General features: G+C 43.5%; 2 protein-coding genes across 7 annotated transcripts; both read right to left on the bottom strand.

The window, feature by feature from the left end:
- Nucleotides 1–6,129: 6,129 nt before the first annotated feature.
- CCR6 (C-C motif chemokine receptor 6) lies at nucleotides 6,130–16,912 on the bottom strand. Of its 2 annotated transcripts, none has more exons than XM_025187070.3 (4): nucleotides 16,834–16,912; nucleotides 12,313–12,397; nucleotides 9,227–9,302; nucleotides 6,130–7,259 (listed from the first exon to the last, which is right to left on the bottom strand). In XM_025187070.3, exons 3-4 carry the CDS (start codon nucleotides 9,233–9,235, stop codon nucleotides 6,174–6,176), a joined length of 1,095 nt encoding a protein of 364 aa, XP_025042855.1. In that variant the 5' UTR covers nucleotides 9,236–9,302; nucleotides 12,313–12,397; nucleotides 16,834–16,912; the 3' UTR covers nucleotides 6,130–6,173. The 2 variants fall into 2 exon arrangements, with proteins under 2 accessions (XP_025042855.1, XP_089633457.1); XM_089777331.1 differs by lacking the exon at nucleotides 16,834–16,912 and adding an exon at nucleotides 16,211–16,805.
- Nucleotides 16,913–47,892: 30,980 nt separating this feature from the next.
- Nucleotides 47,893–118,300, bottom strand: CEP43 (centrosomal protein 43). Of its 5 annotated transcripts, XM_075924629.2 has the most exons (16): nucleotides 117,478–117,859; nucleotides 115,469–115,535; nucleotides 112,097–112,150; nucleotides 111,500–111,626; nucleotides 110,278–110,332; nucleotides 109,908–109,980; nucleotides 109,570–109,658; nucleotides 104,676–104,810; nucleotides 99,296–99,370; nucleotides 74,376–74,435; nucleotides 70,409–70,629; nucleotides 67,572–67,684; nucleotides 63,487–63,555; nucleotides 59,677–59,716; nucleotides 58,920–59,013; nucleotides 47,893–57,354 (listed from the first exon to the last, which is right to left on the bottom strand). In XM_075924629.2, exons 6-16 carry the CDS (start codon nucleotides 109,924–109,926, stop codon nucleotides 57,280–57,282), a joined length of 990 nt encoding a protein of 329 aa, XP_075780744.2. In that variant the 5' UTR covers nucleotides 109,927–109,980; nucleotides 110,278–110,332; nucleotides 111,500–111,626; nucleotides 112,097–112,150; nucleotides 115,469–115,535; nucleotides 117,478–117,859; the 3' UTR covers nucleotides 47,893–57,279. The 5 variants fall into 5 exon arrangements, with proteins under 5 accessions (XP_075780744.2, XP_075780745.2, XP_075780743.2 ...); XM_075924630.2 differs by lacking the exons at nucleotides 115,469–115,535; nucleotides 117,478–117,859 and adding an exon at nucleotides 117,985–118,054; XM_075924628.2 differs by lacking the exon at nucleotides 111,500–111,626.
- Between the last annotated feature and the right edge of the window lie 25,879 nt (nucleotides 118,301–144,179).

The raw sequence follows: 144,179 nt of genomic DNA, 5'->3' as shown, positions 1-144,179 counted from the left end.
TTTTATTTACACCACAGCTTCCTGCACCAAGGCCTGGATCTTCCCGCCTGGGCATGGCATCGCCTGCAAAACCCAGCGAGGAAGATGCAGCAACCGTGAAAGAGGAGTTAGCGGCAGCCTCCCGCTGGCCCTGCCCGTGGGACAGTGACACTCGCTGCCTCCGCTCCCCTCTAACCCCTAGTCCTCCCAAACCACCCATCGTCCCGCCCCCAGCGCAACGCCCCGCCCCACACATCGCCCCTCCCCCACACACCGCTCTGTGGCCGCTCCCCTGCAGGAAATGGAGACTCCCCCTTGGCCGCCGTTATTCCCCAGCTGGCCGGGGGCGGGGCCGAGCCGGGCGCGCGCGGAGGAGGGGGGCGGGGAGTGGGCCGCCGGGCACCTCCCACCCCTGAGGCGCGCGCGCACCCCCCTCTGCTCCAACTGCAGGGGTGGGAAATGAGAAGCGTGCGGGGCCCGGCCGGACTCTGATTCTCTGAGAGAGGTGGGAGGCGGAGCCTAGATTTCGCCCCGCCCCCTGCCGGTTGGCGCTGGGGTGAGGAGGGCGGCCCTAACCTGCGCGGCTAGGTAGGCGCCGCGCGCGCGCGCGCGCGCGCCCAACAGGCTCGCCGGCCCCCGCCCAGCGCGATGCTGGCGTGGAGTGCGCCTCGGCCCCATAGAAGTCCGCCCGCCCGCCCAGGCCTGCTTGGCGCTCGCGCACGTGGCTCTCCCTGGCGCGTGCGGAGGTTGCAGAGGCGCTCGGAGGGGGAGCGCTCCGTGTGTCCTAAAGACACGTGCTGCTCTGCGCGGCTAAGGGCAGGGGAGCGGCTCGGTTAGCGCCCCTCCCGCTGCTCCTCAGACACGGAATTGCACCTTGGCAATGAGGGCAGCTCGTGAGTAAGAGTGAAAGGGGGGGCGTGGAAAATGTCTTGCACTAGGCGCTCCCCACGAGCTTTGTTTGCACTGTCGTTCGGCTGTACGCGTGGGTAGCGCAGCAGATGCTAGCCGGATTGCTAAGAAATCTCTCCATCTCACCCTCCGTGTATCGGAGGCAAAGGCCAGCGTTTTCAAACCTGCCTCCTTAAAAAGGTACCTCCGCAAACTGAACAGCGGCTTGATTTTCAGCAGTGAGTCATCCACTTCAATGGAAATTATGACTTACTGTTTTGTTTGAAAAAAAAAAAATAAGACCCAGCTTTGCAATTTTCAGCCAAAGGTTCCAATCCTGCTTTTATTTAAAGTCGGCTTCAAAGAGCACAGGATTGGTTTCCAAGGGAGTTTATGGAGTCAGTGTATTGATGGGGAGTATTTCATTCAGTTTCATTTCTTTACTAGGGCTAGGTCAATAAAGTGATGGGGAAGTATAATGAAAAAATCCTGGAGTTTTTAATTCCCGAGACTTTTATATTTCTTTTGGGGGACTAGTAGTTTTTCTTCTAGCATACAAAAGAATCACAGTATGGGAAATTATACAGAACATTGTTAGCAAAGTAAAATATGAATACCACCTCATTGAGCTATTGGAATTTTTTTATGTCCCTGGAAGCTTGTGGGCAGGCATGGAGTAGCTGATATAGTACTTGGACTCTCAGAAAGCACACAACAAGTTCCCAATACAAAAGGCATTTAAAAGTAAGAACTCAGGAGCTAAGAGGAAAGGACCTTTCATGGGTCAGTAACTGGGTAAAAGTTAGGGGGAGAAAAAATAGTAATGATTGGCCACTTTTCACAATAGAAAGTGGTAAGTAGTGGAGTTCTCTAAGGATTTGTATTGGGAATGATGCTGTTAAGTATATTCATAAACAGATCTGCCAGCAGACATTTAGGGCCACAGGGCACATCAGTGGGTCCCCTTGGAGGGAGCCACAAGCCATCTTTTTTCCCCACGCAGAGAAATCCCAAGCACCACTTCTCTCAGTCAGAGGAACCTCTGGTCAGTCCTTGTCTTACCCTCCACCTGCCTGGAGATGCCTCTCCCATGGTCCTTCCTCATTCTGCTCCCCCAGTTCACCTCTGCCCCCATACCTCCAGCAGTCCTGTGCCCACCCCCAGCTCCTTTCTTCCAGCCATCCCTACCTACCCTTGTCTGCACCTCTTCTTTCTTTTGCCTTCTTGCTCCTTGCAGTCCAGTGCCTATCTCTACCACCAGAATTCTGCTCCCTCCTCTTCCCAGCCCTGCTCACTCTCTTCTGCCACTCTGTGACCAGGTTGGAGATTCAAAGCAGCAGGGAGCTCTGGGCACCTCTGCTACTCCACATCTCTGTGCTCCAAGCCTCCTCACAACTGCTGCCACAGCAGTGTTATTTAAAACAACTGGCATGATTTAAAAATACAGGGACTATTCTTCTTAGAAGAGAGATAAAGTGTGGGGCAATAAGACAGAAGTGTATAAAATCATGAAAGGTGTGGAAAAAATGAATAGGAAAGGAAGTCTTATTTACCCTTAACACAAGAATCAGGGGTCACCCCAGAAAATTATTAGGCAGCAGGTTTAAAACAAACATAAGGCAGTATTATTTTCACACAATGCATGGTCAATATTTAGAACTCATTGCTAGGGGATGTTGTGAAGTCCAAAAATATAACTGGGTTAAAAAAGAATTAGATAAGTTCATGGCTAATAGGTTCATCAATAGCAGTTTAGACAAGATGATAGAGACACAACTCCATGCTCCAGAGGTCCCTTAACCTCTTGACTTCCAGAAATAGGGATGGAACGACTGATCACTCAATTTCCCTGCAATATTCATGCGCTCTGGAAGACAGGATACTGGACTAGATGGAATACTGGTCTAACTTAGTATAGGTATTTTTATTTTTTTATATTGATTAAGATACACAAATAATAACAGCACTGAAACTTCTGGGTGACTTGCAGTCTGTGTGCTGTTTATGAAGTACCAATATATGTGTGTTTATTATTTCCCCTAAACCACTGTGTAAAGATATATCTTTGAATCTTACCTATTTATTTAGCTGTCTGGAAAGGACAATAGCATTGAGTTCTACAGATTTTGTGCACTCTAATGATGCCTTCAGCCTCTACTTTACCAATTACTGTAGTCCAGATCATTCCCACCTGCAGGAAATCTCTCAAAAGTGTTGTGTTGAGGGCAGGAGGAAGAGAGTTTAAATACACTTTTGAAAGGAAGGGAGAAGCTAGGAAAGGGATCATGTGTGTCTGTTTGATTTTTGCCTTATCCCTTACAGCTGCCCAGTTCTGTCCTCTCTGCTCAGGGTATCATGTCAAAGTCTGTCCACACCTCTTTCCACCTTAACTCATCTCCACATAGACTGGAGCAGATCCAAATGTGGAGGTTCACCTCTGCACATGGGGCTAATGGATAAACATGATGCTAGGGTTAGAAGTGCTTCCTCAGGTTCTCTAGTATCTCAATCATCATATGACATGCCACAATTTAATAATACGCAAATTACTATGACGTGTGTGTAGAAAAGCACACAAGATTCAGCAAGAAACTTATCTTTTTAATTTACACAATATAAACCATAATAAGCATATCTTATTTACACATTTTCAAATACCTACTTAGGAAATCTGTTACAGTTCCAGGTTCACTTGAAAAAAATCATAGAAGTAATATTAAACATATTTTAAATGCTCTCTATATATTGAAATACCATTCAAAATCAATTATCTAACATTAGGGAAGGGAGGGAATGTTGAATAGACTTAGGGTATGTCTACACTGCCACCCTAGTTCGAACTAGGGTGGCTAATGTAGTCATTCGAACTTGCAAATGAAGCCCGGGATTAAAATATCCCGGGCTTTATTTGCATGTTCCTGGGCGCCACCATTTTTAAATGCCCCATAGTTCGAACTCCCTGACCACGGCTACACGTGGCACGGTCTAGGTAGTTCGAATTAAAGCTCCTAATTCGAACTACCTAGCCCGTGCCACGTGTAGCTGCGGGCAGGGAGTTCGAACTATGGGGCATTTAAAAATGTCGGCGCCCGGGAACATGCAAATAGTTTAATCCCGGGCTTCATTTGCAAGTTCTAATGACTACATTGTAGCAGTGTAGACATACCCTTAGATAACAATCAAGTGACCCTGTTTTGCTATTTCAAGTCAGGACAATGTAGAAGGATCTGTTATTTTTATGTCAATCAGTTAAACGTTTATTTGCTGGAATTTCTACTGGTAAGAATGCTTTGCTATATAAAAGTAAATATGTGTATTTATATATTTGTATTTTTCTATCATATATAATTTACAGTTAAATGACAATAAAAGCCATATCTAATTTCAAAATGTGAAGAGATAAAAAATATACTTAACATTTATATCTGAGACTCTCAAACTATATTATAAAATAAACATCAATGGATTGCTTCAATGAGAACAGTTCCTATATAACATGCCCCGCCATCTGTGTTCTCTCTCAGTATTCCACATGCGTCATCAGTACAGCTCTTGACCCTGTTAATTATAGACAGGCACACTGCTAGCTTGAACTTGCTCCCCCTTTCGGCATCCAGTCAAAATCATACATGGGTACTCTGCAAATCAAAATTTACACTGGTTTGAAAAGGGAACATTTCACATGCGGAAATTATTCCCCACCCCAAACTCCTATCCGGATCCAGACAGTCATATCCCCACATTTAAGATGTTTTATAAAGGAGCTGTGCTTGTACAGACTGAAGCAAAGCAGCAGATTTTGTTCCTTTCTACACCCTGCTCCACCATTTCAGACTGAAATGGATTGCCATTCTAGTACACCTCAAAGCCAAAATCATTTCCTTCAAGATTACAAGCTCCTATCTAGAATACAGTCCTACCCAATCCTGTTTATGAAGGGATGCAACTGATTTGTACCAATGTAGCTGGTAGCACAGCTGAACTCAACAGGAATTTTAATGACTAATAAGTACCAAGAAAAGACTTCAGGATTTTTCTCCATGTCACTGTTTGTCCAATAAAACATAATACCAGAGTATCAAGTGAGCCAAATACTGCCCAATTAGGCCATCTTCAAGGCAAAACAGAAGTCATTCATTTGAATTTAAAATGTCATTCAATAAAACAAATAGGCCAAAACACCATTCGAAATACTTTTCTTTCTCAAGGACAAATTCACAAAATGGTCAGTTTCAGAGGAGTCTAAAACATGAAGCTTCATTGCCAAATCAGGAAAATATCTCTTCTCAAATAAATCTTATTTTCTGTTCCATAGATGATAAAAAAGCACGTTACAAAACTTTTCAGTGTCTATTTAAAATAACCCATAATATTCCCTTCAGCAGCCATACAAGTATTGGGTCTGGATAATGGAGTGCTGACATTAGCAGGTACAACTATATAGGGAGGCAGCATAGTCAGTAGCTGGCTACTGGACTACATGAGGACTCAGGAGGCCACTCTTCCACAGACCTCCTATGTGACCCTGAGTACTTCCCTTTCCATTCTCTGCCTTAGGTATTCAAAATTCAAGATCATTAGTGCAGGGATAGTCTCTTACTAGGTGTATGTACAATACTAGCACAAAGGGATCCCAGGTTTGGGGTGCGTCTACACTGCGGGGCCTAACTCGAAATAACCTACGCAAATTGAGCTACACCAATTGTGTATCTTATTTCAAAATAGCTTATTTTGAAATAGGGAATGTCTACACAGCACTTACTTTGAAACAGAGTACTCTTCCTCTGATTTCCCTTATTCCTCATACAATGAGGGTTACAGGAGTCAGAGTAAGAAGTCCTCCAGCTTGACAGTACCTCCAGTCAGGACCTCAGTATAGCACTGCAGTATAAACAATAACAACATACGTATAAATGGAGTTGGGCTAGTGGAGAATTTGCCTTTTTTGTTTTCTAAAATTGTTGGAATATTGATAGGAGATACCTGAATTGAACTATTTTAAAACCAAAATATCAAGGCATGTTAAAATTAAACTTGCAGTTTTTCATTAGAATAAGAGAAGTTACATGGTAAAGTTAACTCTCTAGAGAATTTAAATGCCTATATTTGAAAACAACATAAACATTAGCTAGACAGTGGTTAATACATGAGTTTTCCACAGTGCGTGTCATTTTCTGTTTATGGTAATTGTTTTGATGGAGGGAGCTGTGAAGTGTAGGAAAGTGAAATCACTAACTGTGGTATGAATGAGATTGATTTGGATTGTTGGATGAATATAATCAAAGCTCCTTCGTAATAATGTTGTATTACATAGTAAAGGATGACATATTGTCACTCATAATTTCACTTGTCTGCCTTGAGTGATAAGTATCAGAACTTATCCTGGAACTCTGGGTCTTGTATTTCTTGTATTTCAGGCACCACAAATTCTTCATCATATTCACAAAGTAACTTCTAAATTTTACCCCAATAAATGCATAGAGCACTGGGTTCAAACAACAATGGAAGAAGGCCAGGGCTTCTGTAATGTACTTTGCAAAAGCTATTTTCTTTTCACTATCACACGACTTATTCAATTCACCCATATTTATGGCAGTCACAAGAAGAACCATGTTATGTGGTACTTGACAAACCAGGAAAACGAACACAATTAATGCAATCACACACATTGCTTTGTTTCTTTTGGAATTCTGAGCTTTCACCAAAGTTTTGATAATGAATGCATAGCAAAATACCATAAACAACAGAGGGACAAAAAATCCAAATAGAAGTTGCATACCCAGCAGCAGTAATTTCAATGTAGTGCCTTTTGTCTCTTTACTGGATCTGTGTTCACAAATCTCTTTTGTTTCATTGATCGAGTGGCTATAGCTTTGACTGAATATGAAAGTGGAACTGGAAATTAAAATTGATGATACCCATACAACCAAACAGATCAGTCTATTGTATGCTAGGGTTCTAGCCCGAAGTTTAAATGACTTTGTTGCCTGTACAATAGCAATGTATCTGTCCATACTGATAAAGGCCAAGAGCAGCATTCCACAATTGAAGTTGATTGCATAAATACCTCTGGTAATTTTGCATATAAAATCACCAAAGATCCATTTTTCAGCAGCATAATTCACTGCCCAGAGTGGAAGAGTGAGAACAAACAATATGTCTGCTATGGCCATATTGAAGAGGAATATATCTGTCATTGACTTTGTTTTTTTATATAAAGCAAAGGTCATCACTACAAAGATGTTGCCTAATAAGCCCAAGATGCATATAATTGAGTATGCAATTGGCAAAAATACTTTTGTGAAGTTTCTGACTTCCCTCTTGTCACATGGTACTGTAAGTTGATTATAATCATATGAATAATCTGGATATTCCGTGTAGTTGGGTTCTACCTGCAAAAACAATACTGCCAGTTAGCATAAACAGTGTTCATTTCTGCAAGTTCTTTCTATTGGGTAAACAATGGAGAGTTGATAGTATGAGACATAAAGCATCAAATTCTGCTTTTAGATACATCTCAGTGTCTCAATAGAAGTTCTGGAAATATTTGGTCCCAACAGTTTTTGAAAGTTAAGCATACAAATAGTACATCCAGTCACTTTTCTTTGAAATCTACCTTTTTGTCATCACCCTGACCTCTAAAATCTTTGTCAACTCCAGTAATATGCTGTCAGAACTAGGGATGTTAACAGTTAGTTAACTAACTGTTTAACCAGTAAGTGATTGCTTATCGGTTAACGGTTTTGTTTAAACACTATGACCTCCCCTCCCCGCACTGCATGCTCTGCATTTAAAACTCGGACCAGCAGGTTGGCTCAGTCCCAGCCTACTCATCCGAGTTTTCAGTGAAGAGCACGCAGGGAATTCACCTGTTACCCTATGCTGCTGCCTCTAAATCATCTGGTTTAAAAATTGCCTCCTGTGCAGACCTGCTCCCACCTGCCACCTTGTGCTGTTGCCTCTGAATCAGAGGCAGCAGCATGGGACAGCAGCAGCATGGGACAGCAGCAGCAGACCCTATCTGTGGGGAGCCTGAGCTCCCCATGGACTGAAGCTGTTTCAACTTCCCATGGAACAGCCCCTGTCTGCAGGACATCCAGGCTCACGGTGGACAGAGGCTGCTTCATGGGAATCCAAAGCAGCTTCTGTCCATGGGGGTCTTAGAGCCTTTGTTCATAGGGGGCTTGATAGAGAGACAGCAGCACAAGGCAGCAGGAGGGAGCTGGTCTGCCCTGAGAGCTGATTTTTAAACGGACCAGCTTTCATCTGCCACCCCTCTCTGCTGCCTCTACTACAGAGGCAGCAGCGCAGGGTCTCAGGGGGATTTCTGGGAGTAGAGCTGGGAGCACACTGGCTGCCAGCCTCACCCCTCAGGAGGCATCGAGTAACTATGTAACCACTAAGAAATTTAGCGCTGCCATTGTTATTAAAATAACTGCTTTCTAACATCCCTAGTCAAAACTCTAACAAAGGGCTCCCTCAGAAATGTTTTCCTTCAGTTGGTGATAAGGGTAATTGTCTCTACATTTTCTTCCCGCCCTGCATATTTGCATTGAGCATAGCTCAGGCAATCAGATCTTTATTTTCTCCACTAGCACGAGCTCTTTCACACAACAGTGAAAATACATTATTTTAACAGAAGAATTTTCCCAGAACAACCAATGTGTTTGAAGGAGTCTGAAGAACAGAACCCCCGCTCCCACCACACCACACCACACCACACACACCCTACCTCATAAATGTTAAGGTCAGAAGGGACCATTGTGATCATCTAGTCTACCTCCTGTACATTGCAGGCCACAGAACCACCCATCCCTTCCTCTAATTGACCCTTTACTTTTTACTGAGTTGCTGGTGTGCTCAGATCATGGTTTAAAGCAGGGATGTTAAATCCTGTTTAATTGTCTAACTGGTTAAACATTTGTTTAACTGAACAGCAATGTGTGGGTGCAGGCATGTGGAGCCTGCTTCAAAGCTGGCTTCCCATGCCTACTAGCTCCCGCCTGTCCTTCTCTCCCCGCCACTCCTCCCCCCACCCACCGGGTCACATTGCTGCCTATATATCAGAGGCAGCAGCTGTCAGCTCTGAGGGGACCAGTGCACATGAGAGCCTGCATGAAAGCCATCTCCTTGCAAGCACTGGCTCCCACCTGAACCCCCCTCTCCACCGCTCATCAGTGAACTGTTTATACTATCATATCCATAAGCAGAATATCCAGTGACAACACAATCTATGAAACACAGTATCGTCATAAATAACTCTCAGACAGTTACTCCCAAGATCATGACAATTAGTCTAGCACTTTCAAACAAATTCTTTTATGGTTATAATAATAAACTTCAGCAATACACTGCTTACCCCGCTCATTTTGGTGATTTGCGTCCTCTGATGAGAAAAGAATTTGATGAGGACAGTTCTTGTGTCCTCAGGGTCCCTGTATAGGAGGGAAGTGGATTGGATCAGGAGAGCAAAAGAGGAAGTATCACAAGAGCAAAAATAAGCATGTGACCACAGACAAAGACAAGACTAACTAAATTCATGAAAACACATTTTCACTAAGTTGTTTCAGTTTTATTGAAATGGTAGGAAGTCTTCTGAGACAGGGGCAAGTCAGACTTCTATTGTAAGGTAGTTATTAGGACATTGGCCTGTAATGTAAGGGATCCAGGTTCAGGATCCTGTTCTGCTAGATTCAGAGTCATCTGTGATTTTAGTGAATCACTTGAACAGGGAAGTGAAACTAGAGTCTTCCTCATCAGAAGCCAATGCTCTACCCATGTAGTCTCCCTGATTTTTATGAAAATGTTTGAAAGGTTTTTCTTTCATGCCAGCGCAAAACAAAAACTGATTTCAACACCTCAGAAGCGGTCATGAAAGGGTATGTCTGGATAGCAGTGTTATTTTGGAATAATTGACATTATTTTGAAATAACAGAGTGCATCTACACAGCAAACTATTATTTAAAAATCATGTCCAGTAAGGGAAGTTGATGGCTTGCTATGTAGACACAGCACTGAAAGCTGAATTAAGCTATTTTGACTTTCAGTTATGCAATTGACGTAGCTGAAGTTGCGCGTCTTAATTCAACTTTTGTCCTGCAGTGTAGATGTGCCCAAATAGAATTTTTCTTTGATCAATTCTGGTTGACGGTGACAGTACTAAACTGTTGAACTGAAATTGAGTGTTTGTGTGGTGAGGCAGAGAGGGAGTGGACGAACGTGGAGAGATATCAGTTGTGTGAATTCTGCTTTAACATGTTTTTTGTTTGGCTTTTTAGTGTCTGCACTATTGTGAGGAAACAGACAATCAAGCTTTACTATAAGTTAGCAAACCTTTTTGTGTAGGATATTTGTTCTTTTTTTAATTGCATAGTTTTTTAATCCCTATAATCTTTAGGGATTATAGTCCCATTTTTGAAGAGGCTGGAGGGACAGCAAGTCTGAGAGTCAAGATGAGGAGATCATCTTCTCTGGTTAAGACTTGGCATGCCAATTAGAGAAAGCTTTAGCCAATGATCCAATTTGCCTTGTCTGTTTCGCCAACATTTTAGTTGTGACACTCTGGAAGCCTGAAAACCTGAATAGGCTTGAGCACCTAGTGGAAGAATCTTGAATACTCCTTAAGCACACATGTGCATGCACACACACATTACAGGTTGAACCTCTTTAATCCAGAACTCTCTCATCCAGAAACATCCATCATCCAGAATGATTTTAGTTAGCCAGATGTCCACTTTTTATGGGTGTGGCCAAGTTTCCCACAGACCTATAAAGTTTGTTTACAGCCACCAGTCCTAGCTCTCAGTGTTCTATGCTGTTATTTAGTGCACATTTACCCCTAAATGTCTTCTAACAGGTCAGTAAGCAGTGGAAGTATTGGTAATGCTGCTAGACAATATTGATCTCCCGTGGTCCAGAAAATTCTCTTGTTCAGAACTGATCAGGTCCCAAAAGTTCCAGAATAGAGAAGTTCAACCTATATTTAAAGTTCTTTCTTGGAAGTATACAGTTTTAAACCAAGCAGTTGTGCTTGTTTCACAGGCTTCACTGTTTCCCTAACTCTGCTTCTTGGCTGGCTCCTATCTCAGACAATCTCTATCTGCTCCTTTAAGTCTTAGTAGGCACTTTCTGTTTCCATCCAGCTGTTGTCATTTGCCACTGCCCAATTTCCATTGCCCCAGCTAATTTTCTTGTTTGTTGTAAGCTATCAGCACTCTCATGCAGGACAGCTGCTCCTTCCTATGGTTTTGCTGAGATGTAGGAGACAGGCTGTCACAGTGAGTCCTTTTTTGTAGTTCGGGTAATGAAACCTTGAATTAAATAGCTGCAGGATAGTGCTATTTCTGTCAGGCTCCCCCCCCCCCCCCCCCCGGTAACTTATCTTGCAATTATATATTCAAAACAACACTCTCTATAACAAATAATCAATGTAAAATCATTATGTCACAATAGTTGTAAAATGTATTTAACAACAAATACATTGAAATATTGTATGCAGTATAAATAGAAATAGTCATGACTTGAAGTATTTACAGACCATACACATCATTTAAAAAAATTAACCCATGCCTTAGATTTTGGAATAATCTACAAGTGAGGCTGTACTCAGTTTTCAAACTCCAGGGACTTTAAAGAATAAGTTAGGCCCTGCAAACAAAAATCAGATGTGGTAATTTTAAAAAGTTTGACACAAATGAATTCATAGATTTGCACGAAAAGCCTCTCAAATTAAAAAAGGTCAATTCTGTCAATTTGATGAGGATACAGAATTGAATCCCATTTTAAATGGGGTGAATAAGGACTGCAGTATTTAACTCTTGAGTTCAAAGACTTGCCTCACTTATGTTGACTGCAATAGGAAGTGATTCAGCCCTTATATAAGCAAAAAGTAAAATTCTTTATGCCTCTTAAGAGGCATTTGGTTAGTATTCCTGCTTCTATTTTTCTATCTTTATTAAGTAGTTATCAGGGATACCTTTTCATATGAAGCCACTAAAATTTTAAGTTCTTTAGTAGCTATATATTATAAAGCACATATGCACATACACTCTATACGTTATATGTGGTACAAATCCCACAAGTTTTTCAGTTGTGTCATTTCTCCAGTGCATTTTCCTTGGTATATTTCATTTCACTATCCTCCAATACATTAGTCAAAAGTACTAATAAGATGCACAGGTAAACCAGTGAATAATTTGGAATTATAGCCGTATAGATGGAAGAGTCTTATTGGGTGGGTTAATAGTAAATATAGGTAAGGAAGACAGATTTCTGAAAGGCAAGAAGATTGCTGATACCTTAATGAAATCAGTAAGTAACTTCTAAACATTGCTAAAAGTAATCACAGCTCCACTTCTTACACTTTCCAAATGTAAGAAGATTAAACAGATTAGGTCAGACTACCATTCAGATACTTGCATAGCTTTGTTTTATTTCATTACTCACCAGTGCAGAAAAATGTTTGATACTTCAGTCAGAGAAGAAGTAGGTATTCGTTCACTTCAGTAAAAATGCACTTGAATATTAGGAACTTGAGAAACAAGAAATAGTAGCGTTAGTTATAAGTATAGGTCACATTCAAATGATCACCACTTCCTCCTAACAAGTAACAACAAAAATCTGTTTTGCATGTAAACACAGAAATTCAACCATGGGTGCATTGTGGATGACAGTCTGGATGTTATTTGTTTAGTAAGAAACTGACAATTTTGATAGTTTTGTTTAAATACTCCTGTTAGTACTAGAACAATAAAGACTAGGTTGGTATCTCATTAAATGATTTCATTGTTAATTAAATAGTTTTATTGTGCTTAGAACATATAATGACTTGTGGCCTCTATCCTGCTTAACTTTTGTATATGACAGTCCTGCTGAAGTCAATGACGTTTTTGACAATATCTATAAAGTTAAAGACATCTAAGTATTTGCAGGATCATTTCCTACCTTAGTTACTTAACTGAGCAGTAATTGTGTTCTAAAGTACACGTAAGTCCTTACTATATATTGGATTCTAAATTTTCAAAATTAGATACATGAAATATACTCAAAATGTGTAGTGTATAGACAAAACAGGAAAACCTTTGTCACCTACTTTTATACAGACTTTTTCTATTTATATATGTATATCTCAGGCACAATGTTAACATCTGTTCTAATTAGACTTTGAAGAGTTTGATTTTATGTTGTATGAATTCTGGATAATATGTGTTTATTTTCATGTATTTTATGTATTCACTTATATTAATTCAAATGTTTGCAGTAACAAGAAATTAAACAAAAAATAAATCCCTGAAATATGAATGATTTACTCAATGTCCTGAGTGTAAAGTTGCCATAATTTGTAATATTATTAGATGTCACCAGATGATGGCGAGCCTTACAAATTTTGTTGAAATCAGTAGGATGTTAGATCTTGGAGAAATGCTAGATGTTGAGTGTAATACAGTTCTTTGTGGAAGCTGAACACATAGCAGTAAAGTTGGTTCCCTATCTGAGTTTCTTTGACTGTAATAATTGTATAGAGGCCAGACATATAAACATAAACACAGAATCAAGCACATTGAATGATGTCAAAACATTAAATAATTGATTCAAACTAGTATGTAAAAAGTCAATAACAATTTACAATTACTATCCTTATTTGAAACAAAAAACAGGACTGTGTAGCACTTTAAAGACTAACAAGATGGTTTAATAGGTGATGAGCTTTCTTGGGCCAGACCCACTTCCTCAGATCAAATAGTGGAAGAAAATTGTCACAACCATATATACCAAAGGATACAAATTTGATTTGTCCTTTTCATATGTGTTCATTTTTTTATTTGTATCCTTTGGTATATATGATTGTGACAATTTTCTTCCACTATTTGATCTGAGGAAGTGGGTCTGGCCCACGAAAGCTCATCACCTATTAAACCATTTTGTTAGTCTTTAAAGTGCTACACAGTCCTGTTTTTTGTTTCAGCTGCACCAGACTAACATGGATACATTTCTACCACTATCCTTAATTTGTTTCTCAGGTGCCCTTCTGCATGATATCAGTAACAAAGGCTCTGATTGGAATGATATAGTAGAATCCAATTCTTTGCTAAGATTCCTGACACAAGCACAATACTCTTTCATTAGCTCTCACATGAAATCTGTTTTTCCTTATATATTCATGCACACATTTTCATTATTACTGATAAAAACTTCCTTCAGTTTTTAGTGTGTGAATATGCATGTCCAACAAAAAGGCAGTGAAATTAATCTCTGGTTTGTTTGAATTGTCTTCAGTAGAGTCTTTCAGGGCTAAATTTAGCCATTTATCACTGTTTAGCATAGCCCACAGTTCCAGTTGAATAGGCACATGACAGATTATTGAAGTCATAAAACAGTTGAGAGACTGACCCAGTGTCTAGGGGAGAGTGAGGCATGCAAGAGAACAACATGTCTGGATTGAGGCTCATCTAAGACAGAAGCGATGCTGTTAGGCTGGGGAAAACAACTGGAAAAAATGGCAGTGATTATATCTGCCTCTAAATTTATTTGTGCTTAGTCACCGAGTTTATACCAGGATTTTATTCAGTCAACAGCTGCATTTAGAAAATCAGGTGGGAGCAATGGTTCCAAAAGTATTTTACCATCAACGCTTCGCCAGACAGGCATGACTTTATGGAATTGCTCCTACAGTCCATGCCTTTGTACTTTCAAGTTAGATTACTGCAGTGGACTTCTCATGAGACTGCATCATACATCAGTTTATAAGATGAAAAGTGGTGCAGAAGGTGGCTACTTGGTTTGTAATACAGTGTCCTTTAGAAAGCACATAATTTCAATAGTATCTGCACTGGTTACTTGTTAGCTTACACTTAGATTTAAAGATGACAGTTTTAAATGATAAAGCCCTAAATGATCTAAAGCCAGTCCACCTGAGAGATGTCTCTCCTATGAAGCTCTGCCACAGTTGTGGTAGAGGTACTGATATGAATTCACTGTTGAAATAATAGAGAAGGTGGCTAACAGGTAAACAGAATTCAAAAGGGCTGCAGGACTCTGAAATAGCCTGATTTAGCAACTTCTCTGGTATGATCCAGGACCTATCAGTTTCACCAGACCTTTGAAGAGTGGTAGATAGAGTGAGATATTGTTCAATAAAAACAAAAAATGGTCTGGTAGCACTTCATAGACTAATAAAACATGTAGATGGTATCATGAGCTTTCGTGGGCACAGCCCACACCCACGAAAGCTCATGATACCATCTACATGTTTTGTTAGTCTATAAAGTGCTACCAGACCATTTGTTGTTTTTTTTCTGTAACAGACCAACTCGGCTACTCCCTGAAGATATTGTTTAGTGTCTAACAAGGGGTAATATTTAATTCCTACAATGTGGTAGAATGCACGAACTGAGTATACTGCATTTTGGTTTTGTATGTTTACATCACAAGCAGGATGTCCAGAGCTTGTGGATGGGTGCTTTCTACTTTTTGCAAACAAAAAGTAGTCGTCAACTAATCTACTGTATATAATGTATTTGTTTCATTATGTATAAAAACACACCCATCATTAAAATCTCACTATATTGTAAGTAAATGAGGTCCCCCTAGGCCAGCTACAAAGTTGTTAAATTTGTTTTATTAAGAACAAATTAAACAATACAAATACCTATGCTGCTTGGTTAAGAAAAGCTTTTCCGTAAGATCTTATTTGCTAATACTTTTTCTTTATGTTGTTAATTCTGTTTTACTATCTAATGAATAACTTGCATTTCCAAAGATACTGTATGGGGTCTGATCTAAAACTCACTGAAGCAAATGGATGACTTTTAGTAACTTCACTAAGCTTTGGATCAGGCTCATAATGCTGTTTCCAGATTGTTCTGGAGATAGAAATGCTAGTTTTATTTCTAATTCTCTTGTTTCTGAAGTATCATACTATAGCGTTTAACCTCCTCATTCACTAACTCTGGCTGTGAAAGTAGCATGTGCTATGAAAATGTTTTTAATAGATTGTTACAAAATGGTTTTAAAATCCCACCTGTTCTAAGGTATTTGTAAAATGAGATAGACAGTTATTTATACCATTGCATATCTTCGAGGAACTTACTAGAGAGAAAAGCAGTTTCTATTAATATCTATTCATAACACTAATCCTAACCCTTGATTCATAATTATTTTGCTTGGTATATTAAAATTTTGGCCCCAGTCCTGCCATGAGACCCTGCCTCAGAGAATACATTGCAGGATCAGGGCTCTAACATTTTTTTCTTGCCATTAGAAAACCTTTGAAAACTTTGAGAATGAAAAAATGATTATGATTCTTACCAAGCTAAGTTTATTGCACAAGCCAATTCCAGCTTACCTCACTGGTGTGAATAGTCTGATCAGCTTCAATGGGGTTACTCACATGAGTAAAGTAAGTAGGATATGATAACGATTTATAGTCTTCTAAACTAGACACATCACTCAAAATAAATGTGCTAGTTTTCAATCCAAATGCTCACTTTCAAATGAAGAATTCTGTTGCTAATAATGGGCCTAATCATCATCTTTCTTCAGGTGTTGGCCCACGTTCTAAGCATTTACAAAGCAATGATACTACTACCCTGAAAGGTAATAAAGTATCATCATCATCATCATCTTCACATTTTTGCAGATTAAAAAACAGATCCAGAGAAGTTCCATGATTTTCCCAAGGTCACACAAAGAATCTGTGTCAGTGGTGGATACAAGAACTCAGAAGAAGATACAATCTGAGCCCTAAACACATTTATTAAAAATAAGAGGGATGGTTATTGCCCATTAAGTAGACTGGTCAGATGTTCAGCTTGGACACTATACAAAGCACTGCTGATTCTTTTTCCCTAATTAAAGTATAATTTTTCCTTTTAGTCTGTAATAGACCCAATTAGCAGAAAAAAAGCATTTTTTGAAAATGAAGAATTAAATCCATTTTCGTTGGCTAAGGTAATTAGTTTGCCTTACCACCACTGCACATCTTCTTTTGACCCATTTATTAAGTCCAGACAGCCGTGCCAGCAGACACCCCAGACTTCTTCAAAGTGTTATAAGGAGAGGGTTTTTTCTTTTTAAGACAGCTTGCTGAAAATCTGCATCTTATGCAAATGATGCCCCCACACAATCTTGTACTTCTATTTCATCTCAAAAGGAAACTTACTCTCATTTTGCTAATATGGTTATTGTGGTTTGCCAAATCTTACCACCTGTCAGTTGTCTGCTACCACTAACTGAGCAAAAAGCATATAAAGTATAAGAAAAATATAGTACATGTTATGTAGATGAAATCCACAGCATAACTTGGACAGATCCTGGGCTTTTTTGCTATTCTAGGAAAACTTCTGCATGTGTCCTCTACTTTGTACCAACCTATGTTTTGAATTCATTTACATTTAGATTCACATATATTGATATATATAAAATGGCACCCATCAGAAGCGGTCATTCCTTACGAGTGTAGAATTTAAATATAATACACAGATATATTTAATTTATTATATTTAAGTTTACACATCATATTGTAACTATGCTTTCTTTTAGATATATTTTTACCTTTCTCCTCTGACCATCTCCTTATTCTGTTTTTCCTCTCAAATTTATTTTTCTATAGTGCAGTTTTCTATCTTTCTCTCTCCCTCCATTCCATTCCTTCCCTTTTCTGTTGTATTCTTTCAGTCATTTCCCTCCCTTTTCTACATTGGCCTCCAGAACCTTCTTTTTCTCATCACCCAATATAACCCTACCTCCACCTACTTGCTGCTCGTTATTTTCAAATTGCTCAAATTCTCTTTTTTTACTCCCAACCTTTACTCTCTCTCACTCTTAGTCTGTCACACACACACATTCTTCCGTGTATATTGGTCAAACTGGACAGTCTCTACGAGAAAGAATTAATGGACACAAATCAGATATCTGAAAAGGCAAAACACAGAAACCTGTTGGGGAACATTTTAACTTGCCTGGGCACTCATTAATGGATCTCAAAGTCACTATATTATTTCAAACCAACTTCAAAAGTCAGCTCGACAGAGAAACTACAGAACTTAATTTCATTTACAAGATTGATTCCTACAACAGAAGTCTAAACAACAACACTGGCTGGATGGCCCACTACATTCCACATTCTAATGACTTAAAAAAAACAAAGGGTACTTAAAGTGGGTACTAAGTATTTTCATCAGCTTCATTTAGCATGGACACTAAGGCTATGTCTACACTGCAGGCTTCTTGCCCAAGAAGCATTTTGCGAAAGAGTGCGTCCACACTACAAAAGCGATTCGCAAAAGCAATGCGCTTTTGCTCAAGAGAGCGTCCAGACTGCACGGATGCTCTCTTGAAAGAAAGCTTTGATTGTTATTCATAGAATAGCCACCAGAGCACCTGTGCTTTTTTTTTTTTATTGGCTCTTTTTGCACAAAAAACCCATTGCCTGTCCACACACACCTTTTTGCGCGAGAACTCTTTACGCAAAAAGGAGTTATTTCTCATAGAAAGGAATACCAAAACAGCAAAAAACCCTCTGTTCTTTTGATTTACTGTAAATTTACTTGTGCAAAAAAGCGCTTGAGGTGTGGATGCTTGGTGGGTTTTTGTGCAAAAACCCTTTACTGTAGATGTAGCCTAACTGACAATTTCTTTTCCTTTTTTCCTTCTCTTCCCTCAATCCCCATTCTGTGCTATTTATTTTAAAACTGGACCCTTTAATCTCCATTCATCTGAAGAAGTGGGTTATGCCTATGAAAGCTCATGATACCATCTACATTTTTGTTAGTCTCTAGGTTCTGCAAGACTATTTGTTGTTTAAGTTTTTCCAGTTATAGACTAACATGGCTACACCTCTGAAACATTGTGCTCTTGTCCTTCCCAAATCCATCCTGGCCCTTACAGACCCATACTTTTGGAAGGATTGGGGGGGTTCCTTTTTCAGGGTTGCATCAGCTAGCAGAGGGCACTTCTAATTCCCATGGAAATGAGAGGGACTGAGCGAGGTCTTCTGTATTAGGGTTTAGCTCAGTCTACTTCATCTAAATCTCAAATGAGACAGAGAAAGCTGAGCCCTTATCAGCTGTTCAGCAAGGGTTTTCTAGGGATAGAGGAGAAAGAGTTGTGGGTCTTCTCTGCAAGAGTGGAGGTGAATGGAGAAGGGAGGTGCAAATGAAGTGGAGGGATAGCAGCATTGTTGACCCCAGGCTTAGTTCTTGTTCTTAGCTCAAGAGATACTAGGTATTTTGTTCTGGTTGCAAAATCTCTTCACATTGTCAATATTCTGTTACCAATGCATGGACCATTTGCCATGGAAAGGTAAAAAATAATGTAAGAGCAAACACGGTATGAATGGGAAAATAGGAAGTGGCCTATGTGACAATGATAAAGAATTACAGAAAGTCTCTTTTTTTCTACACTGAAAAAGGAAGTGTCAAAGTGGGGAAAACATTATTATTTCTAAAGCTTTTCTTTCTCAATCTTCTTCACTGCAGAACTTCGGTTTAGAACATTCCCCAGCTCCCATAGTGCCTGGCTTCCTGAAACAGATTTAAAGAAACAGTCCTCACGCTTATCATTAACACTTCAGTAGAGCAAAACAATTTGTAGGAAAACAAGTTTTGTCTAACTTGTCAACAGATTTTTTTAAATTTTTTTGTCAGAAATTTGAATTCCAAAATATTTCAGGTGAAAAGACAAACAACATATTATAGTTTACCAAAATAATTATTGTCAAAACTAAACTTCCTAAAAGCAAGGCAGTTTTGCTAGATGGTCATCTTTAATTTACCTAATCATGCCTAAATACCAGGCTAGCAGTATGTCAGTGAATAAGCTTCCATATAATACAGCAAACTTCAGGCACTCCAAGAGAGTTACATATAAAGTAATTGACTCAATTCATAATTTCCACATTTTTGGTGGTTTAGTCAGAGCATGAACCTTGTGGTATTTTTTCCCCTTCTGTCTGTATTTCATGCCTTATTGAAATAAGTACCCTAGTAGTTTCTCAAAGGTTCTCATAATTAATCTAAACCCTCAAATGGTGACACTTCTAGACAAACATATTGAATACATCAACCTGATTTCTGGTTACTCTGTTTCTACAAGAAATCTGGTTCTTGGAATGCCCCAATAGTACAGAGGCAGCTAAGTGAAGAGTTTTGGAGGGACTTTAGACCAGGAGTATGAGAGACTCCATATATAATTTCAAGATGGCTAGTGACAGAACAGTTCTGGTGACTTGCAATGGATCTGCCATGTTTCCTTTCCTTCCTTTAGCCAGAAGGAACTTCCTGTGCACGAAGTGCAAGTTGGTGGCTGTGCTTGAGGAAAAGATGCATAGATTGGAGGGACAAATAGAAATGTTATCAAGAAGCAGAAGTGTTCTAACCAGTCAGGTTCTGAAAACATCATTACCCCAGTTTCAAGAAAAATGTGAGCTGGCCACCAAGAAGATTGGGAGAGGGGAGACTGGAAGTTTGTAACCAAAAGTAAGCAAAGTTCACAATTGCTTTATCCATAACTGGAGACAGAAAAGAATGTGTAGACTGTGACCACCAGAGAGAAGACCTGGATGAATTTCACACAACTACAAGTTTCCAATCAAAATAGTTCTTCAACATGGAAATTATGGAAGATATCTCTCATTATCAAGTGGGTCAGAGGAAATGAAGAGATATATGGATTGCATCTTGGCCCAAATCATTAAAACAACAACAACAACGACAAATGTGCACACAAAGAATTCTCCAATTGTCAAAAGAAAACAGACAATCTTTGTTGGGGATTCAATACTCAGAAGAAACAAAAGAACTTTCTGCAAGGGGTACGCAGACAACAAGACAGTGTGTTGCCTTCCCAGAGTCAAAACATGAGATGTTTGGACAGGCTTCTGAAGTCAATGGGAAAGGTTGCATATTGCGTGATCGTTCATATCAGCACTGATGACAATGCATGATGGGATAGCTCATAGATGATAGATGGCTTCAGGGAACTCAGAAGTATGCTGAAGGAGAAGGATGTCTAATCAACCGTCTCTGAGATCCTTCCTGTCCCACAAGTGAGGAGAAGGCACATAATTCTGGAAGTGAACATCTGGCTAGGTAAGTGGTAACAGGGTTTGGTTTTGTGAAACATTGGTCCATCTTCTGTGGCAACAGGGAGCTGTATAGTTTGGATGGCTTCTACCTCAGTAGAAGGGGAATTCATCTCTGTGGGGACAGGCTGGGTAGAGTAGCTAGAAAGGGATTACACTAACCACAAAAAAGGGAAGAAATGAGCACTCATCTAACACAAAATTGACATATTGACAACAAAATTAATCAAGGAACTAGAGGACATGATTAGAAGAATTTACTGAATTGTCTATACACCAATGGTAGGAGCCTGGGGACAAACATTCATGAGCATACATTTTATCTAGTTGATATTATGGAAACATGATGGGATTATTCAACATGATTGGCGTGTTAAATCAATGGTTATAGCCTATTTAGGAAGAATGGAGTGGGCAAAAGGGGAAGGAGAGTGGCACTGTATGGTGTTATATATTTTCAAATCACTGACTATTCAGTAGAAGATTATCTTGAATGCTTATGGACCAACATCCTAACAAATAAAGCACAAAACAGAGTATTAGTTGATATATATTTTGTAAAAAAAAAAAAAAAAAAAAAAGCTCTGTGATCATAGGGGCTTCAATTTGTGTAGCACATGCTGGAGATGTTATGCTGCCAGTACTAATACTTGGAATTTCTAAATATTAAGGATGATAATTTCCTAACTCAAAAAGTATTGCAGCCAACATGGGAAAATTAATATTAGACCTCATTTTGACAGATACCGAGGAACTGATCACAGAACTAACTATTAAAGGTAGCTTAGGTAAAAGTGATCATGACTTGATCACATTTATAATGTGCAAATAGAATAAACTCTAGACAAGTAACAGACACACACCCACATTTGGTGCTTTAAAAGGGCTAACTTCACAAAGCTGAAAACCGTTACAAGAGAAATCAGATAGAAGAAAGAATTTAATGGGAAAAATGCAAGAGATAATTGGGAATAGTTTGAGAACGCTTTTCTAGGTGTCTAAAAAGAGACAATCCCACAATTGAGGAAGGAGGCCATCCTGGTTAGAAAACTAACCTGAGTTAGAAAGGAAAAGAAGGCAGCTATACAAATAATATAACACAAATGGAAGAAAGGGAAAGTTGACAATAATGAATATACATCAGAAGCTAGGAATTTTAGAAAATTGATAGGAAGGCAGAAATATAATAAGAAATCTATGTAGCATTACGGATAATAAGAGGGATTTGGTCCATTTTTAGATGGAAAGGATAGAATTGCCAATAACAAAGTAGAAAAGGCAGAAGTATTCAATATTCCTGTTCTGTATTTGGAAAACAGATGATGTAGTTAATATCATATGATAACACTCTTTCCATTTCAATAGTATCTCAGAAAGAGGTTCAACAGCAGCTACTGAAGTTACACATTTTAATTAAAAAGGTCTGGATAACTTGCGGGGCAAGAAAACAATATGCATTTTCAGACAGCTAAATGTAAATGTATGCTTCTAGGAACAAAGAATGTAGGCCACAATTACAAGGCAGGGGACTCTATCCTCAGAGGCAGTGACTTTGGAAAAGATTTAGAGTCTCGGTGGGTAATCAACTGAGCATGAGCTTGCAACGTGACTGCACAGCCACAGGGTTATTGCAGTCCTTGGCTGCATAAATAGGGGAAATCTTGAGCAAGAGTCAAAATTATTTTTAGGGCTGTTAACCAATTTAAAAAATCACAATTAATTGCGCTGTTAAACTATAATAGAGTACCTTTTATTTAAATATTTTGATGTTTTCCACATTTTTAAATTTTTCATTTACAATACAGAATGCAAAGTTTACAGTGCTCACTTTATATTTTTATTACAAATATTTGTACTGTAAAACCAAAAAAAATGTATATTTCAGTTCACCTAGTACAAGTATTATAATACAATCTCTTTATCATGCAAGTTGAACTTACAAATGTAGAATTATGTACAAAAACAACTATTCAAAAATAAAACCATGTAAAACGAGGCGTACAGCTAGTTCGGATTAGGAAGCCTAATCCGAACTAGCTAGTCCGTGCCGCATGTAGGCGCGTGGCACGGGGTCCAAACTAGCCAGCATTTAAAAATGGCGCCGGCCGGCTTTATGCAAATGAAGCCTGGGAAATTCAAATCCCGGGCTTCATTTGCAACTCCGTATGACTACATTACCCCCCCTAGTTCGAACGAGGGGGGTAGTGTAGACATACCCTAAGGTGCTATAGGGCCAGTCATTGTTTTTTAAGTCAGACAAACATGTTTGTTTATCTCTGCAGGAGAAAATGCAATCTGCTTCTGGTTTACAAATTCACCTGCAAATAAGAATAGGCATTTGCATGGCACTGTAATAGCCAGCATCACAAGATATTTATGTGCCAAATGTGCTAAAAATGTATATGGTCCTTCATGCTCCAACCACCATTCTAGAAGACGTGCATCCACAAGGATGACAGGTTCTGCTCCATAATGATTCAAAGCCATATGTACCTATGTATGCTCATTTTCGTCATGAGTCAGATGCTACCAGCAGAAGATTGATTTTCTTTTTTGGTAGTTTGGGTTCTGCAGTTTCCCAATTGAAATTTTGATCTTTTAAGTCTTTTGAAAGCATGCTCCACACCTCAAACCCCTTAGATTTTGGAAGGCATTTTAGGTTCTTATACTCTGGGTTGAGTGTTATAATGATCTCACATTGATACTTTCTTTTCCATTTTGTCAAATCTGCAGTGAAAGTATTCTTAAAATGAACAACATGTGCTGGCTGGGTCATCATCTGAGACTGCTATAAAATGAACTATATGGCAGAATGCAGGTAAAATAGATCAGGAGACATTCTATTCTCCCCCAAGGAATTCAGTCACAAATTTAACTAAAGCATTATCTTTCTAATGAGCATCATCAACATGGAAGCATGTCTTCTGGAATTGTGGCCAAAGCATTAAGGAGCATATGAATATTTAGCATATCTGGCATGTACATACCTTGCAATGGCGACTCCTATATGCACTACTCTGCTTCCTGCCACTGATGAATGTGGGGGGAGTTCTAGCCCTTCCCCCAAGTTCCTTCCCTGAGGCAAAGTGGCTGGGAGCAGAAGGAGTGGAGTAGGCTGGAGCTGGGTTGCTCTGCTTCCTGCTGCCAGAGTGTGGAAGCGGGCCTGACCCCTGCTTCTCGCATCAGGCCTCACTGCTAGTCCCTCGGGCTGTGTGGGGGTCCCACAAAGGGTGGCCCTGAACTGTCCATTGGGCAGGACAGCTCTTACTGCTGGCTCCTTGCCCTTCACCCCCATGGTGTTGGGCGTATGTGACCCTTCATGCGCCCCCCCCCCAATGTGAAAATAAGTATTAAAAAAAGTAATGAGTTGCAGATCACTGGCCACTTTTTTCAGGAGGAGTAGGTAGTGGTTGCTTTAGATTAATTGTACTTTGTGCATGGAATTAAGGAGCCCATTATTATAATTTAAAATGACCAGTACTCCTGGGACATACTGGCTTTATTTTTCTTTGACTTGCCAAGATGGGACTTAACCTTGCCTTAATGCTAACACAGACCATGTCAGGCACACACAAAGATGTGGGTGTGTGGGAAGAGCTGCATAAGGAGACTGGCCATCATGACATCACTGCAGGGAACCTGAATCAGGGACAGGAGTGTGAGGAAAAATAAACAAACTTTAGCCTAAGTGTTCAAGTAAGGAGACTGTTTTTTCCTATTGTATTTCTAAAAAAAGGGTAATTTACGGAAGCCAGTTACTTAAAGAGATATGATTACATACAGTTACTGTAATTGTTTCCTGTTTCATTATAACTAAAACCAGACTTGCTATTTAGCAAATTCTCTAGGACAAATTTTACTGAATGGTGTTTTTAAATTTCCGTAGTGCCTAAAGACTTGAGTGAGGATCATTGTTCTAGCTGTATAGACACACAGGAGAACAAGGTTACTGACCTGGTGAGTTTATAATTGAAAGTGACAGAGACAGGAAAAGATTAAAGCAAAGAGGAGCAGCAGAGATAGCTCAAACAAGTATGTGACTTAGTGTAATGGGTTAGATTAGAAAGAAGTGAAACAAAGGTTACATCATGTTCAGAACATCAGCTCAACACTATCACCAGTTGCCTCGCATAGAAGTACAAGAGGTAATCAAGATTCTGAAGATTCACATTTTTTGCGGAGAAGAAGTTGCACATGGAATGAAATCAATTGATTAGATTTAAGGCAACTGTTTTGTAATCTGGATAATTATGTGGCTCCCATCACCATAGCATCTGAGCACTTTTCAGGTATTTTAAATAGAAATAATTAGAACAACTTTTCCTTTTCTCTTTCTTTGCCCGGGAGAGGGTTTTTTTTTTTATAATATTATTTGTGTGTGGCAATGCCTGTCTATACATGGAGTCTTTACAGAGATAAAGTCAAGTAGAAGAGTTGAACTTTATATTTAGTTGTGAATGGTTGTATTGCATGTGGGAGGGAGATCCATGTTCTAAGTTCGGCTCCTGTGAAAATTCTGTTTTCTACTCCTATAATCCTTCCTTTTGGTTGTCCTTGCTCCAGTGGAACATAGCTCACATGGGAGATCACAGAGGAAGACACAGTTTCTCAAACAGCGGAGTCCAGTCCTATATACAGGAGGCCCCCAACTTGTGATGCGATTGGTTCCGGAGGAAGCATCTCAAGTCAGGGGCATCATAACTTGAATCCACATTTACAGTAGGCACTGTGCGCCATTGTAAATGTGGGCCGAGGACGTAAGTTGGGAGTTTTCAGCCCCTTCCGCACTTACAATCATTTTTGTAAGTGCAGGGGGTCAGAACTCGGGCAGTCACATCTCGGTGGCCTCCTGTACCAGGACAGAAACTGTGACTTGGCTTTTGTTTTCAATGGAGATCCAGTGCAGAGAACAGAGCACCAGGGTAAAGTGTTCATGACAGTCTGTGTTGTTAAGCAGATGGACTTCTGCTTTTTGTACCCATGGGAGCTGATTCAAAGTATGTGGCTTCATTTCTAGATATAAGTTACAGTCATTAAACCTGGATGTCACACATTTATGAATCACTGTGGGCCAGTGTGAGGCTGATATATTCCTGTAGATAGTGATTCTGATTCACATACTTGGTACAAATTACTGTGCTCTTATTTCATTCTAACTCAGGTCATCACTCTACATCCTTTTCTGTGTCACATGTCACAAACTGAACCCTATATATCACAAACTAGAGTGGATACACAATAGATTAGTTAAATATAAGCAACTAGCTACTGATTCAGATACATTACCTTTCTGGCAATCATTCTACAGTGCATCAGGCTGTGAAGGCATGGAATTTATCTTTTACAGGCAGTCCCCGGGTTACGTACAAGATAGGGACTGTAGGTTTGTTCTTAAGTTGAATTTGTATGTAAGTCGGAACTGGTACATATTGTAGGGGAAACTCTAGCCAAACATTTCTCCAGAGCTCAGTTTTATTCTCCCACACCTCACTTCCCTCAGTCCTTTATTCTCAAGCTGAGGTGTCGTCTGAGAAAAGCTGCTCTGCGTCTCCCTGGTCTGCTGTGGGGGGCGCTAGCTTCGCGTCTCCGTGGTCTGCTGGGGGGAAGCAGCTAGTGCGGGGTTGCCTCACTCCGTTTGTAAGTAGGGATCTGATGTAAGTCGGATCCATGTAACCCGGGGACTGCCTGTATACCAATCCAGCCCTTTAAAGCATAATAAATTAAATCACAGATCAAATAACGTTTACTGAATATACAAGAACTGAAATAATTTTACTAGGTACTATATCTGATACATCAGCCAGAGAGATCTATTTAGAGAACACCATCCACATAAACAGAGGAATATGTCATTTGGGAGCCCACAGAAAGGGAAGAGGATTCAAGGAAGATAAAACCAGTTGTGTGTCTTGATGGAAAACAGTCTTCTGTACCAACATTGTATTAGCAAAGGGACAACTTCCTCTCCCACTTCTCCTTATTCTAAAGCACATTTGCCTCAAAGAAAATAGTGGTTTTATAACTTCACTATAATCCATGGTGGAATACAATATCACCAGTTGTGTTTTAAAATTCTGTAGTGAATTTAGGCAAGATGCTGAGCACTCCCTCCCCGATTCAGTAAAATACTTAAGCATGTGCTGTAAACTAAACTAAGCCTCACGGACTCCACTGGGACTATGCACATGTTTAAAGTTAAGCAGATGCTTAAGTGCTTTGCCTTACCAGGGTTTTGAAGCTGGTTAAAAGTTGGATTGAAGATTAAAATTCCCTATAGATTAGGTTCTAGATTATGCGACATTTAATTCCATCAGTGAATCTGTTTTCTCACATGCAGCCCCATTGAAACCAACAGAACTCCTCAAGGGAGTACTGTCTCACTAATGAGATGAAAGATGGCACAGATAAAAAAAAATGGCCAGGATTCTCCAGGCTGCTCCCATCGCTGTATCTCTGTCTTGTTGTGGAGGAACTATTTCTGTCAGAGATTAATACATTCTCTCTGCATATTCATTCCCGTGCCTTTTTTCTGAGCCAGGTGCATTGATAACAGGGAAAGCTCATTCATCAAGAGCTGTTTTCTTCCTATACTCAGCTGCAAGAATGTTCTGTTCCTTTAAACAAAAAGATTGCTGTTCTTCAAGTCATTTTGTTGGGAAAATCCTTAACCCCACTGGCCTACTACTCCAATTAAAGGTGTTCATGTTGTCATGAAGGTAACAAATGGTGCACAGTGTTGGGTTTACAATGCCACTGGTGACATCATGGAGCCAGACCCATGATCAGAAGGGGGTCTAGGCCTGCTCTGCTTGCACTGTGTCTTGAGACCTTACCAGCTTGCTGGCTCCCACCCCACCACCCACTTCTCTTGGCCTCACCCACCAGCTTCCGTCTGCTTCCTGGATGGACCCCAGTGCTCCTCCAACTCCAGGCAGTCTCTGCTTCCCACCACCTGTAGGGCCCCACCTGTCTCCCTGGAGCTGAGCCTCTGGGTCCTGAGGGAGGCTGGCTGGAGCAGGCCCCAGCTTGCCTGACTGCATCACTCCCATGGGGCCAGAGCAACTCCCTGCCCCGGGACCAGGCCTGACTGAACTGACAACTCAGCCCAGAAGACAGTCAGCTCTCAGCAGAGCCAGTGAATGCATCTGTGAGGAAAGTGTGGAGGAGTGGGTCTCTGAAGAGTCTGAGTTAGGGGTGCTGGCCTGTGAGGGAGCAGAGATGATCTGTGTGTGTTGGGGCTCTAGGGAGTGGGGGAAGTTGTGGTGGGGTTGTATGGAGGGGTGCGGTGTGCAGAGCACTTTGCATTTATTACAGGATTCAGGGAGGGAAGGGGAACACAGCATAGCTGGTCCAGGGGGGCTCTGTCCATAGGGAATCGGAGGAGAGTTCCAGTGCTGGGCATGGGGGATGTGTGGCGCAGCTTGGGGCATGCTGGCAGCGCAGGGCTGGGAAAGCTGTTATGTATCTGTCAACTGTTGGTTTATAAATAGTGTCCTCTCACTAGGCAGCCCCTCACTCTGGGGACACAGCTCTTCCCCGTGCCATGCTCCACTGCCCCCATAGGGGCCCACAAAAGGTTAATCTGACCCTCATGGTATAATACTTCTGCTCTCTACCTGACTTACACAATGGTAACCAGGAAGCATTCAGTAATTTATTATTTATTTTCATTCTATTGTCTAAGCACTTGAATGTCCCTCCTCATTTGACTCTGATTTTACGTTTTGATATTTTTAAAATGGGCAGTTTTTACATATGACATATGAATCACAGAGGCATGTGCTGATAAAATGCTGGATAGACTTAATCTAAATGCAAATGTGACAAACTGGCATTCACCGTGGTGCCCCAGTTAACAGTGTTGCAGAATTACTGTTACAGGAGTTCAGTTTCATCTTTACTGTGACCCAAAGGCTGAACTCAGTTACCCAGCTGCAAAGTCAGATAAACAGCACTGACCTCAAGGGAATTACCCTGGACTAAGAGCCATGCAACTGTTGGTAGGTAGAACTTGTCTGAGTAATTAATTAAAACTACTATATTTTACAGTATACTGTAGTGTCTGTAAGTGAAGTGTCATCTCAGTACTCCTACGCCTGTTTTTGGATCAGCTGCATCATTTGTTTACCCAGATAAAATCCTTGATGCACCAGATTGTCCAAGCTCTTGGAATAAGTCTTGCTCCCCCATTCTAATACATTGTCTTGTGAGGAATGAGTCTGCCATGCACCATTCAGAAAACTGAGGGACAACCCTCTCCCTCCCACCAAAATAAATAAATAAATTTGGAAGATTCAAAGTCAGTTTGGATAAACACCAAAAAGTTTATAGTTTGAACCAAAATCCAAATCCTCAGCTGGTATAAATTGATCTGACTCCATTGATTTCAAAATTAACCAAAACTACCTCTTGTGTCTGTGAAACAGCACTGGAAATCCCATAGGATCAGATTCCCTCGTGTCATTTTGGTGCTTCCCATTACTGTACAAGCGTGAATATGGAGGGTCAGTGCTCTATAAAAATGAAGCATTGATGGAAAATAGAGGGCAAGACTGACACTACATTCTTCACAGAGCCACTGTGCGGAAAAACCTGTTTCTCCTTAGTGTTCATGGAGGTTTTCTTATGACTTTTAAAAAATGTGTACTTTCATGTTAACATTTTGCCTGGTTTTTTTCAGTCTTTATCAGTTTCAGATGTGATGGTAAAAGAGTTTTAATGTGCAGAAAGGTTATTCAAAAGTGTCAGGAGGCTTGTGGTTGAAAAAAAATGTTATTTAAGATACTGTGAACTACTGGTGTGGAAAGTGTCACTACTGAAAAACAGGTCAAGATTTGATTCTCAAACGAGAAAACTTTAAATGAGTTTGGTTCTATTTTTTATACATACGGTGGTTTGGGTTCTTTGTTTTGTCTTTTAAACAAGTTAAAATGTTTATTAATCTACCAATATCTTGTATATAATCAATAGGAAATTCTGTAATCTTTTATACATAAATCCATGGCGGTTTAGATAGCTCAATCTTACAATAACCAAAGTAATGAGAGCTGAGGAAAGAGGATGAGAAGAGGCAATGAGGGATAGCAGAGAGGAGGTAACAGTGGCTAGAGTCAGGTGCAGTGGTAGACAAAAAGAGGAAGGCAACAAAGGGGAGAAAATGACAGAAAAGAAGCAGCAGACCAGATGCACAGGAAACGGGTGAGGAACAGCCAATCAAGCATTTTTTTTAAGCTACCAAATAGTAGCTATCCAGTGGACACTTGTCACATTTGAGCCTTGTTGGAAACCAAAATGTAGACACCGTGTAGATTCAAGCAGGAGGGTTTATTATGCACAACACTGGTAGAGTGTCACCTTGCCACTTGGGCTCAGCGAATGCTGCTAAGCAATTTATTAAAATAGATTATAGAGGGAGCCAATGGGTGGGGAGAGCAATGGGGTGGGAGTTCCCAAGCCCCTGGATAGGTTCTGGCAGCAGAACATAATGAGCACAATAAGCCAATAGTCTAAAAGATTACATAGTAGCTCCACCCATAGCTCAGGTTAATGTATTTGCTAAAACACGAGTTTTGTCCCCACCCCAAGAATTGCCTTGCAGTGCACATGCTACATTCCAATTGGGATCCATAGGAGTGATGACTGTGCTTTCCCAATGGGTGCGGGGTGCAGTTCATAGGTATTTGTCTAGGGGTATAAAGCAAGAAGAAAATATCAGGTATACAGCAAAGCAATTGTTATAACATCATTCTGGCAGATCTGCGAGCTTGAATTGTTAGGGAAGGAGGGTGTTGTCTCATAGTGACGTGTTACGCCTTCCCCTGAATCTGTGGTTGGCCTTGGGAAGGCAGCTGTTGTTTCTGTGCCATGCCGGATGGCAGACTATGAGGGTGTCAAGGGGTATGCCCCTGGTTTGGGATGCACCCCCCCTTACGGTCCCGTTGCCCGCTCTATCAGGGTGACTATAACTCCAGGGGTATGTCTAGACTACAGGATTTGGTCGACAGAAGCTTTGTCGACAAAGCTTCTGTCGACAAAGAGTGTCTAGACTACATCCAGTTCTGTTGACAAAGCATCCAGTTCTGTCGACAGCGTGGTTGCAAAGGACAGTGTAGATGCAATAATGCCTTCTATCGACAGAACTCTGTCAATAAAAGGCGTTATTCCTCGTAGAATGAGGTTTACATACGTCGACAAAGTTGCTGAGTTTTGTCGACATTATGTCCACATAACTCAAAGGCAGTGTGGACGCAGGTATAGTTTTGTCGACAAAAGTCCAGTTCTGTCGACAAAACCCTGTAGTCTAGACACACCCCAGCAGTCCCCACATAAAAGTCCATGCCCCTCTATCTGGGTGAATACAGCATTAGCAGTTCTAGTACAAAGTCCAGGCCCCTCTATCAGGGCACATATGGTATTTGCAGCCTACCTCCATGAAAGGCCGGGGGTGATTTCCCAGGGTGTGGAAAGGGGTGTTAGGGGGACCCGGGCCCTCCCTCTCCACCGGGTCCCAGCCCAGGGCCCTGTAGGCAGGGACTCTTGCTCCTGCCTGCTCGGTGGGGAATCCAGCCGATACATACCAACCTGTGATAACAATCCCTTGCCCTGGGCTGCTTCCTACCACCCTGGTTAAAAATCACCTAGAAAACTTAGATGCCTGCAAGTCACCAGGGCCTGATGAAATGCATCCTAGAATACTCAAGGAGCTGACAGAGGAGGTATCTGAACCTCTAGCTATCATCTTTGGAAAATCATGGGAGACAGGAGAGATTCCAGAGGACTGGAAAAGGGCAAATATAGTGACCATCTATAAAAAGGGAAATAAGAACAACCCAGGAAACTACAGACCAGTTAGTTTAACTTCTGTGCCAGGGAAGATAATGGAGCAAGTAATTAAGGAAATCATCTGTAAACACTTGGAAAGTGGCAAGGGAACAGCCAGCATGGATTTGTAAAAGAACAAATCATGTCAAACCAATCTGATAGCTTTCTTTAATAGGATAACGAGTCTTGTGGATAGGGGAGAAGCGGTGGATGTGGTATACCTAGACTTTAGTAAGGCGTTTGATACGGTCTCGCATGATATTCTTATCAATAAACTAGGTAAATACAACTTAGATGGAGATACTATAAGGTGGGTGCATTAACTGGCTGAATAACCGTACTCAGAGAGTAATTATTAATGGTTTACAATCCTGCTGGAAAGGCATAACAAGTGGGGTTCTGCAGGGGTCTGTTTTGGGACTGGCTCTGTCCAATATCTTCATCAACCATTTAGATATTGGTATAGAAAGTACGCTTATTAAGTTTGCAGAGATACCACGCTGGCAGGGGTTGCGACTAATCTGGAGGATAGGGCCATAATTCAAAATGACCTGGACAAATTGGAGAAGTGGTCTGAGGCAAACAGGATGAAGTTTAATAAAGATAATGCAAAGTGCTCCATTTAGGAAGGAACAATCAGTTTCATACATACAGAATCGAAGCGACTGTCTGGGAAGGAGTATGGCAGAAAGGGATCTAGGGATTATAGGGGACCAGAAGTTGAATATGAGTCAGCCATGTGATGCTGTTTCAAAGCAGTGCTCAGGCTTGTGATTAAATACTCAAAGGCAATGCCTCATCTCAGCCCTGTAGGTACATGTTGTGTGCTTATCTCACATAATGTCATATTGTGGGATGGCGGACAGTGAAGGAGAAGCTCAAATAAGTGTGAAAAAGAGTTAGACCTGGTCTGCTACATGCAGTTATGTCTAGGCAAGCCAGCTGAAATTGACCGAGTTTACACATAAATTTGTGAAAAGAGGAGTAACGGTAGTTCGAACTAGGAAGCCTAGTTCGAACTACCTAGTTCGTGCCCCGTGTAGCCGCGCTGCACGGGGTTCGAACCAGCGGGGTTTTAAAAATGGCGGCTCCCCGCTTATGCAAATGAAGCCCGGGAAATTCAAATCCCGGGCTTCATTTGCAAGTGCGGTATGCCTACATTACCCTCCTAGTTCGAACTAGGAGGGTAGTGTAGACATACCCTATCTCTGTAAGATTCCAGTTATACTGACATAATAACACCACCTCTCTGAGTGACACATAGCCGTGCGTGCGTGGTCTATGTACTTAGGTTGATGCAGTGCATGTGTAGACTGTCCTCCAGCAGTTGTCCCATGATGCACCATACTAGGGATGTTAAAATGAGTATAATTTGCTAATCATGTAACCACTGAAAATTTCAGAGATTACAGTTACACACAGTATAGCAGCTAGCTCCCCAGGAGCTGGCACACCCTGGGAGCCAGGTTTTAAGCTGGCTGCTGCCCTATGCTGCTGCCATTGTATCAGAGGCAGCCGTGTGGGGCAGCAGCCGGCTCCTCAGGAGCAGGATGGCAGGTGGGAGTCAATGCATGCCTCCTGCCAACCCACTCCTGGGGAGCCGGCTGCTGCCCCCACACTGCTGCCTCTAATACTGCAACAGCGGGGAGGCAGGCAGCTCCCGGGAAGCCAGCCCAGGAGCTGTGTGTAGCCATGTAGCAGTTTGGGTAACTGATAAGCTCGTGCTTATTGATTACCCATTTACATGGCTACACACTTACATCCCTACCACACACTGATCGCTTTGGTCACCGGGATGACCTCCAGTACCCATGAGTCACAGAGACTGGAAGCTCATCCATCCACAAATTTTTGAAAAATTTTCCTGATTCCCTGACGTGGCAACCCCACATATAGCAGCTTTCCATTGTTGTATGCAACTGCCCAGCTAACCAAGCTACATGCTCTAAATAGCTTCTGCTGCCTGGAGTAGGCAAGAGATATTGTATCAGGGCCTGTGGGGAAAAGAGCTTGTTCAAGCACAATTCCAATCTAGCCACAAAAATGTCAATCTATGAGCTGATTGTTCAGGTGATGCGGGAGAAGGGGTATGACAGACACCAACAGCAGCACCATGTGAAAACCATGCACTGCAGCAGATGTACCAGAAAGCCAGCAGTCAACCTGCTGCTGAGCGGCAGACCTGTCTGTTTTGCAAACAGCTGTATGCCATACTTGACAGAGACCCCACATCCTCGTACAACCCAGAGGGATAGAGTTATTTGCTTTTCATTCTCTTCTAGAGTTAGGCAGGAGGAGGCGCGGATGTGGAGTAGCTTACGTACACAAGGATGTCCCTTGAATCCTTCTGAGAGATCTTGAGGAAACTTTCATGGAGATATCTGCAATCCTCTTCCCAACGTTTCTAAGGGAGCACTGTCTTATTTCTTTCTCTGCAGTAGGATGCTTTCCAATACCACTCAGCAATAACTCCAGCAGGCACCTTCTACCAACATACAGTCTTGGACAGCCTCTGAAGACCAGCAGCAACTGTGCTCACTCTGCCTGTGTTATCCTCAGGAGTGAGATGCCAGCTAAAAATCACGACTGCTTGTGGAAAACCATGCCAATATTCCATGCCATTTCCCTACACTACTAGCAGGATGTAAGCCTGCCCTTCGAGGGGTTCATACTCATTCCATGGAGCATACTGGCACCATGCTCAAGCAATCCCAAGAAGAAGTGAGGCTGTGATACTAAAAACTTTAAGGAGGGAAGGGAATGAGCTTGGCCTCTTAAATTTTTCTTTCTGTAATGAATACATTGGCAAAGATATCTCTGTGTGTTTTATTGTCAGCCACTGCCATTGCAGCCTTCTGGGCCTGCTCTTCCATACTCACAGAATGCCTGAGCCAGACAGGGATGACTCAGGATGACATGTTCAGAGAGATCCTGCAAGTAAGTGCTGCATCTGATCAAGAGAAAGGGCCTGGAGAACGAACATTGTGGACTCCCTAAAAAAAAGGAAAGAACACGGAGAGGTGTAAGGTCCTTGAGTCCCAGCAGGTAAACAAGAGAGAGATACACCAAGACCTACTAGGGCTTGTCAGGCAGCAAAAACACATACTGTGGACTCTGGTGGACCTTCAGATGCAGATTCCTTGGCTCACCTTCTTCTATAGCCCATTGAGTACTTGATATTGGGACCTCCCTAATCCATCCTCAAATTTCCATGTGGTATCAGGGTTCACTACATGACCTCTTCCATTGCACCCAGAAGGGACTTTAAAGGTCACAGCTTCAAATATATATGCCATATATACTTGAACATAAGCCTGTTTGTTTATAAGCCAACCCTCCCCAAACTTACAAAGAAAAAACGGTATAAAGTCACTGACCTGTTTATAAGATGACTCCAGAGTACATACTTCCATTCCCAGCACGTCAGCATCAGCGCAGGCTGAGGGAGGTGCAAGCTGCACAGAGTCAACTATCTGCTCCCATTGGCTTCTGTTTGCTGTTCCTAGCCAATAGGAGTTGAGAGGCTCCGGGCCTGCAGTCTGCATGTCCCTTAGCCTGCACTGTTTCCTACAGCTCCCATGGGTGGGAACTGAGTGTCTCCATGCTAGCAGCCAGCATGTCCTTTAGCCCGCATTGCTTCCTGTCTCTCCAGAAGAACCTGTTCATAAGCCGTGTTCCCGCCCCTCCCTTCACAGTGGGATTTTTTTTCCAAAAAAAGTCGGTCTATGAATGAGTATTTACCGTACTGATCTGTGAAATCTACCACTGGTATACAGTGAGCCCTCGCTACTTCGCGGTTCGACCATCGCGGATTCACGACTTCGCGGACTTTTTTCATTACATTATGTATATACGTGAATCCGCGATGGTCGAACCGCGAAGTAGCGAGGGCTCGCTGTATACATGTTAAATATACATGTCCCTACTTCGCGGATTTTCAACTATCGCGGTCGGGTTTGGAACCTATCTACCGCGATAAACGAGGGTTCACTGTATCTGTAGCTGAAATGAACATGAATGTTCTTTCCCCTTCACAAGTTCTGTTATCTTAATTTATTAAGTTTTAATCTATTTGTTATAAAATTGCACTTTTTTGCACTGATTTTATTATCTATTGTTTGAAACATAATTAATCTTGATTAGTTTGCAACATATGCTGCTGAATGCTCAGCAATCTTGAAAGCAACTGTTACTTCACAGTGTCTCAAAACAGAATGCATAGGATCATCACAGACAATATTAATATGTGCATTAATAAGGTTATATTTTTACAGCAATCACCATGATTCCTACTAGGCCACAAAAAACCAGCTCCAGGCGGAGTACACAACAACACATGCAGCTCTGGCTCACTGTTAAAATAACGCGCTCTTCTGATAGCCTTTTTGTCTGACGATTCTAATTCAGCCGACAGCTGTTCCACTTCTGCCCTCCCTCCTGGTAGAAACTTTTCCCACTTTTTTTTCCCACAGATACTATGTAGGACATAGTAGGCAGCTACCAGAAAGTCATTTGGATTTCTTTTTTACTGAGATCCAATCTTGTGAGAATACAATTCCAGTATCCTGTCCAATGACCAAAAACTTATTTGATTGTTATTCTGCATCTGCTGAGCAGATAGTTGAATCTTTCTTTGGTACTAGTGAGGGGGCCAGTGTATGGCTTCATGAACAAGGGGGTAAGTTCCTCTCCAGGACCAGTAATGTTATTTCAACATTCTCAATGGCAATATGTTGGTCAGGAAAGGAAGTTTCTGCTTGCAGCTTTCTGAAAGAGTGCTCTGTTCATAAAGATTTGTGCATCGTGCACTTTCCCTGACTGGTGTGGAGAAGTGAATAAGGAAGTGTTCACTCTTTGTAACACAAGAACTAGTAGTCTGATCTCTAAACAAAATTAATGGGCAGTAAGTTTCAAGCAAATAGAAGGATGTATTTCTTCAAACAAAACTCTCAGTCAACCTGTAGAACTCTTTGCCAGAGGATATTGTGAAGACTGAGACTATAATAGGGTTAAAAAAAAAAGAGCTAGATAAGTCCATGGAGGATAGGTCCATTAATGGCTATTAGCCAGGATGAGCAGGGATGCAAAACCGTGCTCTGAAGTGTCCTTAAATTATATTTGCTGGGAGTGGGAAATGCAGGATGGATCACTTGATTACCTGTTCTGTTCATTCCCTCAGAAATACCTGGCAGTGACCACTGTTGAAAACAGGATACTGGGCTAGGCTGACCATTGGTCTGACCCAGTATAGATGTTTTTAATGAGACAATCGTGATCCACCAATGCTTGCATAACCAAAGTGACCTGTTCTGTTGACGTGCTCGGTGGCCAATGGTCTGCTACCAAAATAGGACTGTATGCGCCATCTATTGCTCTCCCACATGGCCAAGTGCCACAGTCCTGTGTATCAGAAGGGAATTAATGGTCCTACACATTTGCATCACAATGGCCTCAGCAGTGGATTTTCTGACTTAATATGGATTCCTAATTGACTGGTGGCAACTTGGCATTGTAAGTTTCTGCAGAGCAATTGTCTCTTACTTCTCCTCTGTCCACACAATCATTTTGGTTTCCTGGTACTGATGAGCTGGGGTGATCTCGGTGCACAGATCCAATCTTTCACATCCAAAAGTTCTGCAGCCACTGTTCATCATACCAAACCTGCATTATGATGCAATCCTACCAGTCAATGCTCTGTTTCTCAGGCCTAGAAGGTACACTCCACCATTTGTAGTTGCTCCTTGAATGCCAGCCACCTTGAATTTGTTCTGTGTGTGTGTCACAACAACCTATCCTCAAAAGAATCATCATTTTGCCTACTCATTTGGTTTTTCTTGCAACTCTGCAAATATTCCAGGATCATGCACCTTATGCTTGTAACATTTATGGCGAGAATACAGAGTTGTGCAGGCTGCATGCTTTTGTCAGAGATCGTGGACAGTAAGGAGGACTATGTGGGATTTTGAAGAAAAGGCATGAAAATTATGAGATACATATAACATTATGAGATGGAGAGAGATAAGGAGGGTGAAGTAATATCTTTCATTCGATCAACAGCTATTGGAGAGAGAGATGAACTTTCAGCTTTTCAATTGCACTGTATTATGGGATGGAGACAGTTGCAAACTGAAAACTTGACTCCATGCTCCCCTCATCCTCTGCGATTTGTTTTCACCTCATCATACATTGCTAAAACGTCTCCAAAAACAGTGCACTGGACAATCGTGAATTGCCCGTTGGGATACTGACCCTTCATGTACCACACTCCTAGAGCGTACACAAGAAGCCAACTATGCACAAACAATGTGCAGAGGCTATATGCCAACATAAATGGAGATGACATGTCTATAGTGTAGAAATGGCCGAAGGCTGCAAATAAGCTCTGCCAAGGAGGGAAAAGGAATCTCAAGTTCCTAGAGAGATTGATTCTGTTGTTTCACTTGACTTCCCTAAAACCCCACTGGCAGCATCAGGAGGAGTTTAATACCTGGTCTGTGCCTTAAAATTTAGGTTGACCTAGCTATGTCATATAGGGTTTGCTTAGAGTCAACAAAAGAATTCTTGCATTGACCAAGCTACCATCTCTCAAAGGGGTGGTTTACTACGATGGTGGGAAAAACCCCTTACAGTCCTGAAATAACAGCACGGCCACAGGACCTCCACCGTAGCACTTGTAGTGTGTATCAGTGGGGCTGGTGCCCCTGGTAAAACATACATCAGCATGGCTGTCTCTCTCCAGGGCATGAAAAACCCACACCACTGAGAAATATAGCAATACCAGCCTAACTTCTTGAATAGGCAGTGCTATGTCTACAGAAGTAACCTCCTGTCATTGTCATGAGCATCTACATCAAAGCATTACAGCTGTGTCTCTGTAGCATTTTAAGTATTCACACAGCCTGAGTGGTGGAGAATTTGTTCTCTGTCAGAGATCTCTCGCATTGATGTTTCTGATCCACTTCTAGCGAGGTTCTCCTGCTGACATAGCACGGTCCACACCGGCGCTTAAGTCGGTGTTACACATGGCTAATTCATACTCCTGAGTGACATGTTATACCAACATCAGTGGAAATGTAGACATGTCCTTAGTGATAGCAGAATGTCTGCTAGCTGTTTAGTATGCAAGTGTGAGGTCAAAATGGGTTGTTCAAAGAACCACCTGGGAAAAGCAATATCAAACACCTTTCCTAGATAAGGAGCATCCCAATGAACCCTCCAATGTGAAGGCCAAGTTAACAGCCATGAAGCAATGACTCCTCTGGCCCCAACCCTGCTGACAGCTGTTTTGCCAAGGCTGAAAAGAAATCAAAGGGAACCCTGGAACATTAGAGGAGCTCTGGGCTTAGAAAAGGGTGGCAGTTGAGTCAATGACCACAAACAGTCCAAGAAGTGGTATCAAGAGCTGACAGGCTGGCATGGCAAGGGGACCACTGACCATGCTGTAAGCAGGACAGTATTTCACCCAGCCAGAGATGAGGGTTAGCTGGGTAGAGCAGAACTACAAAACTAGCAAAAGGAAGAGTAAGGTGTAGAGAAAACAATCAAAGGCCTATTTGCCTTTTGCTCTCCCTGCTTTCCACCTTTAGCAAATGAATAACGCTTTGTTCTAAAGAAGCTGCTTTTGAGTTGTTTTAACTACCTCATTGGTCACACTCCAGAGTGAAAAGACTTACAAAGGTCAGGCAGTTGCTTTAATATAGGTGTAAAATAGGGGGGCAGGACACCCTTGGAGATGTAATTCCAGGTGGTTGTATGACCAGGCTCCACTCAGACTGATGTGCAGGAAGCCAGGCCTGGCCTAGCAAGGTGCACTGAGGAGGGACCAAGTCTCAGAGGGGTAGCTGTGTTGGTCTGTAACTTTAAAAACAACGAGCAGTCTTGTGGCGCCTTAGAGATTAACAAATGGACCGAAGGACTCCAAAGTACAGTGTGCTTTAATACCAGTGACAGAGGGACTGTAGAACTGGGGATTCTCTAGTTTGCATAGAACCAGCTCAGCTTCCTCAGCCTCTCCAGCTCTGGGCTAGCTACAAGTAACTATGTTATTACACAACTTTATGAGTCAGGCTACATCCTTTCTTTTATTAAAAAACCACATATAGGAAACCACAATGGAAGAGGAGTAGCGTGAAAGAAAAGCGCTCTGCAAGATTTCCTGTTCCATGATGTGCGCGCACTTGGCCTATATTTGTGACCTCCTTTTGCATTCAGGTTTCATAGTTACAGCCCAAAGCTATGTTCCTTTGGCACAAATACTCATCATAGCTTGCTTCTTCGGGAAACAAGATGAATGATCGGTGCTGGATAAAGACCCAATGTTCTGGTGAGTGACAAGAGAGAGAAAGTTAGATACCTCCTTTCCTTAATCCCCCAAAGCAGCTTGCCTTATAAATATCACACAGCCCTGAATCTGAGTCAAGCACCATTCTAATCTTAATCACAACACAACCATCCTCTGCAGGCACAGTGAGGCTGTGTCTAGACTGGCCAGTTTTTTCTGGAAAATAGCTGCTTTTCCGGAAAAACTTGCCAGCTTTCTACACTGGCCGCTTGAATTTCTGCAAAAGCACTGACTTCCTACTGTAAGAAATCAGTGCTTCTTGAGGAAATACTATTCTGCTCCCATTCAGGCAAAAATCCCTTTTGCGCAAAAGGGCCAGTGTAGACAGCTCAGATTCGTTTTCCGCAAAAAAGCCCCGATCGCGAAAATGGCGATTGGGCCTTTTTTTGCGGAAAAGTACATCTAGATTGGCACGGATGCTTTTCCGCAAAAAGTGCTTTTGCAGAAAAGCGTCCATGCCAATCTAGACACTGTTCCGAAAATGCTTTTAACGGAAAACTTCCATTAAAAGCATTTCCGGAAAATCATGCCAGTCTAGATACAGCCTGAGTGAAGGAAGGGGAGTCGAAGAGGCCATTCCCTCTCCAGTGCACTTGAAGAGATAACCTCAGTTTAGGTGCTTGCGTAGCCAAAGCCCAAAGGGCAGGAGGCGCTGGTTAGCACTGCCTTTGATATCAGTCTGTGGGGACATCACCATGGTCCTTCCCATACTAACCAGCAGCTAGGCATAGAAGGCATGACTGAGGTTCTGATAAAGAACAAGTTACACCTGTATAGTGATTACTGCAGACAATCATGAGGCCCTTAAACCCCAGGCAACTGTGCCTTAGGCTGTGTCTCTGCTGCTAACTGGAGGTGTGATTGCAGCATGTATAGGCATTAGTGATGTTAAAATGTGTTTAAGTAACTGTGCAACCACTGAAATATTCAGGGGTTACATGGTTACAAACAGGACAACAATTGGCTCCCTGGGAGCCGGTGCATGCAGGGAGCAGGCTTTTAAGTTGGCTCTGTGCATACCAGGAGCCTGTGTGTAACCGTGAAGGTTAACTGATGAGCATAAGCTCATTGGTTAACAGTGTACACGGTTACACTTCTACATCCTTACTAGGCATATCTAAGCTAAAACTAAAAATAGTGCAGCTTCAACAGCCCAGTCTAGCTGTCAGCATTCAAGTTTGCTTGGGACTATGGGTACCTACTCAGGTGATTAGCCTAGGATGTGGCAGCTTTATGTCTGCCTTCAGCAAATGAGCTCAACAGCAGCCTAGAGGCACCCATAGATACACTAACTGTCTACACTGCAGGAGCCTGGAATGTGCTCTCCTCCCTGGCACACTATTAGGCTTCAGACCCACAACTGGGTTACAGCATTTATTGCAATCACGAGGTGGAAGATTTGCAAGACGTGCACATAGAGGCTACGTCTACACTGGCCCCTCTTCCGGAAGGGGCATGTAAATTTCACGAGTCGTCGTAGGGAAATCCGCGGGGGATTTAAATATCCCCCGCGGCATTTAAATAAAAATGTCCGCCGCTTTTTTCCGGCTTTTAAAAAAGCCGGAAAAGAGCGTCTAGACTGGCCCCGATCCTCCGGAAAAAGTTCCCTTTTCCGGAGGCTCTTATTCCTACTTCATTTTTATTTAAATGCCGCGGGGGATATTTAAATCCCCCGCGGATTTCCCTACGACGACTCGTGAAATTTACATGCCCCTTCCGGAAGAGGGGCCAGTGTAGACGTAGCCTGATGGTGCACGGCCCTGCCTATACAGGATTGTCCTTTATATGTTTAGTGCTTTATCCAAGCAAAGGTTACATATCCCAAATGTGGCCTTCAGCAAGCCATTCCACAGCCAAATATAAACCCCACTTCTGGGCATTTTTCAGCCTAGATCTGTACTTCTAAAATTTGTCTCTCATTATTCCTACTGTCTTAAGTAGTTATCCTTCCCTGGGTTCTGGCTGTTATACTCCCTCTGAGTTTCATGTCACAGATAAATCCATCCCTTCCTTCATCCTCCTACTCATTTTTGTAATTCTTTTCTAAATTCTCAGTCATTTGTCACTATATGATTTTCCATCAATATTATGCATAGAAGTGAACACAGTACTTACATTCCCTTGTAACTACAGCAAGATAAAACTGGTTTTCTATTCTGATATGCCTGTAGGTATATTAGTTCTTGTTATGTTGTTCTATTAAAGTTATGTTTAATATGCTCTCTCATATCGCTCATGTCTTCCTCCCAATTACTGTGTGTAGTAAATTTTTCCCCAGTTGTACAGATTTAAGTTTGTATTTTTCCAAGATCTGTTTGCATGTCAGAAACGTAGTCAGAAACAAGTTTATCTATGTTGCATTGTATTCATTTTTGTGACCTCAGAGGTGTTTGTCACGCCTCCCAATTTCATATCACCTGTGAATTTTATGTCATTTAATTTCTTTTCTAGCACATTCAAAGTTAAATAGGACTGGGACTGACATATCTGCAATGCCTTAGACTGCCTCAGCTTGATACTTTGGCCTTTAACACAATCTTTGGTCACTGATTTTCAGTGCCAATGATTATTTTAACGGAGTGCAGGATTCTGACACACACTCAGATATATTACTAAAAATATATTTTATTAATTATGCAATCAGACATTTCTGGGAAGTTCAGTTCTTTACAAACTCATGTAATTTATTCCTTGTAGAAAGAATTGCCATTCTCCTCTATGGGTATGTGTAGACTGCAGGTATCCCAGAAAAACTCTACCGCATCCAGGGAACGCATTTGCTCTTCTGCTTTTTTTTTTTTTTTTTGCGAAAGAGCAAACATGCTCTTTCGGGGAACCCTGTATACCTCGTTCTACGAGGAATAAGGGCTCCTCTGAAAGAGGAGGCTTTTCCTTCATTTGGCTCCATCTAGACAGGGCCAAATGGCGGAAAAGCCTCTTCCGGAAAAGCAATTGGAAAAAGCTACGCAAATTGCGGTGCTCAATTTGCGTACCTTTTTCTGAAAAAAGGATATAGTGTAGACCTAGCCTACAAGTTTCACGATCTCCCACCTTTACCTTCATATTTGCCCTATATTACAAGAGACAAAATTTCAATATATGGGACTGCAGTTGCCAGAATCACTTTGTTTTTAAATTTCAATCCTTGCATTTTGACACTGTTCCAGTTTACCAGTGCCTTTTCTAAAGGCTGCTATTTGGAGCATACCACTTTCCTTCTTACCTTTAAATGCATATTATCTGGTGGGGCTTATTTCCTTAGATTTACATATTCCCAAGTATTTATTCACCTGTTCTTTACCACAGTGTGTTTGAAAGTGCTTGTCTTGGGGGGTCATTAAACAAAAATAAGGGCAGTTTTGTCTCAGCACTTTAGCTAGAAAGTAATTTTTCCTCGTTAAGTTGTGACTTCTCCCTAAAGGACTGATCCTGCAGTCTTATGCAAACACACACCTCTGGATATCAAGAAATTTTGCCTGGAATAGGATATCAAGAATGCCTCCAAAGACACTCCAGATCTATTCTCAGCTATTTCTAGGATTAATTTCAAATCTCACTTTAAATATAATGCATTTGCTCAAATACAAGATGTGCTTAATATTACTGATATTTAGTTATAAGCTGATCTCACACAACCCTCAAAATCAAGTTTCAGACCAACTTCCTATCTCATCTCCCCCTCTACATCTCTTGTACCCCCTCCCCCCAAAATAAGCTGCCTTCTTTGAGTGTTTGTCCATATGTTGAGTGACCTGAGATTGCATGTGTACCCAGAATCAATTTTTTTTCCTACCAGAGTCTGGCTGGCCTGTACATTTGCCCTTGCTCTCTTCACGCTCCCCATTGAGGGTGTAAAAGATGCAGCCAAATCACCACCATTTCACTTCTTTCCTACCAATTGTGGGCTGGGAAGGAGCCTGAGCAGCCTTACCTGTGAACAATGAGAAATGGTTTAACCTGGTATATTTTGGCATACAGCACTCTTCTTGGGACCCAACTCATCCCCTTTCCACAGTGCTGTTCTTTGGAGGGGAAGGGAGAGAATGCCAAAGAGCCCCAGCTTCAAAAGCTGCATGAACTCCCCAAAGCCCTTCCTAGAATACATCTGTTTGCACAGCCTGGGGAGGAAGCCAACATCCCTTTCAAGCATAGTAGGTTGTTTCACCAGACTGGAGCATGAGGCAGCCAGCAGAATTCCAGGGTAGAGCAGAGGAAGGGAGACACAGGAACTCCACAAGGACAAGGAAAGTTCCCCATCTAAGTTCTCCAAGTAGCACTCTTTATCCTATTCCAAGTCAGGGGAGATGTCACCCTCTGGGGCCGTGAAGGGTTGGCCCAGGACATCTACTATGGACAACACCCTGATGCAACCACCCCCAGTATCAAATCATTTCAGTTCCTGAAAGGATATAGTCCCGCATTCCAGAGTATTGCAGGGCTCTGGGAAACCACCATTTTGAGTAAAACATTGCTTATGAATCACTAAGTGTACTACCCTTAGAAACAAGCACTCCTGGAAAGAAATGTTACTCACCTTGTAGTTCTTTGATATGTGTTGTCCCTGTGTCAGTGCACTGTGTCCCCCACCCCTTGTACCTCACTGCCTCATATACCATCTGAAATGATGGTGGTCTGGCAGCCCTCTATTATCTTGGTGCAGAGCATGAGGAGAGCAGAGGCGAGTGTATAGCCCAAATGGGCATGGCTAGGAAGAGTTCTCCGGTCCTGGATATGTGACGCATGTGTGCAATCTGAAGTACACAAGATCTAAGCACATCACATCTCTCAAAGCTCGCCAGGTACAAGAGGAGTAATCTTTCCTGGCAGAATGCCCTCACAATCAATTGCATTAATGTACTTGCCCACCAAGACATTGTGGCGGAAGTGTTTTGTTCTTAAAAGAGTGAGGCAACTCTCGTTCAATATTAGAAAACGTGCTGTTCTTACACGGGAGCCATGCAGATGACCTGATTTTACTATCAGTATCCGTTGTGGTTACCTGAGTGTTTCTCAGCTCTTCAGTAGTTTAATTGCTTTGCTTGAAGTTTTCTAATGCAATAAAAATTGTCATGGTCAATGGTTCTTTTTAAACACAACATATGGTTAGATGCTCAACAGCCAGCACTCAACAATACTCTGTCAAGATTGTCAAAGACCAGAGTCTAAAGTTAGGTTTCTAACTGCCTGATTTTCAACCGTGCTAAGTGTCTACCAGCTTTCACTAAAGTTAAAGTAGGCAGCTATTTTTGAAAATGTTGGCTCTAATCTGAAGGTACAATTACACCTACTGCATGCAAAAATCATGTATGTAAATGATTAACTGGACCACAATTGGCCATTTCTGCATTCAAATAAGGCAACTAAATTAAGCATCTAGGAACACACAACTAGATATCCAGATCAATGTTAGTCTTTTTGGTAACTATCCTGCATAAAATATTTTTTTTTCATGCTTCTCTTCATGTTAGTGAAGAAAACGAGTTATATAAAAGTTAAAAAATAGGGACCAACTTTCATTAGTTTTTAACAAGACAGCTCCTCCCGCATCTCAGGATTTTCTTACTCACTTATGTCTGCTGTGACCTGTACGGCATTTCCAAACTACCACAAGATGGTATAGGCTTTCCGAAATTAAAAACTCCTTTCCTCTTTCCATACTTACAAGCTTTTTGCCATTTTTCTGGCCACCTTTCCAAAGTGAGGATCCATATCCAACCCAATGCCAAGATACAGGACAAAACAGCTTGAAAGGATCATTTTATTTACAAGGCTTGTGAGAACAAAGGCTGCATTCATGCCCCTTTTTTTGTTCAGTTGGTTGTATAATTTATTTGCTTGTACCTCTTTATCTCCTTGAAATGTATTTAAAATATTTGAAATAAAACAACCCTCTAATGCAAGAAGCTCAAAGTTATGGCTGGTTTTAATATATTATAAATATCAAAGTGAAAAAAGATTGAACATTTATATAAAATGTAGATTTTAAATGCCTGACTTTCATTTAAAATCTCAGCTGTTCCATGCATTGTGTTTACTGGCGTTTCACAGGATAAATTTTCAAAAGCATAAAGCTGAGAATGGGTTTAGTATAGTTAGAAACAAGTCACTTTTGGGAAATGCTGTTTCTATGTGTTAGACTGTACCGTGGTTTCCCACTTTTAAAAACTTTAAACACAAAACATGAGTTCATTTTAGGAAGCCAGCACAGACCTGTTGAAAAGAATTGCAACTGTTTAGCAAGTCTCTGTTCGTGCTACATGGGTTTTTGTTCATTAAATCTCAACACTGACAAGCCATACCATGGATTATAGCATTCTCTCTGGAAGTGCAGAATTCTGTGGGCTTTTTATTGTTTTGTTCTTAAGAAAAATGATATCCAATTATATGCCCCAGTGCACAGTTTGGGCTTATGTTTGTAAATGCATAGTTTAATAAAAGCAAACAAACTCTGCTGACCTCCTTCCATTCTCAAACTTACACTTTACAGATGAAGGAATCTCAAATGATGCAATCTAGTTAGCCGTATAGCATTACTTTACAGCTCAAATTATTATATGCATTAAGCAAAAGTCCCACAGGAGAAAGAGTATGGAGATTCTTTCACAGCTTCATACACTTGAGCTATGTCTACACTGTCACCTTCTTCCGGAAAAGCTTATGCAAATGAAGCATAGAGTGGAATACTGCCATACTTCATTTACATAATTAGCAGACTTTTTGCATAAAAGAGGCTTTTGGAACAGCTCTTGTGTAAGAGGGGTTTCTGCACAAAAGCCTCTTGTGCAAAAACAGCTGCTGATTAATTATGCAAATGAAGTGTGGCCATATTCCATTTGGCACTTCATTTGCATAAGCTTTTCCGGAAGAAGGGTACAGTGTAGATGTAGCCTTTGTTGCTTAGCCACAAGGGTGGTTGGGTTTTTTTTGGGTCTCAGTATTTTTTAATTTGCAGTATGTATTTGAAGTTGAACTTCAATTATGTAGTCTTTAAAAAGTTTCCATGCAGCTTGCAGAGATTTCACTTTTGATACTGTACCTTTTAATTTCTGTTTAACTTCATTTTTGTGTAATCTCCTTTTCTGAAATTAAATGCAGTGTTGGGCTGCTGTGGTGTTTTCCCTGTCACGGGGATGTTTCTCCTGCCACAGGGATGTTGTATATATTTTAGAGATTTGTCCTTAGGTCTGTCTGTAAGTCATCACCAAGAGTGGCCAACTGGGGATGGGGCTCATTATCTTGCTGCCATCCATCCAGGTAAGTGCCCCCCTGCTTGAAACCCTACCACAACACCTACCAGGGGTGAGGTAGAGCACCACCGGAACCAGGCAGCACAACCCCCCCCCCCCCACCCCCCCCCCCCCCCCCCCCCCAACAGCACCATCAGGCCACGCAGCATGACTGCTGGCAGTAGAGGCCTGCAACCCCCAGCTCTCTCCTCCCCCAGGCTCACCCAGGGAGCACCAGCAGGAGGACTGCATCCCACTCTGGATAACATCGGGTAAATATTCTAATTTAATTATAGTATGGTCAGTATCCATAGAGATTCCATGGTTAGAGACTATAATATGTGACCATGGTAGTTTGGTTCATTCAAAATTTTTAGTTCATTTGATTCTATGCTTGCTTTCAGATATAATGCTACTCCCTCATCCGCATAACTTGTTTTCTCTTTCCGATATATTTTATATCCTGATACTACTATGGCCCATTGATGATCCTCATTCCACCAAGTTTCTATGATGCCTATTATATCAATATCCTCATTCAGCACAAAGAAATACAGTTCACTTATCTAATTATTTTAATTTTTTTAGTGAGAAAATAAAAAGGAGCATAAACTCTACAAATTGAAGTATAAAAAATATTAGAAAGGCCAAAAAAAGAATTTGAAGAACGTCTAGCCAAAGACTCTAAAAGAAATACCATTATTTGAAAGTACATCAGAAGCAGGAAGCCTGCTATAGACAATCACAATGCTAAAAGAGCACTCAAAGATACAGCCATTGCAGAGAAATTGCATGAATTCTTTGCATTGATCTTCACAGCTGAAGTTGTGAAGGAGATTTCCAAATCTGAGCCATTCTTTTTGGGTGACAAAGCTGAGGAACTGCCCCAGCGTGAGGGGTCATTAGAGAAGGTTTTGGAACAAATTAGTAAACAATAAATTCCCAGCAGAAAACGGAATAGAGCCAAGAGTTCTAAAGGATTTTCCAACCTTTGCTCATCTGACATTCCGTTTTATCCATGTCATGACAAAGGGCTCCAGGGATGCTTCACACTACAATGGCTTTGCATTCCCTTGTGCTTTTTCCAGTGGGGGAGCGAGCTATGGTTGGCAGGTCTACAGCGCCCTCTTGTGACTGAAGAATTCGTGGTTGGCAAAGTTGCTTTTTTCCTGTTTCTGGGGAAAGTGGTGAGCCCCTTGCCCTGTGTCACAGCTCAGGTAATCCACACAAAGCTCTGGAAAATCATCGTCAGGAACGTGGAGCGGCACAGGGCGAGAGCTGCGCTCCCGCTGCAAGGCAGAGCCCAGGATCTTACTCCTGTTTGGGGAGAAATACAAAGGCTAGGCAAGGCGGCAGATTCAGCAGGTTTAGAACTGGACCCCACAAGGTATTACAAAGGGCAAATTTATAAAATAAAAGAATTATCTGTATTAGCTGACATTTCTGCTATCTAACCATCCTCCAGTACCATTTAGGTCAGATAATAGAGACTCTACTGTACCTCTAATCTTTTCCATCCATATGCAGAATAAATTTTATGTGCACTGAGGCATATTTGAATGTGTATCACCAGTACAAACAACCAACCAACCTAGTTGTGGCCACTCTACTAATCAACTGGGCAGCATCTGAATCTCTCCTGAGTGGCTGCATAAGCACAGTTTACAGGGAACACTAGTGTCCTTCCCCAACGGTCTTTCCTGGGACTAGTACTGTTCAACATATCTAGAAAAACTGGTAAACAGGAAGGTGGCAAAATTAAAACGACTCAAGTCTGAAACAGATTGCAAATAGCTAGAAAAGGATTTAATAAAACTGGGTGATTGGGCAACAAAATAGCTGCTGAAATTCAATATGGATAAACAGAAAATAATACACATTGGAAAACAATTCAAACAATCCATATAAAATTATGGAATCTAAATTAGCTGTTACTACTCAAGAAAGATCTTGGAGCCATTACTGATAGCTCCGTGAAAACATCTAGGCTGTGTCCAGGCTGGCATGATTTCACACAAAAGTGGCCACTTTTGCGAAAAATCTTGCTGCCTGTCTACACAGGCTGTGAGTATTTGTGCAAGAACACTGACTTTGTAATGTACAAAATCAGTGGTTCTTGCGCAAATACTCTGACACTCCCGCTCAGGGATAAGCCCTCTTGCGGGCCAGTGTAGACAGCAATGTTAATTTCTTGTGCAAGAAAGCCCGATGGCTAAAATGGCCATCGGAGCTTTCTTGCACAAGAGCGTCTACATTGGCACGGATGCTTTTGTGCAAAAGCAAATCTTTTGCGCAAAGGCACATGCCAGTATAGACGCTCTCTTGCGCAAATACTTTTAACAGAAAAACTTTTCTGTTAAAAGTATTTGCGCAAAATCATGCCAGTCTAGACACAGCACTACTGAATGTGCAGCAGCAGTTTAAGACAGGAAATACCATATTGCCTCTCTATAAATCCATATTTATATGACTGTGTGCATGCAGATCTGGCCTCTCCATCTTAAAAAAAGATATATTGGAATTGGAAAAGGTTCAGAAAAGGTTAACAAAAATTATTAGGGATATGGAACAGTTTATTCTGATTTCAGGTGACAGAAGTTTCAGTTTCAGCCGCTGTGGCAGTTGAGACTGAGTGCCTGACCTTTTGTTCCCTTGATTGCTCGATTGCACCTGGTCAGCTTTCCCCTGTGTGTCTCACAAGGGAGCAGGCCTGGCCTGAGCAGGCAGGCTTTAAAAGCCAGAGGCAGAGCGACCAGGGAGCAAAGTGGACAGGAGCTGCAGACAAGGGAGTTTGAGAGGAAGTTTGGCAGAGGGAGGCCTACAATAGTCAGGAAGACGCGCAACACCTGTGCCAGCACTGCTTCTGTCTCCTCCACCAGCGCCTGTAGCCAGACAGAGCACCTGAGCATTGATGCCTCTTCCCAGATCCTGGTGTGGTTTTGCAGGAACTGTGGCTTGCAATTCCCGCTTATTGATATCCAGGCTGGGGAGATCATCCAATGCGAAAGGTTCCTGCTGGTGGAATCTCTCAGGCTATGTCTAGACTGCAAGCCTCTTTCGAAAGAGGCTTTTTTGAAAGTATCTTTCGAAAAAGCCTCTTTCGAAAAAGAGCGTCTAGACTGCAAGCAGTACTTTCGAAAAAGCAAGCCGCTTTTTCGAAAGAAAGCAGCGAGTGAGTCTGGATGCCCTCTTTCTAAAAAGCCCTGTTGGCATTCAAGAACGCCTTTTTTCGAAAGAGCACTTTCGAAAAAAGGCATTCTTCCTCGTGAAATGAGGTTTCCCGCCATCGAAAGAAAAGCCGCATTCTTTCGATTTAATTTCGAAAGAACGCGGCTGCAGTCTAGACGCAGGTGAAGTTTTTTTGAAAAAAGGCTACTTTTTTCGAAAAAAACCCTGAGTCTGGACACAGCCTCAGGCAGCAGGTGAGAGAGCTACAGGAGGTGGCGGCTAGGTTGAGGAGCACCCGCATCCATGAGGAATTCCTGGACTGTGTTCATGAGAAGACAGCTAAGGTAGCTGTCCTGGTACACAGGACTGTGGACACACCACTGGTGGAAGAGGAGATGGCTCAGGGTGGACAGTGGCAGCTGGTTACTTCTAGCAGCAGGCACTGCTCCACCCCGGCTCCAAACCCTCCCGCTGTGGTAGTAGGAAGCCATTATACTCTTCTTTATACAGGAGATAAGCAATCACCCCCTACACCAGAGGAGGAGGAGCCCCATACTCTCAAGGCTGGGAGGTCTGCTGCCACCACTACGAATAGGAAACGTAGGGTAGTGGTGGTGGGAGACTCTCTTCTGAGAGGGATGGAAGGGCCCATATGTCGCCCTGACATTTCATCTCAGGACGTATGCTGTCTGCCGGGGGCCTGTATCCGAGATGTTACGCAGACATTGTCAAGGATTATCTGGCCCTCTGACTACTGCCCCATGCTACTCATCCATGTGGGCACAAATGATACTGTGAGGTGTGACACTGAGCGGATCAAGAGTGACTACAGGGCTCTGGGAGTATGGGTGAAGGAGTTTGGAGCGCAGGTGGCATTCTCTTTGATCCTTCCGGTCGAAGGTAGGGGCCCGGGCAGAGACAAGTGCATCCTGGAGGTGAATGCCTGGCTGCAAAGATGGTGTCGCCAGGAGGGCTTTGGCTTCCTCGACCATGGGATGCTATTCCAGGAAGGACTGCTAAGCAGGGATTGCGTCCACCTTTCAAGGAGAGGGAAGACCCTCTTTGGGCACAGAATGAGAACCTAGTGAGAAGGTCTTTAAACTAGGTTCGACGGGGACAGGTGAGCAAAGCCCATGGGTAAATGGAGAACATGGGGACCTGGGAGATGGGTCGGAAATGGGAGGAAGCGTGGGCTACAATGGCAGAGAGAAAGGAGGGTCAGGGCAAAAGTGGGAGGCAAGGTCAAATCAGGATCTTAGATGCCTATATACAAATGCAAGAAGTACAGGAAATAAGCAGGAAGAACTGGAAGCACTAATAAATAAGTACAATTATGACGTTATCACAGAAACTTGATGGGATAATACACGATTGGAATGTTTCTATAGAAGAGTACAGCTTGCTCAGGAAGGATAGACAGGGAAAAAAGGGAGGAGGTATTGCCTTATACATTAAAAATGAACACACTTGGAGTGAGGTGGAGATGGACATAGGAGACGGAAGTGTTGAGTCTCTGGGTTAGGCTAAAAGGGATTAAAAACAAAGGTGATGTCATGCCAGGAGTCTACTACAGGCAACCTACCCAGGTGGAAGAAGTGGATGAGGCTTTTTTTAAACAACTAACAAAATCACCCAAAGCCCAAGATTTGGTGGTGATGGGGGAGTTCAACTATCCAGATATATGTTGGGAAAATAACACAGGAGGGAACAGACTATCCAATAAGTTCTTGGACTGCATTGGAGACTTTTTATTTCACAAGGTTGAAAAAGCTACCAGGGGAGAAGCTGTTCTAGATTTGATCCTAACGAATAGGGAGGAACTCATTGAGAATTTGAAAGTGGAAGGCAGCTTGGGTGAAAGTGATCATGAAATCATAGAGTTCACAATTCTAAGGAAGGGTAGAAGGGAGAACAGCAAAAGAGACACAATGGATTTCAGGAAGGCGGAGTTTGGTAAGCTCAGAGAGCTGATAGGTAAGGTCCCATGGGAATCGAGACTGAGCAGAAAAACAACTGAGGAGATTTGGCAGTTTTTCAATGGGACATTGTTAAGGGCCCAAAAGCAAGCTATTCCGATGTGTCGGAAAGATAGGAAATATGGCAAAAGACCGCTTTGGCTTAACCACGAAATCTTGCATGATCTAAAAATAAAAAATGAGTCATAAAAAATGGAAAGTAGGACAAATTACAAAGGATGAATATAGGCAAACAGTACAGGAATGCAGGGGCAAGATTAGAAAGGCAAAGGCACAGAATGAGCTCAAACTAGCTACCGGAATAAAGGGAAACAAGAAGATTTTTTATAAATACATTAGAAGCAAGAGGAAGACCAAGTTGAGAGTAGGCCCACTGGTCAGTGAGGAGGGAGAAACAGTAACAGGAAACTTGGAAATGGCAGACATGATCAATGACTTCTTTGTTTCAGTCTTCACCGAGAAGTCTGAAGGAACGCCTAACATAGTGAATGCTAGTGGGAAGAAGGTAGTTTTTTTTTTTTTTTATTTTACCTTCTAAAAAGAACAAGTTAAAAATCACCTACAAAAGTTAGATGCCTGTAAGTCACCAGGGTCTGATTAAATGCATCCTAGAATACTCAAGGAGCTGATAGAGGAGGTATCTGAGCCTCTAGCTATCATCTTTGGAAAATCATGGGAGACAGGAGAGATTCCAGAGGACTGGAAAAGGGCAAATATAGTGACCATCTATAAAAAGGGAAATAAGAACAACCCAGGTAACTACAGACCAGTTAGTTTAACTTCTGTGCCAGGGAAGATAATGGAGCAAGTAATTAAGGAAATCATCTGTAAACACTTGGAAAGTGGCAAAGGAACAGCCAGCATGGATTTGTAAAGAACAAATCATGTCAAACCAATCTGATAGCTTTCTTTAATAGGATAACGAGTCTTGTGGATAGGGGAGAAGCGGTGGATGTGGTATACCTAGACTTTAGTAAGGCGTTTGATACGGTCTCGCATGATATTCTTATCAATAAACTAGGTAAATACAACTTAGATGGAGATACTATAAGGTGAGTGCATTAACTTGCTGGATAAACGTACTCAGAGAGTAGTTATTAATGGTTCACAATCCTGCTGGAAAGGCATAACAAGTGGGGTTCCGCAGGGGTCTGTTTTGGGACCGGCTCTGTTCAATATCTTCATCAACCATTTAGATATTGGTATAGAAAGTACGCCTATTAAGTTTGCAGATGATACCAAGCTGGGAGGGGTTGCGACTAATCTGCAGGATAGGGTCATAATTCAAAATGACCTAGACAAATTGGAGAAGTGGCCTGAAGTAAATAGGATGAAGTTTAATAAAGACAAATGCAAAGTGCTCCACTTAGGAAGGAACAATCAGTTTCCTACATACAGAATGCGAAGCTACTGTCTGGGAAGGAGTACGGCAGAAAGGGATCTAGGGATTATAGGGCCCACAAGTTGAATATGAGTCAGCCATGTGATGCTGTTGCAAAGAAAGCAAACATGATTCTGGGATGCATTACAGGTGTGTTGTGAGCAAGACACAAGAAGTCATTCTTCCGCTCTACTCTGCGCTGGTTAGGCCTCAATTGGAGTATTGTGTTCAGTTCTGGGCACCGTATTTCAAGAAAGATGTAGAGAAATTGGAGAGGGTCCAGAGAAGAGCAACGAGAATGATTAAAGGTCTAGAGAACATGACCTATGAGGGAAGGCTGAAGGAATTAGGTTTGTTTAGTTTAGAAAAGAGAAGATTGAGGGGGGACATGATAGCAGTTTTCAGATATCTAAAAGAGTGTCATAAGGAGGAGGGAGAAAACTTGTTCATCTTGGCTTCTGAGGATAGAACAAGAAGCAATGGGCTTAAACTGCAGCAACGGAGGTTTAGGTTGGACATTAGGAAAAAGTTCCTAACTGTCAGGGTGGTTAAACACTGGAATAAATTGCCCAGGGAGGTTGTGGAATCTCCATCTGTGGAGTTATTTAAGAGTAGATTAGAGATATGTTTATCAGAGATGGTCTAGACAGTATTTGGTCCTGCCATGGGGGCAGGGGACTGGACTCGACCTCTCGAGGTCCCTTCCAGTCCTAGTATTCGGTGATTAATCTTTCCTCATATACAAAACTGGGATTTTTCAGCTTGGAAGTGAGTCAACTGAAGGGGATATGATAGAGGTCTATAAAATCATGACTGGTGTGGAGAAACTGAATAAAAATGTTTTTCAAGAACTAGAGGCCACCAAATGACATTAATATGCAGCAGGTTAAAAACGGTTTCTCTCTCAATGTACAGTCGAGCTATGAAACTTCTTATCCTTTACACATCCTCTAGCAAGACTAGAACAGGGTTAAAAAAAAAAGAACTAGATGGCTGCGTCTAGACTGGCATGATTTTGCAGAAATACTTAACAGAAAAGTTTTTCCATTAAAAGTATTTCCGCAAAAGCGCATCTAGATTGGCACTGATGCATCTGTGGCCAATCTAGATGTGATTTTGCGGAAGAAAGCCCCGATTACCATTTTAGCCATCGGGCTTTTTTGAGCAGAACAGTTCTTCCTGTCTACACTGGCCCTCTTGCGCAAGTATTCTTGCGCAAGAGGGCTTTTTCCCCCGAGCGGGAGTGTGAAAGTATATGAGCAAGAAGCACTGATTTTGTACATTACAAAGTTAGTGCTCTTGCGCAAATTCAAGTGGCCAGTGTAGACAGCTGGCAAGTTTTTGCGCAAAAGCCCTGCTTTTGCACAAAATCTTGCCAATCTAGATGTACCAGATAAGTTTATGAAGGATACATCTCTCAATGGGGACCCTAACATAGTTCCTACTAAGGTGCATGCCTGTGCATAAAAAATTCTTTGCCAACCACTTCCTCTGGAGAGCTGTGCAGCAGCACTCATGTGGTAGGAGGCTGCTCTAGTGGGCTGGGCAGCTGAGACAGCAGGGTGAGGGAGCTGGACCTGCTATACATGAATGGCAGCCCGGGGGGGGAGGGGGAGGGGGATACAGGGGCTGCTCTGGTGGCTGGGGCTACCACATGGTAGCAGGGGGTGGGGCCTTTTCTGGTGGCTGAAATCAGGAATAGAACCTACCACAATGGGGGGGGGGGGGGGGAAAGGTGTGTGTCTGCTTTGGCACCCACAACAGAACAGGCTGTTTTTTGGGGGGAGAGAAGAGGGGTATAAGGTCTTTGCTACTTTGGGGTCATAGTACATGGGATGGAATAGTCTAAGAGAATAAATCTTTCTTTTGTGCAGAAGATCGCTACATTATGGCACAAGAAGCTTTTAACTGCATGGCTAGTGTTCTGTTTTATGCTGGCTATTTGTACATGCACATAAATAAAAGTCACTTTTCACCTTTGCCCTCACAATCTATTTATTGTACAAGTAAACCCTTCCAATTTTGACCCACACCTGCTAGCTCAGTGAGAGCCTAAATCAGGCTCAAATCAAAGTAAAGCAGCTTTATAGGCTTTACCAGTTGACATGGCATTGCATGCTACTGTTATGAAGATGGCTAGTGGCTTACCTGAAATAAAACAAAGCATACAAAAGATCATTAAGTTACTTTTATATTCTCACTGACAGCTATCTGTTCCAAAGTATTTTTTTTAACAGTGCTCAAAAAGTGCACATTTTGAAGGGTTGTTTCAGTATTACTAAATGTCCACAATCTCTATACTATAGCAACACCATGTACAACTGTATAGTAAAGGGATTGTCAATGTTTTCATTACTGACCCTGTTATTCAAGAGTTGATAATGGAAGTACAAAAATGTGCAAGAATTTAGTGTGTTCAATCTCTTAGGCCTGATGTTTATTTTTAAATATTTGGGTTTAAATCTGTTCAATCATTTAATTATGATACACAGATAACTCGTTATTTCATACTTTTTGGTGCTCGTTTTAAAAAAGCCTATGGATTTTAAACAATGAAAAGTGAGTCAATACAAATTAAGATCCGCTTAGCAACAACAGCTCTTTTCAGAAATTTTATGGTCTGTGGATCATACAGGAATCTTACATTTTTATTGGGATTTTAACAGCTGTTAATGCAATCATTACACAAAAAAAGTAGTTTTGAGTAATGTTAATGGTCTAATACATTAAAAAAAGAAAATCCAGAGTTAAAACAACCCTTCAGACAAGATTTTTTAAAAGTGCCTACTGATTTTAGGTACTGAATTGTAGACACCATAAAGGGGATGATTTTCAATGCAATCAAACCATTTACAGACCACTTATATGGGCTCCCAAAAATCACTAGTCACTTCTTAAAATCTTCAGCCCTTAAAAAGTCTGCCTAGTTCGCTCCATGCATATTAGAGATGTAAGTTTTAGATAGACTGCTTTTAAGTTTTCTGCTGAAGTTTTTAGTAAGCAGAAGCATTAACTCTAAGTTTCCTTGCTCATCTAAAAATCAAAATATTACTATAACAATGTATATTCATTAGAAAGTCACACATCTTTGTAGAAGTTCTACAGCTTTGCTGATTTCCTCTGTTATGTTCTCCTATGTAGACTAATGGTTTAGATGTGTCCATTGCCTGCAATGAACATCCAGCTGGGAAATTCAAACTCCTTGTGTGAAAGGTTTTGCTGAACCAAACAAAGAACAAGTACAATACTAGACTCACGCTGGAATGAATTATTTCATTCAGTTCTTGGTATCACTTTATAAGAGGTCTCTCTACAAGGCACAAATAGGGAACAGACATTCCAGCAAAGAATGATTGTCTGAAAATAGCAGTCCATCAGAGTCTTCAATCCAGCACTTGAAACTTCTCTACTGTCCAATTCTATGCCACATCCTCTAAATAATCTGCAATATCACTTAACTGAGAAACGGTAAGATCTTGTGTGAATTCTTCAAGCTAGAAGAGAGCACAAGATTTAATTGGACAAGGTATTAAAGGTATAAAATACATTTCTAAATCTATTAAACTATACAACCCTCCAAAAAGCATCTTTCTACTTATGATTCTGTCCTTGAAGGTGTCAATTCCAACATATGAGACACTAGGGGCATTCAACTGTCCACATAGTTAATGAAAAGCATGTTATGGAATTAGAGAGGTAAGTGACTAGTTGACTACCCAATAGGTCTAAGCTTATTGGGTAGCCGAGTCACTACTAAATTAGTCGCCCCCTCCCCCCCCCCCCCCGCTGCCTCTGATATAGAGGCAGCAAGGGGGAAAAGCAGGGACCAGTCATGGGGGGAACTGGCTTTGGAGCAGCAAGGAGGGGGGCAGGAGCCGGTGCTGGGGGGAGCCCCAGCACCATAGTGGGGGACCTGGCACAAGATGGAACTGAAGCAGTCCCAGCTAGCACTGGGTCCCCAAGCACTGCACCTTTGCTCTTTAAATGTAGGAGCAGCCAGCTCTTATAACAACATTTAAAAGGCAGAAGCTCAGAGGTCCCACAGCGAGCAGGGACTGCTCAGTCCTGGTTCATGCCACCCTCAGGGGCTAATCCCACTACAGTTCTGCAGTTTAGGATCTGTAGTAGGATCGGAGTTCCTGCACACCTGTCTCCTACTACATTTAAACTGCAGAGCTGCAGCAGGGATAGCAAGAGCAGCTCCTTACTGACTAATTGACTACTCAATTAGCTAATTAAACACTACTGAACATCCCTATATGGAATTGGGATCTAACTAGCCTCACTGCTTTATTTTTCCAACCAAATAAAGACTTATTGATTCCAATGCAAAAAAAAAAGAATTTTAAATAAAATAGATTTGGAGTCACTTGTCTCGTTTACAACTTTAAAAATACTCTGAAAATTTTTGGAAGGTGGTCTAGGTAATAGGCTGTGAGCATGCTGTCAGCCAAGACCAATTCAATAGGTAGCTGTACGTACTAATTGTAAAATCTCAGCGTTCCTCAGATGCCCAGCCAAAATACTTCAAAGTGTTCTGGTTTAGAAAGGACATTATAGAAATTTGATTGCCAGTGCTGAGTAATGAAAATATGTGCACAACTGAGGCAAAGTTTAAAACAACAAAACTCTTGCATATGCTAAAAGATTACAAGAAAATCTCAACTGTTAATTACTGTACCAGTCCCATGCTCTAGAGAGTGATTTGTGGATCTCTCTCCATACATACATATAAGCTCGGTGGATACACATGTATATTACACAAGTTTTATTCAAGTATCAGAGGGGTAGCCGTGTTAGTCTGAATCTGCAAAAGTGACGAGGAGTCCTGTGGCACCTTATAGACTAACTGAAGTGTAGGAGCATAAGCTTTCGTGGGCAAAGACCCACTTCGTCTGACATCTGACGAAGTGGGTCTTTGCCCACGAAAGCTTATGCTCCTACACTTCAGTTAGTCTATAAGGTGCCACAGGACTCCTCGTCGCTTTTGCAAGTTTTATTCAGAAAGGGATAAATACCTAATGCAAGATTAAAAACATGTCCACACAGTAAGTCATACCTTATCACTAGCATTTGATTCTTCTATTTCCACAGAAATTTCTTCTATTTCTTCACCTATACTAATGTCACTTTTTTCTGATCGATGACTGGTACTAATGACAGAAAAAAGAATAAAGGTGACAACCATTAGATTTTCTTTTTCTGCTATAAAAAGAATTCCCACTACATTACACGCCTCTAGTGGGAAAAGTGTTTAGGTTAGATACATTTCTTTTCTGTAACAAAAAAAAAACAACAAAAACAAAAAAAAAACCAAAAAAAAAAAAAAAAAAAAAATCAGGCTAATGATACAAACATTTAAGAATACACCTGTAATTGAATTAAGTTGTGAGAAGTTAGCTATGCCATATAAACTGTAGAATCAAGTGCCTAAAATATTACTGCTCAACCATCTGTCCTTCATGCAGCTCAGTTTTCTAGATGAAAGATTCAATTTGGACTCTTTGTATAAATATCAACTAAAATGTTTTTTAAAAAGTAAATTATAAAAATGTGTTGTTGAACAGGCTATTTTTCTTTGTTTGAAAACCTCTAGAGCTGCTCAACATCCTAAAGACAGGTTTTCAAGAGACTCTCCTGCCTATACAAAGTTAACAGACGTAAGTTTATTCACAGATATATAACAAACAGGTGGCAGCATGGTTAAACTGATCATGATATGATGAACTTACTTCTGGTTTAGTTTACTTAGAAAACTGAATGTTTACTATCGATTAAATATCTCACTGTAGCAATATAAGTATTTTCCCTCTTACCTGTTGAAATCATCAACATACTCATCATCTTCTCCAGTTCCTAAATAATGAAAAAAAGTATTTTACTGAACAAAAACAGATTCCCTCTGCAGAAAATACAGAGATTTCAAATATTATTTCTGTCAGAGCAGAGTGTATAAGCCAGCTGCAGGTAGCAGGAAGAGTAGATCCTCTTAAAATTTGTGTACATTAGGAAGAGAATCAAGTTTGATATTAACTAATTGCAACCTAACGTCTTTTCCCAATTCAGACAAGCCCTACATCAAATGCGGAATTTCGGTTTCTAGGACACGTCTTTCAGTTCTGCAGCCAAACAAAGAACAATATAGCTTAATCCAGGCTCTTTAATGACTTGAAAAATAAAAAAAGGATCCTACAGAAAGTGAAAAAATTGGACAAATTGTTCTGGAGGCATATAAAAGAATATCATCAAGCAGAAGGGACAAAATAATAAAGGCTAAAGCACAGATTGAGTTACAATTAGCAAGGGATATAAAGAGCAATAAAGTACATCTTCAAAAGTACTCATGGAAGATAGGTGAGGTCCCAGAGGCATGAAGAAGAACACAGTACCTATCTTTATTAAAGGGTACAAAGACTACCCAGAGGATTATAGACCAGTCAACCTAACTTCTATACTGGTTGAGCCTCTCTTAACTGAGGAGTCTTTGGTCTCACAACATCCTTTGTTCGGAAGTACTAGGAGCCTCAGCTGCGCTGAGTGGCGCAGTTGCCTGGTGTGACTAGGAGGCAGCAGGGCTGCCCCGGTAAGGCCAGGAGCCTGACCACGTGGCTGCCTGGCAGTGGTGTAAGGAACTAGGGCTGATGCTACACTTCAAAGGCAGAGGCGCTCTATCGACTTATTGAATAGTCCACCAGCAGTCAACCCATGGCTCGCGAGCCACGTGCAGTTCTTCCCCCCCTAAAGTGTGGCTTGCAAAGCTGCCCCTGTACCCCTAGAAAAGGCCCTCAGTACTCATCGGGGCAGGGGAGCCGTCTGGTGCAGCGATTCAAAACGGCATCACCAAGACTGCGGTAGCCAACAAGAGCCTGATGTGCCCTCACCAGGGCAAGGGAGCCATCTGGTGCAGCGATTCAAAATGGTGTCACCAAGATGGCGGTGGCCAACAAGAGCCTGATGTGCCAAAAAAGCCTTGTCTTTTAGAGGGGCAGTGGCTTCCCCCCCCCCCCACCAACTCTGGGGGGAAGGAGGAAGCTCTTCCATTGGTTTGTTATTTTCCTTAACAAAAATTGCTAAAAAACCAACCCGGCAGCGCCCCAGCTGCTCTGTCCCAGGCGTCCAGATTCAGACGCTGTTGAAACTGACCAGCAGTGGCTGAATCGGACACTCCTGGGGCAGAGCAGCTGGAGTGCTGCTGGGTTGGTCTGGTAGCGCCAACCCTTGGCACGGTGGGACCAACCCGGCAGCACCCCGGTTGCTCTTGGGGACGCCTGGGACAGAGCAGCTGGGGCGCTGCCGGGTAGGTCCCTGCAGCGTCGCACCTCGGCGCTGTGGGACCAACCTGGCAGCCCCCCACCTGCTCTACCCCAGGCGTTGGCGAGAAAAGCCTGGTCTGCTGGGGGGGTGGGGGCACACTAGCTGCACCCCCCCCCCCAGCAGACCAGGGAGATGCGGAGCGGCTTTTCTTGCCGCGGAGGATGCGGGCGGCGGGACCGCGGCGTGTCTCGGCAGTCCTGCCACCCGCGTCCTCCACGGCGAGAAAAGCCGCATCGCGTCTTTTCTGGTCAGCTGGGGGGGGGGGGGGGGGGGGGGGGGAGGGGCGCTAGCTCTGTGTCTCCCTGGTCTGCTGTGGGGAAGCGCCCCCCCCCCCCCGCACCGCCAGAAGTGGCGACAGTGGGGGAGGCACCCCGCACTAGCTGCACCTCCCCCCCCCCGTTCGTAACTAGGGATCCAACTTAAGTCAGATGGACATAACCCGGGGACTGCCTGTAGTTACGTTTAGGAACAGGCTTCTAAAGGAGGCTGTGAAATACATGTCACTGAAGGTTCTGAAGAATAAATCAGTCAAACACAGTCAAGGAGAATCTAGATTTATCTCAGTGCAAAGAGCGGGACTTGATTTTTGAGATCCATTCTAGTCCTATATTTATAGGATTCTGCACTGATACTATACAGGCAGTCCCCGGGTTACGTACAAGATAGGGACTGTAGGTTTGTTCTTAAGTTGAATCTGTATGTAAGTCAGAACTGGCGTCCAGATTCAGACACTGCTGAAAATGACCGCCAGTTCTGACTTACATACAGAATCAACTTAAGAACCCCAGGCGTCCCCAAGTCAGCTGCTGCTGAAACTGATCAGCAGCTGATTCCAGGAAGCCCGGAGCAGAGCAACTCTGCCTGGGGCTTCCTGTAGTCAGCGCTGGTCAGTTTCAGCAGAAGCTGACTTGGGGACACCTGGGGCAGAGCAGCTGGGGTGCTGCCGGGTTGGTCCAGTAGTGCCCAGAGCGGGCGCTGCAGGACCAATCGGCAGCGCCCCAGCTGCTCTGCCCCAGAGTCCAAAACAAAAGCCTGGTCTGCTGGGGGGGGGGGAGAGCACACTAGCTGCGCCCCCCCCTCCCCCCCAGCAGACCAGGGACACGGGGAGCAGAGCCGCAGCAGCAGCGGGGTGCCGCGCCTCTGAGGCTTTGCTCTGGCAAAGCCTCAGAGGTGCGGGACCCCCCCGCGGCTGCGGCTTCAGTCCGGGAGCCTGTGGTCTGCTGGGGACCATCCCCAGCAGACCACAGGCACCCAGACTGAAGCGGCAGCAGCGGCGGTTCCCTGCGCCTCTGAGGCTTTGCTCTGGCAAAGCCTCAGAGGCGTGGGACACCCTCCGCGGCTGCGGCTTCAGTCCGGGAGCCTGTGGTCTGCTGGGGACCGTCCCCAGCAGACCACAGGCACCCAGACTGAAGCGGCAGCAGCGGCGGTTCCCCGCGCCTCTGAGGCTTTGCTCTGGCAAAGCCTCAGAAGCGCGGGAACCCGCCCGGTGCCCCTGGTCTGCTGGAGACGGTCTCCAGCGGACCAGGGGCACCAGAGCAGCTTACGAACGGGGCTTTCTCGCCCCGACCTCCAGGGCGAGAAAGCCCCGTTCGTAAGTGCGGATCCGACATAAGTCGGATCCGCGTAAGTCGGGGACTGCCTATAATTGGGAGACTTTCAAGAGACACAAAAAGTAATTAAAGATGCCTAAATCCTACCAAAAGTCAATGAGAGTTGCGTGCCTTCCACCTTGAAAAATCTGCCCTGAGAATTTAAGCTACCATATATTTCAAGTGTCCATTTAAAATAAAGATTTTAAGTGAACACTAATTGTGAGATGCATTTCTATGCTGGATAAATTACTAGTCATATTTTGCCACAGAATTGAGAACAATCACAACCAGACACTGATGTCAACATGCATATCCGGGAATATATTACAATGCCTGAAAAATTAACTAACTGACTGTATAATACTAAAAGTGATATAGGGAAATGCTTTTTTAAAAAAAGCTAGTATCATCTGGAGTTATGCTACTATACAAGACATTTTACTTTTTCGTACAGTAGGTTTCTCTGGTGTTTCACCAACAATACTGACAACAGACCAATTACAAAATTATCACTCAAATGCCCTCATACATAAATTTTGGTGTCTGCTATACGTGTAAAATAAATGTTGGTAAAAACATACAAAGAATTCCTGCCAGTTAGGAATTTCACATACAGAATAATGAATCAAAATCTTGATTCTCTTAAGTAAGACTCCTGCTGACACACCAGTGGAGCAGAACTAGGATACTTACATACCCTTGTGCTCAAAAACTACTTGCCTAATTCAAGAGATCCTAGTTTTGCATTCACCAATCGTAGATCTTTCAAAACAGAGTTTCTAGCTGCATCTGTAACCAAAAAATATTTAATATCAGTAATGCGTTTGGTTATTGTTTGAATAAGACAGCACACTTAAATACACCCATCAACTAATTAAGTTTAGTATATTTTTCTATAGGCTATTTTAAGAACCAATCTTGCAAAGATTTACAGACAATCATATAAACGTTGGACTGGAAGGGATCTTGAGATCATCTAAGTCGGTGTCTCTCAACCAGTGGTACAAGTACCCACAGGATACCCGAGAGAAGTTGGGGAGGGGAGGTATGTCAACAACTGAAATTTGGAGAAAACTGAATTTTTATTTAGATTTTTAGTGTTTTATTATTTTTATAACTTTTTACACCAAAAAATTTAGTCGCCTGCCTGGCTATGATTAAGTTGATTAAACAAATGTGTTGCAACAGTAAGAACAAAAATAGTGCGCATCTGAAAACTGTAAGTACTGGGGTACTTTATTTTTTTTAAAAAGGGGGTACTTTACAAAAAAAAGTTGAGAAACACTGATCTAAGTCAACCTCCCTGCAAAGAGGCAAGATTAAGTGCGCCTAGACCATTCCTGACAGGCGCGTCTCTATGTGTAAAAACATACATATGATTGGTGATACTGAGTGTTTGCAAGATTGGGTACTAAAGATATCAAAATAAATATGAAAGCATCCTTTGTTCCTGAGGGATGACAGTGCAGCTGGAATTCTGATAGGCAATAAAAAAAAAATACATTTAATGAAAAAACGGTTGCTTACCTGTAACTGCTGTTCTTTGAGATGTGTTGCTTATGTCCATTCCGTCTAGGTGTGCATGCACCCCATGCACAAGTTCTGGAAGATTTTTGCCCTTAGCAGCACCCGTTGGGTCAGCCAGCGAACCCCCTGGAGTGGTGCCAGTATACCCACGCAGATAACCCGCTGCTGGCCCTCTCCCCCTTCAGATCCTTTTCACATGCTACTTCCAACGAGGGGAGGTGGGTGGGTTCGGAATGGATCTGTGCCCAAAATGGGAGCACTGCCGAGGCTCCAAGGTTTGTGAGGACCGTGACCTTCTGGAGTCCCTGGTACGGTGGGAGGATGCCCTGGACACCAGGGACTCTCCGTCCAACTCCAACGATAGTTCGGAAGCCGCCCAGAGTGGTGCCATGGAAGAAGCCCGTTCCACCTCTCTTCCCTGCTGCACCATTGTTGATGGTTTACTCCTGTGCAGCAGGGGTGCCGGCAGTGGCATGTCTGGTGCTCCTGGTACTGGGAGACTCATTGCCATATATAGCTCGGGTGCTGGATGAGCCTGCACCGGTGCAGATTGCCCAGTGCTGGAGGTCCATGGGGCCGGGCCGGTGTATTGGCGCTGACAGTACCTGGGATGAGGGAGGGACTGGCCCAGCCCCGAGGATCTCTCTGGTCTTGCGCTCTATGGTACCCTGCGGTGCTGGAGCTGGTGAGGCTGTCAACTCTATCAACTCCCAGGCCACGTGACCTCCTCCACAGGCAGGTCTTGGGCCTCCGGGGTGCCAGCCCTTGCCTTCCGTGTGAGGAAGGGGAGGCCCCACAGTGCTCTGCCTGTTCATGCCTGGCAGGTGATCTCCCTCTCCTTGACTTTTTTGAAGTCGCTGGCACCGGAGACTGGGACCGATGCCTCATTGCCGGCTAGTACCCCGGTGCCGCTGGATGGCGAGTGTGGTCGGAGCCCCCTATTGTCTCTGGAGTACTCCTCACCGACACCTCTGACTCCAGCGCCGCGAAGTGTGGACTCCATTAAGATTAACTTCAGCCTGGAGTCTCTCTCTCGCTTGGTCCGAGGCTTGAATGACTTACAGATTTTTCAGGAATCTGTCAAGCGGCCTTCCCCAAGGCACTTGAGGCAGTCCTTGTGTGGTTCCCCGTACGGCATGGGCTTGAAGCACCATCAGCAGGGCTTGAAACCGTGGGGCCCCAGCATGCCCTCCCCTCCCCGAGGGGAGCCGGAGCAGAACCATTAGCTACACTAACAAACACACACTTAACAATTAACTGTGAAGTACCATCTTTTAGCAAATACATCCCGCACTCAAATATACTCCACACCTGAATATACCTCGCAGTTTTTGCTTTTTGAGTTAAAAAAATGTCTTGTATATCCCGCACATGAGTATAACCAGCGGGGTATACAAGGCTGTGCCGGGGGTATATTTATGGTGCTGGAACAGGAGGTTGGGGGGGGGGGGGTGGGGAGTGGGGGAGAGAGGGGAGAATTAGTCAGCCACTCACCGGCTGGTTTCTGTGCAACCGCAGCTGGATGAGCACTCCCTCTGACCCTTCCTACGGATGCGGACGAATCGGGCGGTGAGCGCTCCCCTGAACAGAGGCTGCTCAGGAACTGGGCGGGGGAGCGCTCATAGCCTGGTTCCTGCACAGCTGGATGAACGCTTTCTCTGATCCTTCCTACAGCTGCGGAGGAACCAGGCAGTGAACTGGTGTATAAAAAAACTTTTGTATACCCGCACCCAAGTATACCCTGCGGGGGTGTGTGTGTGTGTGTGCGTGCGCGCACACACACACACACACACACACACGCGGGGTTTCTAAAAATTAATATAACCCACAGGTTATATTTGCTAAAATACGGTACTCTATTTACACACTAAAGAAACTACTAGCTAAGCAAAGCAAGCCAAGCATTCCAGCAACCATCATGAGCGGAAAGAAGGAACTGAAGGGGGAAGAGGGCCAGCAGCGGGTTATATGCATGGATATACTGGTGCCACTCCAGGAGGCTCCCTGGCTGGCTCAGTGGGTGCTGCTAAGGGCAAAAAGCTTCTGGAACTTGTGCATAGGGCTCACACGCACCTAGACGGAATGGACATAAGCAAGCACTCGAAGAAAAAATATCATGTAACTGAAATGAAGTTCAGGTACTAGAATTGGTTAGTGAAACTTTGTTTAAAAAAGTTTACATAACACTGGAACTCTCCAAAGTAGTAGTCACTTTCAGCTGAGCACCAACGAATTCATAGCTGGAAACCAGACCAGCTCACCTGTTCAAGATAGGTGCTACACTTACACATCCTTGTAAGTCTCTATAAAATGCTTTTATGCGCTGTATGCATTAATCTTCATTTTAACAGCTGTATCACATGCTATACGATAATATGTAAATTTTGAACTATAACTGTGAAAATGTCTGCTCTGAATTTGTGACCTCAGATAGGAGGAATGATTCCCCTGCCCATCAAGGAGTACTATCAAAGCTAAGTTGTCACAGTGAAACATCATTTGATTGGGCTAATAGACCCTCAAAGAGGTTTGTCCCACCAACGTTAATTCTGGAAGGAGGAAATAAAGAACATTTTTTACCTCTTTGCTATTTAGACTCTCACAGGGATGGAGCTAGGAAACAAAATCAGAAATCCCCAGAGTCAACCTGGTTTAGCCCCAAAAGACATTTTTTGCTGACAGATTACTACAACCCTTTTGGAACTACAGACTACAACTCATATGTGTATATGTTTCTTGATTGAACCTGTAACTAATGCTCATTTTTTCCTCCTAGTTACTGAATCCTTTGTTAATTTATTACAGGACTGGCTACAAGCATTAGCTTTGGTGTGAGGTCCGAGGTACAAATTTATCTGGGGTAAATGAATGGTTTCTTTGGACTGGGATCAACCTTAATCTTTTTTTATATTTGGAACCAAGTGACCATTTACCACTAAATTCAGCTTGCCAGAGTTGCAAGGGACCATGGGGACAGTCTGTGATTATTGTAAGATTTAGTGCTTCAGGAGTACATATTTGTTACTGGGACAGTGAAATCTAATTACAGAACACATATACTTATGCTTGGAGTATCTGCCCTGCTTTTTGATCACCTGCCATGAGGTTGGCACTCACAGTGCCATTTCACACAGTGTGACAGTGCAGATTAGTACCCGTGGTTGCAGAAAATAAACAGTTCTTTTACATTACATAGACCATGCAATTCATTTCTCAAAATTTAATGACTTCTCCCATGTCCTGCTCAAGATGCAAAAGGATTTAAATATTATACTTACTGTCAGGCTCTTTTAGTGAAGGTGCTCCAGCAAGGGAGCTTAGCCCACTCCTTAAGGGGGGTGCCTCAGAAAGAGATGCAAGGCTTCCTTGTTGTTTGCTGGACTCGGTTTTCCTAAAAAGGGAAACTATTTTTAACTAGATATGAGACTCTTACCATCTATTAAACATGTATGCAACTAGAAACAATATTATATGCAGCAAAAGATCAGGTGAAGGAACTATTCACTTTACAATCTAAAAAAAAGGCAAAAAAGTTTCTACTGGAAGCATCAAGCAAGACAGGCAATAAGAAATTTATGTTCTCACCTATTCACAGATTTCTGCCTGCCTTGTATCACAAACAGATCTCCTACATCATCTTCGGTATCACTATTTTTATCAGGGGGCCTGTTTTATTATCCCCACATATACCAGGTAGCCAAGAAGAAAAAAAATTCAGGCATAAATACAATCAACTAGTTCCTGCTTTTGAATTATGATCAGTTTTGTTCAACAAAACTAATAATAGTCATGTTGCAAAAAGAATGCCGCTTGAGACTGCAGCAAAATTAATTTATTTCATTGCCACAAACTGGTTTAGCTGCCATTAAATTTAGGAATGAAATATACATTAAACACATTATTTACAAATAAAAGATGCAATAATCACAGTCAAAGTTTAATTTAACCATTCCCAGATAACATCTTCAGTCACCAAGTTGACTGGTTTCACGTAATGTATTTTATTCTCATCTAATGAAGTGATGATCTATGAGCAGAATCTGATTTTGCATTAAGTTTTATGGTTTTGGTGAGTTTAATGTATATTTAGCCAAATTTATGAGGACATTATAACACTTATAATGGCTCCAAGTTACATGTATATACACATGAAATTTGATCCACTAAAGAGGAAGATTACAATGATTATTTCTCTGCACGTAAAATAAATCCCCAAATCTGTATAACTTCACTAATTAGCATTTTGCCAATTCATTTACCAAAATTTGCACACACAAAGTTGCCTTACCACAAAATTGCTATCAATATCTGCATGTGACTTAAAGCAAATTAAGATACACAACTCTAAAAAGCTATGTAAAATGGATATGGAAATAGCTCTTTAACCAAATCCATGTCATTAGACAAACCTTGTTTCTTTTCTGCATGTAGATTTTTTCTGTATAAGGCAATTCAGTTTTGCTATGTAACTAAGGCTTCTTTTCTTTCAAGCATTTTCAGGTGGCAATTATAAATAATTATTACCATGCAAGTCAGTGGTCTTTCCTATTTTTATATACTAATATAATATTGCAATAGTAAAATTCCTGAACATTGTTCTTATTGCATTTCCTTAGGTTTACAAATACAAGTTAGTTGTACTATTTGCTAACTATTGTACAATACCATTTCTTTTTCTATTTTGAACTAGAAAATTACAAAAACAGGTTATTAGCCATTGAATTTGCACTCATAACTATATATTTACCTTTCAAGAATGCTAATTAATACAGACAGACTGGATGTGTTAGTCTCACTTATGAGCAATGATGTCAGTTAAAAGCCAAGGTAATCCTTCATTGTCTCGTATTCAATGATTGGAAGAACAAATTACTTTAATAAAGTTTTGTTTAAACCTTTTAAAGCTGTCAGTTTAAAGATCATGTTAGGTTTCTCTGACACTGGTATTCTCACCTATTGTTTTATCCCAATGTATGACATCATAATCAACTGACTCTACAAATGAAAAGCAATACAACAATCAGTTAGTACTTTTAGCTACTAAATAAGTATCTTTAATTTGCTCCTGTTATTTCAATCATAATGTGTCTACTGATAAAATTGTCTTGTGCCACACCACAGAGCCAATGTAAGAGGGCTTAGACCAGTGGTTTTCAACCCAAGGTATGTGTACACCTAGGGGTATGCAGAGGTCTTGAACATTAACTCATCTAGACATTTTTACAACAGACTACATAAAAAAGGACTAGTGAAGTCAGGACAAAAAGAATGTAATACAATTACTTATTTATACCACTCTGTATATTATGCCCTGAAATGTAAGCACAATTTTATATTCCAATTAACGTATTTTATAATTATATGGTAAAACTGAGAGTCAGCAATTTTTAAATATTTTTATACCTGATTTTGTAAGCAAGCAATTTTGAAATGAGATTAAACTTTGGGGCATGCAAGACAATCAAACTTCTAGAAGTAATATAGTAGTCTGGCTTAGACCACCACCCTCAAAACTGACATATCCCTGAAGAACAATTACCCTACTAAAAACAAATCAGCTTGGATTCCCTGGGTAATAAAACATGAACACTGATTTGTACAAAGGGTGCTCTTCCATGAGCAAGAGTCTTTCCTAATACACCAGCTTCATACAGTGTAGGTATGTCTGCATGAACTAACAATATTTTCTTAACTACTCCAGTACTGTGGGTTAGATGCTGCCAGTCTTTACTGAGTTATGCAGAGAAATAAAGATTCTCCCCTCCTACTTAATGCAGCTATTTCAAGGTTAGCTATAGTAGCATCTTCAGGACTTATGGCATCAGATGGTTTGGAAAGAACAGGGGTTCGAAGAGCCACAGCTCCACCTGCCCTTCTCCAATCCCACAAGCCAAAGTAGTTTGCTTGGCATTAGAAGGGGGAATATGCTATATCCCCAAAAGTGTCAAAATTACTCACCAGTGCAACAAGGTAGCTCCAGAAGGCACTGTGCATTTCAAGCAGGATATTTTACAGTGCACCTACACAATGCCTTTTGCAAGAGGCCATGTGCAAATAGTCCATCTAAACCAAACAATATGCATAAAACAAGTGTTAGAGAGTGCAGTTTACTTACCATCCATAGCTTCTCTCCGGTTTGGGTATAGGATCATCAAAAAAAGAATCTCCCTCTGTGTCATCCTCATCTATAGCTGGATCACTTTTTTCTTTGGTATTTAAGCCTTTGTTGTGTGATTGAGAAACTAGCGTTGTCTCATTGGGAAGAAAGTGAATGCTGCTTTTGTTCTTTGTTTCTCCTGATGAGATACTTGTATCACTTCGACTGGTTTCAGCAACCTTTAAAAAAAATAATCACATTTACAGAGAGGAAAATGCCTTTCTTTGAGTGGAGCCACAGAAGTAATTTCTCAACTGATCTGCAGTCCAGGTGTCAATAAAGAATCATCAGGAACATACACTATCCAAGTTATCTATTGTAATCTATTTTTCAAATTAAAATTTCAATTTTTGTACCCATATAACTTTATCAGTGAGAAATTTCCCACTTCAAAGCCACCTAAAGAGCTCTTTAAAAAAAAGATCACATCTCCTTTGTAGGGCTTTACAATATAGACCATCTCAAAAAGCAAAGTCAAATGAATAAAAAAAATATTTGAATGCAGAAAAATGTACTTAGTAAAAATTACTTTGTGTAGGCAGTTTAGTTGCTAACTATGCATGTTTCAGTCTCACTTCTACCTAGAATTTCCTATTTTTTTAGTTTGATTTTGTAACCTTGGGAACAGTTTACAGATGATTTCAAAATACAGAGACTGAGATATTAAGTATGGGGGCTCTGTAGCTGGATTATTTATGGGACAGAGCCAATAAATTGCAAACCTGGTTCCAAGACTAACTTGCACAGCCATAATCATGGTACTTAAATTTTCTCTATTATATGCCAAGCTACAGTGTATAAGAGAGGCATTCAATATTTACTTAACATAGGGGTGTTACAAAATAAATGTTTGTAAATGAGAAGGTGGATGAAGTATTTTTTTATTGTACCAATTTCTGTTGGTCAAAGAGAGGAGCTTTTGAGTTCCACAGAACTGAAGAAGAGCCCTGTGGAGCTTGAAATTTTGTCCCTTGCACCAACAGAAATTGGTCCAATAAAAGGTATTAGCTCACCTACTTTGTCTCTCCCCTATTCTGGGACCTGCATGGCTACTACAGCACTGCAAATAAAATATCAGTGCAAAGTATGTGTGTGCAGAACTATGTAAAGTGATTATGCTAATATGACATTTCATGTTTCCTTGTGATTTCCATGATCACGTGCTCATTTTTCTAAGCAAAATGTTATTTATTCTAATTGCCGGGGTTCACAAAGTCAACATAAATTGTGAATTAAGCTATGTTCCTTTCTTCTTATGCAACACCACAAGCAGTTAACGCCAAACTGTGATCTTAGTGACAACTGTACAAAGGGGTGTTGAAAGGTATAGATGGTTGGCACTTAAGTAGTTTGAAGATGCACCAGAAAGAATGAAATACTGTTTTACTCACTCTTAGTTGCACTGGCTCTTACCAGCTGAACAGTAATAAAAATGTATTTGCAATATTCAGTATAACACACACTGAACACATAGAAGACAGAAATCCATTGAGTAAGAAAGTTCTATCGTTAGACAGGGAATAAACATGTTAGCATATATCTGCAAAAATGACAAGTCCTAAGGCACCTTAGACAATCAGACTGGTGGAGAAAATTTCATTTTGTGGAAATTCCCTCCCTCGTTTGGGACAAAACCTCAAACTGTATCAGTTTTCTGCCAAAGAAACTGAAGCCCCATCTTCAGGGGAAATCTACATGATGGGTTGCCCCAGAAACCCTACAAACCTAGTCTGTAAAGGAGCTAAGTGAACAAGTCAGGCACATTTTTTGCTAGATCGCAAAAGAAATTAATCAAAATGGAACCATGCCATGCAACTTAGAAGGAACACTGGTCACAATCCTCAAGTTGAGAAATATTGATCTAGATGAGTTGACATATCCTCTAGAAGATCTGTGAACTCCTGATTTAGTGGAATGTTGTACATCCATTTTACAATTCAAATATTGTTATAATCTTAATGTACAGAGCAATTCCCATGCCATAACAACTTTTCATAAATTTTATTACTGAATTGAAAACTCATTCATTTTACATGTACTTAGGAGGCAAGTCAACTAACATATATGGGGCTTTAGCATTTGTATCATTCTTTCCCTGACACTTTCTCTCCCCAAAATTAAACACCCTACAAGGTTTGACATTTAAAATATGGACAAAGAGTGGTATGGCTCCTTGAAGCACATTACAAGGCAAAGGAGTACATTTTAAAAAAAAAGTTAAAGAAATACACTTCAGTGGGCTAGCAAAACACTTTATGTTGTACAGCAATATTACTGTTTCAGAGGGGTAGCCATGCTAATCTGTTTCAGCAAAAACAATGAAGCTTCTTAAAGACTAATTTATTTGGGCATAAGCTTGCATCTGATAAAATGGGTTCTAGCCCATGAAAGCTTATGCCCAAATAAATTAGTCTTTAAGATGCCACAAGACTCCTCATTGTTTCAGCAATATTACTAGAACTGAAGTTAACATTTCTAATTAATTTCCTTTTTAAAGGGATTGTAAAATTATTAGAAATCTCAGCCAGACAGACAAGGTTGCAAAGCTTGAGAATTTTTTTCTAAATTAAAACTCAACTAGCTAATACTTTTATACAAAGCGAATTCTTAAAGTTTAGTTGTTCAAGAGACTGTACACAAGCCTCCTGACTGAAAGTACATTAAAATAAAATCAAATTTGGCAATTAATCTATTTATATACGCTATCACTTGTGATGCAAACACAAACACAAGAGTAAAGGTAATAAATCCTGAAAGGTGGCTGTGTAAATTTTTTCAGAAAGGTCAAATACACAGCAGCGACTATCTTTGTAGTCCTGCACCATACAAAATAAAGTTTTACACAGTTTAAAAAAAAAACAACCCTGTAATTTCCTTACCAAAATTGAGTGGTACTTTAACCTACAATCATTCCCAGTTTTAATGAGAAAATGCAAAGACAAGTACTAAACATACATAACAGTAGAAGAATCTGGCCATCATTTAAAGACAAGACACAAAATTAATGCAATATGCATACGCAACACGAGGAAAGGGAGAGGAGGAGTGAGCATGACAGTAAAAGCACATACATAAGGATTCCAAATACAAAAATCTGTTTAAAAATTAAATGAAATGTATCCCCACTTGCTTTTTATCCACCCAATATCACCTGGTGATGTCTCGTAAACAACAAGGTAAAAGTGGAACTTAGGGGAAAGATATGAAAGAGAAAGTTAATGGCTTCACCGATTAGTTTTGGGAAGAAGATGTGCCAAATTAATGAAAACTTAAGGAAAAAAAATAGTAGAAATTCAAACTTGAAGTTGACATTTTACACTTAACTCATGCGGTTGTCATTCCTTCCACACCATCAACAGCATTAGTTAATGATGTGCCCAACAAAAAGCTTAATTTATTATCAATTAATTTTAAGGGGCTGTGCCCCCTGCTTGCTACACTCGCCAATCCCCCTTCCCCCACTGGGGATAGATGTCTAGCCAAGAGAGGGTGCAGAAGCAGGCTGTGGGTAGATGTCTGGCCAGGGGGGGAAGAGGCAGGAGAAGGCTGGGGGTGCAGGGTCTCAGTGGAAGGGATGAGCGAGGGGGCTGGGGAGCAGGAAGTAGGGAGGCCGCAAGGCTCCTGCCCTCCCAGAGCACCGGGGAGGGAGAGAAGGCAGGGCAACTGAGGGGCATGATGACATCACTCTGTCATACTGCAGGAAAAATGAGAGAGAGGATTTATACAAACTTTTTATGTATACAATATTCTAAGTGTGGTGCTTTGGAGTGACATTTCTATACCTTTACATTATATTAATAGTTAAACTACAATAAATTTTAGTGTTCGCATTAAGTCAGTCAGTTTATTTTCTTTTTTAGTATATTCTGTTTTTTCCTAATGGAACAGTAAGAGCACCTGCTAGCATGACCTCGCATGCATTTACCTTCTCACCAGCCTTCTCCAAGCACATTTTCGGTTTACGATGTCCTTTATACCTTGGTATCTAAGCATGAGAATAAAATAATAGTACAAAGAAATGGAAAAAAAAGTCATGAAGAGTTTCAACTCCTCTAATCTGCATTTGTTATATAGCAAGTTTTTTTAAGTAATAAACATTGCAACTAAATTGTCCCATTTTCAGGGATGTTCTCTGTGACACTGGAAATTTTCACGAGCATGGTAACAACCTATCCTCATTTGGAAAAGGTAACTGGCAATTAAAATAACTGATCCTAACATCTGTCTCACGCTAATTTCTAGATCAGTGGTTTTCAAATTTCGGGTCATGATCCAGCTCTGCGTCGCAGAATGTAAAGCACTGGGTCACCTTGTTTAGGACCCAGGGATTCTGACAGTCAACTAAAGCTGAGTTGCAACCCACAATAGGGATTAAGCAACTAGTTGACTATCCGATGAGCAAAAGCTCACTGAATAGTCAAGGGACAGTCGACTAATCACTCCCCCGCCCTTGCTGCCTCCATCAGAGGCAGCAAGGTGGGGAGCAGGAGCCAATTCTGGAGGGGGAAGATGTAAAAGTGGTTCCCTCCAACACCATCTCTGTGGGGGGCAGGTGAGGCAGAGGGGTAGCAGGGACTGGACATGAGCTGGGAATCAGCTGATTCCCGTCTCTTGCCTAGTCGCAGACACGCTTCTGCTTACTAAATGGATTAAGACCCAACAGGTTGTTAACAGCTAATTTATAACCCATAATCTTGAATGTATAATTAGGATTGCATTAATCTCCATTGAATTTCATCTGTCTTTTTTGTTGCTTAATCACCAATTTTGTTAGATCCTTCTGTAACTCTCCAAATTATAGTAAAGAAATTTTACTGAACAGAAACACCACCTATTTTAGGTTATGTATAAATTAGAACAAGAAAAATTATAATTTAGTAGTGTAGGTATTAAGTGTACTGATGTATTTTAGGATTATGATTTACTGTACCCTGCCAGCCTCTCTTTCTGAAGACAGAAAAAAATGGCTTAACTGAACCATTAGCAAAGGTGCACCAGCCAGAATATATCCAATGTTTAAGTTTTAAAATTAGCATTGTGAAATAAGTAAGAGAGTATGAGGACTATTTTCTTTAAATGGTAATTTGATGTTTCTGCTTAAATATTCATATTGTGTCTATGTAACAAAGAAATCAACCCCATTGTGTGGGTGAATGAGGAACATGTGTTAGAAGGTAAGTGTGAAGGCTATTACTGGACCAGACGTTCTTGAGCAGGGGTGAACAACATTTTTTTTATGGGGAGGCTACTCAAGAATTTGGAAAGTGGTCAAGGGCTGCGCTCTTCCATATTAATGGAAGTGCTATGTTGTTTAGGGTGGAGGTTGGGTGCAGAAGGGAACTTGCAGTAAGGGTCTGGGGAGCAGGAGAGGGTGTGGGGTCTGGAAGGGCATTTGGGTGAAGGAGGCAGTTGTGACCTGGTATAGGGGACTAGAGTGCAAAGGTTTGGGTTGTGACCTTGGGCAAAAAGGGGACTGTGACCTGGGGTAGGTGATTGGGGTACAGGATCTGGGAGGAGGTTATGGGGGGCAGGGGTACAGGAGAAGGGGCAGAGTGTTTGGGTTGTGACCTAGGACAGGAGGAGGGGGCTGTAACCTGAGGAAGGGGACTGGGGTGCAGGATATGGGTGTAGGAGGAGGGGACAGAGGGTTTGGGTTATGGGGGTAAGGAGGCAAAGGACTGGGTGCCAGAGGCAGGCTCTGGCTTGGAAACTTATAGACTTGACTCCTAGCCAGCAGCCTTCACCAGCAGATGCCCTGTCTGCCCCCATGGCTGCTGGAGTCATGTGGTTTTTGAACAGCTACGAGCCTGAGAGAACGGAAAGAGGGTGCTTCCCAAGCTGCCTGTTAACAGCCAAAGCCAGCCAATGGGATTGTGCTTGGGGCAGGAGCAGTGCATGAAGGCTTACAGGTGTTCAAACAGAATCTGACTGCAGCTTCTCTAAGCAGCATGCAGGGCGCAGACAGTGAATCTGCCTGAGACTCCCTGCTGTGTCTGCGAGCTAGATCTGGCGGGGTGGCAGGACAGATCCAGCCCATGGAGGGTATTTTGCCCAGGGCCTGTTCTAGGAAGATGGCCAAGACAGACAAAGATGGAGATTACTGCATACCCCTATTGAGATACAGATGAAGTGCAGATAGGTGCTTACCTTACCTTTAAGAGTCATCAATCAATTGGGACAAGATAGCTGTTATATGAAAAGAACCAATTTCAGAAAACAAGAATTGTGAAACTTATTGATCCCAATAAAGGAAAATTGCTGTAAAAAGGGGCTGCTTTGCCACAGGTTTTTTTGATTGCATCCTGCCAAGACCAGAGCATCAGTGGGGAGTGGTGCTGTATGTGCACACTTATCCTAACTGCTTTACTATTGTATTCTTAATAAACATGGCCTACTGCCTTTTCCCCTAAAATGATTCCATGTGTTTCTTATAAGCATCACAACAGTAAGCTTTGGACTTAGTTGAGTAATATTTTTCCAAACTTCACCACCTTGCTGTTTATCCCCTTTTCTAGATCATCTTATTTTAAAAATGTGCAGGACCATTCATTGATTCCTGTAAGAGCTAGGACCACCAAGTTTGGCTGGAGTTAAGTTATGATAAGTGGAAGCTGCATACCAAAGGTATCCAAAATGATCACTGAGAAGGCTCTAAAGCCAAATTTCTGCCTGGCCATCAGTCTTTTCTTGAAGGCCAAGACAGAGCCTCAGGGAATACCAAGGAAGGTAAATAGTAGAGGAACAGGAATGCAGTTGTTCCTGGTGTGGCTGCAACACAGACACTCAGAGTTCAAAGACAAATCTATCTCTTGACTAAGGAGGAGCTGTTCCCATTGGTCCCCAGCACCAGTGTCAGAATCCAGAGACAGCAGTAATGGTGAAATCATGCCCAGTTTCCCTTTGGAGAGTAGACCCACACAAAAAGGCAGACAGGGAACTGGATGTATGGACATACCAGTTGCTGGCATGACACAGTTATAGTCAGTGTGGGTACTGGGCAAGAAGACTTCTAGATTGCTAGAAAAACTGACCCTCACTCAGCAGGTCCCACACAGCCACATAAGCTTCCAGAGTAGATAGTACCGGGATAGGCTCCTGTACTGTTGAACCAGACAAGGCAAACTCAGAGGTGCAGATGCTGATAATCCCTGCAGAGCAGATGATTACCGTGGAGCGTACCTTGGTCTCAAGTGCACTCTGTTGTTCTTGCACACATGCTTGCTAAACTTTGGTGCTGAAGGACCTTGCTCTCTCAGATATTGAGCTCTTACACTCCATCTTCTGGTTGCTCTTTCCTCAGTACCAGGGTGGGGGCCACTTCTAATTAACATCTTTAGTATGGAATACACATGTTAAATACTGGTTAATTTACTTGTCGAGTAGTCGATGGAATTTCCATCGAATACTCGATAGGCACTTCCACATTCCTCCTTTGAAATGTACAAGAGGACTATGGTACATTTAAACGGAGGAATGCAGAACTCAGCATCCAGCCTGGGGCCAAGGGGAAATCCTGCTGACTCTGGGCTCCATGAGGGTCCTTACCCTTTGAAATAAGCCCCCAGGGTCTCTTGTGCATTTCAGAGCAGAAGCACCCGCATGGAGTCCCCTGCTGACCCTGGGCTCCACGCAGCACTGCTGCTTTGAAATGCCAAGCGGAGCCAAGATCAGCTCGGGACTCCCCAGCTGATCCCGGATGCCATGGAAATCCTGCCTGAAGCCCAGGGTCCGGGCAACACCGCACAGAACCCAGGTTCAGATGTGTGGAGCTGCCCCTTTGAAGTGTCGCCACGGCATTTCAAACCAGCAGCGTTGCACAGAGCCCTTACCAGGCTCCGTTCAGCACTGTTCCTTTAAGTGCTCCCTCTTTCCGTCCCCTTTGCTGCCTCTCCGTGTGTCTCAACATTTTTTTTTTTTTTTATAAAGTACCCCCTTTTTCACACACACAAAAGTACCCCCGGTATCTACAGTTTTCAGACACACAATTTTTTTCTACCACTGCAACACATTTGTTTAAACAACTTAATTGTAGCTGGGCAGGTGATGACATTTTTGGGTGTAAAAATTACAAAAATAATAAAGCGCTGTAAAATTTAACAAATTCAGTTGTCTCCAGATTTCAGTTTTGTTGACGTCCCCCCCAGACTTCTCTCTAGTACCCCTGAGGGTGGACTCAGAGCTGCCTCCATGACAAGAAATTGAAGCCTGGCCTCCCTGTCAGTCTTGGTTCTTGGACTAAAATCCCTCTAAATGTGAAAACAATCCCTGGAGTGAGACTTCCCAAGAAGCTTCAAGCATAACCCAGCATCCAGCAATGGGAGCCAAAATGTTTACAGACACTTCAAAAGAAGACTCATTTCTGTAAATAGCTTAAACTACTGAAATTATTAAAACAAGTACCAACTATACATGAGGTAAAAACCCGCAACAGCAAAAAAAATAAAAGTCACACTTTTTAACAACTGTCACAGGCCATAAGAAGGACCTGAAGATGGTAGGTGGCACGTCAGCCCTTCATATCTTCGGGTGGCGGCATGTACAGTAGAGGGTGCATGTGCCATGCAAACATATCACCAAGGAAAAGTCTCTTCTGACAACTACGCACACATACCACTGCAGTGGAACTGACGTGCAGTCACTCAAAGAGTTGTGTGTGATCTACGTTTTGCTCTTTCTGCTCACCCCTTTTCAAGATTATCAAACATATTAAACATTGAATATGGCATGAAACCTGAGACATCCTGCTTGCAACATTTTCACATGAGGACATTTTTTTCCTTCCCCACTCTGGCATGATAAATGCAGAAGTGGGGGTCAGCAAGTGTACCCCAAAGCCTTATCTACCAGGCTTTGGTATAAAACTTCCCCCAAGATCTTAAAAACCTAGATCTTGGGAATAAAACTTCCGCTGCCACCACCCAAATGTTGCTAAAGAAACCAGGGGAAAGATCATTTGGGAAATCTTCCCCCTAAAACAAAAATCAGGGCACACCATTAACCACTGCCAGGTTAAGAAAAGAAAAGAAAGAACTTTTATTATTACAACAATATTCTGGTTGCAAGTATAATGACTGGAGAGGAAGGTAACAAAATATACTCATGGAGAAACTCCATGGGCCTAGAACTTAGTTACAAAGAAAAGCCAAAACATCTTTTAAGCAGTGCCAGATCTCAGATCCCATACCCAATCCATAACACAATAAAACCTAACGAAACTACCTAAACTTTACCCTACTTACAGAAAAAGAATGATGTCTTGGAGAGAGAGAGAGACATGCTTGTCCCTCTCTGTAGCTGCAGAGAACTCACTCAGAGACAAAAGGGAGAAAAAGAAAAAAACCCAAATTCCTTTTACATCTGCACTTGAAAGGGAATCCTCTGAACTGTCATTCATGTTAAAATTCGACACTTACCAACAAGGACTTAACAAGTCTTTGAACTTTCTCACCCATTATCAAGACAGTTTCCCCAATTATCACCTGTAATACCATTAACTCACAAACATCCCACTCTCCCTACCTTTAATATCAGCAATTCACAGACACTTACCTTCCTTCCTCCCCCTTCCCACCCCCCCGCATCCTCCTTCTGTTCTGCAATGTGATTTGTCCTTTTCATATTTGTTCATTTTTTTTAAATTGTATCCTTTGGTATATATGGTTGTGACTACTTTCTTCCACTATTTGATCTGAGGAAGTGGGTCTGGCCCACGAAAGCTCATCATCTAATAAACCATCTTGTTAGTCTTTAAAGTGCTACATTGTTCTCCAAATTCCTTTGTCCCAGTTTGAAAAGTCCCACCTACATTCCTATTGGTCACTCCACCTGGCTAGGTGTAGTTAACCCCTTAATCCCCAGGCTGCTGGCTAACCCTCATAATCATGACATGCCCACCAAATCACAGACGATGCTGGACAGCCTCTGGCCACACTGGCTGTGATTTCTTCCTTTAGGTCTAAGATAAAACATAGTAAATATATTATGCACACTTGACTAAACGCTTGAAGACATAAAAAGTAAGCAAAGGCTTCCATATCCATAGAGTACCATCACAGCTATACAGATAATATTAAGTAGTTGAGTCCAGAAATGCCTCATTAACCAATCAAGCTCTCAGTCTCAAAATCAAATTTAGAATAGCGTGGGGTCTTGATCTAAAGTTCAATTGACCAGGTTCTGTGTCTCTTGCGAAATATACCACTATCATACACCAGGCCAGGTCTTGGCACCACTGAGAGTGTCAGCTCAGGGCGAATTGCTTAAAACCAGGGCTATTTACCGCCCTCAACTGGGGTCCTTTCCCAGGCACCCCTCAAATTACACCGAGCACAAAACCAGGGCTATTTACCGCCCTCAACTGGGGTCCTTTCCCAGGCACCCCTCAAATTACACCGAGCACTTCAGCTGCCTCCCCTGCCAGCCGGAAGCCTCACCAGCAAAACCCCTTAGACACTTCAGCTTCCCGGTGCCATCACCAGACTTAGGCCTCCATACACAGGTGAGAGGTTACCAAAACCCACTCACCAACTCCAAACAGATCCTCCTGGTCCAAAGGACTCAGCCACAGTACCAAGCCAATTTTCACTTTAGATTTTACCCACAAGATCACGCTGGGCCAATCCTTTAGAATCTAAACTCTAAAGATACATTACTGAAAGGAAGAAAATGTCGAGAGTAAGATTGTTAATGAGAACCTTCATATATAAACATCACACCTGTACACATGTCTCATACATAGAATCAACAGTGAACAAGCTTTCATTAGACACCTTACATGGGTCCCTTTGCACAAAATGTTGCCGTGCCTCAGTTTCCCTTCCCATACAGCTTATCAATTTTGGAATGTCCCTTCTCAGGTGAGAAGCTTCAACACTAATTACAAGTATTAACAGTGAAATACCAGGGTCCCAAAGCTTTTGAACATCCAGTGTGTCCTTGGGTACATCTTGTAACAGTTTCCAGGGTTTTGGTACAAAATCATGCATAGTGGACATAGTTACCATTCTTAGTAACAGCAGTACAGTGTCAGAGGGGTAGCCGTGTTAGTCTGAATCTGCAAAAGCGACGAGGAGTCCTGTGGCACCTTATAGACTAACTGAGGTGTAGGAGCATAAGCTTTCGTGGGCAAAGACCCACTTCGTCAGATGCATGTAGTGGAAATTTCCAGAGGCAGGAATAAATATGCAGGCCAGGATCAGGCTGGAGATGACCAGGTGGATCCAATCAAGGAGGATGAGGCCCACTTCTAGCAGCTGATCTGGAGGTGTGAATTCCAAGAGAATAGAAGCTGCTTTTGTAGTTAGCAAGCCATTCACAGTCTTTGTTTAATCCAGAGTTGATTGTGTCAAACTTAAAGATGAACTGTAGCTCAGCAGTTTCTCTTTGAAGTCTGGTCCTGAAGTTTTTTTGCTGCAGGATGGCTACTTTTAGATCTGCAATTGTGTGTCCAGGCAGATTGAAGTGTTCCCCTACAGGTTTTTGTATGTTGCCATTCCTAATATCAGATTTGTGTCCATTGATTCTTTTACGTAGGGACTGTCCTGTTTGGCCGATGTATATAGCAGTGGGGCATTGTTGGCACATGATGGCATATATTACGTTGGTGGATGTGCAGGAGAATGTACCAGTGACAGTATGGCTGATCTGGTTAGGTCCTGTGATGGTGTTGCTGGTGTATATATGTGGGCAGAGTTGGCACCGAGGTTTGTTGCAAGGATTGGTTCCTGAGTTCGAGTTCGAGTTATTATGGTGCGGTGTGTAGTTGCTGGTGAGAATATGCTTCAGGTTGGCGGGTTGTCTGTGGGCAAGGACCGGCCTACCTCCCAAGGCCTGTGAGAGCGAGGGATCATTGTCCAGGATGGGCTGAAGATCACTAATGATGCGTTGGAGAGGTTTTAGCTGGGGACTATAGGTGATGGCCAGTGGTGTTCTGTTGGTTTCTTTCTTGGGCTTGTCCTGTAGCAGGAGGCTTCTGGGTACACGTCTGGCTCTGTCAATCTGTCTCCTCACTTCCTCGTGTGGGTATCGCAGTTTACAGAATGCTTGTTGAAGGTCTTGTAGGTGTAGGTCTCTGTCTGAGGGGTTGGAGCATATGCGGTTGTACCTCAGTGCTTGGCTGTAAACAATGGATCGTGTGGTGTGTCCGGGATGGAAACTGGAGGCATGCAGGTAAGTATAGCGGTCGGTAGGTTTTCTGTATAGGGTGGTATTGATATGACCGTCACTTATTTGTATCGTGGTGTCCAGGAAATGGACCTCCCGTGTAGATTGGTCCATGCTGAGGTTGATGGTGGGGTGGAAGCTGTTGAAATCATGGTGAAATTCTTCCAGAGTCTCCTTCCCATGGGTCCAGATGATGAAGATGTCATCGATGTAGCGTAGGTAGAGAAGGGGTGTAAGTGGACGAGAGCTGAGGAAGCGTTGTTCCAGGTCAGCCATAAAAATGTTGGCGTATTGTGGGGCCATGCGGGTGCCCATAGCAGTGCCACTGGTCTGGAGGTATATGTTGTCACCAAATCTGAAATAGTTGTGTGTGAGGATAAATTCACAGAGTTCAGCCACCAGTTGTGCTGTGGCATCATCAGGAATACTGTTCCTGACAGCTTGTACTCCATCTGCATTATGCATTATGCAGATGGAGTACAAGCTGTCAGGAACAGTATTCCTGATGATGCCACAGCACAACTGGTGGCTGAACTCTGTGAATTTATCCTCACACACAACTATTTCAGATTTGGTGACAACATATACCTCCAGACCAGTGGCACTGCTATGGGCACCCGCATGGCCCCACAATACGCCAACATTTTTATGGCTGACCTGGAACAACGCTTCCTCAGCTCTCGTCCACTTACACCCCTTCTCTACCTACGCTACATCGATGACATCTTCATCATCTGGACCCATGGGAAGGAGACTCTGGAAGAATTTCACCATGATTTCAACAGCTTCCACCCCACCATCAACCTCAGCATGGACCAATCTACACGGGAGGTCCATTTCCTGGACACCACGATACAAATAAGTGACGGTCATATCAATACCACCCTATACAGAAAACCTACCGACCGCTATACTTACCTGCATGCCTCCAGTTTCCATCCCGGACACACCACACGATCCATTGTTTACAGCCAAGCACTGAGGTACAACCGCATATGCTCCAACCCCTCAGACAGAGACCTACACCTACAAGACCTTCAACAAGCATTCTGTAAACTGCGATACCCACACGAGGAAGTGAGGAGACAGATTGACAGAGCCAGACGTGTACCCAGAAGCCTCCTGCTACAGGACAAGCCCAAGAAAGAAACCAACAGAACACCACTGGCCATCACCTATAGTCCCCAGCTAAAACCTCTCCAACGCATCATTAGTGATCTTCAGCCCATCCTGGACAATGATCCCTCGCTCTCACAGGCCTTGGGAGGTAGGCCGGTCCTTGCCCACAGACAACCCGCCAACCTGAAGCATATTCTCACCAGCAACTACACACCGCACCATAATAACTCGAACTCGAACTCAGGAACCAATCCTTGCAACAAACCTCGGTGCCAACTCTGCCCACATATATACACCAGCAACACCATCACAGGACCTAACCAGATCAGCCATACTGTCACTGGTACATTCTCCTGCACATCCACCAACGTAATATATGCCATCATGTGCCAACAATGCCCCACTGCTATATACATCGGCCAAACAGGACAGTCCCTACGTAAAAGAATCAATGGACACAAATCTGATATTAGGAATGGCAACATACAAAAACCTGTAGGGGAACACTTCAATCTGCCTGGACACACAATTGCAGATCTAAAAGTAGCCATCCTGCAGCAAAAAAACTTCAGGACCAGACTTCAAAGAGAAACTGCTGAGCTACAGTTCATCTTTAAGTTTGACACAATCAACTCTGGATTAAACAAAGACTGTGAATGGCTTGCTAACTACAAAAGCAGCTTCTATTCTCTTGGAATTCACACCTCCAGATCAGCTGCTAGAAGTGGGCCTCATCCTCCTTGATTGGATCCACCTGGTCATCTCCAGCCTGATCCTGGCCTGCATATTTATTCCTGCCTCTGGAAATTTCCACTACATGCATCTGACGAAGTGGGTCTTTGCCCACGAAAGCTTATGCTCCTACACTTCAGTTAGTCTATAAGGTGCCACAGGACTCCTCGTCGCTTTAGCAGTACAGTGGTTATGCAAGTTAACATAAGCAGTAGGAACAAATCCACCCCAAGTGTACATTGACAATTCTGGTTTTTTACATTTAAAAAGTTGCAACCTTCCTGGGCAAACACAAGTCTTGCCCCTCCCCCATGCCCTGTGGGTTTAGGTTGTGAACGCCCTCCCACACAGACATAGGCCTGGCTGGGTGTGGCTCCCCTGCTCACAATGGCTATGGAATTCCTTTGCTCCTCACAGGATCTTTCTATCCCCAAGTCACTTTTACCCCCCTCAGGCACAGCAACCTGCTGGCCAGCCTCACCATAAGGATCCTCTTCCTTATGACTTTCTGCAAGCAAAAGCTCATCTTCCCCTGGCTCTACAGCAGCATCACCCTGCTGAGCCACCACCAACTCCTCCTGCGATCCCTCTATCCCCTGAACAGGCAGGTCTTCACACAGCCCCCCTTCAGGAAAACACCCAGACTCCTCTGGGGGAAGATCAGAGACCTCCCCCTCCGGGGCTTCAGCTGCCCCCAGAGCTAAATCGGGGCCCACAGCACTCTTCTCAGCCAATCCAGGCTGACAGGCACCTCCGGTAGACAAAGAACTGGGAAGAAACCCTTCCCCCACATGCATACCTCCCTCCTCAGCAGCCAAACTGCCAGGCTCCACACACAGAGGTTGCTCACACTGAACACCCTCCAGAATTTGATCTTTTTCCCCAACTAAGCTTTCACTCTGGCCAGCCACTCCAGACTGCACCAGAGGGACCCTTTCCCAAAACAGGGCAGGGAGAGCCCAAAAATCTGACACCAGCCTCTCCTCTGAGGCTCCAGGCAGACATGGAGAGGCCTCACTCACAGACACACAACTATCTCCCTCAGGCAAACACTCAGAGAAACTTTTACCTTGCTCCCCATAGGCCTGACTCGCCACAGACAACTTCCCAGATTCACACTCACCCCCTTCCCAAACCTCATGCATGTTCTGGGGCTGGGTTAAGGTATCTGCCTGATTATACATACTATTCATGCCATAATCACACCCCATCCCCACATGGTTCTCCACTGAACCCCCCTGAGGATACAGTCTCTGTGGTTTTTCCACTCCCTTGACCTGGAGTTTCCTGGGATATTGAACAGGGACTGGAACATTCATGGGAGCAGGATGGTCAGTTGATGGGGCCTTCGCTTTAGCAATCCTCTCCTGTGTTTCCACTTCTATTTGCCTGGTCTCAGTCTTTGTTTCCGCTAGCCTTGCCTGTGCTGCTGCTAGCCTTGCCTGTGCTGCTGCTAGCCTTGCCTGTGCTGCTGCTAGCCCCGCCTGTGCTGCTGCTAGCCCCGCCTGTGCTGCTGCTAGCCCCGCCTGTGCTGCTGCTAGCCCCGCCTGTGCTGCTGCTAGCCCCGCCTGGTATTCTCGTTCGTTGCGCTCCTCCTCGGCCTCTCGTTGTGCACGCCTGTCCTCGGCCTCTCGTTGTGCACGCCTGTCCTCGGCCTCTCGTTGTGCACGCCTGTCCTCGGCCTCTCGTTGTGCACGCCTGTCCTCGGCCTCTCGTTGTGCACGCCTGTCCTCCAGCTGTAGGAAAAACTCCATCTCCTTGTCAGTTAGAGGCCTGCTGGTCTTACAGGCAACTTCCCATGTAGAAGGCATTGGTGAGGGGGGAGAAGCGCTGCTATACATTGCTCCTGCTCTCTCCTTGGGGAATGAATCTGTCCTAGAGTTGGACATCCTGTCTTAACTAGACTAGCTATCCAGTTGTCCGGAAAGCTAGAAAAAAACAAACTGTTTGGGTAGGTCTGTGTCTGGCTTAGGGTCTGCCCCTCCCTGAAGCAGCCCAGAAACAAAAGAAAAACAAAAGGAAAAAACTGCAAAACTTGCAACTCAAAAGAAAACTTGTGCCCTTTTAAAAATCCTGGGTTCTCAAAATAATCCCACCGCTGCCACCATGTCATGACTCCTTCCCCACTCTGGCATGATAAATGCAGAAGTGGGGGTCAGCAAGTGTACCTCAAAGCCTTATCTACCAGGCTTTGGTATAAAACTTCCCCCAAGATCTTAAAAACCTAGATCTTGGGAATAAAACTTCCGCTGCCACCACCCAAATGTTGCTAAAGAAACCAGGGGAAAGATCATTTGGGAAATCTTCCCCCTAAAACAAAAATCAGGGCACACCATTAACCACTGCCAGGTTAAGAAAAGAAAAGAAAGAACTTTTATTATTACAACAATATTCTGGTTGCAAGTATAATGACTGGAGAGGAAGGTAACAAAATATACTCATGGAGAAACTCCATGGGCCTAGAACTTAGTTACAAAGAAAAGCCAAAACATCTTTTAAGCAGTGCCAGATCTCAGATCCCATACCCAATCCATAACACAATAAAACCTAACGAAACTACCTAAACTTTACCCTACTTACAGAAAAAGAATGATGTCTTGGAGAGAGAGAGAGACATGCTTGTCCCTCTCTGTAGCTGCAGAGAACTCACTCAGAGACAAAAGGGAGAAAAAGAAAAAAACCCAAATTCCTTTGTCCCAGTTTGAAAAGTCCCACCTACATTCCTATTGGTCACTCCACCTGGCTAGGTGTAGTTAACCCCTTAATCCCCAGGCTGCTGGCTAACCCTCATAATCATGACATATGGCATGAAACCTGAGACATCCTGCTTGCAACATTTTCACATGAGGACATTTTTTTCATTTAATTTTCCCTCTTACCCAGGTTGAAATCCAAGCCAATACTTTGCCTCTCATCCAATGATTTCATTTCTCATCTTGTCATAGGCCCTTTGAAGGTCTAAATAAATTATATCAACTTTATGCATTACTTTGATATGTACCAAAAATTTCAGTTAATCAGTGAGATACCGTTTTCCTACGCAAGTTCTAACAAACATGATCTTAACACAGAATAATAAAACATCTGGAAGATCATATTATTTTTAATTATTTAACCTACTTACCAGGTACAGATATACTGTTTATCATTCTGTAATTGCATAAATCAATCATTAAGTCTTTAATTCAGGCACATTTGCTCCACAGCAGCTGTTTTTAAAGGAGATATTGCACATCGTTGCTAGTGGCTCAAACACTGCATACTTCTTCAGAACCCTTGGAAGTATACCATGTGAGCCTGATGTCATAACAAGGTCAGAGGCTAATTAGACACAGACGATTATCTTTAAATCAAGAACCAGTAGAAGTGTCCACTGAACTACACAAAGCTCAAAAATAATTGATTTTGCCAGAAAATTGGTTCATTTACATGCCTGTTTTCAATGCTGTATGTTCAGTATGTCAAAGCAGTTGTGGGTAACCTGCATCCCACATAGCCAGTTTACAGCACCTCCCCATGCATCTTTCACACACTGGGACACTGGACCTCCACACTTTCTACTCCTCCCCATCCCTTCCAGCACCTTTGGAGCACTGAATCTGCTGATTTGTGCTCCATCCCTGCTCCTCCCCCCTCTCTCCCAGAATTTAAACGCAGCTCATCAGCAAGGAGGAGGAGGAGTAGATGTGTGGGGCTCTAGTGTCCCAGTGCTCAAGAGAGGCATAGGCAAGGAAACAGACGGGGGTGCACAGGTCGCCTACCTGTGGCCCACTAAGATGGTGTGCCACTCATGCAGTCCACTCACTCATCTTGGTTGCTCATCACCATAGTTCTCTATAGGGTGCACACCTGAGTAAGTGCAAAGAAAGAATTTAAGTCCTACCCATTCGTCAGCAGAGCTGCGCACCAGCATGCTTGTAGCCCTGAACCAGCGTGCCTGCACTACTGTGGTCCTTCTTTGTACATGGAGGTGGAAAAAGGTAAGCTGGTGGTAGTGGGCTTGCTGGGGAAGTAGGGACTGCTTTAAAAAAAGCCTCAGCTGGAAAGCTCTCTGCTTTCCACAAGGCTAGAGCTGTGGCTGGGACTGTGTGGTGGCTGCCCCTTGTGCTGGAGCTCAGGCATGGCTGTCCCCTGGGCTTGGGCTAGGGCTGGGGTCAGGGCCACGTTGCAGGTGGCTGCCTGACTGCTCCCCGGGGTGGGGCTGCATGGTAATTCCCCCTGGACTGGAGCTGGGGCCAGGGCTGCGATGCATTTACTCCTGGGGCTGAGGGGCCAGCAGCCATAATAAAGTAAAGGGGAGCCAACAGCCCAACTTAAATCCTTGCCAGCTCAGGCCTTGGTGCATTCAAGTCTATTTTCCTAGCAAATAAAAGAGCAGCCAGTGGTGTACTAAATAAAAGGAAATAACTGAAGTAATTTCTTGTGTCAAAACAAAATGTTTAATTTTACGTTTCAAAAGTCACAACAAAAGACTATATTTTATACACACACACACACACACACACACACTTACTTTTGCATATATAAAGATGCTAACTTTTTTCCATGTGCGTCAATTTTCCATAAACTGTAACAACTATTTTATATGTCAATATGAATAAGATATTTTCTTTACTATGTCAAGAAAAATGGAAAATTTTGTTTTATGCCTCAAAGGAACAGACACATGTAAGATACCAAATAGCTACTGAAAATTTTGATTAATTTTCTTTATTTCATATTAAACATTTAAAGTCATCACCTTGTTAATTATCCCTTGTTTTAGTACTCTTTCTTCCTTAGTATTAAATATTTTATATATATGACTTAAGATATCTGTTAGTAACTTGTGGGTGCCACTGTTGTCAAGGCACACATACGAACAAGTGCACATGACTTCCATGAGTTTTCATCTAGTGCACGACCATTGATGGAAAAACCTTAGAGGAAATACTACCCATTACGGTCATGAAGTATTGCAGATTTGCAAAGATGGAGTTTGTCATCATTCAGGAAGCAGGAAACCCAATTAAGCTGTCAAGACAATGCCAGCACCAAAAGCAACTGATGAATTGTATGCGCTCTCAGAAGTGGTTATGGAAAGTTTACTGGACTGGCAAGAAATGGCTCGATTTCATGTTTCTCTGGCTATTTGTAGGAGATGAAAGATGTCGTATGAATAACTATACTCCTCTGAATTTCCTTTTTAGAATGACCAAAATTGATATATTTGATTAATAAATGTTTGGTAATGTCTTACAAGTTTCTAAAGTTTCTGGCCAAGAATAACTAGAGACAAGATCCAAGCATCAATAGGGTCTCACATCTGATGAAGACTCCAACCTTATCTACATGCAATTTATGTAAGTATGCAAAATGTGGCTCCATTTTCTTATTATACCGGTTTAAGTAAATGTAATCAAGAAGTGATTGAGGAATACACTGTACATGGAAGTATCAAAAGTAAATCCTCTTTATGTAAAGGGATCTTGACACCTTGTCCAACTTAATACTTGAAAATATTTTTAAAAACTACTATACTTTACAAAGAACTTGTTAGGTTTTCATATAGTAAAGATCACGGTAATACTTCTCAATCCTATTAAAAGTACTGATCTTTAATAAGTAGAACAAGTTACTCACCCTGTGTAGTAACGGTGGTTCTTCGAGATGTGCCCCGTGGGTGCTCCACTCTAGGTGTCGGGTCCATCCTGGCGCCGCTGGTCGGAAGTTTTCAAAGCCATCTTTGGCCGGTCTGCGCATGCCCCCTGCAGCGCGCGGCTTTCGCGCCTTTGATCACGAGTGCAGACCGCCCCCCTCGCCAGTCCCTTTCACCGCTCGGTTCCTGAAATAAATCAAAGGGAGAGACCCGGAGCAGGGAGGAGGGCGGGTCGTGGAGCACCCACGGGGCACATCTCGAAGAACCACCGTTACTACACAGGGTGAGTAACTTGTTCTTCTTCGAGTGGCCCCGTAGGTGCTCCACTCTAGGTGACTGTATAGCAGTAACTGGAACACCAGCGCTCCGGGTCAATTAATTATTGCCTGTAAAAGACAGGACTGCGGAAGCCACTGCGTGGTCTGATTCCCATCGTTGCACTATGGCATAGTGTCTCTCAAAAGAAGTACCTGAAGCCCACATAGCGGCGCTACAAATATCCGCTAGGGGAACTCCCCTGGAAAAGGCCGTAGAGGTTGCTACTGCCCTAGTTGAATGTGCCCGTGGATTAGAAGGCAACGGTTTGTTACGAATAGTGACATGTGGTTATGCAGAGGGAGATAAGCTTAGCTATGCGTGGAGTTGAAAGCGCCTGCCCTTTGGATCGCTGCACTGTTGATACCAAAAGTTTATCTGTTCGGCGCCACTGTCTGGTTCTGTCTATGTAGAAGGCAAGGGCACGTCTGACATCCAGTGTATGAAGCATAGCCTCCTTATTTGAGGCATGCAGCTTTGGATAGAAAGAAGGAAGTACAATCGGTTCATTGATGTGAAACGACAAGGAAATCTTGGGAGTGAACGCCGGGTGCAATCGTAGCATCACTGCTTCTTTTGAAAACAATGTGAATGGGGGAGTCGACATCATCGCTCCTAACTCACTGACTGCGCGCTGATGTAATTGCGAGCAGGAAAGCAGTCTTCATAGTCAGCATCTGCAGTGCTACGGATGCCAGTGGTTCAAAGGGGGGAAACATAAGCGTTACGAGTACTAAGTCCAAATTCCACGATGGTGGAGGAGGTCTCCGAGGTGGACTTATATTATTTAGACCCTTGAGGAATCGCTTGGTGGTCGGGTGTGAAAACAATGAGAAACCATGTATCGGACAATGGAAAGTGCTGATGGCCAATAGATGAACACGAAGGGATGCCAACGAGAGTTTTGAAGTCTGCAAGTGAAGCATGTACTTGAGGACCTGGTGTAACGGAGCACACAGCGGTCGGAGGTTGTTTTGGAGGCACCAAGATGAATATCTGCGCCATTTAGCGAGGTAAGTACGTCTTGTTGAATCTTTTCTACTGTGAATCAGAATGGACTTGACCTGCTGGGAGCAAAGGTTCTCAACTCGTTCGAGCCAGTCAGGAACCATGCTGTCAGATGTAACATCTCTAGCTTAGGATGCAGAAGAGAACCCCGTTCTTGAGAGAGAAGGTTCTGGTGTAAAGGCAGACGCCCTGGAGGCCGCAGAGACATCCTGTGCAAGAACGGATACCAAGCTTGTCTGGGCCAGGCCAGTGCTATCAATATCACCCTTGCTGCCTCTGTTCTGATCTTCTCCAGTGTTCTGGGAATGAGAACTATCGGAGGAAACGCGTACAGTAGTGATTTTTTCCAGTTGGCTAGTAGTGCATTGCCTAGGGATCCCTTGCCAATCCCTGCTCTGGAACAGAAAAGGCGACACTTCTTGTTGGAGGCCGTTGCAAACAGATCTACCAGGGATGTACCTCATCTGCTGAAGACATCCCGAATCACATCCTGCCTTATCTCCCACTCGTGGTCGATGGGAAAGTGTCTGCTTAGGGAGTCGGCAATGATATTGGCTATGCCAGGTAAGTAGGATGCTGCTATGGTGATATTGTTCCTTATGCACCAGTTCCAGCACCATACCGCTTCTGTGCATAGGGACCATGACCTTGCTCTGCCTTGTCTGTTTAGGTAATACATCGCCGCCATGTTGTCCGTAAGCACTCTGACTGTCTTGCCTCTCAGGTGAGGGAGGAAGTGCTTGCATGCCAGGAATATTGCACGTAACTCAAGTCTGTTGATATGTAGACTCCTCTTGGCAGGAGACCAGCGACCTTTTATGCGTTCGTCGCCCATGTGCACACCCCATCCGATGAGGGAAGCGTCCGACGTCAGCTGTACCAACGGAATTGGTCTGTGCAAAGGCATTCCCACCAAAATGTTTGATGCCTTGGTCCACCAGCGCAGAGACATGTGAACATGGAGCGGAGGAGAAACCTGCTTGTGAATGTCGTGTCTTCCCGGAAAATACACAGTTGACAGCCAGTGTTGCAGGTTTCTGAGGTGGAGGCGTGCGTGGGGAATGACAAACGTGGCTGCAGCCATGTGGCCCAGGAGACGCAGACAGGTATGTACTGAGACTACTGGGCCCATGCCGAGTAGACTGACCAAGTCCTTTATTGCCTGGAATCTGTCCTTCGGTAGATAGGCTCTTGCCATCCTTGAGTCGAGAAATGCCCCTATGAACTGTATGTTCTGCATTGGAGTGAGGGTCGATTTCAACTCGTTTACAATCAGTCCAAGACAGTCAAACACTCGCCTGACCATTGTGACCATGAGGGACGTATCTTCCTGAGATGTAACCTTTTATCAAACAGTCGTCCAGATAAGGGAATATGATGACTCACAGTTGTCGGTGATGCGCAGCAATGACGGTGAGGGTCTTTGAAAATACCTGTGGAGCAGAAGCCAGTCCCAATGGGAGGACACGATATTGGAAATGCTCGTCCTTTATGACAAAGCGCAGGAATCGTCTGTGTGCAGGATGTATTGCTATATGAAAGTATGCATCCTGTAGGTCGAGGGCCGTGAACCAATCGTTGTCCAGAGCTGGGATGATCGTAGTGAGCGTCACCATTTTGAATCGCTGTTTTCGAAGGTACGATTCAACTGGCGCAGATCCAGAATAGGTCTCCATCCCCCCGTTTTCTTTTGCATTAGGAAATAACGTGAATAGAACCCTTTTCCTCTGAAGCCCTCTGGGACCTTCTCTATCGCTCCGATGGATACTAAGCGATAAGCCTCTTGTTGCAGAAGATCCTCGTGAGATGGGTCTCTGAAAAGGGACGGGGATGGTAGGAGGGAGGGATGTGAATGGGATGGTGAAACCGGATCTTATCTCCTCCAATATCCATTTGTCTAATGTTACAGCAACCCATTGATGGTAATAGGGTTGCAGCCTGACACGAAAAATTGGCTTGGCATCTCTGGCAACAACTGGAGTGTTCAGCACGTCCTCGACATGGAAGTCAAACCTGCTGTTTGGGCGTCCCAGCATTGTTCACTCTAGCCGGGTGAGGACGTCTGCGCTGTGGCCTCTACTTAGAATGACCTTTATCATAAGGACGGTTTTGTTGTCTCTGGAACTGATAGTCATAACGTTTTTGGAACGGAAAATATCATCTGCGGCGGAAAGGTGGGACGTACGTTCCGAGAGTACGTAAGGTTGTTTGCGAGTCCTTCCCTGTATGGAGTACATCATCCGTTTTTTCTGTGAAGAGCTTAATCCTATCAAATGGGAGATCCTCCACCTTGGATTGTAGCTCTCTGGGTACTGCGGCCGTTGTTAGCCATGAGGCCCTTTGCATGGATACTGCCGTAGCTACTGTTCGCACCACTGTGTCAGCCATGTCACTGGCAATATGCAGACCTGCTCTGGCACACTCATAGCCCTCTTGAATTATCTCACAGAGGAGAACCCTATCGGTCTTGGAGATTCGTTGTGCAATTTCCGTCAATCTTGCAATGTTATCGAAGCTATGATTGGACAAGAGCACCGCATAATTCTCAATACGCAGGAGAAGCGTGGATGAAGACTACACCTTCCGTCCAAAAATGTCTAGATTTTTTGCATCCTTGTCAGCTGCTGAATTTCTGACCTGTGGGCTCTTTGCAAGGTTGCCTCCACCACCAGTGAATTGGGCTGGGGGTGCGTGAACAGGAACTCTGCCCCTTTCGCTGCTATGAAATATCTTCTCAGTTCTTTTACACGATGGGGTAATTGAAGCCGGCGTGTTCCAGATCTCTGAAGCCGACTCTAGAATTGCCTCGTCTAGCGGTAAGGCCGCTCTGGACTGATGCCTAGGGTGCAAATTCTTCCACAACTTATGTTGTTTCACCTGCACGTCCGTTAGTTGAACTCCCTGCTCCCTGCGACTGTGCCACCCTCTTGAATAGGTCTCGGAATTCACGGGCATCGTCCGGTGGTGAAGGATCCGCCACGAAAACTGCATCATCTGGGGAGGACGATTGGACATCCCCAGGGGAAAGCTGTAGGCGTGTGCTCGTCTGTATCCGAAATTTGACCCTCCTCCGGATCAGAAAGGACTGATACTGAGGGGGCCGTGGGAAAGGGCGGCTTCGGTGACTGAGGTCTTAGATATTCTGGAGCATGTGGTGAAGACTGTCTCCGATAAGACTGATGGCAACAACAAGAGTGGGAATGGGAGTGTGATCTGTCCTTCTTTATGGGGGCATGATAACTCCTGTGAGCATGATAATCATAGTCAGGAGATGATCTCCTTGATGCATATATGCTGCCATGCCTGCTCCGATATGATCTGGGAGGAGAGTAGGTCGGCGAGCGGGATCTATGTGGAGAGACACAATCATATCTATAAGAGTAATTCGAGCAGGAGCGCCTATGAGAATTGCTATATGCAGAGGAATAAGCCCCCGTCTGAATGACATGCAGGTGGAGAAGGCTCAGGCGACCTGGAATGGTTTCTAGGTGCTGATTTCCTTGCTGCCTTAGCAGGAACAGCTGCCTGGGACTCCCGAGCTGCCTGGGACTCCCGAGCAGCTGTCAGGTCTCCTGCTGGTTTGCCATGGTTACGCTCAGCACACACCAGCTGAGAGTGTCTTGGAGGCAGAGAGGTTGATTGTAGTCTCGGTGCAGAGGGGTGGGAGGACTGAGCAGCTCTCGCTGAGTGAATGCTCTTCCACGGCGCGGAGTGAATGCTCCAGGGGAATTGCTCTCGTGGTGCCGGCTGCCCTGTCGGCACCATGTCTACGGTGCAGTGAGCCGTGGTATCCCGGTGCCACTGTCTGTCCTCTGGAGCGGCCAGTGCTCACTCCTGTGGAGGGGTCGGGGGTGCCCTCAGCAGTGCAGATTCCGGTGCCGCTCTTGACTCGTCCCGTTTCTGCAGGGACGGTTCCTTGTCAGGCAGCATCATTGGTGGCATTAGTGGCATGGCCAGCTTATCCCCTAAAGGGGTTCTGGTCTGTTTATGCTCCCTATAAGTAGGGGAAGCTGCTGCAGGAGCCGAAACTGTGCGCGGCTTGGATGATTCTGCCACAGACCGGGAAAGTGCTTTAGATGCCGGTCGAATGCCCACTGTTGCTGCCTCGGACTTGTCCTGACTCACCCGCGGCAGGGGGACTGCGGGGAGAGAGAAGCCTTTTTCTTTTTTGTTTTAGGCACTCCTGGTGATAGCGCCCTTCTCTTCGGAGCAGTTATTTGCTCCTGAGAAGTTTGTACAGGCTGAAGAGCCTTGTCACAGAGGAAGCTTGAGCCGGAGATCCCTGTCCCTGCGCGCCCGCGGGGTTAATTTCAAGCAATGAGCACATTTTTGGGGTACATGGGACTCCCCCAAACAACAGACACAGACTGTGAGACCGTCTGAGGCTGGCATAGCCTCTTTGCACTGGGAACACCGTTTGAATCCTGGTGTCCCAGGCATGATGAAATTGACTAAGCAAACTGCCGCACTGGCAGAAATTGACTAGAACGTCTTTCTCTCTCTTTTTCCCCCCCTTTTCAAAAACTAACTAATTAACAGGAAACTAACTACTGAACAAAGACTAACTATTTTACAATTCTTTCTGACAGGATTTGCTCTGTGTCTGAGGAGATCACAAAGCTCCACCAGCAACCTAGGACGGTTGAGAGGAACTGGCGGGAGGGAGCCGGTCTGCGCTTGTGATCAAAGGCTCGAAAGCCGCGTGCTGCAGGGGGCATGCACAGACCGGCCGAAGGTGGCTCTGAAAACTTCCGACCAGTGGCGCCGGGATGGACCCGACACCTAGAGTGGAGCACCCACGGAGCCACTCGAAGAAGAACGTTAGCTTTCTAAGTTAAAGCTTATTTGCTATTATGTACATTTCTTTAACTTTCTTTTTCTAGTGCTTTGAACACCAAACATTGAACAAAGGTTACTTAGATGACACAGACAAGTCTAAAAACATTTTTAAAAGCAGAATTAAGAAACTGTGTTTACTAGCTGGTAAAAAGCAGTGATATCTGAGACAGCACTGAACAGACTTATTTGTGTTTACTAAGCGACAATGCAGAATATTACAAACTGAAGCTTCCAATAGGCACAGACTTTCCTAATTCTCTTCTGTAATTTCCACTCTCATAAACAAAAGTAGACACCCTTATTACTAGCCTTTTTATTCTCTTCTTACTATGAACCCTGATATTTCAAATAGATATTTACAAATGTTGCACTATGACTTATTCAGATACACTTTAAAAAAAATTTGAGTGGCAGCTGAAGCCACTTGAGATGTGCATTAATAAATTTACTTTAGTGTAATGGAGTTCTGAAAACAAGTTTTCCATATTCAACTGAATAAGTATCTATTTTGTTGCTTTAAAAGAATATTTGCTCAATGATGCTTTGTAGGGATGACTTTTGGCCTAATAGAGATGCAGATGTCAAAGAAAGTTAAAATTCAATAATCCACTTTTGCTTTGTTCCATGTAATGGCAGCCAGAAAATATCCAGTAGATGTATAGTTCATGAAAATTTTAATGGTTTTGATAACTGAAATAAAATGGAAATTAAATCATTTTAAAGTGAGATATATGTAGTAAAAATATAGCAAGCATATAAACCAAGCATTAGTTAAGTGATTCAAGTTACAGAAACATATGGTGATAATCTTGGAGTAATGTTTGGAGAAACTATTTAAATTAAACAGCTATTAAATCAAGATTATGGGAATTCCATAGGGTGTCCCAATTAAGCAGCTTCTATGATGAGTTCTCTCTTCCATAACAAGATGTATATAAAATAGTAAAGAATAGTGCAATTATGACAATTGTACTCTCCTTCCTTCATCACAATGTTTCTTTCAAAAAGTGTGTTTTATTTTATATTTTTGTAGTTCTGAATTTTGTAGTATGTTGGGGAAGCAAGAGAAGGCTAGAGACTAGCTCTATGTGACATGCCATTCAGAATTGTTGGTACATATATCTGAGAGGAAAATCCAACAGTGTGATAGTGAAATTGCTGCTGGAATACAATACTTCACATATTCTATATCTATATTCCAATTCCCCCGAACTGGAGTAAAATGGAAAGCAACAAAACTAATTTCAGTTTGTACACATCTAAAATAAAAATTAAAAAGGGATCCATGTATGACAGGGTGAATCACAGAAGTCCCCTTTGGATTGTCCCTTGGTGTGCTGATCATGCCACTGACACCCTCCTTGCTCTCTGGGATGCCCTATCACCCTGACGTGCTGAGCCAGATCCACTGGCGACCCCCATACAAGGCACAGAGTTAGGGTTATCGCTGCCATCACCGCCACCCCCTCCACAGAGCAACACAGACACTGAAACAGTTCACCTCTAGGAGGGTGCAAATATAAAGGCTCAGCATCCAGGAAGCCAACCTACAATGGGACCCAACCCACAAATAAATCTGTCATACTAAGTGTAAAAGTTCTTACATAGAGAAAGCTTATAAGGAGGTCCACCCCCTTTATCAATTAAAGAGAGATATGCACTGTAGTTGCTACCCCCTCTCCCAAGTAACAATTATTTACACTGGGCTTTATAACAAACAAAAAAGTGCTTTTATTAAATACAAGAAGTAGGATTCAAGTGGTTGCAAATGAAAACAGCCAGATCTAAGTTACTAACTAAATTAAAATGAACAAAAAAATACTTAGCTAGTTGTAATCCACTAAAAAACTTGTTACATACAAATTCTTACCCTAAACACCTGTTCTTATCTCAGGTAAAGAACTTGGAGTCAAAGTTGATTTTTACCCTGCCAGAGTCTACAGCTTTTTCAAAGTTCTTTTTATCCCCTTAGGGTGGGCCAGGAAGTTTAAAAAAACCAGCTGAAAACAAAAGTTGGTTGCTTCCCACTTCTAAAATAGACTTTCCCCCCAGGACAGGAACCCTTTGTTCAGCATCCCATATACCCTTGGGAAAATACCAGGTTCAAGATGAATTTCAGTACCAGGTGGCATGGTCACATCTTTCTGGGCTCAACCACAATTTGAGGTTACAAAACAAACAAGACTATTAACGGTCATTGATTTGATCACCAAGCTATTAAGTTTCCAGAGCATCAGTAATGGCCCTCATTAATACATTTAGAATTATAAACAGATCCATGCATCATATTTCTAACTTCACATACAAGAATGATACATGCACAAAAATAGGATATACACATTCACCATTGTAAAATAAAAACTGACATGTTACATGAGGAATTGTGTACAGTATCTTCAAGTTACACATATTCATAAGCCAATATTCATAAGTCAAGTTACGCATATTCATAAGCCAATTTTCTTAAAGTATGGGGGGCTGCCTCAATAATAAAGTGTAAGTGAATAAACACAGGATGAGCACAAGTGTCTAGAGTAGGGGTTTTTTTTGTGCTTTGAACAGACATAGCACAGAGCTAGTTTAACACAGTGTTTTCTCCTGACATCACTAGTTGTGACAATTAGCCCTTCATCCTGTGCCTAACACATGTAAGACATGTCTATAGCTTTCATGGACACCAATTTTTTTTACCTCTTATCTAACAGCATGCAGCAATGCAGCCTATGACAATCTTCACAACAGTTTTTGCAGCCATCTCCTATTTAAGGCACCGTTGACAAATTAAAACAAACAGCCAATGTTTCAACATCCACTGTCCCTATACGAGGATTTGCTCTGCCCTTCTAAATTTCAAAAATGTTTGGATAAGACAGACCAAAGCCTTAACCAACTAAATATGATGATCAAAAGATTGCTGTTAAATGAATGCGTCAGCATTTCTGCAATAATTGTCTTTTACAATAAAAACATCTTTAATGCACTTTAACCACAAACATACATTATTAGTGTTTCCTTTTATGTAACTTACTTACCTTACTTGGATGCGTACTTGATCTGGCATCGGGTGAGTTTAGTGAAGAATGCATGTCAGACAGACCTGGAGCTACCTAAACCAAAGTTTTACAAAGAAACAACATATTTAAGATTTTGTAGGACTATGTCAGAATGCCAACTGATGACAGAGGAAGAACGCAAAACTTTTTGCCCTTTACTGCATACAAATTATGCTGTTGTGCAGCCACTTTAGCAATTCCAAGCCAGAGCAATTTTAAAATTAAATTTCCTTCCATCCAGTTTATTGGAGTGTAGTCAAACACATATCCACAAAAGGGCTGAATGAACTACTTCTGAGAGTCTGGCAAACAACATTCATTCTTTGACATGACTGTCCTGACCAGGAATGAAAATAAATGCTATCACCTGCGTTTCATTCTCTGCGCATACAGCACAGACACCATTAAATTTGGTGATCCCATGTAACTTCACTATATTTATGTAAGCTAGTATTTTGTCATATACACGCTTCATTTTCCATTTAAAAATACAACAGGTTTAAGCAGAAAAGCAGTATTTCAAATTAACAGATATGATTTTTTTTGTTACAAGTAGGGATATATCAGTCAGCTAAACACTAACCAGACAGAAGAGGGAGAAGTAATCTCTTTTATACTACACATAGTACACTGCATAAACACTAATCCCTCAGAATTGTTGTTTGACTAAAGCTAAATTAGAAACTACGTAGCAAATACTATATTGATTTACATCTCAGTGATTTTTTTTTAATCCTGATGCAATCAACAGAATAATTCATCATTACATCCTCTTAACACATGGTTGAATACTTTACCTATTATACTAAATTGCTGTTATAACATTTTTGATTAAAGAGTAATACATAATCTCATTCCTTTCTTAAACATAATGAAATGCTGTTCTCAACTTTTATAAAGACATGCTAGTAATTAAATCTATTTTGAAATTTCTTTTTGTAAAAACAAAACAAAAAACCCTCCCAAGGTTATGTCTACACTATGTATCTCTCAACAGCACAGCTGTACTGCTACAACAGTGCCACTCTAAGTTATGCTTGGTAAACACTCAGTTTTATTTTATCAGGAGGAGAGACAAAAGATCTCCAATGAAGGGTGGTAGTTTTGTCAGTGAGGCTGTGTCTAGACTGCAGGGTTTTTTTAAAAAAAAGTAGCCTTTTTTCGAAAAACTTAACTTGCGTCTAGACTACAGTCATGTTCTTTTGAAATTAAAATTGAAAGAACACAGCTTTTCTTTCAACAGCGGTACTCCTCATTTCACGAGGAAGAACGCCTTTTTTCGAAAGTGATCTTTCGAAAAAAGGCGTTCTTGACTGCAAACTGGGATTTTTCGAAAGAGAGCATCCAGACTGCTTGGGTGCTCTCTTTCGAAAAAGCGGCTCAGTTTTTCGAAAGAAGAGGTTGCAGTTTAGATGCTCTTTTTCGAAAGAAGCTTTTTCGAAACTATCTTTCGAAAAAGCCTCTTTCGAAAGAGGCCTGCAGTCTAGACGTAGCCTGAGAGAGTGTCTCCCACAGACAAAGTGCTTGATCAGTAAAACTTGTGTCAGTCTGGGAGTGTTTTTTCACACAATGAACAAACATTATTTGTTTACTCTAGGGACAGGGGGTAAGTTTACATATTCATATTTTCCTATTTTAACAACCAGCCTTACTTCAAACATACAGGCTACAAGAAATTAAGCAAACAAGGATTATCTCCAGACAACAAGCACATAGAAAACCACAGCTTGTGGGATTGCTGCTTTTGTTTCTCATTGAGCAATGGAACTATGATGTAAAGCTGAAGTGTCTCGTGAGTTAATTGTAACAAAAGAAGCAGAAACTGATGTTAGAGAGAGCCTAGAGCAGTGGTCTCCAACCTTTTTACACCCAAGATCCCTTTTTAAAGGACAGAGCAAGCCAAGATCTACCACCCCACCCCTTCCTTAAAGCCTCGCCCTCTCTATTCTCCTCCTCTCCATCACTTGCTATCCTCAACCATTATACTGCTGCTTCCCACCCAATTCTTCTGTAGAAAGGTTTTTCCAACATTTGGCCTGTCTAGACTGGACCAAATGTCAGAAAACCCCTTCTTTTAGAAGCTCCCTTATTTCTCGTGGAAAGAGGGATATAGGGATGACCAAAAGAGCATGTTTGCTCATCCACTAAAAAAAAGCAGAAGAACAAACACATCCCTGGATGCAGAAGAGTTTTTCTGGGATATCTCTGGAATCCTGAAAAACTCCTGCAGTCTAGCCGTACCCTCGCTGGGTTGAGACAGGATGTGTAGGGTCTGGGGTGGGAATGAGGGATTTGGGTGTGGAAAGGGTTGAGAGGTGCAAGCTCTGGGAGGAAATCTGGATACAGGAGGAGATGGAGAAGGACGACACTGGCTCAGGGAGGGGGCTCCAGGCCAGGCAGTGTTGAGGTCAGATGTAGGGTTGGGGTACTAAGCAAGCCACAGGCTTATAGATGTGAGGGTTCAGGAATTTGGTTTAGGGAATGTGAGGGGCTCAGGGCAGGGGGTTACAGTGTATGATAGGCTCAGATCTAGCATCTGGGGGCAGGGGGTGCACAGGAGTGTTATGGCGCTGTGGCCAGATGGGGGTTTGGCCCCAACTGGGAGTTTGTTGGCCAGGCTTTGTTTTTAAATAAAATACTATGTCAAACATAAAACATTTCTGCATTGTCTTTATTTATGAGAAGGGCAGGGAACCTGTCTTGAGTCAGGAGTTACTGACCCACAGAAAAGTCAGTTGGGGCCACACAAGTGAGATGCAAAAAACAAAAACAAAAAAACCCCCACACCAATAAACAAATACACCACACCTCCTCCAACCCCTCCCTCCCCAGCCTCATTAATGTGGCCCCAACTGTGCTGGTGGGAGCAAGGGACATGGTACTGGGGAAGGGTGCCAGTGGGTGCTGGGGCAGGGGATAGGGTGCCAGTGAGGGCAGGGTTCTGCGGCAGGGTGCCAATGGGGCCAGAGAGTCCCCTGCACCTGCCTCCTCTCAGGATTCCCCCCCTCAAAGGAGGGAAGCCCCCCGTTGTGTGCCCCCTCTGCACCCGACTCCCCTCTCCCGCAGAGCAAGGAAGCTCCCGTCATGTGCCCCCTCGGGGCCAACACCCACTCCTGCGGAGGAAGGAAGCCCTGTCACGCACCTCCTCCTGGGCCGGTGTGAGCCTCCCGCGGAGCAGGGAATCCCCCGGCACGTACCCCCTCCAGGCCCAACCCCTTCCTCCCGCAGAGCAGGGAAGCCCCCGGTGCGCACCCCGTCTGGGCCCGACCCCTCTCTCCTGCAGAGAAGGGAAGTCCCAGTGCGTGCCTCTCGAGACTCACCCGGTAAGTTCCCAGCACACCACAGACTTGGGGCAAGGAAGCAGCCAGCACATTTCCGGAACCCCTGGAAGTGACGCACAGCTGCACAACTTCCATCCACCCTGCAGGAAAGCTGCCACTACCTCCATTGTCACTGGAGGTAGGTAGTGGGGCTTCTTGGGGGTGGGGGGAAAATGAGGGGCCCAGAACGCCTTGCTATCGACTGGTTGGTGACCATGGGCCGAGAGAAAGGGGCAGAGCTTCATATATAACTATCTATATTCTCTGTAACTTACATTTAGCTACCATCAGATCTTGTCTAAAAGGAGAAAGAAGTTAAAACTGGCAAAGCTATATCTGTTTTGCAAAGGGACCACTATTTCTTAATATATAGTCAATAGAAATAGTTAAGGAGTTCTCAAAGCAGAACATAATGTAGTGCAATTGAAATAGACCTAAAATTGGAGTCTGGCAAGATAAATGACTTTGTCGTCTTGAAGACTATACAAAAATCTAAGAATTTATCACAAAGGCGGCAGGTTTTAAAAAAATATTTTAGTGTTTTATATCATTCTCTTGGACTACTGTTTACAATAAAATGGATATCTGTGCCTACATACAGTCCAATACACCAGTGAGCATAGTATGTGTGCCATATATAATAGATGTATATGCCATAAAAAACTTTTGAGTTCCTAATTGTGCAAACATGAAATTCTCAAAGATCAAGAAATGAAAGAACTACAACTACATATGCTACTGCCACACCCTGCTTCAGATGTATCTCCATTTCTTTGCAGAGGTCTGCCAAAATATGATCTTCACTACATATTTACAAAGCACTGTTGCTCTGATAGCTTCCAGAATGGAATCCTGTTTCTCCATTTTTTGGAAAAGATTTTGAGAAAACTCTTGCAACGCTTTCCCCTCCCCTTATAAAGTTAAGAGACATTCCAAAAGAAACTATTCTCAGTTCACTAATTTTTTTTTGGGGGGGGAGGGGGGGGGAGAAGAGGGCACGCACAAAGTTTCTCACTCATTGCTGTCACCTCTTATATACTGAAGTATTCTTTCTGGATTGGATGAATAAAAATCCTCTTCATGGATATGATCCTGCTCCTATTGGGAGTCAATGGCAAAACTCACAGGGGGTTAAATGGAGCAGAATCAAGCCATATATTCATAGACTTTTAAAATAAAAATGAGAGAAAAATTCACACTCTGGCATTGGCCTTGCTGCTATTGCAGCTTTATCCATTTTTCTTCTTTTAGGACAACTCTCAAACTACTTAATCCCCAAAACTAAAAACTAGGGATGTTAAATATTTGTTAGTTGAATAGTCGATTAACCTGATGAATTCATATCAGTTACTCGCCTATTCTATAGTCCCCAGGAGGGTCTGACAGCCAATGCAATTTGGCCCCACACCTGATACAGAGGCAGCAATGCAGGGTGGCAGCAGCCCCTGGTGGGGGGAGGGAGCAGGATGGGCGGTCTGAGTTCCCAGACCAAGTGTGAGACTAAACTGACCAGGCTGCCTGCCCGCCTGGCTCCTAATACATTTTAAATGCAGAGCCACAGCAGGGGGTAGGTCCTGGACCTGGCATACATCAAGAATGAGCCAGGCTCATGGCAGGGGGAGGTCCCAAACCCAGTTCGAGCCAGGACTGAGCCAGGCTGCTGGCTAACCTGCTAAAAAAATTACTGGCAAGGGACTGAGGGTAAGGGAATGAATGTAGTCTATAGCATTAACTATAGACTATACTATTACATCCCTAGTGAAAACACTGCACAGATGAATATCCTGGTAAATAAAGATAAAAATATTTACATGTAATTTGACTTATCTGAAGACCCTAAGAATTGAGGAAAATCCTAGAATAGCATTTAAGAGCTAAAATCCAGAAATGAAAACCCTGATGGCAACTTTCTCTATAAATACTATTTCCATACGAAGTATAGAACTGGTGCATCTCTAGAAGCAGCCAAGCAATTTATAAACTACATAAAAATGTAAATTGTAAAAATATTGTAACTCGTTTATTTTATCAATACTTACTTCTCCGCTGTTGGAACCCTTTTTCAGCTGACATCTTCTGACCACCTCCAACAATAAGGGTCCACCTACAGTACCTTCTGCTTCTATAATTCCTAAATCCCGAGCTAAATTCTCTCGCCCTTCAAGCCCATTTAGCTGAAAAAAAAATTAATATACAAATCTTAAACTCAAATGTAAATGGTAAACTTTTCAGGAGTTAGCCCAGCAACAACTTGACCAACCAATCAAGAATTTCCAAGTATACACTTTTACACATCAGGATTAGCTGACTCTAAACAGCAATTTTATTTTATACCACATTACAGAATTTACAATGCAGTCTTAATGCAACATATGAATATTATATGTAACTTAACACACAATTCAAATTAAAATAATGTTCCGTTCAAGTTGGTTTAGTCTATTACCTTTTAAAACTGAGTCAATACCATACTTCAATCAATGATTATGCACCAAGCTCAGCACAAAGTGGACCACAGCCTCCATGCAGGATTTCAGTGACTTCAGTGGAACTGCACAAGCATATGGCTTCACCTATGTGGAGCAGTATGCAGAATCAAAGCCCTAAATTTCCAACTGCTATGGATCCAAAAAATGTGTGATTTTAAATAATGACCCAGATGAAAAATTGTCCTATTCTGTTTATATAATAGCTTATAAATCAGTTAAAAATGAACAAAAGGTAGCTCTAAATTCAACTCTTACACACGTAGCTGAGACATAAAAGTATGTTTTGTCCAAGTTTTACAGACACGAGTATAGAATGGCTACAAACAGCATCCTTCCTCTTTTAAATTTTAAGGTAACCATGTTGAAGAGGGCAGCAGCTCTCATTAAAAGGAAATTAAACACAAAACTTTACTTGTGATGTAGACATCATCTCATTCAAAACAGAATAAAATTGCCAATATATTTCACATTGGCAGCTTGCTGAGCCATCACAACTATATACAGGCAGTCCCCGAGTTACGCGGATCCGACTTATGTCAGATCCGCACTTACGAACGGGGCCCTCTCCCTGGTCTCCTGCAGACCAGGGAGAGGAAGTAAAGCGGCGGAACACGCAGGCAGCCCAGACGCATCTGGGCTGTCTGCTGCCCGCGTACTCCGGGGCTTTGCTCCCCGTCCCCCTGGTCTGCAGACCAGGGGGACGGGGATCAAAGCAGAGCAAAGCCCCAGAGCACGCGGGCGGCAGACAGCCCAGACGTGTCTGGGCTGCCCGCGTGTTCCGCCGCTTTGCTCCCCGTCCCCCTGTCCCGCTGCCCCCATGCTCCGTGGCTTTGCTCCGGGCAGCTGTGGTACAGCAGCTGGGGTGCTGCCGGTTGGTCCCATAGCACCGCTCTGGGCGCTACGGGACCAACCCGGCAGCACCCCAGCTGCTCTGCCCCAGGCGTCCTGATTCAGCCACTGCTGGTCAGTTTCAGCAGTGGCTGAATCAGGACGCCTGGGGCAGAGCAGCTTGGGTGCTGCTGGGTTGGTCCAGCGGCAGCGCTACTGGACCAACCCAGCAGCACCCCAGCCGCTCTGCCCTAGGCGTCCCCAAGTCAGCCGCTGCTGAAACTGACCAGTGGCTGACTATTGGAAGCCCCTGCCCAGGGCTTCCTGGAATCAGCCGCTGATCAGTTTCAGCAGCAGCTGACTTGGGGATGCCTGGGGTTCTTAAGTTGAATCTGTATGTAAGTCAGAACTGGCGTCCAGATTCAGCCACTGTTGAAACTGATCAGTTTCAGCAGCAGCTGAATCTGGACGCCAGTTCCGACTTACATACAGATTCAACTTAAGAACAAACCTATAGTCCCCATCTTGTACGTAACCCGGGGACTGCCTGTAATCATTTAGTCCATAAAGGCCTAGTTTTACTCAAACAAAAAACCTTCGGAATAAAACATCAATGCTCAGTCCCATTAAATTACTACAGAAATAACTAATATTGCACACTGAATGTATTACTTCATAAAAGTGTGCAGCCAGGAAACAATATCATTAGCAAATATAGTAAATCATGGAAAGTTACTGAAAGGAACTCTCTCAGAATAGATTACAGCCTGAAAAAGGACTAAACCTGTCATCATGGTATGCTTTATTTTATTTCTATTCAGCTCATCAAATATGCCCCCATTTACACACCTCAAAAATGCCAGCTCCGCAATCTGAACTTGGGTTTTGAGAGTTAATAATATCAAAATATGCTTTTGGGGACATCTGTACAAGTCCACTGCCTTCACTAAGTTTTACACAGGTATAATAGATTGCATTTTAACTGGAGGAAAAAAAACCTACAGATAACAAAGAGAACTCATCTTGTACACTCAGATATGTTCACTCTGCATGGCTAACAACAGATGCAGTATATAATAACACCATTTTTGGCTACTTAATTCAGCAGATGTTAACTATAGATGCACCAAGACAAACTGTTAAGCAAGCAAGTGCCATTTTCAGAATAGACCTTCTAGGGAATACTTAACATACTTCTCTAATATATATGTTAATCTTAATAAAAGCTGATTCTGAATACACATGGAGATGAGGACATTTGACACAACAGCGGATTCTAGGTGAATTTAGGATGAAGTCCAAAGAGAGAAAGATAGTCAATTGCTTAAGAGTGTTCTTCTGTGAAACAGGTCAAAAATCCTTTCACTAGGATTTAATATAAAGCACCTAGTATGCATCTGTTTATCTAAACTGAATTAACAAATGCCTTATAAATAACCACTTTTTAAAATGGATATTAAATCAATATTCCATACAAGTGAAAAAAAATTATTGCTGCTCAAATTCAGGCTTAAATAACTAGTTTAGCAAGGGTTCTTCAAAATTAAATAACTGAAAAGTGATCAATAAAAATAAAGAGCTTTTCAAAGGAATAAACATTAAAAAAAAAGAAAAAGTGTTTCCAATTAGAAATAATTGTCATATACAAGTATTTGATCATCAGAGTTGCCAGGTGTCTGGACAGTCGAGTATTTGAGTTCTCTGTTGGGGAAAAATTGAGAAAAAAATAAATGAGAAAATATAAATGTTCGGTATTTTCTAAATAAGATGTAATGTAGATTGTGATGGAATGTCAAGTGTGTCTTGTATTTTTGTTGAAACCATCTGGCAACCTTATGTGATCATAGAAAAAATGTTTATTAGGAATAGCTAAATATAGTACCAACTTTTAAAACAAGAACACAGTTTTTAGTCTCCATCTCTTGTATCAGAATGCTAGGCCAATGCCTCAAGCATGTAACCTTATTGCTTAGTGTAGCTGTTCCCAAATGCCAGGCTACAACCTGCTGCTGGGCTGTGGAACCCTGGCTGCCAGTCTGGGGCCCAGGGCACACTGCTCTTGCTGCAGGTGTTGGGAGAGGTGTGTTCTGCCTTGCCTTTCAGCCAACCAGGGCCAGGCAGAGGCAGGGTCTCCTCCCAGCCACAGAAGAACACTTCCCTACATGGTGGGAAGGCCACGCAAAACTGCTCTATGCATCCCTCGTCACCCACGAAAGCGCTCTTCTGCAGCTGGAGGAGTCTGCCCCTGCTCGGCACTGGCTGGCTGAGAGGCAGAGCAGGACACGCTTCTCCCAACAACCACAGCAGGAGTGGAGGTGCTGGGTGGTGCCCAGAGCCGCTGCAACACAGAGAGCAACACAGGACTAATTGAGGGGGACGGGACAGGCCCTGGAGGCTCCAGGGGTAGGGATAGTGCTGGGGGGCTCTGGAAACTCAGCTAGTAGTGGGGGGAATTTAGGGGCAGGGCAAGCATGGCGGGGGGGAGGGGGGTCAGGTCGATGGGGCTCTGGAAACAGGAGACTGGTACTGGGAAGGTTTGGAGGGCTGGCACTGAAGTGTTTGGGATGGGGGGCTGGCACTGGGGAGCTCTGAGGGTGGGAGGCTGGGCACAGGGTATTCGGGTCAGTGGCTGGTACTGGGGGACTCTAGGGTTAGGGTTGGCACTGGGGGCTGGGCTTTTGGCAGACCAGTAATGTTTTATTTTCATACTTAGCGTCTACATAATGAATTTGCAAATATACAAATAAAATGATACCAGTCAGCCAAAAGTTTGTAAACAAGTTTGCTAGTCTTGTGTATCAAAAAGGTTGGGAACCACTGGCTTAGCGCGTTTGAATCACTTGCATGCAATCAATCACTTGTTTTTCCTCCAGTTTCTCTCAGCTCTGGGTCTACACTTATTTCAAATCAACAGGCTGGTTATTTCAAAATAACAACGCCTGCTTTCTGTGAGGAAAAACATTTATTTTGAAATAATGACAGCGTGGATGTTCCACTGCTGCTATTTTGAAATAACTACACCCCAAAGTCACTCCAAGTAATTACTCTCCAGTGCTTCCTGGGGCAATAAGTTGAGGTAGCACGTCCATGTTAAGGGAGCCTGACAAACTAATTTTGAAGCTTCCCTGTAGCATGGGCATGCCATTTCAAAATAGTTATTTCTGGAATCATTATTTAAAAATAATTTCCTAGTGTAGACATGACCTTAGAGTAGAGCCACTTTATTTCACTCTCAATTCAGTATTGCTGCACTGATGAAGACATGTGAAATTTGGCACACTGTGCAAAGGAATGTTATAATTTGATTCCAGAGACAAAACCAATTTATTTAAAAATGACAGAGGTAGAAAAGAATTGATGAAGCACTTAGGTTTTAGCAGAATCAACTTAAAAAACAACAACAAGAGAATTATCAGTTACATAACCATGCTTTTCTCTACTTGAAACAGTCTATGGCTTGTGATAGTGCAGGCATACAATATTACGTTCCAGCAGATTTTCAACATAAATTTGATTAACTGGATAGACCAAACCAAATCTAATAAAGCATCTATATCTGTTCATTTAAATTGTACCAGTCAAGTTAGCATATGATTAAAAAGAGTATCTTTCTTACTGTGCTCGATTCAGGCTGAAAAACTGCCAGTGTAAAGTCAAGATTGAAAAATCGAAGAAATTCTGCAACAAGACTAGCAACCAAGCAACCTAAAAAGAAAATAGGAAAAAAATGTGATACTCCGAACAGAATTAAATTCTCTAATATTAAAGGACTTGATTTTTAAAGATGTGTGTGATTTAGGTATTTCCAAATCCTCAGTCCAAATCATGAAGACACTTAAAATTAAACCAAAACTGCTGAAGCAAAACTCAAGGCCCTAATTAACCTCCTAAAAAAAAATCTAGCTCAGACACCTTAATCTTGGTTTCTGTCCCACACACACTTTTAATGCTCACCTCTATAGTCTACTTTCATATTACAGCGTCAGGCTGCTGTTTCCTATTGCTCTAAAAAGACTCATCTGAGTTACTGTAAATCAAAAAATAACAAAATGAAAACACAGAAATTGGTCCTCTCAACTGAGACTATGGCAATAAACTAAATATTAAACTTTAAAACACAATCCTGACTTCAGTGCATGCAATCATAGTTTTGAAATTTACTTAAGAGGACCAAGACTGGCTACTATCTTTACTGCAAATCTGTTTATGACCAACATTAGGACCATATTACAAAAACAGGAGCAAACAGCTTTACCTCCCTTTGCTTTAAAATATTTTTCGATACTCAAGGAATGGATAAGTTAATGAACAGGGAAGAGCTTACCATCTTTTGTATTTAGAAACTTTTTCAAGCTTTCATTTACCAAGGGTGTTTTGTTCTGTCAAAAGATGAAAAACCAAGAGGACAATTAATAAGCATGTCCCTGGACTGCAAAGAAATTGTAACACTTCATCAAGAGTTGTGGGTATACAGGCCTTACTAGTATAATACCCAGCATATACAATTCATTTTTACCAAATAATATGTACTTTTATACTAAGTAGAATAACTGTAATTAGTAGAATAGTATATTTAGATTACCATAATTAAGGCTGCCTTAATATTTCTGTTACCAACCCCTATGGATTATAGTTTGTCTATAAAAATATTAATATAGCCAGGAATAGTCTCAGGAGGTAACAAATGTTTATGTTTTCCATGCAGTTCAAAAAAATTACAAGTTTCACTCAACTGCTAACAAATTCCTGAAAAAAAAAAAATAGAATTTTTCCAACTATTCTGCACTCGCCGTTTTTGAGAACGGAACTGGAAGATTCTTCAGGCAAAATACAAACTAACTATGAGTTAACAACGAATTACTAAGTAATAATTGTAATTTCATTTTTTTTGCGCAATACCTTCTTGCAAGCATGGAAGTGCTATTTTTGCCTACTAGATCTGTTCTATTTAACTTACATTTTAAAATCAAGGAGAAATTAACTTGCAAGTTTTGGTCTGAAAAAATTAATTTCAAGAACACCTAATTCTACACCAAGATTACCAGCATACCAAAATATGCATCAGCCTAATAACGATGCCCGTACATCTCCAGGAATAGCATTTGTCTAAGTCTGTGGTGTCCAACCAGTTCTGAAACAGTAGCCACTATAGTAGCTACTGCTATAGCAACCTAGCCACACTCAACTGGCCAAATAGTCACATGTGGCTAGTGGCTAGCATGTTGGATACCACAGATTTAAGTCAACTGTTCCTGTCGAGACACAAGCAGTACAGAAATATACAAAAGAGAATTTTTTTCTTGAACTTAAATTTAGAATTCAGAGGTTCTAATTTTAAATGTAAGCTTATATATGAGTAAACTTATAAAGTATCTTTAGGTTTTTTTTTAAATGCTGAAGTACTCCTGGCAATGGCATGACTTCACTAATTTTTCATAATAGGACTTTTGAAAGCATTTCCATCTTTTACATTTCAGAAGTCTATTATGATCTGATATAATACTATGTCAAAAAGAAACATTTTAAAAGAATTTATCAACACACACTTGATTCACTGGAGTATCTTTTTAGATGTTTGTAGTGTTGTTGCAGCTGTGTTAATCTCCATCATATTCTGAGTCCAAGTGGGTGAACTATCGTGGAAGAGAATCTTCTGAGGGTCACAGAGCTATTCTTCAGGGACATGAGAAACTCATAAGCTTGTCTCTTTCCACAACAGATATTTGTCCAAGAAAACGTATTAATTCATCCACCTACTCTCTTTCCTATCCTCTTCAGAGTCATTCCAGGCAACTGGATAACATGCTATTTGAAATCTAGCCAAGATCAATATTTTACCCAAGAGAGTTAACCATTTCTAAATGAGATGTTATGACACTATACAAAGCTTATAAATACAATACATATATAAATTCCAACACTTCATGTCACTGTTAGTAAAAACTTGATATTTCTGTTATCTGCAAAGCTTGATCCTGTTGCCAATCAGTAAGAATTTAAGGATAGCTCCGTATTTTGGCAAATTGACAAAATAAATAAATAGATAAAATAAATAAATACAACCCCATGAAATTATTTGTATTTTTATTGACTAAATATTCACTGAAAGCTGAAATAGAAATCACATTATTTTATCTCTTTACCTCTACTTTTTCTTGCTCTTCAAGTGCCAAAAATACAGCTGCTCGTAGTTCTGCCTACCAAATTAAAAAAAACAATACTTTTGTAGTCACTGTTTTCTCTCCACAATTTGAACATAAACAAGCAACTAGGCAGTCAGGTATTTTCTTAAACTGGACCCAGCTTCTTCCTGAGGCACTTATATTGATTTTAATACACTTAAATGCCTTCATTATATTAAACGAAAGCTATATGAAACATCTTGGAAAAGAGAAATAAGAGTTTTCAATCTGAAAAAGGGAAGAAACAAGAAGAAAAGTAATGTGAACTATAGTAGAACCTCAGTTACAAACATCTTTGGAAGTTGTTCATTACTCTAAAATTTTCATATGATTTTGTTATGCTTGTTTTTTCAGAAGTTTATATATCAACATTGACTTAATACAGTTTTGAAACTTTACTGTACAGAAAAAAATGCTTAATTTAAATGAAAGTTTCCTTACCGTATCAATTTTCTTCTAAAACTCCCCCCCCTTTTTTACAGTAGTTTACAATTAGCACAGTACTGTACTTGCTTTTCTCTGACTGCTGTTGCCTGATTGCACACTTCAGATTTCAAATGAGATGTGTAGTTAAGCTGACACTTCATAACTCTCTGGTGTAAGATTCCACTGTATATGGCTTATTAAATCAGTGGTTCCAAATCTTTTTTATACCAAAAGCCTCTTTTATATCTTTTTTTGGGGGAAAAAGAGATTGGAGTACCCTTGGGGTTGGTTTCAAGTGTTCACCCATGTTTGTGGGTTCAAAGCACTTGATGGTGGCAGTATTAGGATTTTGCAGGGGAAGTTTTTGTACCAGAGTCTGTAGAGGCAAGGTTGTGGTGCTCTCTTGCAGGTCCACAACTTCTGCATTCATTGTGCCGGAGTGGGGAACAGCCTTGACAGAAGGCATGAGATACAATCTTGTCTACAGTACTCTTGGGAGACCTTATCAAATTTAATTATTTCTGGGGTCCATTGTATTATACTTTTCTGGCCCAAGCCATTTAACCTTTCCCCTAGCAGGCAGACAGTGTGAGAATCTCATGAGGTGTTATGAACTTCAAAAAGACTACAAAGAACAATGTGTCAGACAAGAAGAAACTTCTGAGACAACCATCCTCAAGTAGTTTGCTTGAGGAAATATCTAGGGGGAAGTCAACGCAAATTCCCCACCTCCAGTTATGCAAAAAAACAACCTTTTGAAACTACTCCCCGAACAGACAACCATGGTGTACTGATTATGAGTTCGCAGAGTCTCAAAAGCAAAAGCTCAAGCTAAATAAAGACAAGACCAACTTATTCATGGTGATGCTTGTTCTGAGCTCAGGCTATTACTAAACTGTAACCATAGAAAACCCATTGGCTGAGTCTGAGGGACTGACTTCTACCAAAAATCTTTATTGGGTTAGGTGGGGAGTGATCTCAGATAAGCTTCTGAACACGGGTATAGATTCTTTTATTGTTTGTAATGTGTTTTCTCTGTGTTCCTTGTGCCTTAAGAATAAATTTGCTTTCTAGAAATAGTTGTGTGGTAACCTGTGACTGCTGGCAATCACAGCTACTTTCAGTCTTTAAAGAAAAATATAGATACAGCTGGTACCCGAGTTGCCAACGGTCGACTTACGACTGTTGGCAGTTATGACCAAAAGTGTCGTAAATGGCGGACCCCGAGTTACAAATGCAATCCGCACTTACGAATAGCGCGGTCGTGTGTAACTCAAAGGGTTCCGACTTATGAACAAACCGAGTTACAACCAACTGCTTGGTCCGTAACCGGTTCGTAAGTCAGAGACAGGCTGTATAGATGCTGGCCTGTTTAGGCAGCATGGCTTGCTAGTGACACCACAAGAAACCATAGAGCCCTGGAAAAAACACACACACACACACACACACACACACACACACACACACACCTGGTCAAGAGGGAGAGACCCTCAGGTCTCTTCTCAAGACAGGTGATAATTGATGAACCTGGTACTAAGAGTGGGTGCCATTCATAGACCATGAAGGAAGAATACAGGCACAGTTGCCATGAAATGTGACAGAAGCAGCTGTGGAAGCTAGTTAGTACTTTTAAAATTAATAAGAATCAACATTATATCATTTTAATAATTTTATTTTTACCCTCTGTTGTGGCAATCCTGTTGCCAACTGTCCAATTAGTTTAGGCTGAACTAATAAAACTTACTGAACAAGGTGCTGTTACCTTTATACTGTCAAAAGAATCCCTCTCTTGTTGCTATGACCAAGACATGTTGCAACTGCTACAAATTCCACGTCACTAGTGCCATTTCACCCAACTAAAGTACCATAATATGATTCTGAACAAGTCCTATCCAGTCAGAATATAGTGCAGGATATGGGGAAGAGGGATGAGGAAAGAAAGAATAGAGGCCCTTCTTTTTCATATTAAGACTGTCTCCCTGAAAGCAGAAGCACAAGCTCTTCAAAACAGGGTCCACATCTTTTGTTTGTGTACAGGACACAATATACAGTCAGTCTTAATGGAAACAAGCAATAAGAGAACCAATGTGTAGAAGTCTTTTGTAGAAACATCAAAAGAATACATGAAGAAAAAGGAAGGAAAATACATGTGGGTAGTTTTGAATATTAACTGTTATGATCATGGATTATGAACACTAATGTTATATATTTCAATTTAAAAGAAAAAATTGTAAATTATATGTTACACACGTTTAAATATCTGCCAGTGTAGAAATTAAGGATATGAACATGTATCATTGTACACAGTTGACCAATGAGCTTTGACTCATCACTTAACATACAAGGTTACACACAGCCCCTCTTCCCCACAGCATGCAATGTCTGAGCATAGCTTGTATTCCCTAACTTATGTGTTGTTAAAATAAAAACTAACCATGCATACAATACTCAATCAATGCATTGAGCATCATTATATTTAATCCACCGTGAGAAAAAAATCCTTATGCATAATGTAAAACTTGAAATTCCTATCAAAGTAGATCACATCAATAAAAGCAGCATAACTCCCAGAAATTACAACTACCTATCAAAAGTCCACGCTTACTCCCATTCAGATGGCTGCTATTATATGGCCATTTAGACTATTGTGTTTAAGAAATAAAAACTGTGAATTTCAAGAAAGCCTAGCGTTAGGGACAAAAAAGTAAGCTACAAGTAGGTGCAGGAACCATTTACAAGTCACTGTAAATGGCAGAGGGACCAAGTGAAGAGTAGAATGCAGTGTATATTTCCAGGAGTCTCTTGCTACTTTTATCTCAATCAAGGCCAGCTTCATTTAACAATATCAGTTACTGTTTTTGCATTGTAGATATGCTTGGCAGAATTCAATTTTCCCAATGATTTTACCTCAAATCCAATGTGTATTTTTAAACTTCATAAATCATGCAATTTTCAAAGTTAAATAGATTAAAGACTGAAAAATAAATGATCAAAGAACAACAGTAAGCATCAACATGAAAACAAAATTGTATAACATTAAAACAAAACATTTCAAAACACAGAGTAAACATACTAAACCTAAACTCTAATCAGTTTTCAAGCAGCATTTTTCTAATTGTTAATTTCAGTTATGGATAAAAATATTTTTGTTTGTGTATGTTGGTGAAATCAAGGTTTATCAACATTCACGGGATAAAAATCAAAACATTCCAAGCCTATTTATAACTTGCAGTACTCTAAAATGGAAAGGTTTATGTAAGGATATATAAACCCAGAAAGGAAGGTTTTACATAAGAAACTCAATTGAATTAGTGACTACTATGAGTGACTACACTATAATCAACTCTAATTACATGCTGTCTTTTATACAGTGAACTCTTTTAATTCATTAATGAAATTTAAGAAAGGAAAGTAAAAATACCATATTTATGTCAAACTACAGGGGACAGTAATGTTTCAATTGGACATTTTTGCTTGAAGTGTGACATGTATCTGAACAAATTAAGTGGAATTTAAAGGCAGTGACCTGACCACTACTGACTTTTAAAGTCTGGCTTTTCTAGTCCCTTACATTTACCCAAATAAATCCTTTGATGATAATTTTACACTCCAAGGCTATGTCTACATTGGCATGATCTTGCGCAAATACTCTTTAATGCAAGAGTTCTTAGTATTTGCACAAGAGAGCATCCACACTGGCATGTGCCTTTGCACAAGAGATGTGCTTTTGCGCAAAAGCATCCGTGCCAGTGTAGACGTTCTCTTGCGCAAGAAAGCTCTGATGGCCATTTTAGCCATCGGGCTTTCTTGCGCAAGAAATTCATGTTGCCTGTCTACACTGGCCTCTTGCGCAAGAACAGTTGCGCAAGAAAGCTAATTCCTGAGTGGGAGCATCAGAGTTCTTGCACAAGAAGCACTGATTTCACACATCAGTGTTCTTGCGCAAGAACTCCCCGCCAGTGTAGACAGGCATGTTTTTGGGCTAAAGCAGCAGCTTTGGTGCAAGATCGCGCCAGTGTAGACACAGCCCAACTGCATGAGTGACTAGATAAAGAATGGATTTTGCTCTTTGTTGATAGCATACCTCTACACTGGTCCAAATTGAAGACTAAGTTTCTTGTCTGACGAATCCCTAGAATGGGCTAGAACCAGCTTTATAGCCAGGCACAGGCCTAGTCCTACAGCCATGTTACAAGGCTGATCCAGGCAATTTTTGTAAAGGGACCACTTCACTGATGTTGGCAGTGGTCACGGGCCCTCAGGCGGAGGAGCTGTTCCCTCCAGGCACCACTTGCGGGGAGAGATTTTGCATGCTCCCCCATGGGGCCTGGGTCTCCTTCCCCTCCCCCAGCCAGGGTTGCAAGGTGCCCAGAGGGAACTGCCAGCCATTTTGGATAGCTGGCAGTTCCCTCTGGCACTGCGCATCCCTGACAACAGGAGGAGAGTTTGCATGTTCCTCCACCCCGAGGCCCCGAAGTCTCCCTCCCCCAGAGGCAGCAAGGAGGGCGGGGAGTGGGGAAGAAGAGGAAATGCAGGACCCATGCTGGGGGGAGTCGCTTAAAAGCTAGTTCCTCCCAGCCCTACTTCTGCAGTGCCACTTAACTTTGCACACTCCCCATCGCCCCCTAGTCTCAATTAGCCTGGGGGTGGAGGGGTGTGGAAGATCAAACAGCTTGGAAGGCCATTTCTTACCCACCCCTGAGCTAATCCTAAACCAGGGATGGATGAGTTTAATCAGATCCTGTTAAACTCTGGTAGGGAGCACGAGGCCAGCAGTCTAAGGGGGCTAGGGACCCATGGGACCTTCTATGGGGAGCCCTCTTAACACCTCTCTCCCTACCCCTACATCTGCTGCAACACCTTTAACCACGAAATCTATTACTATTTTTACATGCCTATCCCAAACCGAGCTACACCTGGCTTTTCCTCCTAACGTGCACAGGCTTCCACCGTATTTCAGCCCTGCCCAAACTGTGTCTCAGCATTTGCAAGGCTCCAGCTCACTGCAGACCCACGGGGAAGCCAAGAATTGACTGGGGGCTTTAGCTTTGCAGGGGCGCCCCGGGCCCAGAGCTGCCACGCGAGCCTAGGGAGCAAACTCGCCCCCAACGCCGCGAGCGCAGCGTCAGGCGCAAAGCGAAACTCGACCAGGCCAGGCCAGGCGGCCCCGTGGGCCAAACAAGAGGCGCGATAGCGTCCCGGCCTCCCAGGGGCGGCGCCGGCTGGGCCCAGCCCCAGCTCCCAGCGGGGGTGAGGGCGGCGCAGGAAGAAGCGAGCGGAGTCCCCGGCCCCGCCTCACAGCGCGGGGCGGGCGCAGTAGCGGTTAGTGCCGTTAGTGCAGTTGGCACCGCCTCGCGCTCGCCCCCCGCCCTGCAGCACACGCATGTGCCGCGCGCGCCAGGGAGCAACGCCGCCGCGAGTACCTTGATTTTATTGAGCACCCCGCTGCTCTCCAGCGTCTGCACCAGGAGGTCCCGCAGCTCCGTGTCCTCCTCCGCCGCCGCCATCTTGTTTCTCCCTGACAACCGCCCAAACTACGTTAGCGGCGGGACGGCGCGGGCAGATTCGCGGCGGGGAAGAAAAAGAGGCGCTGACGTCAGGGCCGGCTGGAGGGGAGCGCGCACGGGCCGGGTAGACTCACTGGGCCCCCGAGAGGTGGCGGCTGGTCAGGTGGGGGCGGGGCTGGTCAGGGCCGCTCTCGAGCCCGGGCGCGTGGAATGTGCGGGTGCTAACGGGCAGCGCCGCGATTGGCTGGAGGGCGCGGGAGGTTTAAAGGGAGGGGGCGGGGCTGGGTCAGAGGCTGGGCTGTGGCGCTGCGGCCGTGGGGGGCTGTTTTCCCGCCGTTTTTGTGGCGGTAGCGCAGGGAGCGTTGGGGCGGGCGGCGCTGGCTAGGACGGGCAGGGCCCGGGCGAGCCCCGCGCAACCAGACCGTGTCACCCGGCCATGCCCCCTTCCCGTTCATTAATGGCGGTGCCTCATGCTGCGGAAACACATTACAGGACTATGTAGCACTTTAAAGACTAACAAGATGGTTTATTAGATGATGAGCTTTCGTGGGCCAGACCCACTTCCTCAGATCAAATAGTGGAAGAAAATAGTCACAACCATATATACCAAAGGATACAATTTAAAAAAATGAACAAATATGAAAAGGACAAATCACATTTCAGAACAGAAGGGGGATGCAGGGGGAAGGAAGGTAAATGTGAGTTAGTGATATTAGAGGTGGGGAAAGGTAGATGTCTGTGAGCTAATGGGATTAGAGGTGATAATTGGGGAAGCTATCCTGGTAATGGGTAAGGTAGTAGGTGTCTTTGTTGAGTCCCCCCGCGGTGAGTGTCGAATTTTATTCATGCTGGGCTTTCTCACCAGCGACGCGTGCGGACCGTATTAGACACAACTGAGAGTTGACTGGCACGTTAAAATCCGATTTCCACATAAGCTTTCCTGAGCCGCACCTCGCTTCCGCAGATGTATGAAGAGAAAGAACGGAAGAAAAAGAGCTGGCAAGGGGTCCAGAGATGGGGGAGAAGCGTGGGAGCTAATTCAGTCAGGGTGGACGTGGATACAGGGAGCGAACAGATTGGCTAGGCACCTGGGCAAGGTGGGAATGGGGGTGGCTCTGTGCTCCTGGAAGGTGTAGGTCCTCGAGCAGAAGGACAGGGCAGCCAGCCCTTACCACCACCCAGACTGTGCCTTCCCCTCAGCACCATCCAGAGTGCACTGCCTGCTAGGGTTACCATATTAGAACTTTCAAAAAAAGAGGACACTCCTCAGAGGTGTTGCATAAATTGCAAGGTTTCGTCCCCTTGGAGGCTAGTCTGATTTACCCCAAGAAGAGAGTCACACTTTCAGGCTGGGTCCAACTCAAGTTTATTGGTTGCAACCAAGGTACGGCTAAGGAACTCAATGTTCAAAGCAGAGCCGACCCCCAACATCTCATATGCAGGGGTTCTTATAGGGTTAACATCCTTCCTGGTTTAGGTGCCTTAACATGATAGGTTACTTCATTTTTGACGTTTAGCATTCCTATAGGTCAGGTTAATTTTCCAAATGAGGTTAAATACAGTGCCTACTTGCTGACTTTGCCGCTACAGCTGTGTTACATTCATTCACTTTTGCTGAACAATGGGTGAGCCATACTTCCCTTTTTCCTTTCCTGCTTGAGCTGGTCACAAGTTTAAAGGATGTGGAATATATCCATATCTCTACTTAACAGAAGACTGGTTTCACTTCCCCTCGTCTCCTTATTATAAGTTATTACCTGTGACAGGCCTTGACCTTTGTCATGTCTTACTCCTATACAAATAGCAAATATATCTAAGCATTAGCAATGTATGTATATTGTACGTGCCCCTCATAGGGGAATCAATGGCTCCGAGGGATTTGACTTCCCTTTTACACATCAGAGGGAGTGTATCTGTATCAGTATGTAGGGACTCACTGTTGTATTAATGTGTACACAACAATTAATACAACATATACTATTAATGTGTACAATTAATCCTCTCAGGAGTGTCCTCTTTTTTTAAAAATTCAAATATAGTAACTGGCAGTAGTGATCTAAAATGCCTGGGGCTCCAGCCACTGCCACAGTGGCAGCGAAGAGTTCTGGGCCCCTTTGAGTCAGCAGGTCCTGCAGCACTTGCCCTGTCCTGTGGGCTTGTGTGGATAAGGTGACAATACCTAAAATGGAAAATTACTTACGCTAATAAGGGAGCCATTCCCAGTCCCAATTCAGATCAATTTGGATGCATCAGATTTGCATCTGAATTCTTTATCTGTTTGTAGTAATTTTTTAGAAATGAGGGAAAAGTTGTAGGAAGTTCAGCAGATGAAGAAAACCTCAATTAAATGTATAATTAAAATTTTTTAAAGCTGAGTTAAGATTCAAAGTAGTTCACCATAAGATACAGATTCACTAGTATATGTGCATTGATGATTGGTGTGTACTATTTCCAGAAACATGCCATAGATGGCACTAATGAGTTCCATTATTGTTTGCTCTTGACATAAAGATTAAGACTATTTAAAAAATGTATCTAACAAATCAAAATTTAGCCACACAATGACCTGTTTCACCATGTTAATATTCTTTGTCTTTTCTACTACATGTATTGGTGGATGATTAAGAACATACATAGAAGGATGCAGAAAAGGTAGTATTGCATGCTAAAGTCCTGATTTTGAAATTTGCTCTGTATGGGAAAACCGTTACCATAATGTGAAATTGTATTAAAATAAGTGCTTATGCTTACATTTTTTTAAATATTATAAAAGGTGTTTTTAACCTAGTTCTATAGCTTAATGCCATAAGGAAGATACACTATGCAAAAATGAAGAGCTGGAAGAGTCCTGGAAGTCTAGTCCATCCTTTTCCATGGAGGCAGAATAAATTATATATATAGATCATCCCTGAGTGATGTTTGTCTAACCTATTCTCAAACCTCCAAAGACAGGGGAGGGAGGTGCTTCACATCCTTCTTAGGTAACTTGTTCCAGTGTGTAATTATCCTTATAGTTAGAAAAATCATATTTTCTCAATTTCCTATTATTTGTATTGCTGTCCTCTTGAGTCTTTCCAGTTTCGTCATACCTGTCTTAAAGTGATGCCCAAAAATAGACACAGTACACCTGATGCCTCACCAATCTTCCATGTCTTACATTTGATACTACTGTTTAATATACACCACAATGATGTCTTTGTCACAATAGTATCACTCTGTTGATTTGTATTCAATTTCTGATCTGCTATTACCTGCCTGCCCAGTAAGTTATTTCCCATTTTGTATTTGTTCATTTAATTTTTTTCTTCCTTAGTGTATTACTTTGCACGTCTTTATTGAATTTCATCTTATTGCATTCAGTCCAATTCATCAAGATAATTTTGAATTCTAATCCTGTCATCCAAAGTGCTTGCCGTCTCTCTTATCTTGATGCCATCTGCAGCATGGAGAGTAGGTGGGACCAGACTTCCCTATCCTCCTCAACAGATTCCAGCTCCTCCTGGATGGAGGTGGGGGGGAGGGATTCCCCAATGTACCCAGGCCAGCCAGGAGATATAACCCCTTCATCGTGTCCTAGGTCAGCCTTCCAGTGGGACATGCCCAGTAGACTTCCAAAGGAAGCATAGCTGAACTCTTCCTGTCTCAGAGAACAAGCTTAGCCACCCTGCTGAGAAGTCTTATTTCAAATACAGTAGGTACCGTTTATTTGGACCAGCTCGATGTTCATTTGTTTTTCTGTGAGACAACCACATCAAACCTACGCAGATTCGTCGTGATGTTACATGGGCAGGTACAAAAAATATCTTTATCAAAGTGGGTGCAACAATCCCTGGGTACAGGGAGGCTCCCACACCTTCAGAATAAGCAATGCCTTCGACTCTGTCTATATTCTCCTGCTTTGGTACAGTCAGGGAGGTTACCATTCTGATCTGATCTGAGTGAGGAATCCCCAGAGGGGCCAAAAACAAATGGTTATACTATGCCCTGTCCAGATGGGCCTTTGGGTCCTCATGGATTCTCTACTTCCCCACTCCCATGGATAGGCACAGGGGAGATGGGGGACTCACCACCATAAGATCAAAGCTATCCTATTCTTCAATACTGGCCTTCTAATACCTTTAATTTAGTTCCATTAATTAACAATCCAATTAGTCTCTGGTCCAAATATCTGGTTAGGTCTAGTGAAGTGGACACAGAGCTGGACGGATCCTTCAAACTATCCAGGATCACTTGATTAGCTTGGCTGGTGTCTAGACCTCCCCGGGCACTGGATATTACTGCATCTACCAGCCTGGATTCTATGCAATTTCTGGGCTATGACATAAGTGTTGCTGACACAGTTTCCATGCCCAAACCAATCTGCGATGGTATCTGCTAAGCCCCGTCATTGCCAAATCAGGCACTTGCCAATTTCATTAGCCAGTCTAGCACACAGCTGGTCTATACCACTGTGGAACATCACCAAGGTAAGGACCAGTGACAGTTGTCCTGGTTCTGGGACAGGGGTCTGTTCAGGCCATGATGCACAATTTGGAGGCTCTATTTTGTCCTTAAAGACCTGGTTAATAATATCCAAATGAGGGCAAGTTAGCAATGGCCATTGTTTAACTAATGACAGCCATGCCTCAGGGGTTACCTTTGTCTGGACTTTAAGTGGTAAGCCCCAGTGGGAGTCAGTAGGTCCAACTTCAGTGGCCTGGTATTGTTAGCTTCTCTCCCACAAAATTCCATACAAACTTTAACTCAGAGGACTGTGTATTCTTTGTCCTTGTAGTGTTCATGTTGTTACAATAAAGAAAATAATTATGTATCAATGAGGGGCGGCCCAAGACAGTGTATTCCCCATCGCTATTAGTGTGTATTTGTTCTATGTATGTGACTTAAAGTCTGGTTTCATTGACTGAAATCACAGTTTTTCTTATAGGACCAAGTATGGTTCACAGATGTTTAATTGTTAACACATGCAATTCCATAATTCTTGAGGCCTTTTAAAGCAGCAGGCACCAATGAGTAGCAGGGCAAGTAGCTGTTATTGCAATGGTGAGGTTACTAGTTTCCTCATTGTTGTGGGCATCTTTACTTAAATATGCTGCTGTCCCACTTGCCCGTGTTGTTTCTTATAGATTTCTTATTATCTCTGGCCATACCACGTTTATGGTTGCGAGAGGAAAAGGTAGTGTCTTATTACAGCTCTCGTGTTGTCAAGCCACAGACTTAGCCTGACTCTTGCTCTCTTGTTAACAAGACCAAGATGGCCGCACACAAATTCCCTTATTCCCTTTTCCTGCCTCCATACCCTCCATCCAAAAGCTAAGATAGATATATAAAATATGAATGCTACTTTTGGCTTTTCAAAATTAGAAAGTTTAAAGAGTGTGATTTAAGAAAATTACAGTTTTGAAAAAAATTAGGACTAAACTGACTAACTTTTAATTGTGTAAAAGGAGATCAATTAATGGTGACTCACCTTGCATAAGGAATATATGAGAGACTATACCTGAAGAAGAGGAAAAAGGACTTAAAATTGAAATGCTTAATTTGTTTTCTACATATTAATTCACTATTTTTGTTGCAGACTGCTATAATAAACCATGTAATAGGATTATGTATTCAAATTATATCCACTTTACAATAAAAGAATGCTTCAAAAACTAAGTGTACTGCCAAGAGATTCTTGGGGTTTATTTATGAGTGTTGCTATTTAGCACTTAACTTTCACTGACTATGAATTCCACTACAAAACAGAATATGGAGATTTACTATCACTTAAGATTCTCAACTTGGGTTCTCAAAGACTGATAACGTCCCTATTTCATATAGTTGAGTAAAGAGGCAGGTGTTTAATCGAGTAGTCAATAGAATTATTGACTACTTGATTAGTTGATAGGCAACCTGGCTCAAGCCATCTCATTCACACGTCTTCTTCCCCCTGGGTATGTCTACACTACCACCCTAGTTTGAACTAGGGTGGTTAATGTAGGCATCCGAAGTTACAAATGAAGCCCGGGCTGGATCGGGAGAAGCATGTGTGCAACACTGATTAGTCTGCCCCAATTGTTTCTATTCCCAAATGCCACAACATGCAAAAGAAAATACACAGGCCATAGCAACTATGAATATTTATTTTTTCTCCCACCCACCCTCCCCCCGTTTCCGTAAAACAGACCCCGGTGGGTCCCCATGCATTTTGCAGGGACAGCTGTCCCTCGCCTCTGGGCACAGTAAGTCCGTTTCCTGTCAGGTTAAACCCGGCACTTAGACTCCTCTCGTGGCTGAGTCTGTAGACAAGAACGTATGGAGCAGAATGGGACAGTCAGAAGACCAGGTGTTGGTGAGGATGGAGGAACTCTGCTCCCAGACACAGCACACGGGCAGCCACGGCTATTGCAGCGAGGAGCGGCAGCGAGATGGTTCTCCGCCCCTCAGGCTCAGGAGTTATCCAGGTGGTATAGCTTTCCCAGCCTGTCCCCTCTCTTCACTTTCTTCACGCCATGCAGCCACTCCGTGCACCTGCGCACCAGCTCCTGGTCCACAACCCCCGGCGCCGGATCCTCATTATATTCCTCGTCGTCGTAGCGGTTCTGGTCATTCAGGAGTGAGATCTTTATAAAGGATGTGAGGTCCAGGTCGGCTCTGCTCCGGGAGCCCGGCAGGAGCCTGGTGCCGACAAAGGGATTCATCCACCCACACTTGTTCTGCAGGTGGCGGCGCAGCAGCAGTGAGGTTGCGTCAGCTGAGAGGTTAATTTTGTACTTTGTCGTAGGGACTGCAGCCTCCGGCTCCGGCCTCACCACCTTGCCTGGGTTCCTGATGGAGCGACCACGGTTACGAGTTGGGCTCGACTTCCGTGGTTGCTGTGGCGGCTGTGGCTGTAGCTGTTGCTGCTGGGAGGTGCAGAGGTGGGAGTTGGGCAAGGGGCCAGTTCCTCTCTCTGGGTGGCGATTCTGAATCCTCAGGCCCTACCTGCTGCTTAGGATGTGCCCGGGTGGTGGTGGGTCCAGCGGCCGCAGCAGAGGAAGGCTGGATGGATGGTGGGGGCATGGCGGTGCTCCGTGACCCCTCTGCTCTGCCTGCTGACTCAGCAGCCAGCTTTGCCTGGGGCTGGTGGAACTGATCTCTCTCCAGGCTTGAGTTGCCCTCCGGCACAAGAAAAAAGCACTGCTGCAACCAGCAGCGGCAGTAAGGTTGAGCCGGAGGAGTGGGTGTCGGGGGAGGAGCAGGTGGCTGGGAGGGCTGCGGCGCCACCACACGAGAGAGCTGCGGCACAGTCACCCAGGAGGGTTGCGGAACCACCAGCTGGGAGGGATGCGACATCCACTGGGAGGCCTGCGGTGCCACCATACGGGAGAGAGGTGATGTCTCCTGGAAGGGCTGTGGAGGCACCACCTGGGAGAGCTGTGGCACTGTCATCCGGGGCAACTGCAATGACAGCACCTGAAAGGGCTGCAAAGTCACCCGGGAGAACTGTGACGTCACCGCCCGAGAGGACTGCTGCGACATCACAACTGGAGAGGGCTGCTCTGGCGTCACAACCCGAGAGGGCTGCTGCGACATCACCCCCTGGGAGGGCTGCTGCGATGTCCCCTGTGCTGGAGTTTGAACACCGCTGAAAAAGAGGTGGGAGTCGGGCAAGGGGCCTGTCCCTGCCTGGGGCGCCCACTGCACCTTCCTCTTTCTGGGTGGCGGTGCTAAATTCTTAGGCACCTCTTTTTTAGGCTGCTCATGGATGGCAGCAGGGCCAGTGGCCGCAGCCGCGAGAGGCTGGATGAGTGGTAGGGGCATGGTGGTGCCGCGTGACCCCTCTGCTTCACCTGCCAGCTCTGCATCCAGCTTCGCCCGGGGCTGGCGGAACTGATCTTTCTCCGGGCTTGAGATTCCCTCCCGTACGGGAGAACAGCGCTGCTGCAACCGGCGGTGGCCCCGGCTCCATGAGTTGAACAGGCGACGACAGCAGGGCTGAGCTGGAGGAGTGGGTGTGGGAGCAGCAGGAGCGGGTGGTGGGGCCAGAGAAGCACTCATCCGGGAGAGCTGTGATATCCCTCGGGAGGGCTGCGGCACCACCACACTGCAGAGCTGAGAAGTCCCCAGGGAGAGCTGCGGAACCATGACATGGGCAGGCTGCGATGTCTCATAGGAGGGTTGTGACACCACCACCCAGGAGATCTGCAATGTCCCCTGCAAGGGCTGTAATGCCATCCCCTGACAGGGCTGTGGCACTGTCACTCGGGTGGGCTCCGGCACTGTCACATGGGTGGCCTCCGGCACTGTCACTCGGGTGGGCTCCGGCACTGTCACATGGGTGGCCTCCGGCATTGTCACAAGGGTGGGCTGCAATGCAACCACCAGAGAGGGCTGTTGCACTGTCACCCGGGAGAACTGCGATGTCCTCTCGGAGCGCTGCTTCGATGTCGTCACCTGGGAGGGCTCTTGCGACGTCACTTGATAGGGCTGTGACATACCCTGGATGGGCTGCGACGCTACCACCTGGGAGGGCTGCGATGTCCCCTGCGAGAGCTGCGGCGCCACCACCTGGGAGAACTGCCATGTCCCCTGGGAGGGTCGCGATGCCACCATCTGAAAGGGCTGCGATGTCCCCCATGCTGGAGTTTGAACACCGCTGAAAAAGAGGGGATGGGTTACAATAGTATTCCAAGAAGAGACAAGTCTGACAGAGCAGGAGATGTCAATAGATAATCCCGGAAACATTCACAAAAACAAACACTATAGGCAGTTTGAGCAAGGCTGGAGCATTTACAGCTCTGAAATGGTAGAGGGACTCGTACTTTAGCTGCTAATATTCTGGCACCGACCAGTATTTTCACATCTCTAGGGCACATACTACTGCTCTTCTACTGCACCCCTTGGTGCATAGGGGAACTGCTTTTTACATTTTAAAACAGTCATTTACACTCGACATCTTTTGATTGTGATTAGTCCATGTGGCTATGTCTACACTACCAGGTTTTTTACAAATAAGTTATATCGAAATATCTCCTGTTTGTGAAGAAGAATAACTCTTAACTATTTTGAAATAATGGGGGTATTTTGAAAAAAGCTTATTTCATAACAGGCTTAGTAGTGTGGATGCTCGCCTTGTTATTTTGAAATAACTCCCAAGAATAGACATTTCCTAATAAGGGAAAAGAACACTGATTTTATTGTTCAGTTTTTTAAAAGATAAATGGTTCGCTCAACTATTCAGTCACCTTTCTCTTTTGCCATCTCCTGGATCACTCCTCACTCTTGCAGGAGCTGTTTATAAAACTTAGCAATTATCTTCAGTTCACCCTCTTTGATAACACTTTGGCTACGTCTACACTGGCCCCATTTCCGGAAGGGGCATGTTAATTTCAGCTATCGCAGTAGGGAAATCCGCGGGGGATTTAAATATCCCCCGCGGCATTTAAATAAAAATGTCCGCCGCTTTTTTCCGGCTTTTAGAAAAGCCGGAAAAGAACGTCTACACTGGCCCCGATCCTCCGGAAAAAGCGCCCTTTTCCGGAGGCTCTTATTCCCAAACTTTTTACTTTAATTGGAACCCTTTCCCTCATCATCTGCACTTGCCCCCTGCCATGTCTCTCCTGAACCCCTGTCCCTTGGTGCCTTCCCCTCCCCCGCTGCCTCTCCTCGCCTCCACACAATCCAGTTCCCTGCCTTCTCCTTCCATGTGGCGGGGCCAGGGGCCGCACTAAGGCCCTGGAGGCCGAACCCGGAGCCAGCCAGGCCCCGCCACGTGCCTCCCGCGGCTTTCAAAGCTCCAGGCCATGACGTCACATCCTCCCCACCCACGTGCAACGCCTCGCACGGGCGGCAGGTGGCGAGGAGAAGCTGCGCGTGGCAGGGACAGGGCGGGGCGGATCCAGGGGAAGCTCCAGGCGGAGCCAGGGAGAGACCCAGCTCCACAGAGCGCTGGAGCAGGTCCTGGCTCTTAAGTCGCCGGCACTTGCAGGTGCAGGGCCCGATTCGATCGCATGGGTTCAATCGGCCTAAGGGCCGCAGCCACCAGGCGCGCTGGGGCCCGGCATTTTTTTCCATAGTTTGGGAAACGCTGTAGCGGCTGGATGAGCCTTTGGTCTGACCCAGTGGCTGTTCTTATGTTCTAACGCTTGCATCAGATTGAAAATGGATTTGTAATCTTATCCATAAATACTTGTCACTGCTCTGGAGTAATAATTTACTAACTAAAATTATTCCGGAGAACATACACAAACTCGTATAAGAACAATTTGATACTATGGCTTTCAGTAGCTGATTTCAGTATTAGTGCTCGAACCATATCATTGACCAATGATTGCTCACAACCCCCCTGTAAGTATAAAGGCCTCAGGAATGGCTGTATCTACTTAATGGAGTTCTCAGTTTTTAAAAAGCAAGTTCTGAATGGTGTACGCATACACACACAAAGCCTAACATACACTTTCATGAAACTGGAGGTAGAGTTGTAAACTCTTCTTTACAAGCTAATATACATTTTGCTCCTCTTGAAAACGCCGCACATAAGCACCTGGCTTAAAGCAGTGCTAAACCCTGATCCTAGGGACTGGATTTTTCAGGCTGCACCAGCGAAGTGAATGGAGTTTCCCCATACAAACTTTACAATCTCTGCCAGAACCCTAAGCCTGCTAGATGCACTCAGATACAAGACTCAAAAGTGCCAAATCAAGGGACGTGCAATGTGAATTGATAGGTCCAACACAGGGATATCAACTGTTTAAAAAGTTATGCACAGCTTGGAGCAGCCACCTGTGGCACAATGCAGTGGGACGGGCTGGAGCAGCCTCCCGCGTGTGGCCCATCATGGGCAGGGGGCTGCTCCAGCCTGGTCATGCCCATCAGGGTATGGGCTGCTCGAGCTCAGCTGGGCCTCTGGTTAAGCAGTAATCCCTTTACATTCCTAGTCCAACACATTTAGCACATTCTTCCAAACTCAGAAATGGTGCCAAGTTGCAACAGAAAATTCTCATAGAGCTTACAAGAAAAAAAATGAATTAAAAAATGAATCTTGAGTTGAAGCAGTGAGATACCAGCACCTTACTGAATCTAAACCTAATGAAAACATTATGACTTTACAAACAAGAAATGTGAGCACACTAGAAAACGCTAGGTCAAGATTATGTTAAAATAAAATAAAGCACCGAAAGGCAGAACTGAAGCACCCCATCACCCTTAACTCTTAAACTACTCCGTACATTGTGCAGTCCTGTCTGGTTTATGAAGTATTTTTTTGGCTGTATCCAGAATCTGGAGTAATTTGCCAAGGACCATCGTGGATTTTCCATCAGATAATGTTAAAAATCTTGATTTAAAAACGTAAGAATAATTTTGGGGTATTTCTATGGCATGTGTTACACAGCAGGCTAGAGTAGGTGATCACAATGGTCTATTCTGGCCTTCAAATTTATAAATCTAGAAAATGAGCAGGATCCTAGTATTAGGAACCATTCAGTATTCCCCTTTCACCTGCCTCCACTTATGTTAGGAGCCTGCTTCTACAGTCCCCCTTTTGATGGCAAACCAACCAGGGTTTGCCATCACACTTCCATAGACATAAGTTGTGCAATCTCCTTCCTCTTCCCCTCTCTATGTTCTAGTTCCTTCATTACCATCATTCTCATCTCACCCTTTGTAATAACCTGCGCAGATTTCTTACATAACAAGGACATGCAGTTCATTATACAACAAAAGCATAAGCTTATAACTACAATAACTATGGTACAATAAATGAGACCCTTTATCAGTTACCTTGCCCAATCTGACCAGTTTGGAAGCCAGGACCAGAAGGAGTCCCATCACCCTGCTGCCGACTTCCGTTTCTCTTCCTCAAACTCATTAAGGGCCTGTTGCATAGAGTCTATGTGTAGCCCTATTTCCTGATGGTTTTCGGGAATATAAACACAACACTCTTTCCCAACCAAGGCACAAACTCCCCCCTTAGAGGCCAGCATAAAATCTAGGGCCATACGGTTCTGTAGGGTGACTTGGCGGACTTCCCATAGTTCTTGGTTAATTCCCCTTAGGGTACGTATGGTTTCATTAGCAAACCTCTCAAAGGCTGTAGAAAGCGCGTTCACCCCGCACATGGCTTTTGCTGCTCCATACCAGGGGAAGCCTGATCCGAATATGCCCTGAATGTCAGTAATGAAAAGGAGGTCTGCAGGTATTGAGACAGCACCCCGTCTGTTCCTGACCTGATTACCGAGTCGGTGTCTTATTTGGATCCCTGGCATAACTATCCCAACATAACAAGGGCCTTTCCAGTTAACGGGGAGCCATTTCTAGGCTTTTTTCCCCACAAATGTAGTAAGAGGCGGGGCTATCTGGGCATCCTGCTTGTATATGCATTCCACCATTCGTGTTACAGTTAGCTGATAAGTGAAAATTTAGGCCATCTTTAGAACCATCGTTATAACATGATATAGGAAGATTACATCTACTAGAACCCATATTTTTCCCTGTGCCATCGTTCTGATAACACAGGTAACCCCCTGTAGTATGGGTCAAGGTAAGGGCTGGAGGATAGTGGGTATTATCCCAGGGATAGTTAGAAGCATTCCTGGATCCTCTCATAAATGATGTTTTGTTCCAATTGGTGTTAGAGCAATTGGTCACATTTTGGTATTGGAAAGACCAACAAAATTCAGGCTTACCCCAACTGATTCCAACCAGGGGAATGCCAGCACCAACCATAAGGGGGGCTACAGAGCAAAACTAACACTTACTCAAGTTATAAGAGAATCGGAAGTACTCAACTAAGGAGATGAAGGTGTTGTTAGGTGGAAAGTCCCATTCCTCTGCTGATCCTGTAGCACTCGAGTAGCTTAAGGAGATGATGGCTAAGAAGGGGAGGAAGAGAGTGAGCCGCATTTTATGAGGGTAGAAGTCTTTGCTGGTCTAGAACGAATCCCTAGCTTGGAGGTCCAAAGCCTAGTCCAGAAGTTACTTGAGCTTTTAGGTCCCTTTAGACGAGCTTAAGTCCAGTCTCTCAGCTCCTGAGAGTGATCTTTAATCCGTTGTATCTTTACTTGGGTGTCTCCAGTCCGCTGACACTTCCAGGAGTCAGCGGGCTGGAATTCTGGAGCCAGAGGGTACGTCTACACTACAACGTTAATTCGAACTAACTTAACTAAACTAACTTAACTAAAAAACTAGTTCGAATTAGCGTTTTACTACTTCGAACTAGCATGTCCACATTAAGTGGACGCTGAACCAGGCTTAAGGATGGCCGGAAGCAGTGCCGGCAGGGCATCAGAGGAGGACTTAGAGCGTGAAGATGCTGTCTCAGGCTAGCCGAGGGCTGTGCTTAAAGGGTCCCGACCCCCATCCCGGACAGACAGTTCTCAGGGGTGCCCCGCTTGCAAAGCAGTCCTGGCTTGGAGTGTCCGGACTATCCACACTGGGCACATCACAGCACTCGGCCATCAGACCGGCTGCACTTGCCGCAGGCTGCCATCTGGGGAGAGGGGGCAATTGGGGGGCTGCAGGAGAGCTTCCACCCCCAGAAGCCTGCAGAGCCAGCCCAGTCCTCCCCATCGGGGGCGCGTACCCCATTCCTCCCTCACCTCCTTCCACTTACCCTTCCCTAGCCCCTCTTCTTGATGTACAAAATAAAGGACAATTATGTTAAAAAATGGAATCTGTCTTTATTGAACAAAACTGGGGGAGACTGGGAAAAGGAGGTCGGAGAGGGGAAGAGAGAGGCTGGGAGAGGGGAGGGCAACTACAATGATGAGGGGTTGGGAACAGGTCCCATATGAAGAGAGGCTAAAGAGACTGGGACTTTTCAGCTTAGAAAAGAGGAGACTGAGGGGGGATATGATAGAGGTCTATAAAAGCATGAGTGGTGTGGAGAGGGTACATAAAGAAAAGTTCTTCATTAGTTCCCATAATAGAAGGACTAGAGGACACCAGATGAAATGAATGGGTAGCAGGCTTCAAACTAGTAACAGAAAGTTCTTCTTCACAAAGCAAAGAGTCAACCTGTGGAACTCCTTGCTGCAGGAGGCTGTGAAGGCTAGAACTATAACAGAGTTTAAAGAGAATTTAGATCAATTCATGGAGGCTGGGTCCATGGAGTTCTATTAGCCAGGGGGTAGAAATGGTGTCCCTGCCCTCTGTTTTGGAAGGCTGGAGATGGATGGCACAAGACAAATGGCTTGGTCATTGTCTTTCGTCCATCCCCTCCAGGGTACCTAGTGTTGGCCGCTGTCGGCAGACAGGCTACTGGGCTAGATGGACCTTTGGTCTGATCCAGTACGGCCATTCTAAGCTCAGGGTCGGGGGTCTCACTGGACCACCCTGATTTTCATGCAAACCTGCTCCTGGGTGGCCAGGCTGGCAGCTATCCTGCCCTAGACGGCCACTTTCTTGTGCCTAGTGCGGAAGTCGTGGATAGGTCCACGATGTCTGCACTAGACTAGGCAGGCGCCCACCTCTTGTGGCCCCGGGCAGGCTCCCGGAAGCCGCAAGCCTGATCCTGGGAAGAGGCGGAAGGCTGCGTGGCAGCGGGTGGCTGGCTCGAGCCGTGCCAGGTGCAGGGTCTGCTGGCTGGGTGCTGGCAGGCTTGCCCCTGGCACGGGCACCGTAGCCAGCCCGTGCCCCTTTAAGGGCTCCGGGGCCGGGAGGAGGTCAGAAGAATTTCCCTGGTGGTGCCCAGAGTGGCCACCCGGGCAAGCTGGGGAGGGCTAGCCTCCCACTAGTTCGAATTAAGTGGCTACACAGCCCTTAATTCGAATTAGTTAATTCGAACTAGGCGTTAGTCCTCGTGCAATGAGGTTTACCTAGTTCGAATTAAGTGCTCCGCTAGTTCGAATTAAGTTCGAACTAGTGGTTTGCCTGTTTAGCGCCTATCAAAGTTAATTCGAACTAACATCTGTTAGTTCGAATTAACTTTGTAGTGTAGACATACCCACAGACTTCCCAGGTAACTCAATGGTATCTAGGTCAGCTTTCAAGAATTGACTGAAGAGAGTAGGAGAGACAGCCAGTCCTTGCGGGAGTCTGGTTCAGGTCCACTGTTGCCCTCGGAACGTAAAGGCTAGTAAATATTGTGAGTCCTCATGGACAGGAATACTAAAAAATGCATTAGACAAATCAATAACAGAGAAATGAGTGGCTTCCGGAGGGATAGAGGGCAAGATAGTAGAGGGGTTAGGCACAACAGGGAATACATGTTCAATCACAGCATTCACAGTTCGGAGATCTTGTACAAACCGACATACTTGTCGCCCCTCATTATCAAGCTTCCCAGCCTTTTTCACGGGGAGGATCGGGGTGTTCCATGGGCTGGTACAGAGTACAAGGACTCCCTGTTTCTGGAAGTCCCTGATGATCTGTCCAATGCCCTCCTCCGCCTCCCTGGGAAGAGGATACTGGGTCACCCTGGGCAGGAGTTTGCCTGGCAGAACCTTGAGGTGAACAGGGCTGGCGCAGGCCAGCAAACCTACATCTGTATTGGCCTGTGTCCACAATTCTTGGGGGACCTGGTCGAGGAGTTCCTGTTGCAACAAGGAAGACCCCGGGTCAGGCTCCGCCAAGAGCGCCGCCATCAAGGCTGGATTATTGCCAGCTGGCAATTGTAGGTAAACCCCATCAGGCGAGCAGGAGATGGTGGCTTTCAACTTACAGAGCAAGTCTCTGCCAAGGAGATTCACTGAGCTGCAAGGGCTAACCAAAAAGAGTGACGAGTTGTTAGAGGTCCTACTTGCACAGTGAGATTTTGAGAAACAGGGTGCACAACAGGTTGTGAGCCAATTCCAACTGCAGTAATAACCTCAGAGGAAAGAGGGACATCAGAGCGATTTGAAGAAAGCATAGAGTGAGTGGCTCCAGTGTCCACCAGAAAAGGGGCGGTGGCACCGTGAACAGAAGGCGGGAAAGAGCAGTCCCCATCAAGTGGCAATAGAGGGGTGAGAGAGACAAAAGAGGTAGAGACAGGGGCGTCCCCCTGTAGTGGACCCAGGCTGTCCTATTGTGAATTCAGGGCTGTTCTTTGGGGTCTTTTGGGACACTCATTTTTCCAGTGACCTACTTGTTTGCAATATCTGCATTCGTCCTTGGATTTGTCCCTGGGACGCCGGCTACCGGTGGGGGCCCCTGAAGTTGTTTTCGGCTGGGGCTCTAGTTGTCTGGTTTGTAAAGCCATCAATTTAGTTTTCTTTGCTGCTTTCTCAGAGCGCTCTTTGTCATAGTAATGTATGGCAGCGTGCAATAGTTCAGGTAGGGACTTTTCCTGCCACCCTACCATATTCTGTACCAAATTAGAAATCGAAGGTTGGAGTCCTAATACAAAGGATTCTATGAGAGAAATCTTATAGTTCTCTTCAGGATTGTCACACCCTGCATGCTTTCTATACGCTCCCAAAAGACGTGCTTGATAGTCAGCTGGGTGTTCTTCTGGTTTCTGGTTTCTGGTTTCTAGATAAAACCCTATCTAGATCCCGACGCGCCCGCCGGACAAACTCGATGACGGCCGATATGCATCCACCGACGCAGCCTGCCAGACAAACACGATGACGGTATCTAGTCTATCTAAGGTACTAATCTAACTAAACCTAATCTAAGAAAGAGGAGGTCTGACCTTCCGTTAGCCTACCTCTAAAAGGACTAAATTAATTTAAAGGTGGGAATCATGACCTTCCGTCATATAACCCGACGAGGAGAACTAGAACACCATAAAGATGTCCGGTATCACAAGGATACCTAGTACCATTAAGATACTAAGAGATGCTGTACAGGACAAATACCATTAAGGTATTCTTTCTAGGAAAGAGCCCAGGCTAGGATGCTCTAACCTGACGAACCCACGACGCTGCAGGCCCCAGCTAGGTCCGGGAACCAGCACGAACTGACGTTCGGTCACAACTTATATAAGGGAGGTTCATACATATTCATTAACCAGATGGTTTAAATTGATTGGATATAACAAAGATGCTCTTGCAGCGTGGTATGAATTGATTGGCTGATATGAATGCTCATGCATATTCATACTTATGCAAAGTTAACTGTCAGGTAGCTTAAGGTTTAAACTCAAACATTCTACCTGCACATTTGATGCCATACTCAACTGTAAAAGCAACTTTGCAAAGTTCTAAATACAAAATGGAGTTTTGGACTCCATTTTGGAAAACCACAATTTAAACAGTTTCTCCTTCATTAATGATCTTTACAAACATTTCTTATAATTTGCAATTCCTCCCAGCATTGACAAGAGTACACAGTGCTAGATTATATCACTTAGATTCATTACACGTAGTAGGCCTCAAAATTTACACAGTTCTTTCTCTATTCAGCATTCCTGCCTTACAGGGCACTGGCGGATGGGGTAGGGACAGAGGCTTTCATCTGAGACAGCTGCTTTACCAGCTTCTCAGTGTTAGCCTTGTGGGAGGCAACCTGAGAACGGAGATTTCTCTTCTCCACTTCATCATCCCACAGGTACCAGGCATCCATTTGCCGTGGATGCTTATCTTCCAGGAGGAACCGAACAGTCCTCAGGATATCCATATCAAATGTTACCAAAGTGGGGAACTGCCGATTGGAATACAAATTCCATTTCCCTAGGTACTTACAACAACCAGGGCCATATGTATTAAATATAAAGGCCGCAGGACTCCCACTAGGGAAGTCACATCTCGAGGTTGGACCCCCCCCCCATAATAGGGAAAGAGTACGCAAAGGGTACTCACCAGAAGTCTGATCCAACAAGGCGTCCAACGTCCGTTGTGAGTCTGAGAATCCCAGCACTGAGACCGAAAGAACTCGGACGGGCAGAGGTCGGGGCTAGTTATCCGGAACCCCCCGGGGTCAATGAACTCACGTGTGGGATCCCACTTCTGACACCAAATTTTTGGAGAAAAGTCAAGCCTTCCCAGGCTGCGAAGAGCGGCAGGGCGTCGGAAGGCAGCCGCCGGCAAGCTGCGCAGCAAGGCTGGGGCCGCAGGACTCCAGGAGAGAGGCTCTGCTGCAGCAGGAGACAAGGTGGCAGGAGAGTGAGGCCACCACCGGTGCAGGAGCAGACACGCGAGGGGCAGTCTGGGGCACAGTAACCGGGCGACCGAACGCTTCCCCAGCTGGGAGAGGGTAGGGTCCCTCAGGCAGTGGGCTGGGGGATTGGGTCGGGGCAGAGGACCCGGAGGTAAATAACGGTATGTGGGGGTCAGAGGAGGAGGCAGAGGGGACACGAGAGAGGAATGGAAGACGGAGGAGAGGAGAGAGAGAAGGAACCAAAGGGACATGGAGTGGAAAAGAGGCACAGAGGAGAAAGAGACAGGGGGAAGGAGCCTGCAGGGGGGAAGGGCGTTGAGGATGGCAAACACCCTGAAGGAACCCCAGGAGGGCAAGGAGTCTGGTGAGAAGGGGGGAGGAAGAGACCCAAGGCAGTGGGGGGGGGGGGGGGTGGAGAGTCACACAAATTCATTGATCATTTTAGGGGGTCGTGGTATCACAAAGTTTGAGAACCCGTGCATTAGGGGTTCTCAAACTGTGGGTCAGGACCCCAAAGTGGATTGGGAGTCAGGACCCTATTTTAAGAGGGTTGCCAGGATTGGTGCTAGACTTTTTGGGGCCCAAGGCTGAAGCCAAAGCCTGGGTAGCAATGCTCAGATTAAAGCCCCCCACCTGGAGGTTAAACCCTTTATCTCTGCCACCCTGCCCTAGGTTGGCAGGGCTCAGGCTTGGGTGTCAGTCCCCTCTCCCGGGGCCAAGTAGTAATTTTAGTTGTCAGAAGGGGGTCGCTATGCAATGAAGTGTGAGAACTCCTAACTTAGATACATGTAAGTTGGGACAGCACTTGAGTGCCGACTGGGTGACAGTTTAAGGCACAGCTGTCCTCCATCGTCTAGGAACTGTACGTTTTATTGCTGCTTTTGCAGTTGATTTCCCACCATAGCTTCTCAATGCAACTACAGGGCCTTTGCTCCAGCAAGGCAGACACTCTCAGCACTTGGGCCACGTGTCTCACAGTTGTGTCTTCTTCTCCCCTCCTCCCTCCCATTTCCCAAAATAGAATGCCCTTCCTGCGTCCGTCCCCAAAGCCACATCATCTACTTCCTCTTCCACCAAATCTACATGAAACTGGCCAGTTAGGTGCAGATATCATTTTTATTATATTTTAGAACAGAGTCTGTGCTCCATCATGCATGCAATTATCTCCAGTAAGCACTGGTATAATCTTATTAGGTTAGCCCAGTGGTTTCCAACCACTGGTCCGCAGAGTGGTGATGGGCTGCAAACCCCTGCCTGCAAGGCCTTCGCACTCTGTCAGGCCAGCTGCTAATGAACCCCACCCACCGGGAAACACAGTTCCCAAGGTGTGCACCTGCATGCATACTACAAATTCTCCTCCAACTTGAGCGGTACTTCAGGCTGCCCCGCATTCCACACCTGCACCCAGGCTGCAGCGAGGTTGTCCCTACTGGGGCAGCCTTGCCACAGTCCCAGTTCCTGCTCTGCGGCAGCCACACAGCCCAGCTGATGGGGCCGCAGAACAGGTGGCAGAGTGAGGCTCCTCCAGGCGTGGCTGGCCCACATGACGGAGCGGGGCTGCTCCGGGGTGGCTGCGCCACATGACAGAGTGGGGCTACCCAGCTGCACTGAGCCCTGAGCCCTGGCTCAGGGGACCCCCTGGTGGAGCAGTTGGGACTGAGCAGGGGCCACCACTCCCCAGGCGGCTGGGATGGGTGAGGGGACACGGCCGGAGAAGCCCTCCGAGCCAGAGTTAGCGGCCAGCTGCTTTCAGCCCGGCCTCTCCCCAGCGTGGTCCCCCTTTTCTTTTCTTTCCCTCCCTACTTCCTTTCGGCCACAGCCCTCCTCCTCCTGCCCTGCCTGCTGCATCCCTTTGCCTCGCTCCAAATATGGGTGAAAAACAGAACTATTCTGCAAACATGCCGTCTGGTCCACAATGTAGGATTTTGATCTTCCTATTGTGCACATACAGATGCAATGCAAACTAACATGTGACTGCTTAAAATGAATCGTCATAATGAATATGCTGTTTCAGTGCTGGTCCGCCAAAAGTTTTTAAATGCGTTTGCCAGTCTGCGGTATAAAAAAGTTTGGGAAACAATGAGTTAGTCCTATCTTTCCCTCTCTCCTGTTCACTGTCTGGTAACCCCACCCACCCCCATGTGCAGCATGTCTGAAATTAATTAATAAGCTTAATGTAAGGTCCTGTCTTGTCTGTTGTGGAAAGTGGCTGACACAACCCTGGGCACTAATACTGCAGTAATGAAGTGAGTTTTACCCATGGAAGATAATGATCTAATATATTTGCTAGTCACTAAGGTGACACAGGACTGCTCCTTGTTAGTAAATAATAATGTAATAGGAACAACACACTTAAATCTGAATGAGGAATCAAGGGATGTAAGAATGTAGCCATTTAAATGGCTAACCCAAATGCATAAGCTTATCAGTAACCCAAATGATTACATGCAGCTCCAGGGGAAGGGTGGCAGGCGGGAGCTGGTACTCACCAGGAGCTGGCTTAAAAGCTGGTTCCTGACCCACACCAGCTCCTGCGGGAGGGAGGGGACGGGGGGACACCACTGAAATTTTCACAACAACATGCATTTTAACTTCCCTAGTAGCAACGTCATTAAAGCCTTTAAAGTTATTCATTTGGGCTGCTCAGCTGCAATGCCTACTTTTCTGTGTGCAATCCATCTTTGTGCTGTTATAAATGTCCAAGTCTGTTTTATGCCACCTGAATGGGATTTCATTCCCAGCAGGCAGGCGAGGAAACAGTTTGCAGAGGAAATAATGGAAAGGAGCTAGCTGCCCATCTATAAAAAGGGGAATAAGAACAACCCAGGAAACTATAGACCGGTCAGTTTAACGTCTGTCCCAGGGAAGATAATGGAGCAGGTAATTAAGGAAATCATATGCAAACACTTGGAAGGTAATAAAGTGATAGGGAATAGCCAGCATGGGTTTGTGAAGAACAAGTCATGCCAAACTAATCTGATAGCTTTCTTTGATAAGATAACGAGCCTTGTGGATAAGGGAGAAGCGGTGGATGTCATATACCTAGACTTTAGTAAGGCATTTGATATGGTCTCGCATGATATTCTTATTGATAAACTAGGCAAATATAACTTAGATAGGGCCACGATAAGGTGGGTGTATAATTGGCTGGATAACCGTAGTCAGAGAGTTGTTGTTAACGGTTCTAAATCCTGCTGGAAAGGGATAACAAGTGGAGTTCCTCAAGGATCTGTTTTGGGACCCGTACTGTTCAATATCTTCATCAATGATGTAGATATTGGGATAGAGAGTACGCTTATTAAGTTTGCAGATGATACCAAACTGGGTGGGGTTGCGACTTCTTTGGAGGATAGGGACATAATTCAAAATGACCTTAGCAAGTTAGAGAAATGGTCAGAGGTAAACAGGATGAGGTTTAATAAAGAGAAATGCAAAGTGCTCCACTTAGGAAGGAACAATCAGTTCCATACATACAAGATGGGAAGCGACTGTCTAGGAAGGAGCATGGCAGAAAGGGATCTAGGGGTCATAGTAGACCACAAGTTGAATATGAGTCAACAGTGTGATGCTGTTGCAAAAAAAGCAAATATGATTCTAGGTTGTATCAACAGGTGTGTTGTAAGCAAAACTCGTGAAGTCATTCTGCCGCTCTACTCTGCACTAGTTAGGCCTCAGCTGGAGTACTGTGTCCAGTTCTGGGCGCCACATTTCAAGAACGATGTGGAGAAATTGGAAAGGGTACAGAGAAGAGCGACAAGAATGATTAAAGGTCTAGAGAACATGACCTATGAAGCCAGGCTTCATGAACTGGGCTTGTTTAGTTTGGAAAAAAGAAGATTAAGGGGGGACATGATAGCGGTTTTCAAATATCTAAAAGGGTGTCACAAGGAGGAAGGAGAAAATTTGTTCCTCTTGGTTTCTGAGGACAGGACAAGGAGTAATGGGCTTAAAGTGCAGCGGGGGAGGTTTAGATTGGACATTAGGAAAAAATTCCTAACCGTCAGGGTGGTCAAATATTGGAATAAATTGCCAAGGGAGGTGGTGGAATCTCCCTCTCTGGAGATATTTAAGAACAGGTTAGATAGACATCTGTCAGGGATGGTGTAGGTGGAGCTTGGTCCTGCCTTGAGGGGGGGGGGCTGGACTCGATGACCTCTCGAGGTCCCTTCCAGTCCTATTATTCTATGATTCTATGATTCTATAATTGATGCAAAAACACTCTGAGTTTGCCTTGGCTCCCCCTCCCTACCAGGGCCAGAGTCTGCCCGGCAACCCATAGGGAGTGAGATGCCCCTCCCAGGGAGTTCAGGAGGGGGAAGGAGAGGCCATTGTTGAGGGGAGTCTGGAGCCAGCAGGGCCAGGGGAAGGCTGGCTGTGTGGGAGCTAGTAAGCCCCAGGCCTGCATGCAGGGTTCCCCCTGAGAACTGGCCTCTGGGGACCTGATGGCAGGATCCCTCAGCTGGGTTTTATGTCTCCCCTGTTGATTCCCAGTTTGTGGAGTTTGCTGGGAGGCTTCCCCAGCCAGGCTGAGTTGGCTCTCCCGCTCCCTGGGTGAGACCTGTCACCGCATGGTCAGTCTGCTCCATCTGCTAGTTCAGGCCTGCTGTGTGAGTCTGAATGCTGGGCTAGGAGGTTATAGTTTGAATTTTGGTGCAGTTGTGTGGCCTGCCCCTTGAGCCCTGCACCCCTTCACGGTGAGGGGAAATTCTGGGACCGAAGCAGCCTGATTCCTGCCTGAAGACCCTAAAAATAGTGTTTTATCCTGTCCTGTTATATTTGTCTCCTGTTTAATATCCTTGGGGATTCCTCTGGGCTAGAATTTTCCTCCCAAGCTGCCCTGGTGACCCTGCCAGGAAGGAGTGAGGGGGGTGGAGGCACCGCCAAATAAATTCATCAGAAAAAATAAAGTTGAGTGGGTGGCAGCATCCAGAAGAGCCCAGACCTATCCATCAGAACCTGTAAGGAGATTGGCTTTAAAGAAGGTAACCAGGTGGAGAGGGGGCGCTACATTGGAAGCACCGCTGGGATCCCGTCTTTTAAACTCATTCCTTATATACACTCCTGCTGTCTTCCTGGGATATTAAGTAAATTCCGGTATGGATTACCAGAAGAGGCTTGTAGCTTGGTGTGAGCTGGAGGGAGCTGACCCTGCCTGCCACTTTCTGCTCACTAATGTATCCTCTGAATGGGAAATTAGACAAATTGAAGATGAGATTGCTAATGTCAGAGAATGGGGAACCTGTGTGGTTCGGAGTCTCATAGACTCATAGACTTTAAGGTCAGAAGGGACCATTATGATCATCTAGTCTGACCCCCTGCACAGTACAGGCCACAGAATCTCACCCACTCCTCCTAGAATAATCCTCTCACCTATATCTCAGATATTGAATCCTTCAAATACTTTGAAGACCCCAAGATGCAGAGATCCTCCAGCTGTGATCTGTACCCCATGCTACAGAGGAAGGCGAAAAACCTCCAGGGTCTCTGCCAATCTACCCTGGAAGAAAATTCCTTCCCGACCCCAAATATGGCGATCAGCTAAACCCTGAGCATGTGGGCAAGACTCATTAGCCAGACACCTAGAAAGTTCTCTATAGTAACTCCTATCATCCCTCCATTGGCCTATTTCCCACTGATAATGAATGGTCAATTAGTTACCAAGATCATGTTATCTCATCAAACCATCCCCTTCATAAACCCATCTAGTTTAATCTTGAACCCAGATAGATATTTTGCCCCCACTACTTCCCTTGGAAGGCTGTTCCAGAACTTCACTCCTCTAATGGTTAGAAACCTTCGTCTAATCTCAAGTCTAAACTTCCTACTAGCCAGCTTATATCCATTTGTTCTTGTGTCCACATTGGTATTAAGCTTAAATAATTCCTCTCCCTCCCTGGTATTTATCCCTCTAATATATTGAAAGAGTGCAATCATGTCCCCCCTCAGCCTTCTTTTGGTTAAGGTAATCAAGCCAAGCTCCTTAAGTCTTCTTTCATAAGACAGGTTTTCCATTCCTCGGATCATCCTAGTGGCCCTTCTTTGTACCTGTTCCAGTTTGAATTCATCCTTCTTAAACATGTGAGACCAGAACTGCACACAATATTTCAAATGGGGTCTCACCAATGCCTTGTATAATAGCACTAACACCTCCTTATCTCTACTGGAAATACCTTGCCTAATACATCCCAAGACCGTATTAGCCTTTTCACGGCCATGTACAATGGCGGCTCATAGTCATCCTATAATCAACCAGGACTCCAAGGTCCTTCTCCTCCTCCGTTACTTCCAACTGATGTGTCCCCAGCTTATAACTAAAATTCTTGTTATTAATCCCTAAATGCATAACCTTACACTTCTCACTATTAAATTTCATCCTATTGCTATCACTCCAATTTACAAGATCATCCAGATCTTCCTGTATGATATCCTGATCCTTTTCTGAATTGGCAATAGCTCCCAACTTTGTGTCATCCGCAAATTTTATTAGGACACTTCCACTTTTGGTGCCAAGGTCAGCGATAAAAAGATTAAATAAAATTGTCCCCAAAACTGATCCCTGAGGAACTCCGCTAGTAACCTTCCTCCAACCTGACAGTTCAACTTTTAGTATAACCCACTGTAGTCTCCCCTTTAACCAGTTGCTTATCCACTTCCTAACTTTCATATTAATCCCTATCTTTTCCAATTTAACCAATAATTCCTCATGTGGTACTGTATCAAATGCCTTACTAAAGTCGAGGTAGATTAGATCCACTGCATTTCCTTCATCTAAAAAATCTGTTACTTTCTCAAAAAAGGAGATCAGGTTGGTTTGGCACGATCTACCTTTTGTAAAACCATGTTGTAATTTGTCCCAATTGCCATTAGCCTCAATGTCTCTAACTACTTTCTCCTTCAAAATTTTTTCCAAGATCTTGCATACTACAGATGTCAAAGTAACAGGCCTATAGTTATCCGGATCGCTTTTTTTCCCTTTCTTAAAAATAGGAACTATATTAGCAATTCTCCAGTCAAATGGTACAACCTCTGAGTTTAGAGATTTATTAAAAAATTTTGCTAATGGACTTGCAAGTTCATGTGCCGGTTCCTTTAATATTCTTGGATGAAGATTATCTGGGCCCCCCGATTTACTCCCATTAAGCTGTTCAAGTTTGGTTTTTACCTCGGATATGGTAATATCTACCTCCACATCCTTCGTCCCATTTGTTATGTTACCATTATCCCTAAGCTCTTCATTAGCCTCATTAAAGACTGAAGCAAAGTATTTGTTTAGATATTGGGCCATTCCTAGATTATCCTTAACCTCCACTCCATCCTTAGTAATTAGTGGTCCTACTTCTTCTTTTTTTGTTTTTTTCCTATTTATATGACTATAAAACCTTTTACTATTGGTTTTAATTCCCTTTGCAAGATCCAACTCTACCTGATTTTTAGCCTTTCTCACTTTGTCCCTACATGCTCTAACCTCAATAAGGTAGCTTTCTTTACCGATCCCTCCCATTTTCCACTCCTTATATGCTTTCTGCTTTTTCTTAATCACTTCTCTGAGATGCTTGCTCATCCAGCTTGGTCTAACACACCTGCCTATAAATATTTTCCCTTTTCTTGGGATACTGGCTTTTCTGACAGCTTCTGCAACTTTAACTTAAAATAATTCCAGGCCTCCTCCACCTCAAGATCCATAATTTCTTTAGTCCAATCAATTTCCCTAACTAATTTCCTTAAGTTATTATAGTTAGCCCTTTTGAAATCAAAAACCCTAGTCTCAGATTTATTTTTGTTTATCCTTCCATTTAATTTGAACTGAATTAGCTCATGACCACTCGAGCCAAGGTTGTCCCCTACAACCATTTCATCTACGAGGTCCTCGCTACTCACCAAAACCAAATCTAAAATAGCATCCCCCCTTGTTGGTTCAGCAACTACTTGATGAAGGAATTCATCAGCTATCACATCTAGGAAAATCTGAGCCCTATTATTATTACTAGCACTTGTTCTCTAGTCTATATCTGGAAAGTTGAAATCTCCCACGATTACGCAGTTTCCATGAGTATTTACTTCATTAAAAACATCAAAGAGGTCTCTATCCATATCCAAATTGGATCCTGGTGGTCTATAACACACCCCAA

Source organism: Pelodiscus sinensis, chromosome 3 (genome assembly GCF_052426305.1).
Source record: "Pelodiscus sinensis isolate ZL-2025 chromosome 3, ASM5242630v1, whole genome shotgun sequence".
Classification (NCBI taxonomy): Eukaryota; Metazoa; Chordata; order Testudines; family Trionychidae; genus Pelodiscus; species Pelodiscus sinensis.
This window is presented reverse-complemented; position numbering and strand designations above follow the sequence as displayed.

Excerpts from the sequence above, each read along its gene's own strand:
- CEP43 (XM_075924626.2), bottom strand. The coding sequence starts at position 118,068 with ATGGCGGCGGCGGAGGAGGACACGGAGCTGCGGGACCTCCTGGTGCAG. Across the intron at positions 112,151-117,984 it reads GGGTGCTCAATAAAATCAAG|GCAGAACTACGAGCAGCTGT; the intron begins GTACTCGCGGCG and ends TTAATTTGGTAG. Across the intron at positions 104,811-109,569 it reads TTCAGCCTGAATCGAGCACA|CTAAATGGGCTTGAAGGGCG; the intron begins GTAAGAAAGATA and ends TTTTTTTTTCAG.